The sequence below is a fragment of the Oncorhynchus mykiss genome, chromosome 8, assembly GCF_013265735.2.
Source record: "Oncorhynchus mykiss isolate Arlee chromosome 8, USDA_OmykA_1.1, whole genome shotgun sequence".
In the NCBI taxonomy this organism is placed as follows: domain Eukaryota; kingdom Metazoa; phylum Chordata; class Actinopteri; order Salmoniformes; family Salmonidae; genus Oncorhynchus; species Oncorhynchus mykiss.
Genome location: NC_048572.1, coordinates 52,783,052 through 52,904,947, shown reverse-complemented (window position 1 = coordinate 52,904,947; position 121,896 = coordinate 52,783,052). Strand labels below are relative to the sequence as shown.

The window sequence follows — 121,896 nt, the reverse complement described above, 5'->3', positions numbered from 1 at the left end:
ACAAAGGATGCATGTTAGAACCAGGTATAAAAGAGGCTATAGAGAATGGTAGAGGCCTCTAGTGGCCAAAAGGCTGTTTATGCACGGACAGCGCCATTTTAACATAGTCAACTGTGTGGGAGCTCCTATGGTTATGGGTTGTAGCCTGAAAGGCGCTGCCTTATGCTGTCACATACGCTATAAAATGGCACAGATGAGTCCTCTATGGTCTGAGTTCAGTAAGATATATATACTCTCTGGGACATGGATGGACAGTGGATTGCCATAGTATGTTGATGGCCAGTTTCTACAGGAGATTCTTAAAGCGAAGACAGCAGAGTTGTGTGAGTGATGTGCTGACACCAATGGAATACGACATGCAAAGGAAGTAGCACCACTCTAACGGCGGTTTAATTTGTGCATTCATGATATGGCGACAAACGACGACTGCAAAATGCTTCTATACACCAGGTTCAACAGTCTTGTGTAACTTCAATGTGGTGTACCATTAAAAAAAAGGTTTGTATGTCTGTAACATGCTCAAACAGCCCAAACAGCCCCCCCCCCCCCCCAAAAAAAAAACTGTACAATCTTTTTTCATAATTACGCTAAACATAGATAATTAAAAAATATCTTGATAAAATTAGTACGTTCAGCTTAATTGTGTGTACACATATATAAAATATACCCTGCCCTCCCTTGTAGTGATTAATTTACATATTGTCTGCACAAACTGGCTCCGAGCTTAGTTTACACTCCAGAGTAAAGTTTCCCCTAGGATTAGGTCCCCTTTACCCAATCCTAACTTTAACCAAGAGGCAACTTCACCCATCACGGTTTTCCATAGTCCCACTGTCAGGACTGGAGGGATGGGTTTTGGTAATCAGCTGTACTGTATCAGTCACTTCAGATCCACCATTTGACCATGTCCAATCATTGCAGGCTGCGAGATCTCCTTGCTCTTGTATCTCCTTCAGTTAAGAGAATGATTGCAGTATCGAGGTTGGGATCAATTCCATTTCAACTCGGTCAATTCGGGGAGTGAATGGAAAGTCAACAGAAATACTAAATTCACTCTCGGCTTCGATTGGAATGGAACTGACAAACTCTGTAAGAAATGCTAGCGGAATCGATTCTGCCCTCAAGAGTACAACATTGCTAGCTGAACGCATTGTTACCCCTCAAGAATTAGATCTAGGGGGCTGTACATATCAAGGGTCTCAGAGTAGGAGTGCTGATTCTGGATCAGGTCCCATATAAAGTGATTTGGAATCCTAAAGGCAAAACTGATCCTAAATCGGCACTTTACTCCGAGACGCTTGATACATATGGCCACTGTTTTTTTGGGGTGCTAGGAATCCACCAGAAGGAGCCATGTCAGGATAGGTCTCCGTAGTGTGTGTGTGCTCCTTACAAACGACCACGTTTAAAACGGTGGAGTTTCCTTTGATTTGTGGTATGCTGTGTAGTCTAGAACGGTTCCGCCGCAATAATGATAAGTGTATTTCAACAACCATACAGCACTACAGAAAGAAACCCTTAAAAACGGTACAGTTTTAACGCTCATGTAAAACTGGCATGGGCACAGTACACGAGGTACACGAGTTTCTGTAATACCACGAGGACTAACACTGGACGCACTGCTTTTGTGTCACGATCATCCGTTTAAAAAGAAAGGTTTCCTGGGCTCTATTCTTAGACGTAGCTCTAAGCTTGGGTAGAAAAACAGGAAGATTAAAGGCATCTTTAAATAAGAAATGTAAAAAAAAAAAAAAACAGCTGGGGGAGAGAGAGACCAGGATAAACCAAAAAGGAGACCTTCCTTGGGTTTCAAGTGACGAGGCAGTAGTAGTCAAGATGTTTGTTGTCTTTAACCTTAAGTGACGGTTCAGTGATAAAATGCTCAAAGCGCTCATAATTCCGATATACAACATGGCACACGTGTTAACCCTTACAGAGAGATATGTCATTTAGTTATGGCAGTGGGCTTGCGAAAGGACTTGTTAAAAATACAGAGGAATACTATTCTGTACATGATTTTTAAAAAAAACGTAACAATCATGTTATTCAATATCACGGCTATATTGCCGGCATTTCCTTTGACAGAGTTCACTTGACAACATTCTCAGTGGTCAGACAATAGACATGACATGCGCTGGAGGCCTCACTCCTCTTTTTCCCCTTGAAGTTTCTAAAGAGAAGAAAAATGTTGTTCTCTTCCTGTTAAAGAATAACCTCGGGGGTTCAGTTGTGGGAGCGGGGGGGGTCTTTAATTGGCAGTGCGCCGTTTGTTCCCGTCTTGCGATGCTGGTTTGGAAAAGAGGTGTTTTAAAAATGGTGAGCTACAGTCAGTCAGCGCTGTGTTGGTTGTTTCACAGTGTGTGTTTGTTCAACACATTTGGAGGAGGGAGAAGAGGGGAGAGGGGGGGCTAACACCAGTCTGCGATGTAGTCAAAGTCAGAGAACATGTCCTGCTCGTCCCCGCTGAGCGCCCTAGGTTCTCTGGGTGGGGTCAGGATGGGCGCTTCTGAGGTAAATTCGTCATCGAAGTTGCTGACGTCGTTGGAGTCCTGGATGGTCGGGACAAATGGAGGCTTAACCTTCTTGGCCAGTAGTCCGTTCCAATCCATATTCTGGGGGGGGGGAATGGGTGAGGAAATAGTGAATTTATGTCAACTCTCAGGATAGACTTGTACTGTATCATCTACCTCATGAGGAAAACTGTTAGCGACAATAACCAAGATTAGGCAAGTCTCATGAACAGGAAACTTCATATGTCATTTTGTGGTATCCACATTGCCTAAAATTGTGTCTGTGTTTAGAATGTTGAAAGACATTAAATATGAGAAAGTAGAACATTCTTTACTTACTCTGAAGAACAGATGTTTTTTGACTTCCTCTGCGTCTCGCTCTCCTGCCCCCAGACGTCTTTCTGGACTCCTCCTCAAAAGCTACAAACAAAAAGAGCATTAGAAAGTAGAATAAACTTTGACGCTGTAATTCAATGACGCAACGGTCTTTTGTTTCTTCTCATTTCACACTTTCCGATTTCTGATAGCAGTAGTTTGAGGTGTTGTGTTTCATTAGGATCAATTCGAAGGGATCCGGAACCCACCCTTCTCATGACGGAGATAGCCTCCGTTGAGAGGAACCTTGGGTAGCGGACTTCATCGTTGACGATGCTGTCAAACACCTCCTCTTCATCATCTCCAGGGAATGGAGACTGGGGCAGGAAAAAAAGTTTTTTTTCCCCACATACAGTCAATGACATATAATATATATATATATATTTTTACATGGAATGTACTGACCAGACCAGCTATGTATATAATGTTAGAAAGGTAATGACAATTGTGATGAAGGCAAAAACATTTTTTTTATAATCTTCTCAATTCAATGCCAAGATTCTAAAATGTTCTGTTCTCAGAGCTGACAAAGTATTGACCAGTCAACACTGAGTAGGTATCCATGTGACAGGTGTGAAGGTGAGACCCACTTACCTCTCCAACCAGCATCTCAAAGATGAGGACCCCCAGACCCCACCAGTCCACAGCACGCGTGTACGACGTCTCCGTCAGAACCTCGGGGGCCAGGAACTCTGGCGTGCCACAGAACGTACTGGTGCGGTCCCTGAACCCCATTCCTGCCAGAATACACATAACCATAACATGTTTAGTACAGAAACTTTACACCCAGACATGTAAATGATATATATATATATAGTTTTTTTGGGGTACTTTTTTTTACCCCCATTTCTACCCAATTTCATCATATAGTTACATTCTTGTCCCATCGCAGCAACTCCCGTACGGACACGGAAGAGGCGAAGGTCGAGAGCCATGTGTCCTCCAAAACACGACTCCGCCAAGCTGCACTGCTTCTTGACACACTAATCGCTTAACCCGGAAGGCAGCCGCACCTGTACGGTGTTTTGGAGGAAACACTGGCAACTGAAGTCAGCGTGCATGCGCCCGGCAGCCACAAGGAGTTGCTAGAGCGCAATGGGACAAGGACATCCCGGCCGGCAAAACCCTCCCCTAACCCGGACAGCGCTGGGCCAATTGTGTGCCGCCTCATGGGTCTCCCGGTTGAACCCGGATCTGTAGTGAGGCCTCTAGCGTTGCGATGCAGTGCCTTAGACTGCTGCACCAGTCGGGAGCCACCAGGCATGTACGTTTGACACCAATATTCGGTTCCGATCAGCAGAGGCCTTAGTTAGAGTTAAGGTTTTGACTGAGTCACCATTGACATTGACATTCAATGGTGATGGAAAAGTGACATTAAGTTGAGGTTGTGTTTGTCCCACTTACCCTCTTTGCAAAGGCCAAAGTCAGCAATTTTTACATAGCCCTCAGTGTCCAATAGCAGATTGTCAAGCTTCAGATCTCTGAAAGTGAAACAGAATCATGAGAATCACCATCGATATATGTTACATCAGAGCAAATATTCACCCAGTGAAAGGAAATATTCTTACCTGTACACAATCTCATGTTCATGTAAAAACTGTAATCCCAATACGACACAAGCTGCATAAAATCTACCAAAGACAAGAAAAAAATAAAACAGTTGGAGTCAGCAAAGAATCAGAGAAATCAGGAGAGAATCCACTTTGTAATATATAAACTTTTATAATATGATGAAGAATACAAGACACTGGATATGTGGGGGAGCACTTAAGACACTAGTTCAAAGCCAACAGCATTATTGGTGGGGGGCGACTGAAGATAATCTCGGTGCAGCAGCAAAACTTCAACGTTCACAAAGAAAGTGAGCCTCCAAACAAAAGTGCAAGTCAAGTCATTTTACAAATGCAAGTCATGATTTTATGGGTTGCTTTGCATAATATTTGTATATTGAGTAAGGCGCACTGTAGCAAAAACTTTTACAAAAGGAAAATGAAAATCAGTGTTCTTATTGGACAAAATCCAGGTAGCTCCTCCGTGTCGCTCTGCATCAAAAAGTTGTCTGCCTAATGAACAGGGCGGCAGGTAGCCAAGTGGTTATGAGCGTCGGGCCAGTAACCAAAAGGTAAAAAAAAAAAAAAAAAAAAAGAGGTAAACAATCTGACAATGTGCCCTTGAGCAAGGCACTGAACCCTAAGTCACTCTGAAAAAGAGCATCTGCTAAATGACTGAAATGTAAATGAACAGGACCCTGGTGTCACTCACATGGCCCTGGGCTCGGAGAAGACGTCAGCGTGGATGTGCATCATCAGGTCTCCCCCGGCAGCGTACTCCATGACGAAGCACACGTGCTCCTGCGTCTGGAAGCAGGCGAAGAGGTTGACCAGGAACGGATGGCGCACGCTGTTCACCGTTTCAAAGATACGTTTCTCACACATCAGACTAGGGGAGGAAGTCAGAGAAACAAAGACGTAAGCCCCTGATACCTGAGCAAGGCTCTTCTTAGATTACAAAAGGAATTCAATGCTACTCAAATCCCCTGTGTAAATCAATTCCTGAAATGAAAATGCATAATATACAATAAGTCATTTACCCAGACGCTTTTATCCTAACGTGACCCACAGTCATGCGTGCACACATTTGATACGTATAGGTGCCACATGGAATCGAACGCACTATCCTGGCGTTGAAAGAGCCATGCTCTACCAACTGAGCTTACAGAGGACCAGAAAATAAATCAGCCCAAACTCTTGGTCAGAAAGCTAAGCTAATACCTTATTGGCCAGGTGGAAACCGTCAAACTGTTATAGGAGCAATAAATAGAAATCACTCTGCCATTACATGATTGCTAAAATTCTAAAATGTTCGCCTAATTTCAGTTTAGGTGACAAAACAAGCAAAGAATCATTATATAATTTTAATAACCAAAAATATCGTACGGCTGTTTGAAGCTGATGTACAACTTACTACAGCAGTACATTTCTGTTACTAACCCCAACCGGGCCTAAAAATAAAATCTGTCCGTTTGCATCAGAGAAAATGTCTTCCAACTCAGTCTCTAGAAACATTTGATGGATTTTTCCAGGAACATATTTGAGAGGACACATTGAATTTCTGACATTCGTTGAAAGCTATTAGAAAATACACGAGGGTTCTGTATGTAACACAAGGAAACTGACTATCCATAAAAAATGTTTTTAAAAAGAACACAAAAATACTACTATATTACTACTAATCATACTGTCAGAGTATGTCAGAGTATTTCCGGCTGTTTGAAGGTGATGTCCAAAACCCGAAAGCCGTAGTCAACTCTGAACTGAATAACAGGGTTGAACAAAGCTAAACCTGTTACGCTCAGCAAACAGTTAAAAAGGCATCAGTATCAGGCCTAATTGGTTTAAGTGCTCAGGTTGAGCCCCTTACCTGTCCACCTCGTCACGAGCCACAATGTCTCCTTTCTTCAGGGCTTTGATGGCAAACATCTCTCCCGTGCTTTTATACTCGGCTAACAATACCTGTGTGGAGTGGGGAAAGAGAGGAGACATTTTAGGAAAGCTAGGTTTTTTTTCCTTTTTCAGAAAAAGCTTATTTCTCTAGAAGGGCTGTAAAAAAAAGGATCGAGAAATGGGTTGGGTGTGTACTATGTACCTTTCCGAAATGACCACGACCAAGGACTGCAACACATTTGAAGTCTTTGAGACTAAACTGAAATTGTTCTTCTTCCCTGGAAATGGGAGGTAGATATCATATTACATGGAAAAATACAAACTATTGCTTTCAATAAGCCCCCAAGGAAATCATACACATTCTCGTGTAAGCTGGGCGAAACACACTGCCCCAATACATTGACTGTAACCAATCAAAAATCGATTAAAAGCAAGTCATGCATGCATCTGAGTTTCTCCCCAAACAGCATTGGAGTCGCAGATATTCAGCCTATTTGAGAGGACCAGTTTTAAGAGAGGCACAGAATCGCTGATCTTGATCACATACGGACTAGTTATTTGGGACGCAAGGTGATTTGTAGATGAGTGATTCTGCGCAGTCCAACGTAGTCGTTGCAACGTAGTCGTTCTCCCAAACATGCACGTTGTTAAGTGAGCCCTACCTTATCTCTGTGTCATTCTGTATGGCTGTGAGCTCCAGGTCTGGAGGCTGGATCTCCGGCTCTACTACATTGTCTCGTCTGTCTAGGTCCAACGACTTCACCGCTATGCTGTTCCTCTTGTTCAGGAAGTCAAACGATGCCAGTGCATCCTGCAAAGGTAGAACTCACTTCTTAGGAGGATGGGGCAGTGGGGTTGTGTTCAGTATGGCAAACTGTAGCAAAACGCTTTGCAATGGAAAATGTTCAGGTTCAGTACATCCCCCGTTTAGCATTTGTATTGTTATTTTACTGAACACGATTCAAGTTTCCATTGACAGTTGTTTCAAGTTTTAATTCACTTGAACTGGGATGACCATTACCAAATATGACTATGTGTCACTACTTCCTCTAAATCGGGCATCTCCGTGGTAACCCCATGTCCGTACCTGTACTTCCTCCTTGTCGGGCAGTTTGTTGTCCTGTGCCAGTGGTTCTCTGGTGCCCGCGGGTAAAGGGTAGTGCTTGGGTCCCGAGGTGGGCTCTTTGTCAAAGTCCAGCTTGGTCACCAACGGGTCACTAATGTCACTGGAAGGGAAGGTGCCACATCTTAATTACAGAGGAATACAGTGACTTGCAAAATTATTCAGACCCCTTCACATAGTGGGATTCAAATGTATTTCTCATTTTTTTGTCAACAAATAACACAAAATACTTGAATGTAAAATTGGAAGAAATGTTAAATAGTCATTGCATAAGTATTTGGCTCCCTGAGCCAATACATGTTAGATCCACATTTAACATTGATTACAGCTGCGAGTCTTCTTGGGTAAGTCTATAAAGAGCATATTTGTGCATAATTCTTATCAAAATAGATTTTCAGGCAGATGTAAGTCAAAACTGTAACTTGTCCACTCGGGAACATTCACGGTCTTCTTGGAAAGCAACCAGTGTAGATTTGGCCTTGTGTTGTAGGTTATTGTCCTGCTGAAAGATGAATTCCTCCCCCAGTCTCTGGAATAAAGCAGACTGAACAAGGTTTTTGCCTGTGCTTAGCTACATCCCGTTTCTTTTCATCCTGAAAAAGTCCCCAGTATTTGCCAATGTCAAGCATACCCAAACCATGATGCAGGCACCACCGATGCTTGAAAATAGCAGTTACTCAGTGATGTGTTTGCCCATAAATAAGGCTTTGCATTTAAGCCAAAAAGTGTATTCCTTTGCTGTGTTTTTGTTGCAGTATTATTTTAGCGGCTTATTGCATACAATACATGTTTTGGAATATTTTTAATTCTGTATATTTGTATTCTTCTTTTTACTCTCTCATTTAGATCATTATTGTGGAGTCACTACAATGTTGTTGATCCTACATTTTCTTCCGTCACAGCCATTTAACTCTGTATCTGTTTTAAAATCACCAATGGCCTCATGGTAACATCCCTGAGCAGTTTCATTCCTGTCCTGCGGCTCAGTTCAGAAGGACGACTGTATCTTTGATGTTTCTGGGTGGTGTAATACATCATCCACTGCAAAATGATTAACTTGCTTAAAGAGATATTAAAATGTCAGATTTGTTATTGTTACCCATCACTGCCCTTCTTTATGAGGCTTCTCGAAAAGCTCCCTGGTCTTTGTGGTTTAATCTTTGCTTGAAAGATTAAAATACTTTTTACATTGTAGTCATTTACCAGACGCTCTTATCCAGAACGACTTACAGTGAGTGGTGAGTTAATACATTTTCATACTGGTCCCCCGTGGGAATCGAACCCACAACCCTGGCGTTGCAAACACCATGCTCTGCCGACTGAGCCACACGAGTCAACTGCCATTATTTCACACAGAGTGAGTCCATGTATCTCATTATGTGATTTGTTTAAGCCACATTTTACTCCTGAGCCAATTCTGGCTTGCCTAAACTAAGGAGATGAATACTTATGCAACGACTATATTTAAGATATGATTTAAATAAATAAATATATTCCACTTTGACAAAGTATTTTGTGTAGATTGTAGACAAAAAGAAAAGACAATTAAATGCATTTTAATCCCACTTTTGTAACAAAATGTGAAGAAATCCAAGGGGTCTGAATACTTTTGCAAGGCACTGTATATGTCTGCATTCCACACTGTTTGCATGTGGGATAAAGACTTTAAGAAGGCATGTGACAGTGTGTGTGTGGCCCAGGTTGCCAAGCGTAGTCTGTTGGACCTATGTGCGTGTTTGTGTCTATGTGTGTGATCGTTCACGCCTGTTCTATATATACCTGGTGGGTGTTGGAGAATCCGGAAGACTGCTGGGCCCGATCTCAGGCACCTGTGGGCTGTAGGAGTTAGTGCTGACTGTAGGTATGGCCCTTCTGACCAGGCGGCCCCAGGTGGCGATGTTGATGTTCATCTGAGGAGCACGCAGGAACGTCTTCCCTGAGGAGGGAACGCAGGACAGGTAAGTGACACACTAACCTCAAGACCCGTCACAAAGCCGGACGGGGAACACTAATCCTCACAACACCCCTACAGGGCATGCATGACCTTATGACCCCGGGTGACCATGGAGATAATCACCTCAACACTATTTGATTACCTATATTTAGTGTAAAAGACCTAATTAAACCATCCAAAGTGGACAACGAAAACTGAAGACAACTGTATGATTTCTCAGAGTAGAGTGAAATGGATGTATGTGTTCCATAAAAACATATAACGTTTCTCTCTGTTTGGGCCAAGGTTATTCTAGTAAACTAAAAGTAGTCATGGAAAAAATGATTTAGTAATCTAATATAAAATTATTAACAAACCTGTCTGAAAAACTAAAACTACACTGAAAACTATTACCTTCGACTCCAAAACGAACAAAAATAAAAACCATTATGAATTATGTTATGTTTTTTTCCCCCTCGGCTTTGGCAAAAAATTCTAAAGGGGTTTCACAAGCTAATGAATCTGGCAGGTAAATGCTTCCAGGAGATGGTGATGTTTCACTATCACTAGCTATCAAGGGGGAAAAAAATCTGCTGGGTAGCTAACTTGATTCTTCTTACATGTACTACTAAAGTTAAAAAGCATTGGATTGGTGTAAACCCCCATACCTCATTGGTGTAAAGCCCCATACCTCATTGGTGTAAACCCCCATACCTCATTGGTGTAAACATGGGCAAGAGAAAGCTTCCTTCCTCCACATTTTGCACCAGTCCCTGTGTTAATCCTTTTAAATCCAAGTCACATTGAGATTGAATTTATCATTTCAACCTCACCTGACCGTGGCTACGTTCAGATGCCAAACATTCTCAAACATTGCAGATTGAAATGCCATGAATAAAGCTGATGTGATTCCTTATTCTACATGTCAAAGAGACAGGTTTGTTCTACATAGGCTGTTTCTATCTGAACGTTCCAAAACGTTGCGTTCTGCTGAGCGCACCCCTTGTGTATACCCTACAAAAGTGGCGTAATTTACCAGGAAGTAGCCTTGTAGTTTTTGAACTTTTGTATGCTTTTTGAATAGTTTTCAAAAAGCGCAAAAAAACGCAGCCATTTTAATCTCAATATCAAATCATTTCTGGGTAAGGACAATAAGGCAATTTCTCAAGAATTGCCCACATTGTCGCACATTATTCCAATTGCAGAGTGTGTAAATATATATATGTTTTAAACACACGAGAAAATCATGTTTTTGACTGCACTTGGGCCGTTATTAAAAGGCATCTTGGCAGAAGAGAATTCATCCACAAACATGAAAATAATTTGATATACAGTGCATTCGGAAAGTATTCAGAGCTGTTGACTTTTTCCACATTTTGTTATGTTACAGCTTTATTCTAAAATTGATTACATAGTCCCCCCCCCCCCCACCAATCTACACACAATAACCCATAATGACAAAGCAAAAACTGTTTTTTAGATTTTTTGCAAATGTATAAAAAAAAATGAAATACTGCCCCTGGAGCAGGTTTTCATCAAGGATCTCTCTGTACTTTGTTCCGTTCATTTTTGCCTCGATCCTGACTAGTCTCAGCTGAAAAATATCCCCACAGCATGATGCTGCCACCACCACGCTTCACCGTAGGGATGGTGCCAGGTTTCCTCCAAACGTGACGCTTGGCATTCAGGCCAAAGGGTTCAATCTTGGTTTCATCAGATCAGAGAATCTTGTTTCTCATGTCCTGAGAGTCTTTAGGTGCCTTTTGGCAAACTCAAAGCGGGCTGCCATGTGCCTTTAAATGAGCAGTGGCTTCTGTCTGGCCACTCTACCATAAAGGCCTGATTGGTGGAGTGCTGCAGAGATGGTTGTCCTTCTGGAAGTTTCTCCCATCTCCACAGAGGAACTCTGAAGATCTGTCAGAGTGAGCATCGGGTTCTTGGTCACTTCCCTGACCAAGGCCCTTCTCCCCTGATTGCTCAGTTTGGCTGGGCGGCCAGCTCTAACAAGAGTCTCGGTGGTTCCAAACATCTTCCATTTAACATTGATGGAGGCCACTGTCTTCCTGTCTTCAATGCTGCAGAATGTTTTTTGGTACCCTTCCCCAGATCGTGCCTCGACAAAATCTTGTCTTGGCACTCTACGGACAATTCCTTTGACCTCATGGCTTGGTTTTTGTTCTGACATGCTTGGTTAAATGGGGGACCTTATACAGACAGGTGTGTGACTTTCCAAATCATGTCCAATCAATTGAGGAAACATCTCAAGGATGATCAATGGAAACGGGATGCACCTGAGCTCAATTTAAAGTCTCATAGTAAAGGTTCTGAATACTTGTTTGTTTTGTGTATTTTTTACCCCCTTTTCGTGATATCCAATTGGTAATTACACTCTCGTCCCATCGCTGCAACTCCCGTACGGACTCGGGAGAAGCGAAGGTTGAGAGCCATGCGTCCTCCGAAACACAACACTGCCAAGCCACGCTGCTTCTTGACACACCGTACAACTGGCGACCAAAGTCAGCGTGCATGCGCCCAGCCTGCCACAAGGAGTCGCTCGAGAGAGCGTGACGGGAAAAGGACATCCCGGCTGGCCAAACCCTCCCCTAAACAGGACGACGCTGGGCATATTGTGCGCTACCTCATGGGTCTCCCGGCCACGGCCGGCTGCGACACAGCCTGGGATTGAAGCAGGATCTGTAGTGACACCTCTAGCACTGCGACGATGCGCCACTCGGGAGGCGAAAGGGTCTGAATACTTATATTTGCTAACATTTCTAAAATCTGTTTTTGCTTTGTCATTATGGGCTATTGTGTGTAGATTGTTGAGGAAATTGTTGAATTTAATAAATGTTAGAAGAAAGCTGTAACGTAATAAAATGTGGAAAAAGTCAAGTGGTCTGAATACTTTCCGAAGGCACTGTACATCTTAAAATGACCGCGTTTTCACAAATGATGATATAATCATCAAGCCCATTCAAAAGATTAGTTGACAGGAACCGGAAGTATGAAGACGTCACTTGCACATTGTATTACTGCCCCCTAGTTGGAAGAAGTGACTTCCCAAAAAAACAAAACACTATACAATACAAATTCTCCCTCGCCTCCCAGGCATGCTCTCTGTCCCTAACACTAAATAACATAAAAACTAAATATAAACACATTTTTTATACAACTTTAACTAAATAGAAACAAGCAAATCAGGTCTGAAAACTGAAATTAACACAGAATTTTAAAGAAAATTAAAAAAACTAATAGAAATAAAAACTAATATAATAAAAACGAATGCTTCCTGTTGAATATCAAACAAAATGTAATCTACTTTGGGCCCTATGATATATATATTTCTTCTTCAGAAAACAATGATTTACCTTGCTGCTTTGAGAATATCTTTTTTTGTCTCTGCAGTTTGGGTCGCCTCTCAATGACAGGGTTGAAAAATGTGACCTGAACAAAAAGCAATAGTTAGGCCTACCAAGTAAACAGTCTTCATCATAGGAGGGTATCGATAACTGGGTCATGTTCATTAGGGCGAGCAATGGAACACATTTTAAACCGCTAGCACCGAAAACAAAGACGGAACATTTCTTAATTGTACAGGTCCAGAGGTAGTCCCTCCCTGTTTCAGTCTGCTCTGAACACAACCCTGGTGTAGTGTTAAAGCGGGCTACCTCTGCAAACAGGGTTCCCTGGGGCTCGAGGTAGAGACACATGCCGTGACGCTGGTTGTCCAGGAAGTCCTCAAGTCGCAGGAACTTGACGGCACAAAGCGAGCGCCAGTCTCTCCAGTACACCGAGATCTCCAGCTCACGAGACTGCAGGTCAAACAACGCGCACAAGGTTAAGCACACGCATATGCAAGCAGGGTTAAAACCCATGTGACATTTTCATGGTGCAAATAGATCTGTGCAGACAAATACCATCGACCTCATTAGAATGTGGCAGCGTGATTGAATTTAAACCTTTCTTCAACAATGTGCATTAGTAGAAGGCGATTAGTTAACTCGTCGGGTGAGCTGAGCAATGCATAAATAGTAGTCTCCGTAAAACACATTGTTGTTGAAAATACCCAAATTGAAATTGTGCTGCCAGATGAGGTTTTGCTATATTTCTTTCACCCAGATCTGCGCTCTTTTCCATCAAGAAAATGTACCCATAGTAGTTAGCAAGCACAATAAGTGAAAAGAAATGCACACAACTAGGGTATTTAAAAAAGGCAAAAGTATACCATCATTCACTAATCAAAAGAACAGAAAAAGTACGTCTGTCTGTGTGTCATACCCTGTCTAGCTCCAGTGTAAACTTCTGATCCCATGACTGGTTACTGACAGGTCTCCAGCTGGTCTGTCCCACCACTGTGTTGTCCAACTTCAGCACAGCACTGATCTCATCTGGAGAGGAACACAAAGATGAAATATCATTTCCAGTCAAAAATCGACACGTTACAGTATTGTTCATACATACATTGTTCAAATGACATTCCAATTAAATGAACATGGTGTTCTTTCTTTAGGATAAACTACATAAGAGTGCTGTGGCTCTGTCTATTTATAGTTTTGCTACAATCCATACTCTTTAAGCCGAGGGGATGATGGCAGGGGAAAATCAGTCACTGGACAGGTTTCAGGTTTCTCTAATGTGTTTTTTGTTGTTGTCAAGTATGCATATAGCTGCGTCAGTAATGGGCCCTGGTCAGAAATAGTGCACTATATATGGAATAGTTTGCCATTTCAGAAGCAACAACACTGACTAAAAACATACAACAATTTCAAAAACTACTGAGTTAGTTTATATAGGGAAATCAGTCCATTTAAATACATGTATTAGTCCCTAATCTATGGATTTCACATGACTGGGAATACAGATATGCATCTGTTGGTCAAATATACCATAAAAAATAAATAAAAAAGTAGGGGCGTGGATCAGAAAACCAGTCAGTATCTGGTGTGACTATTTGCCTCATGCAGTGTCGCGTCTCCTTCATATAGAGTTGATCAGGCTGTTGATTGTGCCCTGTGGAATGTTGTCCCACTCCTCTTCAACGGCTCTGGGAAGTTTCTGAATAATGGCGGGAACAGGAACACGCTCGATCGTACACGTCGATCCAGAACATCCCAAACATGCTCAATGGGTGACATGTCTGGTGAGTATGCAGGCCATGGAAGAACTGGGACATTTTCAGCTTCCAGGAATTGTGTATGGGGCTCTGCATTATCATGCTGAAACATGAGATAAATGGCGCGACAATGGGCCTCAGGATCTCGTCACGGTATCTCTTTGCGTTGAAATTGCCATCGATAAAGTGCAATTGTTTTTGTTGTCCACAGCTTATGCCTGCCTATACCATAACACCACCGCCACCATGGGGCACTCTGTTCACAACGTTGACATCAGCAAACCACTCACCCACTCAACGCCATACATGCCATCTACCCGGTAGAGTTAAAACCGGGATTCATCCATTCAGAGCACACTTCTCCAGGTGGCCATCAAAGGTGAGCATTTGCCCACTAAAGTTGGTTACGTTGACAAACTGCAGTCAAGTGAACGATAGTAGGAGAGACTGCTGGTGTTAGGAGACTCACAAGAGAGATCTTCACTCTTGGAGAGGTTCCGTGCACTGGCGCCTCGGTTGCGGTTCCCCCGGCTCATGAAGGAGGAGCGGGTCTCGCTGGGGCTCCAGCCAGGCAGTGGCACGGAACCGGCTTTTGAACGACCTGGAACGTTCTCAAGCAGGTCCTGGCAGCCCATGAGCCTGACGTCTAATGTGCCTGGGGAAGACAAGATATTTTGAGGAGATGGGCAAAGCACAGTAGTACAGAAATACTGTTCAAGATCTACCAACTTAGAACCATTTTTATGAGTACCACTTCAGCGAGGCAGCGGCACCCATGACGGCGTGCGTGCGACACCCACACTGCTCAAATCATAGGCAAACACACATTTTTTTTACCTGATAATGATGTTAGCAGACTGCCTCTGTAGAAATGGTAGACTATTAGACAGACAGGGTACCTGGTAATTGGCTGATTTTCAGTAGCTAACTAGAAATACGTTTAAAAATGGACAAACATTTTATAACAAGGTGGTGCTGATGTAGGCCTAAGGTTAGGTAGGGGAAAGGTCCGGAGGGGGATAGTCAACCCTTAAATTATATCAAACAATTTAGCCGACACAGAAGTCTCGTGTTTGAGCCTAAATTGAATTGAGGTGGCATCAATGGGGTTACATTTCAGGGTAACGATTATTCTAATGAATAGGTGTCTTTATGTGGATAGTCTAGTGAAAATGTAAATTGGCTGCTGAAATTGTGTTTGGGGAGAAAATTCTAAATAATTCAATTACCAGATGCAATGTAGTAGTCTAGTTTACAGTAGGCTATTTGGAATATGAAACAACTGAAATAGGCCTATATGAGGTCAATCTCTGACCTCATCCATCAAGTTAGGTCTGACTACTAGGCTGCCATTCATTCAACATGCCTCGTCATCATCACTGACTACTATCACATCGTTAGCAGCCTACTGTTGACATACAACCACATCAAGAGGACAGATTAAGAATAGATTTAAGAATGGATGAATTAACATAGGCTACTAATCTTTAAACAGTCTAACATAACTTTCTGTGAAGGATGGTAGTAGTGGAACAGCTCTCTCTGCCATGTCGGTTTCATCCACGCAGCAATACGCACTGAACTACCTCACCATCGCGCCGTTCCCTTGCTCGTCAAGGCGCTCGCGCCTACTACCGTTGCGACGATCAAAGGATGTGCGGGCAAGAAAGTGCTCTTGCTTAGTTGACTAAACAACGCAATAGCTAACTACCTTCATTGTAATGACGCCTTAGCTAAGGAGCGAACTATGAAATAATAGTGGTTATGTGCGCGACACTCGCATACAACTTTGGAAAATGTATTTGGCAAACAGTTTGTTCTCCACTTTCCCTACCCCTTTTTCCTCACACATCAGTGGTATCAACGGATGAGGTAGAGAGCTGCCAACCAGCTCAAGGGAGGAAAATAGTTCCAGAGACAGATGAGGAATGAACTAACTTGACCAGACCCAGCTGCCATTGCATTAATGTCTATGGGAGAGCCACCCCCTTAAGTAAACAGGCACATATTTTTTTCCCCCAACAATAAACAATGATCTCTCTTAATTTATCCACCATCTTTGATAGGACAACAACTACAGGGGTTGGTCCGGAGTGGAGAGTTAGAGATTTTGTCAAGTCAAGTCCTCTGATTGGATCAGCGCCAACTTCAAAACCACAATGTGCCAACTAGAAGCCTATTTTAGGGTTGTTTTTCGTACCAGCGTGCTTTGACCTTGAAATTGCGTGCATGGTACGCAAAATGCGTGCAGGTTGGCAGGTCTGCTGTCTTGATATATTGGTAACGGCATACTTTTTTAAAAGACTGAAATCCAGATGCCAGTATGTAAAACGCTAGAACTTGAACTCCGTGTGAACAACTAAAGTTTTTTGCACAAATCTTCCATTGACATTAATACATGATTAACAGTATCGTAACATTAAGCACGCATATCCCAAGTTAACATTCAAACCTAAATTCAGAGAGGTTTACAGCATGAAAATAGTGACCACTGCTGTGGGTTATCGGCCCGTTACCTGTGAGCGCGGCGGGTTTGGCCACGGTACTGTACTGGTTCTGGGTGGAGATGATGCTGGAGCGCGGGCTGAGGGTGGGCGAGGCCATGAGGGACAGCTCCTCCACTATGCTGCTGCTGCGAGGGTGGTTTTTGGGTAGCTCGCTCAGCCTCTCCTCCAGGGAGTACTTAAGCAGGTCCAGCTTCTGACTGGACTCGTTGAAGCGGGCCTGGGCCTGGGGAGAACAGCAAGGTCAAAGGTCAAAACAGGAAAATCTTCAGTAGGCACAAAACGGGTGAAAGCTCTGAAACGGTGCTCCCCATACTTGTTTTTACAGAGCATGATCCAGGAAAAACACGTTAACAAACAGAAAAGGTATTTTTAATCCTTGAGTTCATCCCAGCCATTTTGAAAGTGTTTGCTCCCATTTTGGGTATAAGTTTGTTGAGCAGTGAGTTGTTTAGCAATAGCTTCAGAATACCGTTTTTGGTCTAATTGTTCTTGGGGCCAGGGTAGGAGTGTTGACCTAGGATCAGTTGAGCCTTTAAGATCATAATTATATAGACGGGGGGGGGGGGGATCCTAGATCAGCACTCTTACTCATGTATGGCTTTGGTCTGTACCTCTGAGTGTGCCCTCTTCTCTGTGACCTTGCCAGAGCCCAGGAGCTTCATGACATTCTTGGCACCCTCGGCCACGGCTGACTCTATCCTGGCGTGGTGACACAGCTCCTCCACCCGTAGGTCCAACGGGCTGATGATGGGCTTGGCTGGAGAAAGAGGACGTTCAGTCTATCAGCACATTTTCGGCGTTCAATTTCAGCAGAATCGCTCATCTTGATCACATAATGAATAGTTATTTCGGAAGGAAGGTCATTTGTAGATCAGCAATTCTGCGTAGTTCGACTGCAATGTAGTCGTTCTCAAATAAACACTGTGTGTCCATATGCGTCAAAGGGGATTACACAGGACAGGAGAGGCCAAGGACTCAATGAGTCACAGGCAGGTGTGTGTGTGTGTGTCTCTCTCACCCATGACGTCGTTGTTGTCAAAGCTCAACTCGCTGGCCTGGCTGCCTTTGAGGATCTGCATCCTGATGAACTCGATCTTTGTTTTGCTGTCCTGGAGCATCTGTTGAGCGGTCGCTAACAATTTCCGGTCCTGTTAGAAAAATTTAAACACACACTATCACTAATAGGTATACACATCTAGCATACAGGCTAACTGTCCACATCTAGCATACAGGCTAACTGTCCACATCTAGCATACAGGCTAACTGTCCACATCTAGCATACAGGCTAACTGTCCACATCTAGCATACAGGCTAACTGTCCGCATCTAGTATACTGGCTAACTGTCCGCATCTAGCATATAGGGTAACTAACAGCTTTATGGGAAAACATGGATAAAATAACAACACACTTGACCTAAATTCCACATCTACAAAAGTAGCCTATTTCTCTTCAAATCACAACTTTAATTGGAGCAACATTTTTCACCGTGCGGATGGAAAAAGTTATTCACTACAGATTATAGTAGAATGTCATTGTGTTATCAGTGACCTTCGAAGCATGCACACACTGGTCCGTGGAGTAAACTAGTCAACTCCACCCAGAATTCCTCTGGCGGCGGCGCATGCTATGCCGGTGTAGCGGGCAGGAAAGGCTTCCGTCTGACAGGCATTTCCTGGCTGACATCAGGCACTGCTATTTCCCACAGGATGGTGCCAATCTCTACAAGCGCTCTGGCAGGGGACCACTGACCGGGGGTCGCCAACATACATTCCACACCTTATTATACAGAGGTTAGCTCACACAGGGTCAGCTATGGCTGATTTTAGCACTGGGGTCGCCAAAATTCTAAACTTTAGGGATGGGGAACTTTGATGGGGGTGAGGGCCACAACAAAAACATCTCAAATCATCATGAGGGGGGCCGCAGTGGCTCGCGGGTCTGCGTACCCTCATCCATACCCACACATGCAGTCAGAGCTGGCCCTAGCTTTTTGAGGGCTCTAATTGAAAGTAAAGTGTTTAAAGTTAATTTCCTGCAATTCTACACATTTTGCCATGGACATAGAGAAAATGTTGTTGTTTTAAAGCAAGTTTGCCTCAATTCTACACATTTTGCCATGGACATAGAGAAAATGTTGTTGTTTTAAAGCAAGTTTGCTGCAATTCTACACATTTTTCCACGTGGCGGAGAGAGGATTTTGCAATTGTATAACTCATTTCCTGTAATTCTGACATAGGTTAGATAGCTGGCTAGACTAACTTAGCGATCAAAAATGTTTTAGCTGACATGGGCCAACTGAGTGACTGTCAGTGACTGTCAGTGATGCATAACCAGAGAAACTGCTGATGCATTGTGTATTGTATTATTCTAAATCTCTCAACTGTAAGTTGAGGCTCGGACTGAGAACTTATTTTTTTATGCAATGTTTTGGGGGGAAATTGATCGCCGGGCCTACAAAAGGGGGTGGCCCGCGGGCCCAGTGGCATCATTAGACCTGGGCTTCCAGGTCTAATATGAGTTTCCATAACCACACACCACTTGCGCTTTGCAGTATAAAAATATATACTGACATTTTAATGATAAAAAAAAAAAATATATATATATATATATATATATATATATATATATATATACTGCGCTAGGCAGTAGGCACTGCAAGAAGCCCCTGGAGTGACGTAGTGCCTGTTGTGACTGGTCGAGATATCCCAACGCAGTGGACCACTCAAGTCCCTTGACCCCTTTTCCCACCCCTACAGCACCGGTTAGATGTCACTGTCATCACTCAGCAAAACGCTTGTCACTCAGCCAGAGTCTGGATATTCTGAACTACTCCCAAAACAGTGGCAAAAAAAAGAAGGTTTGGGCAGCAGTGAATGAGGTAGAGAGATCAGAACAACCAGAAAGTCAAAGTACAGCAGCAGAGTTAGCCACGGGTTTGTGCAGGGTTGGTGGCAACTAACTAGGTAGTCTACCTCAGCATAAGGGTTGGCTACATAAATAAATATATGTGAGAGAGAGAGAGAGAGAGAGAGTATACAAAGCGTTATGTTTGGGGCAAACACAACACGTCACCACTATATTTTTAAGAATGTTGGTGGCTGCATCATGTTATGTTTTTCTTTTTAGGTTAAAAAGAAACCATATAGAGCTAAGCACGGGCAGTCTGCATTTCAACAGACACTGGGATACGAATTCGCCTTTCAGCAAGAGAATAACCTAAAACACATTCCTGGGTGGCCTAGTTACAGTTTTGACTAAAATTGGCTTGAAAATCTATGGCAAGATTTGAAAAAGAATGTCTAGCAATGATCAACAATCAACTAGACAGAAATTGACAATTTGAGGATAATTGGGCAAATATTGTACAATCCAGGTGTGCAAAGAGTCTTACCCAGGAAGCTGTAGTCGCTGCCAAAGGTGATTCTAACATATATTGACTCAGGGGGGTTGAATACTTATCTAAATAAAGATAGTGTTATATTTTCCATTAATACAAAAAATATATAATTTCTTCCACTTTGACAGAGTATTTGGTGTACATTGTTGACAAAAAAAATGACAGTTAAATCCCACTTTGTAACATAACAAAATGTGGAAAAAGTCAAGGGGTGTGAATACATTCTAAAGGCACTGTATCTGGAATTACACTCTGAACTCTGATATTCTATTTGTAGGACGCATTCTGTGCTCAGTCATTCATTTCAAGAGAGGAAGTAGTGATTACACAGGGAAACAATCTGTTCGCGCCTCTCTTTTATAGCTCAATGGGGGATACACTCTTCGTCAGACCTCCACACCCAAAAGTTTTTTGTTTACAGATCTACACAATGGCCTATTTTGGGATCAAAATAGCTAACGTCGCTGAAAAGTGACGAGTTTGCATTCCTGCATATTTAAAATGGTGGCAACTGAGCTCAAATATTTTGAATGGCTTTTGTGGTCTCTTAAGCTTTGGAAAAACACTACCTGATTATTTACAAGAATTGTCAAGTGAACAAGAGACTGCAGGGAGGGACTACCTGCACTTGACCAATAAGACACTCATTTAAAAAAAGAAAGAAAGTTGAGAGCCCAAATTAACATGTCCCCTGAGTTCACTACTGAAAATGGCTTTGTGAAAGTCAAAAGGTTAGAGGGCGTACCTTAGAGGAGCCATTGGAGTACATCTGGATCATGTTCTCCGCCCCCTGCTTGACCTTTAGCTCAATGTCGTTCTGCTTCTTCAGGGCGGCCAGGCGGCTGCTGCTGGTGCACATCCTTATCTCGCTGGCCGGGGTGTCCGGGGTCAAAGGGCAATCTAAAAACAAGGTAGAAGATCAGAAGGGAAGATTTGAAGCTGGGCTATTAAAACTTTAAAAAGTGATTCTCTGATACTTTTGTATACTTTTAGCAAGGGATGCACGACATATCGGTGAACATATTGGAATCAGACGATATTAGCTAAAAATGCCAACATCGGTATTGGCCCGATGTCTCGTTTAATGCCGATGTGAAAAACCAATGTCAAAGTGCATACCTACAGTGGGGACAACAAGTATTTGATACACTGCCAATTTTGCAGGTTTTCCTACTTACAAAGCATGTAGAGGTCTGTCATTTTTTATCATAGGTACACTTCAACTGTGAGAGACGGAATCTAAAACGAAAATCCAGAAAATCACATTGTATGATTTTTAAGTAATTAATTTGCATTTGATTGCATGACATAAGTATTTGATACATCAGAAAAGCAGAACTTAATATTTGGTACAGAAACCTTTGTTTGCAATTACAGAGATCCTATGTTTCCTGTAGTTCTTGACCAGGTCTGCACACACTGCAGCAGGGATTTTGGCCCACTCCTCCATACAGACCTTCTTCAGATCCTTCAGGTTTCAGGGCTGTCGCAGGGCAATACAGACTTTCAGCTCCCTCCAAAGATTTTCTATTGGGTTCAGGTCTGAAGACTTGCTAGGCCACTCCAGGACCTTGAGATGCTTCTTACGGATCCACTCCTTAGTTGCCCTGCTGTGTGTTTCGGGTCAATTTCATGCTGGAAGACCCAGCCATGACCCATCTTCAATACTCTTATGGAGGGAAGGAGGCTGTTGGCCAAGATCTCGCGATACACGGCCCCATCCATCCTCCCCTCAATACGGTGCAGTCGTCCTGTCCCCTTTGCAGAAAAGCATCCCCAAAGAATGATGTTTCCACCTCCATGCTTCACGGTTGGGATGGTGTTCTTGGGGTTGTACTCATCCTTCTTCTTCCTCCAAACACGGCGAGTGGAGTTTAGACCAAAAAGCTCTATTTTTGTCTCATCAGACCACATGATCTTCTCCCATTCCTCCTCTGGATCATCCAGATGGTCATTGGCAAACTTCAGACGGGCCTGGACATGCGCTGGCTTGAGCAATTCTTACTGGTTGGTAGGTGATCAAATACTTATGTTGTGCAATAAAATGCAAATTGATTACTTAAAAATCATACAATGTGATTTTCTGGATTTTTAAGTTCCGTCTCTCACAGATGAAATGTACCTATGATAACAATTACAGACCTCTACATGCTTTGTTTTCTTGCACAATTGGTGGCTGACTAAATACAGTGGGGCAAAAAAGTATTTAGTCAGTCACCAATTGTGCAAGTTCTCCCACTTAAAAAGATTAGAGAGGCCTGTAATTTTCATCATAGGTACACTTCAACTATGACAGACAAAATGAGAGAAAAAAAAAAAAAATCCCATTGTAAGATTTTTTATGAATTTATTTGCAAATTATGGTGGAAAATACGTTTTTGGTCAACTACAAACAAGCAATATTTCTGGCTCTCACAGACCTGTAACTTCTTCTTTAAGAGGCTCCTCTGTCCTCCACTCATTACCTGTATTAATGGCACCTGTTTGAACTTGTTATCAGTATAAAAGACACCTGTCCACAACCTCAAACAGACACACTCCAAACTCCACTATGGCCAAGATGAAAGAGCTGCCAAAGGACACCAGAAACAAAATTGTAGACCTGCACCAGGCTGGGAAGACTGAATCTGCAATAGGTAAGCAGCTTGGTTTGAAGAAATCAACTGTGGGGGCAATTATTAGGAAATGGAAGACATACAAGACCCATTGATAATCTCCCTCGATCTGGGGCTCCACGCAAGATCTCACCCAGTGGGGTCAAAATGATCACAAGAACGGTGAGCAAAAATCCCAGAACCACACGGGGGGGACCTAGTGAATGACCTGCAGAGAGCTGGGACCAAAGTAACAAAGCCTACCATCAGTAACACACTACGCCGCCAGGGACTCAAATCCTGCAGTGCCAGACGTGTCCCCCTGCTTAAGCCAGTACATGTCCAGGCCCGTCTGAAGTTTGCTAGAGAGCATTTGGATGATCCAGAAGAAGATTGGGAGAACGTCATATGGTCAGATGAAACCAAAATATAACTTTTTGGTAAAAACTCAACTCGTCGTGTTTGGAGGACAAAGAATGCTGAGTTGCATCCAAAGAACACCATACCTGCTGTGAAGCATGGGGGTGGAAACATCATGCTTTTTGGCTGTTTTTCTGCAAAGGGACCAGGATGACTGATCCGTGTAAAGGAAAGAATGAATGGGGCCATATATCGTGAGATTGAATGAAAACCTCCTTCCATCAGCAAGGGCATTGAAGATGAAACGTGGCTGGGTCTTTCAGCATGACAATGATCCCAAACACACCGCTCGGGCAACGAAGGAGTGGCTTCGTAAGAAGCATTTCAAGGCCCTGGAGTGGCCTAGCCAGTCTCCAGATCTCAACCCCATAGAAAATCTTTGGAGGGAGTTGAAAGTCTGTGTTGCCCAGCAACAGCCCCAAAACATCACTGCTCTAGAGGAGATCTGCATGGAGGAATGGGCCAAAATACCAGAAACAGTGTGTGAAAACCTTGTGAAGACTTACAGAAAACGTTTGACCTCTGTCATTGCCAACAAAGGGTATTATTGACCAAATACTTATTTTCCACCATAATTTGCAAATAAATTCATTAAAAATCCTACAACGTGATTTTCAGGATTTTTTTTTTCATTTTGTCTGTCATGGTTGAAGTGTACATATGATGAAAATTACAGGCCTCTCTCATCTTTTTATGTGGGAGAACTTGCACAATTGGTGGCTGACTAAATACTTTTTTGCCCCACTGTACTTTTTTGCCCCACTGTATATAACGTAGGTACATGAAGTAATGATGCCACGTAAAATTTTGCGCTACACGTGCAACACAGCATTCCTAACCTAGCACACAATGTCTGCTGTGTGGATTGAGCAGTCAACAAGTCGAGCAGTCATTTGAAAGAGTAAAAAACTTTGAGATAATGGGATTCATTGCCCTTGACAATCAACTGTTCTCTGTCGTGAGTGATGTTGATTTTCGCGACTGGTCGAGCACCGGTACACACTAACGTTACCAAGTGCGCTATCGTTCAGATGTTGCCCTACCAGAGTTACACAGTAATAGCGTCACTGCTATTAGCGTCACCGAACGCCGTTTGGGTCTTTGCGTGTCAAAAAAGATACAAGTCAAATAACACTATTTGACATGTTAAATAAGCTTTTAATTTTACATGTCAAATAACACAGTTCTATTAGAATGTTGTGTGTTCTGAATTTGCACCTGCAAGCGATGTGCCACCACTACTATCAGTAGCACTGTCAAAGCTGTACAAAAAAGTCTGCAAACAAGCAAACACCAGCCATGAACGATGTGTTTACAATACCACGTTGGTAATAAAGCATTATTTGTTTGACTGCAACTTCTGGGGTAGCTAGCTAGCTAGCTAGCTTTAGCTTGGTCCCTAGCTAGCACCAATATAACCATCCTGAAAACAATAACCAGTAGAAACTGCAGTAATTTTCACTATTCTTAGCAATGATTTAGGAATCCTTGTGAGTAAGTATTAGCTAGGTAGCCACTTGTTGTTCGCCTATTGAAATTGCGCTTCAGTTCATGAAAATAAATAGCTAGTCAACTACTTAACCCTGTTGCCCAAAGCTAAAGTTATAAGTAGCCAGCTAACATCATCTGACTAGTGAGGCTCGACCGCACTGGGTTATGTGTTGTGAAGTTAGCCACAATAAGGATTAGGCACAATAGTGGAATTTGCGGTTTGCCTTCAAAATAAAAGTACCTCTTTGAAAGTGATGCAGAATGTTACAATTGTTGGAATCATACCATATTTAGACTAGATAATGTTAAACAAGGTTGGAATCTGAAGAAATTAAATGGGGCATCAGTCTACTCTGTGACACCCACAGAACACAACTGAAGAGTTTACGCAAATATTAGCGTTGTAGCTCTTATCGCGAGACTGTGACTCTGTAAAATCACCTCCCCAGTTAGCCGATTGTTGGTATTGACATTCATATTGCACTGTACAGCTTTACCTAAGGATTGGGAATCAATGAAATGGGATAACAGTCTACTCAATACCCAATATATTTTTCCCAACGTCCTCCTCAGAGTTATCAGACTCCAAGACATCCACGCAGTATTGTTTTCCCTCTGGAATAGTGTTCAATACACATAGGTTGACAATAAATGTGGCTCAATTCACAGTTGTTTCAGAGTCCCACAATAAGAGCTATGATGCAAATGTTCTCTGGGTGTCACGGAGTAGACCGATACCCCATGTCATTGATACGCAATCCATAGATAAGGCTGTACAGTGAAATAAGGATGCCCCCAATGCAATTCTAAAGTCTAATACATCCAGTGTGAATTCAACAGATTTGTCAAATTATTATCTTTTGTCGATTTTATATGACAACATTCCAACCTCATTTAGTATGATCTATTCAATTATGTCATAATTATACTATTTGTATTCATTTGCATCACTGTCAATTACATACTTTTATTTTGAAGGCTAACCAAAGTCCACTTATGTGGCTAATCCTTATTGTGGCTAGCTTCACATAGATGGTCCGACCACCATTAATCAAATAAGAACTGTCTAATAAATTAGGGTTATTTTAGATGATGACACCAAGCTATATAGTTAGCTAGCTAACGATAGCTACTGAAATGGACTATGTCGTTTTGCTATGTTTTTGGGGCAGAACATTGATTGCATCCATGAGCTATCTAGCTTTTTTTTAATGACCAGCACTGTAGGTGCGCGAGACAACTTACCAGCATCATAGCATACATATCGATGAATTGTTATGACATATGAAATACAAGTGATAGTGTAATCAATGTGTAATAACTATGTAAAAAATGTATTAACGCATTAATGTATTATGGAATGTGCAGTCATATTCAGGTCCTGATTGGTCAACAAGCTTATTTGACACGTCAAATAGTGTCAAAGACCCAAACGGAGTTTCATAGAAATCATGGTTAAGAATGAAACAACTGAACAAATGAACAACAAAACAGCACAGCAAATAACTGAAATAAATAGGTTTTGATTATGCTTTACTGGTAATGGGGACATACTTAAATGCCAACAAAATAACTTTTTGGTCAGTATGGTGTGTGTGTGTGTAACCTTTATTTAACTAGGCAAGTCTGTTAAGAACAAATTCTAATTTACAATCATGGCCTACCCCAGCCAAACCCGGATGACGCTGGGCCAATTGTGCACTGCCCTATGGGACTCCCAATCACGGGCGGATGTGATACAGCCTGGATTCGAACCCAAGATGGCAGTGACGCCTCTTGCACTGAGATGCAGTGCCTTAGACCGCTGCGTCTGTGTGTGTGTTAACTATTTAACTGTACTAGAATGCTTAAAAGGGTACTACATTTTTTAAAATATCAGTTATCGGTATCTGTTTTTTTGACAAGGAAAATATTGGATATTGGTAGCGGCCAAAAATGCCATATCGGTGATCACTACTTTTAGCCAGTAATTCTGAAAGTAGTGGTCACGAGACTTAAGTGGGCCCCGAAAATGGCGTGACTTGACTTTAACATTAATCTGAAGTCTGTTATTTTTCTAATTAACTAGTTGTTGACTTAGTTGTTACCCTATTAAATGAATCATGTAACAATTAACTCATTAGGATCTAGGGCACCACAGAGTTACCATCTCCCAAATTAAACTCTAAAAAAAGGTCTTTACCTATCACATCTATAAACTGTCAACTTATTAATCACAACCTCATATCATATCATCATTCTGAACAGTCGTAACCTTGCATCTGCAAAAACCTGAGCCTTACTTATGATTACTACACAAATACTACACAAATTAGTTGAATTATTTATTTACTAGCTAATTAAAATGGGTACACAGGATAAACATACACGCTGCACCGGTTATTGACTGGAGACGTAATATGCTGAAAACAGGTCCCTAGCGGAATGACAACAGCATGGATGCTTGTTAAAGAAGAGATGGAGAGGGTGAGAGAGGGACACGAGACACTTAACATTGCCACATTCAGAAACTACTTTCACCTACAATAACCATATACTTTGCACACGAACCACCGCCCGCTTTGAGCAAGATATCATGAATGTATTTATGTGAAATGCTTTTGTTCGCCAGTGATCTCTCGGTGACCGGAGCAGCCTTGGAAAGGGGGCTGGGCCTTTTTGAGGCACGCTTGTAAGGATCTGATTGTCTGAAATGGTTCTAACAACTCTTCTACTTTTGTCCTTCTTTGTAGTTGTCCGGTATACAGTGACTTGTCTTGTAATCCTGAACAGAGTTGATTTTCTTTCCATTCGCTCTTGAAGATGCTTCTTTGAAGATAGGCTAGACAGCCGTATCGATGGTTCCCTAATGGGTTGATGAGAGTAGCGTAATACGATGGTTTGAGCAGAGTAACAGGATGGTCCTACTTAAATCTGATTTAGAAGATAGCTAATCAGCCGTTCCAGTGAGGTGAGTTTGTCTCCACCTCGTGTTGAGAAGTTCAAACCATTCTAAACGCGCAGCTGCAGCTTCACGCTTTTCTGGTGCAATTTGTTTTTTTCTTAACCCATCATTTATACAGTTTGCTCTGCTGTGTGTGAATCTTGCTAGCTGTCACTCAAATGGTGAGGGGGGTGAAGCTCATTGAAAATTGCACTGCACAGTTTCCAGGAAAAACAGTCGCTTTCAAGCTAGGGATTTCAATTTGTGTAAAAACAGAAGGCCTGTCGGTATGAAAACTATTGGAGATGAATTCTTGTTTTTACACTTTCAGGTGATGGGCCTAATTGGTTTTACTTTTGCCCCAGCTAACAAACAGGACTCTAATAATCAACTAAAAATCAATTAGTTTAATCAGCTGCGTTTTCTAAGGATGGGGGGAAAAAGTGACACCACTTCGGCCCCCAACGACTGGAGTTGCCCACCCCTAATATGAGGAAGTGACAAAATGCCTTAAAGCATTGGGATTTGTTTTGAACTACAGAAGTTAGGGGAACCCGCCGTGGCAGTCTCCGGAGTAAAACAAGCATGAACTTGCTGAAAACTACATGTGACGGTACTGTAAATGCAAATACGACATGCCTGTTTATGGTATGACTGAGAGGCCCTTTTTGCTCAATGCCTCCGATGTCGCTCATGGTGTTTCGTCACAGTTGTGAGAGCAGTTAAAGTCGGGGTCTTATTCATCAGGCACAAAACAGAAGAAAATTGCTACGGAAAATGAAGCGTTTTGTGCTGGACGACTTCAGGTCGTCCCTCCGTGTTTTTTGTCAGTGTTTTGCTACGGTGAACCCAAATGAACACCACCCAGGAGCTCCATACTCTCCTCCTGCCCAATGAGCTGTTGGGTCTCCAGCTGAGTGTGCAACCCACTCACTCACAAAAACAAAAGTGTATAATTTCAGTCAAGCTGCGGTGCTGAGGCATGAGCTCACTGATTTTTCGTGCCTGGGCTCGAATGGCTGCTGAGCGGAACACCTCCTCTATACCCCAAAGAGAGCCGAGGGAACACTCGCTTCATCACACACGTGGGGTAAAACCTGCCTGACTGGCTTTTCCTGGCTCTTACTGTTGGCTCGTGACAGTTTGAGGGCTAAATTTAATATTTCTGGTAAAATTAAAAATGAGCAATAACAGGTCCAAACAAAAGCTTAGAAAGTGGAATTGACTTGACCCCATAGCATCACATCCCCCCCTGCAACGCTACATTGAAATGGCACCACAGCTGACAAGCTCTAAGCCTATACCAATCAACAGCACTAACCAGTTAGCATTCAATTATCACACAACACCTTAATGAGAAGTGCATCCTGTTAAACATTGGGGTCTCTGCAGAATCTTTAAAACACCTCAGGTGTCACAGATTCATTCAAACACAGCCTAATGATTCATTTAATCATCCATTAAGCTGGCAGCGAATCTCCGTGGTTGCTTTAAATAGGGGAGATGAAAGAAGAGTACGTCAGGTTGCTCTAGGCAACACCAGTCATAAAGTCTGATGCTAATGAGAATGATTACGGGTCCGCAAGGTTCCTCAGAAAATATGACTGAACTGTGTTCAACATCAGATAGACGGAATGTCAGCAGATGCAAATGTAGATGGTGGATACTCAGCCATGTTGTGTGTGTGTGTATAGAATGTATTGCAGTCACCATTGCAGTCCCAACTGACATTTGATCATCAGTGTGTGAATTGCAGTCACTAAAGCAGTCCAGACTGACATTTGATCATCTGTGTGTGCGCGCATCTCGTGTGCATCTGAGTGTGTATCCACGCGTGTGCCTGTGAACCAGGGCTTCCCTCCAGAGGAGAGGGGTTTGGTCGAGGGTCAGGACCAGTCAACGGCCTCCTCCTCTCCACAGCCCACGCTGGGCCGGCCGACAAGTGCTGAGTCACTGAATAGCAAGCAGGGTGATGTCACTCCTGGAGCGCTGACAGGGGAACACTCCCCAAGACAAATGCCTGATCCCAGGTCAGCCACAGATAGGGGAGCCCTCGACATACACTATATATACACAAAAGTATGTGGACACCCCTTCAAATTAGTGGATTCGGCTATTTCAGCCACACCTGTTGCTGACAGGTGTATAAAATTGAGCACACAGCCATGCAATCTCCATAGACAAAGACTGACAGTAGAATGGCCTTACTGAAGAGCTCAGTGACTTTCAACGTGGCACCGTCATTGGTGCCTTTCCAACAAATCAGTTTGTCAAATTTCTGCCCTGCTAGAGTTGCCACGGTCAACTGTAAGTGCTGGTATTGTGAAGTGGGAACGTTAAGGAGCAACAATGGCTCAACCACGAAGTGGTAGGCCACACAAGCTTACAGAATGGGACCGCCGAGTGCTGAAACGCGTATTGCGTAAAAATGATCTGTCCTCGGTTACAACACTCACTATCGAGTTCCAAACTGCCTCTGGAATCAAAGTCAGCACAAGAACTGTTCGTCGGGAGCTTCATGAAATGTGTTTCCATGGCCGAGCAGCCGCACACAAGCCTAATATCACCATGCGCAATGCCAAGCGTCGGCTGGAGTGGTGTAAAGCTCGCCTCCATTGGACTCTGGAGCAGTGGAAACACGTTCTCTTGAGTGATGAATCACGCTTCACTATCTGGCAGTCTGACGGACAAATCTGGGTTTGGCGGATGGCAGGGGAGCACTACCTGCCCCAATGCATAGTGCAAGTTTGGTGGAGGAGGTATAATGTTTTTCATGGTTCGGGGTAGGCCCCTTAGTTCTAGTGAAGGGAAACCTTAACGCTACAGCATAAAATAACATTCTAGACGATTCTGTGCCTCCAACTTTGTGGAAGGTCCTTTCCTGTTTCAACATGACAATGCCCCCGTGCACAAAGCAAGGTCCATACAGAAATGGTTTGTCGAGATCGGTGTGGAAGAACTTGACTGGTCTGCACAGAGCCCTGACCTCAACCCCATCGAACACCGTAGGGATGAATTGGAACGCCAACTGCGAGCCAGGCCTTTATCGCCCAACATCAGTGCGTGGCCTCAATAATGCCCTTGTGGCTGAATGGAAGCAGGTCCCTGCAGCAATGTACCAACATCTAGCAGAAAGCATTCCCAGAAGAGTGGAGGCTGTTATAGAAGGGGGGACCAACTCCATATTAATGACCATGATTTTGAATGGAGATGTAACAACGAGCAGGTGTCCACATACTTTTGGTCATGTAATGTATACAGTGACATCGTGCCATTTAACAACTGACCCAAGACCTGTGTAATGGTTTTATAATTCTGCTGGTTATGTTGGGAGTGAAGGCGGAGCTGATCTGACATCAGTTATCAAGAGCAGACATTAACCAGAACTTGGCTGCTGAGGAGATAGTTCCAAGACGCCTTGTGACATTCCATTGGCCATGAGTCAGCTAACAAAAGCCCTTTCTCATCAGATAAGGGTTCAATGAGTCAGGCTAAATTTGTTCCCACTTAAGACTAATATTACATAGAGAACCCCCCCCCCCATTTTGAATATCTAGTAGAATATGCAATAGCAGCAGAGAAACCCATTCCTTCTCTCCTTACCCATTATCAATTTGAGAAACTATTCCCTGCACATCCACTGTAGCAACACAATAATGCATTTCCCCAGTTCCAGTAACACGGTAAAAAACAAACATTGTCGCGCACAAATTCACAGCAGCAGGTTCCAACAGCCTCGAAAGTAACTAATGGAGGCAATAACACAATAAGGAATTTGGGATGTATCAGTGTCAGCTCCTAGAAGATGACTCACCACAATAGAGTGCATTCATTGTGTGTAGGTCCTATTTGTGCATTCTGTGCATTTGTCATGCATTGTGTGGACTTGTGTTGGTGCTGTCAAATGAGTAATTATGTTCTGTATCACGTATTGAGTGTCCTTGTACCAAGAAATACCACAGCTGAAGTAGGGCTGGGCGATACTGCCAAAATATCATATCACTATATTTTTTAGACATTAAAAAATATTTGACATTATGCTGGTATTATGTTTTGCTAAATTTGCTTTAGAAGTAGTGCATGAGCCTAGGGTGGCAACACATTCAGTACATTCTAAGTGTTTTCAAACGGGGCATTCTGATTGTTTTATACTTTTCAATCAAACTTCAACCCACATCCCCCCCCCCAGCATTTTCAATTTCTGCACTCATTTGAGATCATTTCCACACTGCCACGTAGGGCTGCACAATATGGGCAAAAAAAAGAAATTGAGGCCTTATTTTTAACCAAATATCGCAATTGCAATTTGACTTGCGATTTAGAGCAAAACAATTGGGTGAACTGTAGGGATCATGGAAATATAATGATTATTATAATTCTATAGTTAGAATATAATAACGGCCACTTTGAATACAGTGTTGTTTGACATGAAAACAAATGAAAAAGCCAGGGAGGTGTTATTAAGAACCAAAGTGTTGGTCATCGTTTCCTAGGGGACCTTTTAACCTTTGGCTACATTCAATGTTGTCTTAGCAACTTCATGTAGCTACCATATTCATGCTTCCTCTATTCCTCTTTGATTTGGAATATAATGTTGCACAGAAAACATGCCGATTTAGGCCTCCACCATCACTAGCATCAGGCTTTATTAACTAGCTGCGATTCTCTGACATATATTAGAGTGCTAGCCCACTAACAAGCGATTAGCATTAGCGGCTAAAAACAATTTACCTTTTTTATTCAATGTTTTTTATTTTATCGGGGGTAGATCAGATGTAATGTTGCAGATAGATTGTAGTTTCCATCAATGTAATTGTCTGCATCATTTCCATCATGCTGCATGTACTGCATTGACCATGCAGACTGAACAAGCGGTCTCCTGGTCGAGAAACACTAACTGAGCTCCTTGATTGATTGGCGCGGGGCTTGGTCTGTGTGGAAAGCCTCGTGGAGAGAGAGAGCGAGAGGATATAGACAACTCAAATAGCGGAGTAAACTATAAAAACGGGCGCTACACACGGCGGAGTAGCGTGTCACATTTAACAAATCAAACATTGAAATACCTCTATACACTGTAGCAAAATACAGTATACCGCCCAGCCCTAAACTAAAAGTACATTTGGGTACTGTTTTCCACTCAATTCACTTCTCACCATGAATCAGTGGACCATACAGTCCCTAGCAGTTTGTTAGGGTCATTAACCACAATGTGAACTGAAACAGGACTGTGGAGGGAAGAGGGGGGGGCATTTAAATCAGTGCATACACCTCATATCAAAAAAATACGTTTCGCATTCAAAATTCTCCGGTTTTTCAGAAATTTCTGTTGAAGGATTCCTGGAATCTGGAGAAAATAAGCAGGGAGGAAATCCTTTAACTAGGTATACTCTAATTGGGATTTCTGATCAACCTGGAAAAGCTTCCAGAGTTTTGCAACCTTAATTCCTCCCATGCCCAGTGAACAAGAGCCATACCTAGCAGTTCATCGGGGTCCTTGACCACGATGTGGGCATTGAGCTCCTGGAGCTCCTGGTGGAGCTCCTCCACCTTCTTGTTGGACTTCTTCAGCATGTTGTCCACGTAGGCCAGGCTCTTCTTGTCTGTGGTGACCTTGCGCAAGTTCTCCGCGCCCTCCTTGATTTTCAGCTCCTTGCGAATCTCGCGGCGGATCTGCTCCTTGATCTCGTCCAGCTTCTGCTGCACCATGGTGTCCGACAGGTCCAGATTGTGGCCCAGGCCCAGCCGCTCCGACACCAGCTGGCCTCTGGCATCACCCTGGGGGACAACATAGAAGAGAGGTGGGGGTTAGAATGGATGCACTGGAAGGAGAATGGTAGTATAGACGTAGTCAAGACCGGAGCCCTAGACTGAGACTGCATTTATGTAGTCTCTCGACTGTTCTCAAGAGATCAAGACTAAATTTCTAGTTAGTACCACCTGAAGCCGAACTTCATCTTGAAGTAGTGGTCAGGTTGTAAGCCCCTAACCACTGATAAGGGGTCAGATATTTTTTCATCCCACCTTGGCCTTTCGGTAGGGTAATCTGACCCTAGATCTGTGGTTAGGAGCAGTCTCACTCCCACCAAACCTCTGACAGTTTTTTGGTCAGCTGAGTCAATGGCTAGGATCTATTATATTTTAACAAGAACTAAAAGATGGAACACAGGTCATTGGGCAACCTTTGCCACTTAATCACACGTGGTGATATGAAAGGACTGGATAGGATGATTACATTGCAATATTGTCATAGCTCTGTGACCAGGCTAGGTGAAATGTTCACCATTGCTGGCCAGGACTTTTTCTTGACCACATGATCCGACTAGGGAAATTAGGCTATTGTGAGCCCAAATTAAAGGCTGTGGAAAAACATCTGGGCCCCATACCTACCCAATCCTTTCAGATCTACATAAGTGACTAGGGGTTAGTAGCATGGAGTTGTTTTGGAATCGGGCATTAGTATGGGCCTTGACCTGCATCAGTCTTAACTGGGGAAGGATTAGAGCTCTGTGAGTCTTCTTGAATGGAATTACAATGAAAGGTCAATCTACAAGTGCATTCGGAAAGTATTCAGACCCCTTCACCTTTTCCACATTTTGTTATATTACAGCCTTCTTCTAAATGTATTAAATTGATCCCCCCCCCCCCCCCATCAACCTACACAAAATACCCCATAACGACAAAGAAAAAACAGGGTTTTCAAAATTTGTTGAAAATGTATAACAAATAAAAAAACAGATATCACATTTACATGAGTATTCAGACCCTTTACTCAATACTATGACAGCGATTACAGCCTCGAGTATTCTTGGTTATGACGCCACAAGCTTGGTACACCTTTATTTGGAAAGTTTCTCCCATTCTTTTCTGTAGATCCTCTCAAACACTGTCAGGTTGGATGGTGAGAGTCACTGCACAGTTATTTCAGGTCTCTCCAGAGATGTTCGATCAGTTTCAAGTCTGGGCTCTGGCTGGGCCACTCAAAGACATTCAGAGGCTTGTCCCGAAGCCATTCCTTCGTTGTCTTGGCTTTATGCTTAGGGCAAATGTCCTGAGCAGGTTTTCATCAAGGATCTCTCAATACTTTACTCTGTTCATCTTTCCCTCAAGCCTGACTAGTCTCCCAGTTCCTGCTGCTAAAAAACCATCCCCACAGCATGGTGCTGCCACCACCATGCTTCACCATAGGGATGGTGCCAGGTTTCCTCCAGACTTGACGCTTGGCATTCAGGCCAAAGAGCTTCCTCTCCTTTAGGTGCGTTTTGGCAAACCCCAAGCGACTGTCATGTGCCTTTCACTGAGAAGTGGCTTCCGTATAGCCACTCTACCATAAAGGCCTGATTGGTGGGGTTCTGCAGAGATAGTTGTCCTTCTGGAAGGTTCTCCCATCTCCAGAGGAACTCTGGAGCTCTGTCAGAGTGACAGGACCTTATATAGACAGATTGATGAGGAAAATGTTTTATTTAATACATTTTAGAATAAGGCTGTAACGTAACAACATTTGGAAAAAGCCAGGGGGTCTGAATACTTCCGAATGCACTGTATATGGAGTCAGGAGGTCCCTCCAGCAACATAGACCCACCCAATTGGGAGCCAGGTCCACCCACTGGGGAGCCATGCCCAGCCAATCAGAATGAGTTTTTCCCCACAAAAGGACGTTATTTCAGACATAAATACTCCTTAGTACTTTTTATTGTCCCCAACAAAAGGTGCACCTGTGTAATGATCATGCTGTCAGGTGGATGGATTATCTTGGCAAAGGAGAAATGCTCAGTAACCGGGATGTACGCAAATTTGTGCTCAAAACTTTAGAGAAATACACTTTTTGTGCGTATGGTACATTTCTGGGATCTTTTATTTCAGCTCATGAAAAATAGGACCAACACTTTACACTTTATGTTTGTTCAGCATATTTTAGACCTACAGTGGGAGGAACAAGTATTTGATACACTGCCGATTTTGCAGGTTTTCCTACTTACAAAGCATGTAGAGAGGTCTGTAATTTTTATTCAGAAAATTCAGAAAATTCAAAAATCCAGAAAATCACATTGTATGATTTTTAAGTAATTAATTTGCATTTTATTGCATGACATAAGTATTTGATACATCAGAAAAGCAGAACTTAATATTTTGTAATTTTGCAATTACAGAGATCATACGTTTCCTGTAGTTCTTGACCAGGTTTGCACACACTGCAGCAGGGATTTTGGCCCACACATTTTATAATAGAAGCCAGTAGGTCCTTTATATCGGTAGGGCTGAAAGTCAGTAGTATCATATGAAACGGTACTACGTTATTCTAAAATGTTGGTATCATAAGTATCATGACGTTTTGGTAACATGATATTACCGTGGTACCGGTATACCGTGCAACACTAGCAAAATGTAATTAACATTATGGAATTAAGCTGTTGTTTCATATGAATGGAGCTGTTGTAGACACTGGAAGGGGAGCGCAGGAAAATAGCCTCAATTAGCATTGCTACTTTAGCTAGCTAGTCGCAACAAAATGGAATATAACGTTGCAGTTCGGAATGACATAATTTCATATATACAACAGCTAAAGACTTGCATCACTATACTGAGAGCTTTACCATTTCCAAAAGGATGTGTTAGGGTGTTTTTGGAGCCTTTGCTAAAAAAAATATGTTGGGGGGGGCCCCCATACTACAAAACAAGGATGAGGAAGATGTTTGCTGTACGTTTCTCTAAAATGTGAAATCACAAAAAAGGTGTCTGGAATCTTCTATAACATGCCATTTAAATTAAAAAGGAAAGATTTGGTTGTACAAAAATAAAAAACGTATTTAAAAAAACAAATATCTTTCAACTATCTGGATATCCCTAAAAATATTATTTGAATACTGAAATCATTTCAAATGCCCATCCCTATATTTGACTATTCCAACACAAATCTATGTTCCTTACCATCACATCATCAATTTCCATCAACCTTGTCTCCATTACATCTGCAACAGAAGACCGTCCATGCATGTTTTGAAGTTCTGCTTTGTTCTTCCTCTCATCACAATAACATAGGTAAAGTTCTCTCTTTTCTAAAACAGTTATCCTCTACAACAGCAACATGCCTGGGTGACTCAAAAGCAAAAGTCAGTTGGACGCATACTCTCTCTGTCCAACCCTTCCCACTCTCACAGACAGACAGACACACACACACAAACCGTCTGAGGGAACAAAATCCTGCTTAGCCTCGCGCTCTGTGAGGTCACAGGAGACGAGAATGGGACCTAATCTCACTCCGGGGAGAGAGTTGAATCTTAAAATAAACATTGGTAAAAAAAAAAAACGCCAGCGGTCCAATGGCCTCCCCCATGGAGCGACGTGTGAGGGAGTAGGAGGTGGCTTTGCAGTTGTGTACAGCTACATGTAAATGGCTTCTTGTAAGGTTAAGATTGGGAGCCTGGGAAAGAGTTCGTAACGTAATTTTTTGCCAAGGTCGTTTCCCCAACGCCGTCTACAGCTTTAAGTACTGTTAATTGTTCAGTATATGGCTAATGAAAGAATCTAATCCACTACTTTGGTGGTGCAAGCAAGCACCGTGTTTCAACCAAGAGCCAATGGAATAACATAGAGCTATTGTATTTGTGTCAAATTAGCCAACATTTATTTTGCCTAATTGATATGCTCTGATTGACCCAGTTAGAGTAAAAGAAAAATAGGCTTAGTGTGTGTTTGACAGAGTGCACGGTAGTTCCCTGTTTTGGCTGGCTAGTGGCTAAAACTTCTCTATCTTTAACGCCACCCTCTCCTCCCATAAAGGTGCTTTACAGAGGAAATATGCAATGCCTAGGCCTATAGTACATTCCAGTCCAGAGGGAGACAGGCTCCGCCTCCTTGTATGACTCATAGGTAAACAACTCAACTCCTGGAAGAGGTAAAAAGACAGCTCAACCCAATTGGTTTTTCTGTAACTCTGTTTGACTAGGCTACCCCTGAACACAATACAAAGACACAGACCAGCCTTATTCTTCCCTCTAAGCAACAAAATAGCTAAGAAAATCTAACTGACCGAGGAGAACACTGAAATTGGACAGGCTTGCATAGGAGTTTTTAAACATCGCAAATGATACAATATTGTGTCCTTATTCCTTAATATGATAGATTAGCCTATTTCTCATGCACCTAAAACAATGTCACCTTAAAACATGCAGCGAAACCAAAGCTAACATAAAAAGTATGAATTTCCACTATAAGCAGGCTAAATAGTCTTCAGCTCAAATGCCAACAAAAGCTCAATTAAATTTGAGGGACAATGGAAAAGTTGGTCAGGCAGACATTCATTTATGCCAAGTCTGACTTAAGAAACCAAGACTATTGGGATTATGGTACCTGTTTATATATATATATATATTTTTTTAAATCCTGACTAACCTTGAACACCATTCAACCTTTACACAAATTATTACCCGAAACCAGCTCCAACACATTTGGTTTGGTAGCTGCCTTTAAAACAGAAATGGCACATCAGGTCAACAACCTCACCTCCAGGCCAGACTAAAGCATTTAAAAGACTGCAGTGCTTGGAAATGACGGTCCATCACAAATACATCGATGACAGATGTAATTACAACCCTGGTCAGTTTAGAGAGATTCTCTGGTACTTTTGTATATTAATTTTTAGCCAGTAGTTCTGAAAGTAGCCAAAAGTGGTCCCTGATAAATACATATGTCATCACAGTACCAGTTAAAAGTTAGGATACACCTACTCATTAAAGGGTTTTTCTTAATTTGGACTATTTTCTAAATTGTAGAATAATAGTGAAGAAATCAAAACTATGAAATAACACAACCACAAAAAGTGTTAAACAAACCCAAATATATTTTTCATTCTTCAAAGAAGTCACCATTTTGGCTTGACAGCTTTGCACATGCTTGGCTTTCTCTCAACCAGCTTCACATGGAATTATTTTCCAACAGTCTTGAAGGAGTTCCCACATATGCTGAGCACTTGATGGCTGCTTTTCCTTCACTCTGCGGTCCAACTCATCCCAAACCATCTCAATTGGGTTGAGGTTGGTTGATTGTGGAGGCCAGGTCATCTGATGCAGCCCTCCATCCCTCTCCTTCTTGGTCAAATAGTCCTTACACAGCCTGGAGGTGTGTTAGGTCATTGCCCTGATGAAAAACAAATAGTCATCCCATCTGGTTCTCACTTAGTGGGACGGTGTATCACTGCAGAATGCTGTGGAAGCCATGCTGGTTAAGTGTGCCTTGAATTCTAAATAAATCACTGATAGTGTCACCAGCAAAGCACCCCCACACCATCCCACCTCCTCCTCCATGCTTCACGGTGGGAACCACACATGCGGAGGTCATCCGTTCACCTACTCTGCGTCTCACAAAGGCACGGCGGTTGGAACCAAAAATCCAAAAAAGTTGGACTCATCAGACAAAAGGACAGATTTCCCCCGGTCTAATGTCCATTGCCCAAGCAAGTCTCCTCTTCTTATTGGTGTCCTTTAGTAATGGTTGCTTTGCAGCAATTCGACCATGAAGGCCTGATTCACACAGTCTCCTCTGAAGAGTTGATGTTGAGATGTGTCTGTTACTTTAAGCATTTATTTGGGCTGAAATCTGAGGGTCAGTTAACTCTAACGAACTTATCATCTGCAGCAGAGGTAACTCTGGGTCTTCCTTTCCTGTGCCGGTCCTGAGAGTCGGTTTCACCATAGCGCTTGATGGTTTTTGCCACTGCATTGACTGACCTTCATGTCTTAAAGTAATGATGGACTGTTAATTGAAATCAAATCAAATTGTATTTGTCACATGCGTCGAATACGAAATGTGTAGACCTTACAGTGAAATGCTTACTTACAAGCCCATAGCCAACAATGCAGTTAAGGGAGAAAAAAACTTTCAAAGAAATAAAAGTAACAAATAATTCAAGAGCAGCAGTAAAATAACAATAGCGAGGACATACAGTTGAAGTTGGAAGTTTACATACAACTTAGCCAAATACATTTAAACTCAGTTTTCCACAATTCCTGACACTTAATCCTAGTAAAAATTCCCTGTCTTCGGTCAGATAGGATCACCACTTCATTTTAAGAATGTGAAATGTCAGAATAATAGTAGAGAATTATTTATTTCAGCTTTTATTCCTTTCATCACATTCCCAGTGGGTCAGAAGTTTACATACACTCAATTGGTATTCGATAGCATTGCCTTTAAAATCGTTTAACTTGGGTCAAATGTTTCAGTTAGCCTTCCACAAGCTTCACAGAATAAGTTGGGTGAATTTTCACCCATTCCTCCTGACAGAGCTTGTGTAACTGAGTCAGGTTTGTAGGACTCTTTGCTCGCACACATTTTCTATAGGATTGAGGTCAGGGCTTTGTGATGGCCACTCCAATACCTTGACTTTGTTGTCCTTAAGCCATTTTGTCACAACTTTGGATGTATGCTTGGGGTCATTGTCCATTTGGAAGACCCATTTGCAACCAAGCTTTAACTGATGTCTTGAGATGTTAATTCAATATATCCACATCATTTTCCTTCTCATGATGCCATCTATTTTGTGAAGTGCACCAGTCCCTACTGCAGCAAAGTACCCCACAACATGATGCCGCCACCCCCGTGCTTCATTGTTGGGATGGTGTTCTTCGGCTTACAAGCCTCCCCCTTTTTCCTCCAAACATAACAATGGTCATTATGGCCTAACAATTTTATTTTTGTTTCATCAGACCAGAGGACATTTCTCCTCAAAGTACGATCTTTGTCCCCCGTGTGCAGTTGCAAACTGTAGTCTGGCTTGTTTATGGTGGTTTTGGAGCAGTGGCTTCTTCCTTGCTGAGCGGCCTTGCAGGTTATGTCGATATAGGACTCGTTTTACTGTGGATATAGATACTTTCGTACCCATTTCCTCCAGAATCTTCACAAGGTCCTCTGTTGTTGTTCTGGGATTGATTTGTACATTTCGCACCAAAGTACGTTCATCTCTAGGAGACAGAACGCGTCTCCTTCCTGAGCGGTATGACGGCTGCCTAGTCCCATGGTGTTTATACTGTTTGTTTGTACAGATGAATGTGGTACCTTCAGGCATTTGGAAATTGCTCCAAAGGATGAACCAGACTTGTGGAGGTCTACAATTTATTTTCTGAGGTCTTGGATGATTTCTTTTGATCTTCCCATGATGTCAAGCAAAGAGGCACTGAGTTTGAAGGTATACCTCCAATTGACTCAAATTATGTCAATTAGCCTATCAGAAGCTTCTAAAGCCATGACATAATTTTCTGGAATTTTCTAAGCTGTTTAAAGGCACAGTCAACTTAGTGTATGTAAACTTCTGACCCACTGGAATTGTGATACAGTGAATTTTAAGTGAAATAATCTGTCTGTAAACAATTGTTGGAAAAATTACTTGTGTCATGCACAAAGTAGATGTCCTAACCGACTTGCCAAAACTAGAGTTTGTTAACAAGAAATGTGTGGAGTGGTTGAAAAATGAGTTTTAATGACTCCAACCTAAGTGTATGTCAATTTCAGACTTCAACTGTATACAGGGGTACCAGTACACAGTCAATGTGGGGGGGTTACTGGTTAGTCGAGGTAATATGTACATGTAGGTACAGTTATTAAAATGACTATGCATAGATAATAACAGAGTAGCAGCAGTGTAAAGGGGGGACAAATAGTCTGGAAATCAATTTGATTAGATGTTCAGGAGTCTTAAGGCTTGGGGGTAGAACCTGTTAAGAAGCCTGGATGGCAGGAAGCTTGGCCCCAGTTATGTACTCGGCCGTACGCACTACCCTCTGTCGTGCCTTGCGGTCCTTTGGCCTTGCAGTTGCCATACCAGGCAGTGATTCAACCAGTCACAGGATGCTCTCGATGGTGCGGCTGTAGAACCTTTTGAGGATCTGAGGACCAATACCAAATCTTTTCAGTCTCCTGAGAGAGAATAGGTGTTGACGTGCCCTCTTCACGACTGTCTTGGTGTGCTTGGACCATGTTAGTTTGTTGGTGATGTGGACACCAAGGATCTTGAAGCTCTCAACCTGCTCTACTACAGCCCCGTCGATGAGAATGGGGGCTTGCTCGATCCTCCTTTTTCTGTAGTCCACAATCATCTCCTTTGTCTTGATCATGGTGAGGGAAGAGGATGTAGTCCTGGCACCACATGGCCAGGTCTCTGACCTCCTCCCTATCGGCTGTCTCGTCGTTGTCGGTGATCAGGCCTAACACTGTTGTGTCATCTGCTAACTTAATGATGGTGTTGGAGTCGTGCCTGGCCGTGCAGTCATGAGTGAACAGGGAGTACAGGACGGGACTGAGCACGCACCCCTGAGGGGCCCCGTGTTGAGGATCAGCGTGGCAGATGTGCTGTTACCTACCCTTACCACCTGGGGGCGGCCCGTCAGAAAATCCAGGATCCAGTTGCAGAGGGAGGTGTTTAGTCCCAGGGTCCTTAGCTTAGTAATGAGCTTTGAGGGCACTATGAAGCTGGTTGAGAGACTGCCAAGAATGTGCAAACCTGTCATCAAGGAAAAAGCTGGCTACTTTGAAGAATCTAAAATATATTTTGATTTGTTTGACACTTTTTTGGTTACTACATGATTCCATAGTTTTGATGTCTTTACTATTATTCTACAATGTAGAAAATAGTTTAAAAAAAAAGAAAAACCCTTGAATGAGTAGGTGTGTCCAAACTTTTGACTGGTACTGTATGTGCAGATATGCACACCACGTCATTGCTCTCTCTCTGCTGTGTGCGCATCTTGCTAGCTGTCACTCAAATGGCGAGGGGCTGAGGCTCATTGCCTGAAACTCTAATTGCTTGGGGGCTGGCTCAAGTGGGGGAACATTTTGGGAAAATGGCACCGCACAGCTTCTAGAAAACATCTGCTTTCCAACTAGGGAATTCATGGCGAATTGAGGTAAGACAGCAATTCTGCTTATTGACTATATACAGTGCCTTGCGAAAGTATTCGGCCCCCTTGAACTTTGCGACCTTTTGCCACATTTCAGGCTTCAAACATAAAGATATAAAACTGTATTTTTTGTGAAGAATGAACAACAAGTGGGACACAATCATGAAGTGGAACGACATTTATTGGATATTTCAAACTTTTTTAACAAATCAAAAACGGAAAAATTGGGCGTGCAAAATTATTCAGCCCCCTTAAGTTAATACTTTGTAGCGCCACCTTTTGCTGCGATTACAGCTGTAAGTCGCTTGGGGTATGTCTCTATCAGTTTTGCACATCGAGAGACTGACATTTTTTTCCCATTCCTCCTTGCAAAACAGCTCGAGCTCAGTGAGGTTGGATGGAGAGCATTTGTGAACAGCAGTTTTCAGTTCTTTCCACAGATTCTCGATTGGATTCAGGTCTGGACTTTGACTTGGCCATACTAACACCTGGATATGTTTATTTTTGAACCATTCCATTGTAGATTTTGCTTTATGTTTTGGATCATTGTCTTGTTGGAAGACAAATCTCCGTCCCAGTCTCAGGTCTTTTGCAGACTCCATCAGGTTTTCTTCCAGAATGGTCCTGTATTTGGCTCCATCCATCTTCCCATCAATTTTAACCATCTTCCCTGTCCCTGCTGAAGAAAAGTAAGCCCAAACCATGATGCTGCCACCACCATGTTTGACAGTGGGGATGGTGTGTTCAGGGTGATGAGCTGTGTTGCTTTTACGCCAAACATAACGTTTTGCATTGTTGCCAAAAAGTTCAATTTTGGTTTCATCTGACCAGAGCACCTTCTTCCACATGTTTGGTGTGTCTCCCAGGTGGCTTGTGGCAAACTTTAAATGACACTTTTTATGGATATCTTTAAGAAATGGCTTTCTTCTTGCCACTCTTCCATAAAGGCCAGATTTGTGCAATATACGACTGATTGTTGTCCTATGGACAGAGTCTCCCACCTCAGCTGTAGATCTCTGCAGTTCATCCAGAGTGATCATGGGCCTCTTGGCTGCATCTCTGATCAGTCTTCTCCTTGTATGAGCTGAAAGTTTAGAGGGACGGCCAGGTCTTGGTAGATTTGCAGTGGTCTGATACTCCTTCCATTTCAATATTATCGCTTGCACAGTGCTCCTTGGGATGTTTAAAGCTTGGGAAATCTTTTTGTATCCAAATCCGGCTTTAAACTTCTTCACAACAGTATCTCGGACCTGCCTGGTGTGTTCCTTGTTCTTCATGATGCTCTCTGCGCTTTTAACGGACCTCTGAGACTATCACAGTGCAGGTGCATTTATACGGAGACTTGATTACACACAGGTGGATTGTATTTATCATCATTAGTCATTTAGGTCAACATTGGATCATTCAGAGATCCTCACTGAACTTCTGGAGAGAGTTTGCTGCACTGAAAGTGAAGGGGCTGAATAATTTTGCACGCCCAATTTTTCAGTTTTTGATTTGTTAAAAAAGTTTGAAATATCCAATAAATGTTGTTCCACTTCATGATTGTGTCCCACTTGTTGTTGATTCTTCACAAAAAAATACAGTTTTATATCTATATGTTTGAAGCCTGAAATGTGGCAAAAGGTCGCAAAGTTCAAGGGGGCCGAATACTTTCGCAAGGCACTGTACATATGAACTACACACTGACACATTAAGCCCAAAGCAGGAGGTTTAAAAAATAGGTACTTGTCATCAAGGTTCCGGTACATGTCTAACTGGATGTGTTGCTTTTACATCACAAGCCAAATTCTGCAGTGATACCTGGGAACAGTGCATGGTTTGCCTGTCTCTCTTGGCAGGATTACGACAAGACACAAACTACTGATGAGCAAGAGGTTGTGGGCCATAGTTTATTGGCAATAACACAACTTCGTCACTCCTACACATGCACTAGTTACAGTGCATTCGGAAAGTATTCAGACCCCTTGACTTTTTCCACATTTTGTTACGTTACAGCCTTATTCTAAAATTGATTCAATGGGGGGGGGGGGGGTTCACCCTCATCATACAATAACCCATAATGACAAAGCAAAAACTGTTTTTGAAATTTTTGCAAATGTATAAAAAATAAATGAAATATCACATTTACATAAGTATTCAGACCCTTTACTCAGTACTTTATTGAAGAACCTTTGGCAGTGATTACATCCAAGAAGATTCGAGGCTATGACGCTACAAGCTTGGCACACCTGTATTTGGGAATATTTCTCCCATAGATCCTCAAGCTCTGTCAGGTTGGATTGGGAGCATTGCAGCACAGCTATTTTCAGGTCTCTTCGATTGGGTTCAAGTCCGGGCTCTGGCCGGGCCACTCAAGGACTTGTCCCGAAGCCACTCCTGTTTTGTCTTGGCTGTGTGCTTAGGGTTGTTGTCCTGTTGGAAGGTGAATCTTCGCCCCAGTCTGAGGTCCTGAGCGCTCTGGAGCAGGTTTTCATCAAGGATCTCTCTGTACATTGTTCCGTTCATCTTCGCCTTCGACTAGTCTCCCAGTACCTGCCGCTGAAAAACATCCCCACAGCACGATGCTGCCACCATGCTTCACCGTAGGGATGGCGCCAGGTTTCCTCCAAACGTGATACTTGGCATTCAGGCCAGAGTTCAATCTTGGTTTCATCAGACCAGAGAATATTGTTTCTCATGGTCTGAGAGTCCTTTAGGTGCCTTTTGGTAGAGTGTTAATGAGCCATTTGTACATTTTTCTCTCAGCTTTTGTTATTTTCTCTGGATTGGCGAGAGACCATTTCATTTGAGTGCTTTTATTGTCAATGTCATATGTTTGCTATCATTGGGCCACTATTGAACCCAAAGTGCCCCCAAATCCATTGTTTTGCTGCTGTAACTCATTAACTTGTTGCATTTCTCCAAACCAAGGGTGATGTTGAACATGTTTTATTCATGACAGATTCAACGCTGCAATTTTTTGGGGGGTACCCCTCCCCAGATCTGTGCCTCGACACAATCCTGTCCCAGAGCTCTATGGACAATTCCTTTGACTTCATGGATTGGTTTCTGCTCTGACATGCACTGTCAACTATGGGACCCTATATAGACAGGTGTGCCTTCCAAATCATGCCCAATCAATTGAATTTACAGGTGGTTCACAGGTGGACTCCAATCAAGTTGTAGAAACATTTCAAGGATGATCAAAGGAAACAGGATGGACCTGAGCTCAATTTAGAGTATTATAGCAAAGCATCTGAATATTTATGTAAATAAAGGAATATTTATATAAAATAAATTGCTTTGTCATTATGGGGTATTTTGTGTAGATTGATTATTATATATTTTTCATTATATATATTTTTTTTTTGAATAAGGCTGTAACGACAAAATGTGGAAAAAGTCAAGGGGTCTGAATACCTTTCCGAATAGACTATTTTGTTTAGTGGCCGATAGCAGCATAATTAACTTGAGAAACCCAAGAGCCTTCCACTCACTGTCCAAACAATCTCAGCCGTCACCCATTTAAGAATACGAGTCTTGTGAAATCATGTCTGCAAAGATTAGTCTGCATTCATGGGTGCTGCTGGGCGGGTACAAATAAGGTTCCAAACAGTGTACCAGCTTCAATCTAATTATAGAAACCGCAAACAAAGACAACATTTTCACAGGTTAATGTCCTCAAATGTAAATGTTTAGGAGAGAGTTAAGTTATGTTTGGTACCATACAAAGCTACTAAATTGCATGGTCAGATAACATCATTATTGTTCAAGGCTACATTGTTGTTTGATGGACAAGTATACATTTTTTTCGATACAAATTGGCAGATGACAGGTGACGTCACCCCAGTGACAGCAGTGGTGACCACAACCTTTCTTCTGACTAATTTGTTACAGTTCAGAGGCGAAAAATAGATTGAAACATGAAACATAAATGATTTTCAGTCAGCCACCTGTGAGGTTTCTAACTGTTGCATTGTATGATTAGCTACAAATTCAAGCATGTTTAAGGGAATGATTAGCTAACATTGAGGATTTGCATGCCTATACTTGAAACATTATTTTCAACGACGTTAAATCTAGGCTCCAACCAAGTAAAACATGTTTCTTTTAATAGACACCTTTGAGCTTTACCACGCGCCCAATTGACTCAAGTGTCACTGTTTACAAAAGAGTTTAAAATGGAACATTACTTTTACCGTCTCGGTTTAAAATGGGATATGAAATGGAAAATGTTCTCCCAATTCGTTCTAAACAATTTTGTTTACCAAAATGTAAAAAAACAAACATTTTACTATCATAATATATTTAAAATTTATTTTAGGACATTTCAATAATCTACAGCAGATGAATTCAGTAGTTCAGATGTTGCGTGTTCAAGTGCACAATAATGCAAAACTGGATTTTTTTTCCCCTTCTAATTGTTTTCCAGGCCTCAATCCATAATTCCCAGTCCTTCGGGAAAGGGTGGATAAATCCCTCAGAAATGTATCAAACTCAAGATTTGAACCTACTGCGAATGTTCGATAGAATAAAGTTAGTCTACTAAATTGGAAACCGCGCATTACAACTTTACGCCTTTATTGTAACAGTTGTCAACTTTTCCTACCTGCACGGAATCGGCGGCCATCTTGGCTTTCGACTTTTGAATCAAACTCTACGGAGAGAGGGGAGGTGGAACTCCAAAAACAGCCTTGTTTTGAGTTTCCCTCTCGTGCGACAAAAATAACTTATTCGGTGACCAAACCATCCGTCATCTTGGAAATACTTGACTTTCCATGCCTTTCTTTGAATCCTTGTGTCTTTTTTCGCTTAGGCCAAGGCACGAAAAGTTGTTCTATAGTCCACATAAGTGAAGCAGCACCATAAATCTGTCCCACTGCTTTGGGAGAGAGCAGCGGTGGTTTGTGTGGAAATACATCAGCGTCCGCCCATAGGAGCTATGCACTCACTCAACCCATAGCCCACTCTCGCGGCCAGATTATAGTCACACTCTCTCACGTGATCATACATTTCACATACAGACGAACCCCGCAATTTTTTTACGGAATAGTTTGACAATTCTAGCACTAGGTTAAAACGATTAAGATTATGAGCAGGAGGTTATACTATGTATAGTAGCTGAAAATAGTGAAGGAAACTTCAATGACATCATCTTCCTAATTTATTATAGGATACCAAATATAAAAAGCGGCAGTAGTGTAGTGATAGCCTACAGGGGTTCACAAACTTTTTAACTCAGGGCCCCCCTATTTCTATTGGCACAAGCACTGTTCGTGATACAAGCTGTTCACACCCCTCTTGTTGGTGGAGATCATTTTGCAGGTTTAAAGTTTATTTCCTGCAATTCTACACATTTTGTCATGGGGCCCAAAGAAAATGTAGCAGTTTTAAATAAAATGTTCTTGCAATCCTATACATTTTGCCATGTCTAATGTGTATTCATGTGATATTTGAGTGACAAAAAAATGACAACAATATCTATGGGCTAAAAAAAAACTACATGAAAGCGTTAGCTGATCTGAATATTTCTGACAGGTAACCAACATGACAAGATTAACTGATGATGCTCTACCCAATTTCGAAATGGCACCTTATGCATTCTACTATTACAGCTTTTACGAGTAAGTATAAAGCCGGAATGAGTTCCTTTAAAAAATTGATATCAATTTTTTTGTGGGGGTGGAGACCCCCCCCCCCCCCCACCCACCCACCCCCCCCCCCCACCCCACCCCGATCCCATGCAGTTTGGGAATCACTGGCGTAATACATTGTAATAGTACAGTAGTAGTAGTGGCAGAGAATAACTATCATGATTGTAACCAAATCTGTCCAGTTGCTGCCGCCAATCTAAAATAGCTGTCAACTGACTGCACTTGATACCAATGGCACCACGCTGTCCATGTGCAGGCAGGCCTTCCACAGATATGGCCCCAACAAGATAAAGAATCAAGTCATGTCCATTATACAATAGATGTCTGTGTGTTAAGTTCTGGACATGTGCGCCCTGTTCAATAATATCCGTCACAACCTGTGAGACACTGGGATGTTGGTCTGGCCCCAGTGTATTATATAAGGCTGTGCTGAACTCTACCTATCACTTAGGTGAGACGTCATGCATAGACGTCAATGGAATGTGGGAGAGTGTTCCATAGTGTGTGCCCATTACCCAAAATAAACTTTTCTGAACACAGCCCTAAGCTTCTTCAATCCAACAATACTACAGTAGTTAATTGGTTTGGTGTGGTAATAGGTTGGTTTCAAGTGTTGGGTAGTAACTAAACTCAGCAAAAAAAGAAACGTCCCTTTTTCAGGACCCTGTCTTTCAAAGATAATTCCTAAAAATTCAAATAACTTCACAGATCTTCATTGTAAAGAGTTTAAACACTGTTTCCCATGCTTGTTCAATGAACCATAAACAATTAATTAACATGCAGCTGTGGAATGGTCGTTAAGACACTAACAGCTTACAGACGGTAGGCAATTAAGGTAACAGTTATGAAAACTTAGGACACTAAAGAGGCCTTTCTACGGACTCTGAAAAACACCACAAGAAAGATGCCCAGGGTCCCTGCTCATCTGCGTGAATGTGACTTAGGCATGCTGCAAGGAGGCATGAGGACTGCAGATGTGGCCAGGGCAATACATTGCAATGGCTGTACTGTGAGACGCCTAAGACAGTGTTACAGGGAGGCAGGATGGACAGCTGATCCTCCTCGCAGTGGCAGACCACGTGTAACAACACCTGCACAGGATCGGTACATCCGAACATCACACTTGTGGGACAGGTAGAGGATGGCAACAACAACTGCCTGAGTTACACCAGGAACGCACAGTCCCTCCATCAGTGCTCAGACTGTCCGCAATAGGCTGAGAGAGGCTGGACTGAGGGCTTGTAGACCTGTTGTAAGGCAAGTCCTCACCAGACCCACCGTCGTTGGACCAGACAGGACTGGCAAAATGTGCTCTTCACTAACGAGTCGTGGTTTTGTCTCACCAGGGGTGATGGTCGGATTCACGTTTATCTTCGAAGGAATGAGCATTACACCGAGGCCTGTACTCTAGAGTGGGATCGATTTGGAGGTGGAAGGTCCGTCATGGTCTGGGGCGGTGTGTCACAGCATCATCGGACTGAGTTTGTTATCAATGCAGGCAAACTCAACGCTGTGCTTTACAGGGAAGACATCCTCCTCCCTCATATGGTACCCTTCCTGCAGGCTCATCCTGACATGACCCTCCAGCATGACAATGCCACCAGCTATACTGCTCGTTCTGTGTGTAATTTTCTGCAAGGCAGGAATGTCAGTGTTCTGCCATGGTCAGCGAAGAGCCCGCATCTCAATCCCATTGAGCACGTTGGATCGGCGGGTGAGGGCATTTCCCCCCAGAAATGTCTGGGAACTTGCAGGTGCTTTGTAGGGAGAGTGGGGTAACATCTCCCAGCAAGAACTGGCAAATCTGGTGCAGTCCATGAGGAGGAGATGCACTGCAGTACTTAATGCAGCTGGTGGCCACACCAGATACCGACTGTTACTTTTGATTTTGATCCCCCCTTTGTTCAGGGACATATTATTCAATTTCTGTTAGTCACATGTCTGTGGAACTTGTTCAGTTCATGTCTCAGTTGTTGAATCTTATGTTAATACAAATAATTACACGTTAAGTTTGGTGAAAATAAACACAGTTGATAGTGAGGGGATGTTTATTTTCTTGCTGAGTTTACATATATTTTGAGTAATTTAACTACATCAAATCTTGGTAGTGTTTTCAGTAGTTAATTACTTGTTTTGCCATGTAGCGGTGTAGCTAACTACTGGAACTACACATTAGGCAACTTTTTTTGCAAAAGTAAAATAAAATATGGGTGAAGTAGGCAATAATGATTTATTTCCGGCTTCACACCTCCGTAATTCTCACTTGAAACATTGTTTTTGTGTTTAACAGGCTAAATTCACTGTTAACATTTGACCCCAGAGTGATCTGTCTTGCAATTTGTAGTCTGTGAGATTTCAGATTTCATTTTTCACAAAGTAGTTTGGATGTAGTGAACTACTCTTTCAAAGTAACTTTATTTACGTAAACTATATATATATTAAGGGTAGCAGTTAGTGTAGCTTAACTTCTTCCAGTGTAATGTAATTGGTAGCTCGGTAAACTATATTTTAAGAGTAGCTTCCCCAACACTTTTGGTTTCCTGCTTCTGTACCGTCACCAGTGCATAAGAAAGTTGTTACACTATATAGCCTTCATTACAGGTCCTGGATCAGTTTGGTCATTTTACAGATTAAGAGATCCAATCTCATGAAGTAGGTCTCAGATCAGTCTGGGAGGGCTTGGACAGAGGGCCAGGGAAACCCTTTTTATAGGGTCACAGTGACAAGTCCAGGACGTTGTTGTAGGCTAGCTATCTAATGACAGGATTAATAGGAGATTGGTTCAGTAACTGATGACGAGCATGAGATTCCCTAGGCCTGGCTGGGTAAAGCTTGGTGAGACACCGATTCAACAGTGTGCACCAGGCAGCCCTGGGACTGTGACTTACCCTTTTCTTCGAACAGAGAAGTTGATGTGTACTTGTTGCCATTCTTTTCCTCAGTTTGGAAACCCCTCATGTCATTTGGTCTCAATCTGCTTTTTCAGGAAGAGGTTTCACCTAGCCTGATCCATGTCTTTTAATTGGCTGCTCCATGACACACACACACACACACACACACACACACACATCACCACGGACTGGATAATGTCACCCATAGATGTCTCCACTCCAGGCGGGTGAAGACACAAATTAGCCAATGAGCTCCCTCTATAGTACAGAGAGAACAGCAGCCAACAATTTCAGTGTCGATCAATGTACTAACAAATAATTACATAAAAAGCATGCAGTAATGGGCAATTCATTTTTTTTTTAGACGACAACAAGAACATGGGAATGACAAAATGATAACAAAAACATGGTGAGGTTAACAATCCAACAGGTACTACACAGAGAGAGAGAACCTGTCTTTGCAGTGATTTGGGTTGGTTAGGGAGGAAGGGAAAATAGGCTGAGTGACCAAAACTAGAGGAGTAGCCTCTGTATAACATAGACCTTAAAGGGGCACTTCACCACTTGAACCTCACATTCATTATACAGTATATACAGTTGAAGTCGGAAGATTACATACACCTTAGCCAAATACATTTAAACTCAGTTTTACACAATTCCTGACTTGACTTTTCAAAATTCCCTGTCTTAGGTCAGTTAGGATCACCACTTTATTTTAAGACTGAAATGTCAGAATAATAGTAGAGAATTATTTATTTCAGCTTTTATTTCTTTCATCAAATTCCCAGTGGGTCAGAAGTTTACATACACTCAATTAGTATTTCGTAGCATTGCCGTTAAATTGTTTAACTTGGGTCAAACGTTTTGGTCATCCTTCCACAAGCTTGCCACAATAAGTTGGGTGAATTTTGGCCCATTCCTCCTGACAGAGCTGGTGTAACTGAGTCAGGTTGGTAGGACTCCTTGCTCGCACATGCTTTTTCAGTTCTGCCCACACATTTTCTATAGGATTGAGGTCAGGGCTTTTTTGATGCCCACTCCAATACCTCGACTTTGTTGCCCTTAAGCCATTTTGCCACAACTTTGGAAGAATGCTTGGGGTCATTGTCCATTTGGAAGACCCATTTGCAACCAAGCTTTAAACTTCCAGACTGATGTCTTAAGATGTTGCTTCAATATATCCACATCATTTTCCTACCTCATGATGCCATCTATTTTGTGAAGTGCACCAGTCCCTCCTGCAGCAAAGTACCCCACAACATGATGCCGCCACCCCCGTGCTTCATTGTTGGGATGGTGTTCTTCGGCTTACAAGCCTCCCCCTTTTTCCTCCAAACGTAACAATGGTCATTATGGGCAAACAGTTACATTTCTGTTTCATCAGACCAGAGGACATTTCTCCAAAAAAGTATGATCTTTGTCCCCATGTGCAGTTGCAAACCATAATCTGGCTTTTTTATGACGGTTTTGGAGCAGTGGCTTCTTCCTTGCTGAGGGGCCTTTCAGGTTATGTCGATATAGGACTCGTTTTACTGTGGATTTAGATACTTTTGTACCGGTTTACTCAAGCATCTTCACAAGGTCCTTTGCTGTTGTTCTGGGATTGATTTGCACTTTTCGCACCAAAGTATGTTCATCTCTAGGAGACAGAATGCGTCTCCTTCCTGAGCGATATGACGGCTGCGTTGTCCCATGGTGTTTATACTTGCGTACTGGTGTTTATACTTGCGTACTACTGTTTGTACAGATGAATTTGGTAGCTTCAGACGTTTGGAAATTTCTCCCAAGGATGAACCAGACTTGTGGAGGTCTACAATTTCTTTTCTAAGGCCTTGGCTGATTTCTTTTGATTTTCAAATGATGTCAAGCAAAGAGGCACTGAGTTTGAAGGTAGGCCTTGAAATAAATCCACAGGTACACCTCCAATTGCCTCAGATGATGTCAATTAGCCTATTAGAAGCTTCTAAAGCCATGACATAATTTTCAGAAATTTTCCAAGCTGTTTAAAAGCACAGTCAACTTAGCGTATGTAAACTTCTGATCCACTGGAATTGTGATACAGTGAATTATAAGTGAAATAATCTGTAAACAATTGTTGGAGAATTACTTGTGTCATGCACAAAGTAGATGTCCTAACCAACTTGCCAAAACTATAGTTTGTTAACAAGAAATTTGTGGAGTGGTTGAAAAACACATTTTAATGACTCCAACCTAAGTGTATGTAAACTTCCGACTTCAACTGTATGCCATTTAGCTGATGCTTTTATCCAGAGTTCTTATTCACCACACCAGTGTCTGTGAAATCAGCATGTTTCTACAAAAAGATGACAGAGAATGACTCCTGATGATGTCACATGGTGAAGTGCCCCTTTAATAACGTGAGAACACAAGCTATGTTTAGTTTTGTACTGCCTGCCTACCATCCCAACATCACAATTTACCTCAGGAGATTCAATCTCTCTTTTATAATCCACTGTGGGAAAAAAAAAAACTTTTATTTTTTGTACTTCTGCTGTCTCAAAGTCTGGGCTAAGGCTTGATTAATTAACGGCTGTTCTAGTGCTCCGGCACTGCAGTCACTGTGGCTGGGCTGAGTTACAGAGATGATCTGATCAGTGTCTTTATTAGTAGGCCATCAATAGAAGAACAGGAACTGGCATTAGCAGCACCAGCAGTTAGCAGTGTACGCATGGGTTAGGTAAAGTTAGTCTTACATGATAACCATAGAAACATAAATGACAATGGATTGCAATCTATGATCCTAAGGGGAATATAAAATAAAAAATGAAAATAATCTGTGATTAAAAATAAAAAAAATCTGTCATAAAATAAAAAATAGTCAATGTCACCCTTTGTTTGGAGAAATGCAACAAGTCAATGAGTTTACAGCAGCAAAACAATGGATTTGGGGGCACTTTGGGTTCAATAGTGGCCCAATGATAGAAAACATATGATATATTGACAATAAAAGCACTCAAATGAAATGGTCTCTTGCCAATCTAGAGAAAATAACAAAAGCTGAGAGAAAAATGTACAAATGGCTCGCTCATTAACCAAATCTGAAGTCCTCTTAAAATAAAATAACCGTTTGAGCTAGATGTATTGAAATTAGTAATATGTACAGCAGCTGAATTGTCTTCTTCCATAGTTTAATTACATCATGTGTAAACACTTCACATTCCACCTAGCAATAATCCAACTGGGTCAAAGAGTCTGAAAACAAGTAAATAAGTACAGTATAAAACACTGAATAGTAGTACCACAGTCGTGAACAGGGTGTATCAGTCACCCAAGTCTATGGAGGCCACAGAATTTTGATTTTGTAAAAACGTCTTCAATTCATATAGATAAACTCCAAGATAACATTGTAGTCGACTTTTAATTTTAGACGGTTACATCATTTGAACACGTACAAAGTGGGACGACAATGTTCCCATAGACGATGACAGTAAAGTAGAATGAAAATACAAATAAAATGCAAACAAACAGAACAAGCCAATAAAAACCTGCCCTCTGGACGGAAAATACAAATCATGTGACCAGAAGTAAACGGACATGGCCAGCTGCCAAGTAGACTCATCTCCTGCCATGTGTCTGTCAAGCAAATCACTCCTGTGAACTTTCACCTGGAAGGAGAAAGGTAGTCCTGGAACTTAGATGCTGGTGGGAACATGCCCTATTGGCACTCTCGCACCAGGAAGAGGCAGCTTCCTGGTTCTGTCGGCTACTATGGAGGCGGAGGAGTCAGTGAAGCGGGCGACATTCAGAAACTGCTAACAACGTCTAACACAGACAGTTCCACAGATCCACTGATGATCTTAGGTTTTCCTCCTCTCCTCTGTCCTCTCCCCAGTGTGTGTGACTACGGCATGAAGCCTCGAGGAATGGTCCATCTTTCATGTGCACTAGTTAGTTTTTGGGGTAGATCTTCTCGTAGAAGAAGTTCTGAGCCAGCAGGTAGAGTTCCCCGTCCTTCTCCCGGACGGCGTGAGCCCGGACAAACTGGAACTGCTCCAGGGCAAACTCGTAGAACTCGTTTTCCATCTTCCAGATGGCGGACTGCTGCAGCTTGGCGCTGGATTCCTTGGTGGGCGGCTTCTTTTCACTTGTCTTCCTCAGGTGGGATTTCTTCCCTGTTGGGTAAGGGGCATATCGTTTTTAGTTAAAGATGGTATGTAGAAATTGTCTAATATAATGAGCTGTTAGAGCTGTGAAAAAAGTGAGAATTGGTCTCTCACAGAGCAGCAACAAGTGAAAATGTGGTTTTGTTTATACACTTAAAATCACCTCTCCTGTGACAAAAAGGTACATCTACTGTACGTGCTTCAAAAGCAGGTACGTCAACATTTTTTTTTAAAAGCTGGAAATAGTCTTAAATCAATCTCACTTTTGCGATTATTAGTCCTGAATAAAGTCCTATTCTAAAACGTCCTCTCAGTAGGAAGTAGGCATTGGTAGCGTACCCGTTTTGTAGAGCTCGGTGGCGCCCCTGAAGAAGCGCGGCAGCGCCGCCTCAAGCATCATCACAAAGTCCTCCAGCTCCTCAGTAACCCCCACCAGCAGGTACTCATTGACCAGGTTATACTTGGCCTGCTCCAAGGCCCAGTGGCTGCCCACGTTCCTATGGGGGGGGAAAGATTGATTGACTGTCTATAAAATGTATTTAGACAGCCCTTTTTAGCACCGGCTGTACCTGAGATGTTCAGATTTACGTATAGGATGATTTCACGTTGGATACATTGGCAGCTCCGAGCTGAATTGCAGTACACAGCACGAGTATGGGAAAACAAATACAAAACATCAATAAACTGCGTTTACAATCAAGCAAATGGGCTAGTCTCGCATTCTCGACATGGGGCAGAAAGAGAGGGGGGTAAATGATACAGATCACAAGAGAGGAAAAGCGTGCAATAGTATGTATTTATTTATTTTACCTTTACTTAACTAGGCAAGTCAGTTAAGAACAAATTCTTATTTTCAATGACGGCCTAGGAACAGTGGGTTAACTGCCTGTTCAGGGGCAGAATGACACATTTGTACCATGTCAGCTCGGGGGTTTGAACTTGCAACCTTCCGGTTACTAGTCCAACACTCTAACCACTAGGCCACCCTGGCAGGTATAATGGAGGTTAAAGGGGTTCAACTGTCCATATCCCAGCCCATTAAAGAAATGTGTTATAGGTTAAGAATGCAGGGTATGGATGTCACGTAAGGAGGGGTACATACCAGCATTCGGAGTAGTGACCACAGAAAAAGGGGATCTGCAGCCACAGCTTTTCCGGGGCGCAGTCGGAGCCACCCGCCGACACGCACTCATCAAAGGTCTGAATCACATCAACGAAAAATGTAATGTACCATTACCTATGGAAGCGTGTTTTACAGTTCAAATACATTGTATATATTACTGCTAATAAATAAAATAATTCTAAGTGGAACCTTAAAGACGGAATCCGCATTAGGCGGAAACAGTCCTACTGTCCGCCCCAGCACCTTTGTTATCGTTTTTGTTTTGTGGACGAAGTGGAGGGGAGGTGCATCGAGCAGTAGGCAGGGGGGCAAAAAAACAATGGCAGTAGATATTCCGCTGTTCTCCCGCGCACGCAAAGATGTACTGTGGGACTGACCTTCTTATCCCCCTGTTTCCGGCGCCGCAGGCCGGGCCGGTAGTCGTCCCCAAAACGCAGGAAGTAGTAGTAGGACACCAGGCGCTCGATGGGGTCGCGGATCACATTGATGTAGACGGGCTTCTTCTTTACTCCAAACCTGCGTCAAAACAGAGAGCTCGTGTTAGAATACAATTGTATCGTGATGTCCGACCCGAATATTACACATATATTGTCTAAGATGACCTATGAACAGACAATGTCTTAATATCGCGGGCCTGTTCAATAAGAGATGGTGTTGTCATGTATAAGGACTTCCGTCGAGCATAGAGATGCTAGAAATTGCATGTCTAAAATGACCTATGAACACGTCACAAGTTGCAAAATCTAGGCCCTGTTCAATAGGACAGTGTTGCCTTCAATTTGCCATTACGACAGCCCTTTTCGTATGATTTAAAGCCGCATCCCTTCGATAGAACCCAACTCTTATCTGTGACGGTCTGAATGTTGCGCAATAGTGATGTGGTATTCTATAAGGCCACAAGGGGGAGACTGCATCAAAAGTCTATCTGGTAGGATGTGTGCTGTAGTGTGAGGGGTTCTCACTTTGTGAAGTCCAAGAAGGAGACGTGGCCGTGGTAGAACGCCGGCTTCATCTCCCCCCACTCTGTCACGTTCTTCACAAACCGCACCTGAGCAGGTGGACAACGGCAATTAATACATGACATGTGCCTATGTGCCTATCCCCCTCCTCAATCTCTCCCTCCCTCGCTTCCACTCTCCCCTCGCATTCACTCTTGCCGATTTTTTAAAGTGACACCAGCTGCCACTCGTCGCCCACTGTTTACATGCTGCCAGAATTATAATGTAGCAATGTTTTGATCTCTGGAAGAGTGAGAGAGGTATAGAGTCACTCTATAGCTCTCTCTCTCACTCTTCCACAGAGGTCAAAGCATTGCTACATTCAAATTCTGGCAGCATGTAAACAGTGGGCGACGAGTGGCAGCTGGTGTCACTTTAAATAGAAAAAAATCGGCGTATGGCCTCATTGCAACGGTTGGAATGGATCATGGAAGAAACCATGTGTGTGGAGCCTTTATATTCATTCCATTCCAGCCATTACAAAGAGCTACTCCTCTGAGCTCTCCCTCCATCAGCATCCACTATGTAATATTTTCCTCCAATCAGCTACATATAGAGGGACGTTAAACCCTTGACCCTTCTGACCTCACTCGCTCACCTGGTCCTGCATGGACATGACCGGGTTGTTCTTGGTGGTGTTGATGTGCAGCACGTGGTAACGGTTCTTGCCACACAGGTCGTAGGCGATGTTGGTGAAGGAGGTGCTGGCCGTCTTGGGCACGCGGTTGTAGATGACCACCACGTCCTCACTGCCGGCCGCCGAGGGGGCCTCCCGCTCCCGCAGGCCTTCCTGCGTGTGCCTCTCCTCGATCTCGTGCACTTCGTGCCTGGCGATGGCCCGCTCTGCCCAGAAGAAGAGGAGTTAAAGGGTTAGTCCCCCATATTATAGACTATTTTTTTACTTAAAAAAAATGTAGACTCTTCGATTTCATTTAACACCCAATTGTATATGCTCCTATAAAACGTCACGTTGGTGCCCATGGGTCATTTCACAAGGAAATGACCAGTAGCAAAATATATATATATATATATACACAGTGCCTTGCGAAAGTATTCGGCCCCCTTGAACTTTGCGACCTTTTGCCACATTTCAGGCTTCAAACATAAAGATATAAAACTGTATTTTTTTGTGAAGAATCAACAACAAGTGGGACACAATCATGAAGTGGAACGACATTTATTGGATATTTCAAACTTTTTTAACAAATCAAAAACTGAAAAATTGGGCGTGCAAAATTATTCAGCCCCCTTAAGTTAAAACTTTGTAGCGCCACCTTTTGCTGCGATTACAGCTGTAAGTCGCTTGGGGTATGTCTATCAGTTTTGCACATCGAGAGACTGACATTTTTTCCCATTCCTCCTTGCAAAACAGCTCGAGCTCAGTGAGGTTGGATGGAGAGCATTTGTGAACAGCAGTTTTCAGTTCTTTCCACAGATTCTCGATTGGATTCAGGTCTGGACTTTGACTTGGCCATTCTAACACCTGGATATGTTTATTTTTGAACCATTCCATTGTAGATTTTGCTTTATGTTTTGGATCATTGTCTTGTTGGAAGACAAATCTCCGTCCCAGTCTCAGGTCTTTTGCAGACTCCATCAGGTTTTCTTCCAGAATGGTCCTGTATTTGGCTCCATCCATCTTCCCATCAATTTTAACCATCTTCCCTGTCCCTGCTGAAGAAAAGCAGGCCCAAACCATGATGCTGCCACCACCATGTTTGACAGTGGGGATGGTGTGTTCAGCTGTGTTGCTTTTATGCCAAACATAACGCTTTGCATTGTTGCCAAAAAGTTCAATTTTGGTTTCATCTGACCAGAGCACCTTCTTCCACATGTTTGGAGTGTCTCCCAGGTGGCTTGTGGCAAACTTTAAACAACACTTTTTATGGATATCTTTAAGAAATGGCTTTCTTCTTGCCACTCTTCCATAAAGGCCAGATTTGTGCAATATACGACTGATTGTTGTCCTATGGACAGAGTCTCCCACCTCAGCTGTAGATCTCTGCAGTTCATCCAGAGTGATCATGGGCCTCTTGGCTGCATCTCTGATCAGTCTTCTCCTTGTATGAGCTGAAAGTTTAGAGGGACGGCCAGGTCTTGGTAGATTTGCAGTGGTCTGATACTCCTTCCATTTCAATATTATTGCTTGCACAGTGCTCCTTGGGATGTTTAAAGCTTGGGAAATCTTTTTGTATCCAAATCCGGCTTTAAACTTCTTCACAACAGTATCTCGGACCTGCCTGGCGTGTTCCTTGTTCTTCATGATGCTCTCTGCGCTTTTAACGGACCTCTGAGACTATCACAGTGCAGGTGCATTTATACGGAGACTTGATTACACACAGGTGGATTGTATTTATCATCATTAGTCATTTAGGTCAACATTGGATCATTCAGAGATCCTCACTGAACTTCTGGAGAGAGTTTGCTGCACTGAAAGTAAAGGGGCTGAATAATTTTGCACGCCCAATTTTTCAGTTTTTGATTTGTTAAAAAAGTTTGAAATATCCAATAAATGTTGTTCCACTTCATGATTGTGTCCCACTTGTTGTTGATTCTTCACAAAAAAATACAGTTTTATATGTTTATGTTTGAAGCCTGAAATGTGGCAAAAGGTTGCAAAGTTCAAGGGGGCCGAATACTTTCGCAAGGCACTGTGTGTGTGTGTATATATATATGTGTGTATATATATATATATATATATATATATATATATATATATATATATATATATATATATATATATATATATAAATACACTTTCTATTTAGGTAAACTATCCCTTTAAAAAGGGACTTCAGCACCTACTATAAAAACAATTGTGTGACTAAAACAAAAATAGGCTTCTGTGTCAAATCAGTCTCAGATTGACTGGTGGTGACAATGGCTCAGATCTGTACTGGAACACAAAAAAAACACTCCAGCACCTAATACTCGTGGGAACGCAGAGCCAAGTCGAGCCCAGGTCATGCCTATCCATGTAGACACGCTGGCACCTGGTAGAGGGGAAATTAAGATGTAATCTGTGATCACTCTGCTTCCCCCGCTGCCATTCCCACATACACCCCCCCTTCCCAGGCATCTGCTTATATCCCACTGATCAAAGCTAGCGCTAACCAACCGCGCTAACAACTGGTGCTAGCCACGATACTGGGCTGTGACAGGTGGCTGTCTATGGTCGTCTGTCATCATGACCATCGATAAACATGGTCATGAGTAACACCCAAAATAGCTAAGTGACACACACACCCCCCCACCTAAAGCACATAGCCATAAAAGAGCTGTTATCGGACCGTTACAATTTCATAAATCAGGGCCCGTATCCACAATAGGAGTGCTGATCTAAGATCAGTTTAGCCTTGTGTATCAAAATGTATGTGATTATATGGACAGTTGGGTAGCTGATCCTAGATCAGCACTCTCACTCGGAGATGCTATGTGTGCGGATTTGAACCCAGAGCTCTAGGCCTAGAACAGGGGTCAACAAAAAGCAGCCCGCGGGCCAAAACCATCCAGTGTGACATTTTTGGGACCTCCAAAGTTGTCAATTTATTTTATAATTTTTTGGGGAGGGGTAAAAGCACAGGAATTATCAGGAATTCAACCCCAACCGAAAAATAAAATGACAGTGCCTTCAGAAACTATTCATACCCCTTGACTTATTCCACATTGTGTGTTACAGCCTAAATTCAAAATGTATTTGATTTTCTCACCCACCTGTACACAATACCCCATAATGACAACGTGAAAACATGGTTTAGACATTTTTGCAATTTTATTGAAAATGCAGAAATATATAAGTATTCCCACCAGTCAATTCATGTTAGAGTCACCTTGGGTAGCAATTACAGCTGTCTTTCTGGGTAAGAGCTTTGCACACCTGGATTGTGCAATATTTGCACATTATAATTTGTCAATTATTTAAGTGCTGTGAAGTTGGTTGTTGATCCTTGCTAGACAGCCATTTTCAAGCCTTACCATATATTTTCAAGACGATTTAAGTCAAAATTTAACTAGGCGACTGAGGAACATTCAATGTTGTCTTGGTAAGCAACTCCAGTGCATATTTGGCCTTGTGTTTAAGGTTATTGTCCTGCTGAAAAGTCAATTCATCTCCCAGTGTCTGTTGGAAAGCAGACTGAACCAGGTTTCGCTCTAGGATTTTGCCTGTGCTTAGCTCCATTCTGTTAATTTTTGTATCCTGAAAAACTCCCAAGTCCTTGCCGATGACAAGCATACCCATAACATGACGCAGCCACCACCATGCTTGAAAATACAAAAGAGTAGTACTCAGTGATGTGTTGGATTTGCTCCAAACATAATGCTTTGTATTCAGGTCATGAAGCTCATTTCTTGGAGTTTTACTTTAGTGCATTATTGCAAACAGGATGCATGTTTGGGTATTTTTAAACAATACTGTACAGGCTGCCTTCTTTTTGCTCTGTCAACTCTGTTTGTTTTATGGAGTAACTACAATGTGGTTGATACATCCTCAGTTTTCTGTAACGGTTGTAAAGTCACCATTGACCTCGTGGTGAAATCCCAGAGTGGTTTCCTTCCTCTCTGGCAGTGAAGTTAGTCATCCTTCCTATCTTTGTAGTGACTGGGAGTATTGATACACCATTCAAAGTGTAATTATTAACTCCACCATGCTCAAAGGGATAGTCAATGTCACATTTTTTACCAATAGGTGCCCTTCTTTGTGAGGCATTGAAAAAAAACTCTGTTCTTTGTGGTTGAATCTGTTTGAAATGTACTGCTCAACTCAGGGATATGTATGTGTGGGGTACAGAGGTTGTTATTCAATTTTTTGTTGTTAAAAATCACTATTATTGCGTGAGTCCATGCAACTTATGACACATTTTTACTCCCAAACTTATATAGGCTTACCATAACAAAGGGGTTGAATATTTGACTGAAGATACTGTTCATTTGTAATTATACTGTACAAAAACAAAAAGCAACCATTTCAATGATTTTACTGACAGTTACAGTTCATATAAAAAGGAAATCAGTCAATTGAAATTAAGTCATTAGGCCCTAATCTATGGATTTTACATGACTGGGCTTAAGCCCACCCATTGGGGAGCCAGAATTAGTTTTTCCAAACAAAAGGGCTTTATTACAGACAAACACTCTTCAGTTTCATCAGCTGTCCGTCCGGGTGGCTGGTCTCCTGATCCCGCAGGTGAAGAAGCCGTATGTGGATGTCCTGGGCTGGCATGGTTACACGTGGTCTTTGGTTGTGAGGCTGGTTGGACGTACTGTCAAATTCTCTAAAAACGACATTGGAGACAATTTCTCTACAATAAACTAACATTAAATTCTCTGGCAACAACTCTGGTGGGCATTCTTGCAGTCAGCATGCCAACTGCACGCTCCCTCAAAACATCTGTGGCATTGTGTTTCGTGACAAAATCGCACATTTTAGTGGCTTTTTATTGTGCCCAGCACAAGTTGCACCTGTGTAATGCTCATGCTGTTTAATCAGCTTCTTGATATGCCACACCAGTCAGGGGGATGGATTATCTTGGCACGGGAGAAATGCTCAATAACAGGGATATAAAACAAATTTGTGCACAAAATGAGAGAAATAAGATTTGTGCGTGTGGTACATTTCTGGGATCTTCTATTTCAGCTCTTGAAACCAAACACTTCACATGTTGCGTTTATATTCTTGTTCAGTATAATTGGAGAAAAATTGTAAAAACATAATTACACTTTGACATTATGGGTATTGTGTGTAGGCCAGTGGCAACCTCATTTTAATCACGCTGTAACACAACAAAAATGTGGCAAAAGCCAAGGGGTGCGAACACTCTCTGACGGCACTGTATGTGATCGTGTCACAATGTAATCAAAAGCATGAAATGATTGTTATTTTCAAAACACAATTTATTTTTGGGCTTAGTTGTGATCAATTTGCAGTGTGCACATTTTTCAAATTATGTTCGGCTCACCCGCCGCTCTGAATAAAAATGGTCCACCGGCTGAATCTAAATCTAGTTACCTACCACAGGCCTGAGCCGATTCCCATGGCATGTCCTAATATTGGAGACTACTCACCCTCTAACAACTGAATCAAGATCAGCTCTCCCTAGCACTAAAGCATCATGAGCCGAACTTAAAAAACAGGCCTCAAACCAAAAGGGCATGGTGTTCAGTATCAACAACAAAGCATGAGTTACAGCCTTGTTGTAGTCCATGGTGTTGAACAAGCTTTGGGTAGAAACCCACTGTATCGGAGCAGAGGGCGCCAGACACTTTAGCTAATGGTCGACTCTGAGGTAATTTAATTACTGGACAAAGGCCCGCTCTTAAAAGAATAATCACTCTGGCCACACAGTGCGCTTCCATTCAGTTCCCATTTCCAGTTGGTTCCCCCTCGTCTCCATATAATTCCAGCTAATTAATGACCTATGGCGGCAACACAGTCTTAAAAACACTAAACCAATACCTATTATTCTGAACACATTCTAAAACACCGGCTGAGAACGCAATAGGCTATTTACTACAATTTCAAGCTTAATTTGAATTTTCAAATCAGTCATACTCGGCGGGAAATCCGCAAATATGATAGTTTGTCATATATTAAAAAACAGGGACGATTAGCGTTTCTCCAGGCAGCTCATACATCCATCATACTCCACGGCTATTCATCCTTGTTAGCCCCCCGAGCCAAAGTCTAAGCAAAGGGGTAATAGAGATTGGCTATCGCCAGCCTGAGAGGTAGATGCCTTGTATTGTTCTGCTTCAATAGCGCTGGATTGCAAAATCAATGGAGTATGACAAGGAGGCGATCTAGGTTGCAGCTGTTAAAAAAAATGTCCCCACCAACATTAGCTTTGCCCTGTGTTTCCTGGTGGATAATTAGGAGTGTGACACAAATTCTCGCTCACGCTGCACATGCATTATTTGTTTACCCGTAGTACATATACAGCCAGGAGTGAATAAAAGTGTGTGATTAGTTGAGGCGCAAGATGAGAGAAACACTCAGTTTCTATTAAAGACCTGCATAGACATTATTCATGAAATGTCAAGCATATTGTATGAGGGACCCGTGTGCTTTCTTTACACAGCAACTAGAAATTTACAGGAGCCTGATCAACTAAATGTTTCAAATGACTGTAGAGAACTCCCGTTTCAAACAAATGCACGACAAAACACAGACCAATAAAAACATCAGAATCTTGCAGCGTTTGTGAAGAAATGACAGTAAGTGAATGAGTTAAAGCAATTAAATTGTAAGTGCTCTTTTTTAGCCAGATTACCGTAGCTGGGGGGGATTTTCCTGGCTTGGAGACAACTGCAGCTTTGATGGCCCATGAAAGCTCTCATTCACGTCTAGCCTGGCAGTGGAGGTCTAGACATCTGAGAGAGTCAAGGCAGTAAACGAGAAACTACAAAAATCGGCTGGCTTGTACAGCCGAGCCCAAGCAAGTGCAGATATTTCTCTGGTGTCAGAGTTGAGGTGGCAACCGTGTAACCAAGCGCTCAGATGCCCCATTTCCACATGCCAATACAAATCTGGTATGTGGAAGTAGCCTATTTCTTGGTGGAAAGGTATCTTGTTAAGCAGCCTAGTTTCCTTATGGGAGTTCACACAAGCCTCTACTGTCAGTGAAGCGAGACAAAACAAACAATCTGTTGTCAGCAGACAAAACCATGCCCTTTTCAGTTAGAGAAGGGCAGAAGGCAACCCCTTTTCAGGCAGTTGAGGGAGGTTGTTGTTTGGGGGAAAAAAAAAGGTATTGTGATGGTATGATTCTAGCCTTATGACGGGGTAAAACGATTTGGTTTTTAAAAAGGTTACATTACATGTCGGGATATTATTTTTGACTATGTCGCAATATTTTTGCGCCAGTTGGCTGTGCCAGCAGCAAAATTCCAGTATTTTTCATCCTACAGCTTGTTCTCCATCTTCTTTTTAAAATGGTAAGACAATCTGTTGTCAGCACTTTTATTTCCATGAATGTTCAAAGCTTATTTTCTCATGGCTCTCATCCCTCTGCTGCAGACATGCAGTGAGCAATACATGTATAGAACATCGAATCGCAATATCGTCATGCCTTCATGTTTAAAACAAACAAACAAAAAAACAGATTTGCAATACATATTGTATCGCACCTACGTACAGTTGAAGTCAGAAGTTCACATACACCTTGGCCAAATACATTTAAACTAAGTTTCACAATTCCTGACATTTAAATCCTAGTAAAAATTCCCCGTCTTAGGTCAGTTAGGATCATCACCATTTTAAAAATGTGAAATGTCAGAAAAATAGGAGAGAATTATTTAAACTCTTATTTCTTTCATCACATTCCCAGTGGGTCAGAAGTTTACATGCTACCAAACACTAATTGTGTGTATTGCCTTTAAAATTGTTTCACTTGGGTGAAACATTTTGGGTAGCCTTCCACAAGCTTCCTACAATAGGTTGGGTGAATTTTCACTTATTTCTCCTGACAGAGCTTGTGTAACTGAGTCCGGTTCAGGCATTCTTGCTCACACATGCTTTTTCAGGTCTGCCCACAAATTTTCTAGAGGATTGAGGTCAGGACTTTGTGATATCCACCCCCCTACCTTGACGTTGTTGTCCTTAAGCCATTTTGCCACAACTTTGGAAGTAGCTTGGGGTCATGGTCCATTTGGAAGACCAATTTGCGACCAAGCTTTAACTGATGTCTTGAGATGTTGCTTCAATATATCCACATCATTTTCCTTCTCATGATGCCATATATTTTGTGAAGCGTACCAGTCCCTCATGCAGCAAAGCACCCCCACAATATGATACTGCCACTCCCACGCTTCACGGTTGGGATGGTGTTCTACGGCTTGCAAGCTTCCATCTTTTTTTCCCATTTTTCCCATGGTCATTATGGCCAAACAGTTCCATTTTTGTTTCATCAGACCAGAGGACATTTCTCCAAAAAGTACGATGTGCAGTTGCAAACCATAGGCGGTTTTGGAGCAGTGGCTTCTTCTTTGCTGAGCAGCCTTTCAGGGTATGACGATATAGGACTTGTTTTACTGTGGATATAGATACTTTTGTACCCGTTTCCTCCAGCATCTTTACAAGGACCTTCTCTGTTCTGGGATTCAGTCGAATGTATTTTGGTGAAAAAGTGCATCTCTAGGAGAAAGAACACGTCTCCTTCCTGAGCAGGATGACAGCAGCGTGGTCCCATTTATACTTACGTACTATTGTTTGTACAGATGAACGTGGTACCTTCAGGCGTTTGGAAATTGCTCCCAAGGATGAACCAGACTTGTGGAGGTCTACAATTATTTTGAGGTCTTGGCTGATTTCTTTTGATTTTCCCATGATGTCAAGCATTCACTAAGTTTGAAGGTAGGCCTTGAAATACATCCACAGGTACACCTCCAATTGACTCAAATTATGTCAATTAGCTTATCAGAAGCTTTAAAGCCATGACATCATTTTCTGGTATTTGCCAAGCTGTTTAAAGGCACAGTCAACTTCTGACCCACTGGATTTGTGATACAGTGAATTATAATTGAAATAATCTGTCTGTAAAGAATTGTTGGAAAAATGTACTTGTGTCATGCATAAAGTAGATGTCCTAACAGACTTGCCAAAACTATAGTTTGTTAACAAGAAATTTGTGGAGTGGTTGAAAAAAAAAGCCTTTTAATGACACCAACCTAAGTATGTAAACTTCCGACATCAACTGTATCATGACAATATCGTATTGTGAGGTCCCTGGCAATTCCCCGGCCAACTTACAGTATCATTACGGGTATTCACAATGGAGATCGTTCAACCTAGCTGGCCTTAAAATCTGTTAGAAAAGATGGAGATCTTAAGATGAGCATCACTAGCAGTCTGTTCTTTAGCCAACTCCTCTTTGTGTTAGGCCTAAGTCTTCCATCTAGTTCAGTGTTTCTCAACCTCCGGTCCGTGGGATGCTGCAGATCACATCCCTGAGATGGTTCTGCTAATTTAGTCAGCTCTAGTCTACATAGAGTAAGCAGCCCACCAAGGAAGAACAACAAAAAAAAGACCGCTTGCTGCCAGCACTTGACTCAAGAGCTTGCCAGTCCCTAGTACAAAGAAGAAAAAATAATAATTGAGAATGATAAACAAGTTCATTGTGTTTCTTAACCACTGGTTAGGCTGTGGCCCAACACTGGTCTCTAGGATACTAGTCCCTCAGATGGTTAGCGTAGCAGACAAGGATTTCATCCGTTCTTAAGTGCTAGTTTTAATTTAAGCGATCCTCAAAAAAAAGAAAAAAAAGGAAGTACCATAGCATGCAAGCATGTCTAGAGTCTACAGTACATAAAAGTATGGTACCAGGCTACTGTATCACTGCAAGCTTAACAGACACTTCTAAGGGTACAAATCATAGTTGACAGTATGAGCTTACCTTGTCAGTTTAGGGGGGGGGGGGGGGGGGGGGAGAAAATAAAAAAAAGCTTCCATCACATCAACCCACCCAAAAAAAACTGTCAGTTACACAAGAATATAGAGCAATTTACACAGACGGCAGGCCACAGACAGCAGGCCAATTCAACGCCTTAATGGTTGCTCTGTGGAGTGGACAATTGATTTGACTGGATCTCTTGGCAGGACTCGTCATTAACTAAGCAGGGGAATATCTTCTCAATAACAGCAGAGATTTGTCCATGGCCACCACCGCTTAAGAGATGGTAAGGCAAACTGATCATGTGGGAAACCACACTAGTGTCCGCTGTCCAAATAGGTTTTTTAAACCCCAGAAGAAGAAAAAAAACAGTTTATAACAAATGCAGCTGTACAGTGCCATGGAAAAATATTTGCACCCTTTCTGATTCTCTATTTATACATAAAAAATAAAATACAAAATAAAAAACGTTTTTGAACACTGAATGTTATCAGATCTTAAACCAAAACCTAATATTAGATAAATGGAACCAGAGTGAACATTAACATAATTATTTATCAACATTAATAAGAGGTCAGGCAACACCCAAAGTCTGTGCGAAAAGTAAATTGTCCCTTACACTCAACTGGTTGTGCCACCTTTAGCTCCAATGTCTGTAACCAAACACTTCCTGTAGTTGATGAGACAGCCTACAGGGGAGGTCAGTGCCGGGACAACAATCTCCCCCTCAAAGTCAGACCATGGAGCCAATTGTGGACTACAGGAAACGGGGGGCGAGTACACCCCCGTCCACGGGGCTGCAGTGAAGCGGGTTGTGAGCTATAAGTTCCTCTGTTTCCAAATCACTAAGGACTTTAAAAACAAAAACGTTAAAAACAAATAACAAAAAACGGTACACTCAGTCGTGAAGGCGCGACAGCACCTCGTCCCCCTCAGGAAGTTGAAAAGTTCTGGCAAAGGTCCACAATTCCTTAAAAAGTTGCACCATTGAGAGCATCTTGATTGGCTGCTTGGTATGGCAACAGTACTGCCCTCAAATCGCATGGCGCTACAGAGGGTGGTGAGCACAGCCCAGTACATCACTGGGGCCAAGCTCCCTGCAATCCAGGCCCTCTACATTGAACGGTTTGAAAGGAAGGCCCGGAAAAGCCATAGTCTGTTCTCTCTAATCCGCACGGCAAGCGGTATCAGGCTCCTGAACAGCTTCTATCCCCAAGCCATTTAACCACCTTCTTGCCGGGATAAGCCTTTTAGATCTCCCGTGCCCATGGCGGCAAGTTTAGGAGTGGCAGTAAGTCTGTCTATTTTAATAAATCCATTGAATATACATCACAATGAAATCCGTTATTACATTTGTTATAGGCAGGTCCTAAGAAATATTAAAGACGAATAAAAATTAATTTTTTCAAAAGAATCGAATGGCATATTGAGATGAATTTTTGGTTTGTGCAGCTTATAGGGTACATGGCTGTGCCATACACATGAACTCAATAGTTGTTTTGTTCATAAAAACAGACGACACATTTAGCCTATCCTGATCAGTCAACACACATACTGTATAATTTTCTAGTAGGCCATATGAAATAACAGAAAATACAAAATAAACATTTTCCAACACAACTTGCGTTTCAGGCAACGTGTGGAACCGCCGTCATATAAATGTGAGATTTTTAAAAATAATAATAAAAAATAAAAAAAACAGTTTGTCTTGCCCTCACGCCGCTTTGTTAGGGAGATAGCGCAGGGTCTTACATTGAGAGCATCTTCATGATACCGATTGCTATTTTCAATGTCTATTTTCAAAAGCATGCATGTCCCGTGTTCATACTACACAACCTACACAGGCTTTTGAGAGTTTGATACGTGTCAAACACATTCCAAGGAGGCTTGAATGTCTGCAAGTCTTTGCTCTTCCCTTGTACTTGAAGAATTAAGGTCACTAATTAGTAAGGAACTCCCCACACCTTGTTGTCTAGGGCTTAACTGAAAGGAAAAAACAAAACCTGCAGACACTAGGCCTCCATGGAATGAATTTGACACCCCTGCTATACACACCTGAGCAAAACGAAGACCCGCACTTGATTTAGGCTACATTAAAGCATGTTAAGACATATCTGATCAGTGATAGATGAGCAAATGTACAAACGCCACTTACTTGCCCAGATAGAGAATTAACCAGACATACAGCTGGAGATTCAGTGAATCAAAAAAAATCACACTGATTGTGTAAGACGAGTCACACAAGCGTGTCAGGAGTAGTGGATCATTTCTCTTCACTCACCAGGCGTTTAGTAGGCCCAGCCTAGGCCTACTATCAGAACATTTTTGCCAGCAAGTTATGATCAGTGCTAACAAATGAGCCAACGAGACAAAATGATCATGCGCAGCACTCACCTTGTCGAACACTTCCACAGCCTAATTGTAGCCTAACCCGTCTCCATTTGGATATATATCGATTTTTCCTAGACGAGTCCCCACGCTTGCCTCAAAGCAGCGCGAAAAAGGTGCTGAAATAGTTGACCACACGCTAAGCTATTAAGTCAAATGTATTATAACAAGTTTCAGCAAGCAACAATGATGCCTTCAATTGCATTAGCCTACTTTATCATAATATTTGTCAATCAGTGATATTTAGTCACACAGTCATTCTTTATGGATCCATCCAGTTGTGGTTAAGAACACAGTGCATGTAGTAGCCAAGTTGAAGATAGTAACTATCCTAGGATGTATTTTTAAACCTACGTTGCCTAGCAACCATTAAGAGCTTGAGAGTAGTGCGCATAGATGCAAAGCAGGGTTCTATCATATATCCTGACACTTAGTCAACCTTATGCACTGTATGTCGGCCTTCGGAAAGTATTCAGACCCCTTGACTTTTTCCACATTTTGTTATGGTAAAGCCTTATTCTGAAATGGATTTTATTTTTTTATTTTTTTAAGTGTGCAATCTCCACACGATACCCCATAATGACAAAGCAAAAAAAAATGGTTTTTGGAAACTTGATAATTTATAGAAATAAACTAAAATGTGACATTTACATAGGTACTCAGAATCTTTACTCAGTACTTTAGAGCACCTTTGGCATCGTTTACAGCCTGGAGTCTTTTTGGGTATGATGATATCAGTTTGGCACAGCTGTATTTGGAGAGTTCCTCTCATTCTTCTCTGAAGATCCTCTAAAGCTCTGTCAGGTTTAATGGGGAGCGTCATTGCATTGCTATTTTCAGGTCTCTCCAGAGATGTTCGATCGGGTTTAAGTCCGGGCTCTGGCTGGGCCACTCAGACATTCAGAGACTTGTCCTGAAGCCACTCCTGCGTTGTCTTGGCTGTGCGCCTAGAGTCATCCTACTGGAAGGTGAACCTTCTCCCCAGTCTGAGGTCCTGAGTGCTCTACAGCAGGGTTTCATCAAGGATCTCTGTACTTTGCTCCGTTCATCTTTCCTTCAATCCTGACTAGCCTCCCAGTCCCTGCAGCTGAAAGACATCCCCCCCCCCTCCAGCACAATGCTGCCACCATGCTTCGCCGTAGGGACGGTGCCAGGTTTCCTCCAGATGTGACGCTTGGCATTCAGGCCAAAAAGTTCAATCTTTGTTTCAGACCAGAGAAGCTTGTTTCTCATGGTCCGAGAGTCTTTAGGGGAATTTTGGCAAACTTCAAGCGGGCTGTCATGTGCCTTTTACAGAAGAATGGTTTCCGTCTGGCCACTCTTCCATAAAGGCCTGATTGGTGGAGTGCTGCAGAGATGGTTGTCCTTCTGAAAGGTTCTCCCATCTCCACAGAGGAGCTCTTGGTCACCTCCCTGACCAAGGCCCTTCACCTCCAATTGCTCAGTTTGGCTGGGCAGCCAGCTCTAGGAAGAGTCTCAGTGGTTCCATACTTCTTCCATTTAAGAATGGAGGAAACTGTTCTTCGCACCCTTCCTCAGAGCTGTGCAGACACAATCCTGTCTCGGAGATCTACAGACAATTCCATTGGCCCACTGTGCCATAAAGAAATTCTTTAACTCAACAACACTTGTGGATTTTCAAGCATCAACTGCTTGTTTCAAGTCCTGCCACAACATCTTAGTTTAGGTCTGGACTTTGACTAGGCCATTCCAATTTTTTTTAATGGTTGCTTTTCAGCCATTCTGACAAACTTGCTTGTGTGTTTTGGATCATTGTCTTGCTGCAATACTCGGCTGGACTTCAGCTCACAAACGGATGACCCGACATTCTTATTAGAATGATCTGCATACAGAGCAGAATTCAGGGATCCGTCAATGATGGCAAGTCATCCAGATCCTAAGGCAGGAAAGCATCCCCAAACCGTCACACCTAGGGATGGTCATGAGTGAGAGTACTCAAAACCAACATCAAAACTTAATTTTTAAAATATAAAAAGGAGCAATCAGTTGCTACATAACTTTAATTCCTAAGCCAAAAAACGTATGTCAAATCAAATTTTATTTGTCACATACACATGGTTAGCAGATGTTAATGCGAGTGTAGCGAAATGCTTGTGCTTCTAGTTCCGACAATGCAGTAATAACCAACAAGTAATCTAGCTAACAATTCCAAAACTACTACCTTATAGACACAAGTGTAAGGGGATAAAGAATATGTACATAAAGATATATGAATGAGTGATGGTACAGAGCGGCATAGGCAAGATACAGTAGATGGTATTGAGTGCAGTATATACATATGAGATGAGTATGTAAACAAAGTGGCATAGTTAAAGTGGCTAGTGATACATGTATTACATAAAGATGCAGTAGATGATATAGAGTACAGTATATACGTATACATATGAGATGAATAATGTAGGGTATGTAAATGTTATATTAGGTAGCATTGTTTAAAGTGGCTAGTGATATATTTTACATCATTTCCCATCAATTCCCATTATTAAAGTGGCTGGAGTTGAGTCAGTGTGTTGGCAGCAGCCACTCAATGTTAGTGGTGGCTGTTTAACAGTCTGATGGCCTTGAGATAGAAGCTGTTTTTCAGTCTCTCGGTCCCAGTTTTGATGCACCTGTACTGACCCCGCCTTCTGGATGATAGCGGGGTGAACAGGCAGTGGCTCGGGTGGTTGTTGTCCTTGATGATCTTTATGGCCTTCCTGTGACATCGGGCGGTGTAGGTGTCCTGGAGGGCAGGTAGTTTGCCCCCGGTGATGCGTTTGTGCAGACCTCACTACTCTCTGGAGAGCCTTACGGTTGTGGGCGGAGCGGTTGCCGTACCAGGCGGTGATACAGCCCGACAGGATGCTCTCGATGTGCATCTGTAGAAGTTTGTGAGTGCTTTTGGTGACAAGCCAAATTTCTTCAGCCTCCTGAGGTTGAAGAGGCGCTGCTGCGCCTTCTTCACGATGCTGTCTGTGATGTGTACGCCGAGGAACTTAAAACTTACTACCCTCTCCACTGTTCCATCGATGTGGATAGGGGGGTGTTCCCTCTGCTGTTTCCTGAAGTCCACAATCATCTCCTTACTTTTGTTGACGTTGCGTGTGAGGTTATTTTCCTGACACCACACTCCGAGGGCCCTCACCTCCTCCCTGTAGGCCGTCTCGTCGTTGTTGGTAATCAAGCCTACCACTGTTGTGTCGTCCGCAAACTTGAAGATTGAGTTGGAGGCGTGCGTGGCCACGCAGTCGTGGGTGAACAGGGAGTACAGGAGAGGGCTCAGAACGCACCCTTGTGGGGCCCCAGTGTTGAGGATCAGCGGGTGTTGCCTACCCTCACCACCTGGGGGGGGGGGGGGGGCCCGTCAGGAAGTCCAGTACCCAGTTGCACAGGGCGGGGTCGAGACCCAGGGTCTCGAGCTTGATGACGAGCTTGGAGGGCACTATGGTGTTAAATGCCGTGCTGTAGTCGATGAACAGCATTCTCACATAGGTATTCCTCTTGTCCAGATGGGTTAGGGCAGTGTGGTTGAGATTGCATCGTCTGTGGACCTATTTGGGCAGTAAGCAAATTGGAGTGGGTCTAGGGTGTCAGGTAGGGGGGAGGTGATATGGTCCTTGACTAGTCTCACAAAGCACTTCATGATGACGGAAGTGAGTGCTACTAGTCGTTTAGCTCACTTACCTTAGCTTTCTTGGGAACAGGAACAATGGTGGCCCTCTTGAAGCATGTGGGAACAACAGACTGGGATAGGGATTGATTGAATATGTCCGTAAACACACCGGCCAGCTGGTCTGCGCATGCTCTGAGGACGCGGCTGGGGATGCCGTCTGGGCCTGCAGCCTTGCGAGGGTTAACACGTTTAAATGTTTTACTCACGTCGGCTGCAGTGAAGGAGAGTCCGCATGTTTTGGTTGCGGGCCGTGTCAGTGGCACTGTATTGTCCTCAAAGCGGGCAAAAAAGTAATTTAGTCTGCCTGGGAGCAAGACATCCTGGTCCATGACGGGGCTGGTTTTCTTTTTGTAATCCGTGATTGACTGTAGACCCTGCCACATACCTTGTGTCTGAGCCGTTGAATTGAGATTCTACTTTGTCTCTATACTGACGCTTAGCTTGTTTGATTGCCTTGCGGAGGAAATAGCTACACTGTTTGTATTCGGTCATGTTTCCAGTCACCTTGCCCTGATTAAAAGCAGTGGTTCGCACTTTCAGTTTCACGCGAATGCTGCCATCAATCCACGGTTTCTGGTTTGGGAATGTTTTAATCGTTGCTATGGGAACGACATCTTCAACACACGTTCTAATGAACTCGCTCACCGAATCACCGTATTCGTCAATGTTGTTTGATGCAATATGAAACATATCCCAGTCCACGTGATGGAAGCAGTCTTGGAGTGTGGAATCAGATTGGTCGGACCAGCGTTGGACAGACCTCAGTGCGGGAGATTCTTGTTTTAGTTTGTCTGTAGGCAGGGATCAACAAAATGGAGTCGTGGTCAGCTTTTCCGAAAGGAGAGAGGGGCAGGGCCTTATATGCGTCGCGGAAGTTAGAAATCCAAGGTTTTTCCAGCCCTGGTTGCGCAATCGATATGCTGATACAATTTAGGGAGTCTTGTTTTCAGATTAGCCTTGTTAAAATCCCCAGCTACAATGAATGCAGCCTCAGGATATATCGATTCCAGTTTGCAAAGAGTCAAATAAAGTTTGTTCAGAGCCATCGATGTGTTTGCTTGGGGGGGAATAATCTATGGGTACATAACTTTTAAATGCCTCAAGCTTAGTTCAACTGTCGTACACAAACAGAACCCAAAATATAAGCTTGGTTTCACTCCATGTTTGTAAACAAATACTTTATAGCCTCAAAACATGGCTAAAACGTATTTTGATATTATGGATGGTCAGTCCTTGCATCCATGGCTCGGTCTATGAATTTGAGAGGGTCCTCTCCAGCCCCATCCCTCAGTTTTACTGAACTAGGGAGGCAGCGTTGCTATCGTTTCTACTGCCGTTTGCCGCTTATATATGATTTATTTTTTATAAAACTGTAAAACTATTTGGTGGACTGTGCTTTGTGGCTCTGAACGGGCAAGTGAAATTGTCTTGAAGACGATGTTCATTTGCTTTGACTCTATTCTCCCATGTGTACATTTGCCGGGCACAACCAAGCTGAGCACCAAACCGTTCTCCCCAAATTCCCTTTCCCCTCAGTGTCTCGTTCACTCAATTGCATTCCTACCACTCCCTCCACACAAGTCTATTTTTCCTCTTAAGCTACTTTGCAAACTGCTAGTGCAGACCGGTTCCACACTGAACATATGCAAGAAGATTATTTTTTTAACTAAGTGTATTTTCATCAGAAGCATATGCCTACCCACCAGATGTCGTGGCTGTAATTCATCAACATGCAGTGTTCAATGTGGAATTGTTCATCCATTAAAAAAAAATAATAATAAACTCCAAAACAGGAAGAATACACTAAATGTTTGTATATTGAAAATAAAAAGGTTTTGGTTTGTAACCCTGAAAAACATGGTCTTACAACTCGCCAAACTGAGCCACGTCTCAAAATTATCTCTGAGAATAACTGTTCCAGGCACGTGTTGTGCATCACATCGCACTGGCAACTTTTTTCATTTGTAAAAAAATATTCTGTTATGTTTTCTTTTTTATTACTATAAAATAGGTGTCTTGACTGTGAGAAGGGCTCGTCTGCTAAATTAACAAAACTATGCCATTGCACAGACATAGGCTTCTACAAGAAAGCGCAACGGCTGAGGTTACTGCCTTTTTGAAGATCGTGTTCCACCATATAATATAACGGTTTCAATAAATTAATCTTAAAAATGGCACTTGCTTTTTTTAATTCACTGAATATACTATACATGGGGCAATTTAGCAATTAGGATTTGTTATCTGTAATAGTTATGATAAATTAGACATTGTTGCGATCTCTTGCCTAGTTAAAAATAAACACATGAAGTGTAGCGGAGCTGAAAGACCCCAGACTTTCTTCATATGCACAGTTTATTTCTCGCAAAGTTGTGCACAATTATTTTTACATCCCTGTTAGTGAGCATTTCTCATTTGCCAAGATAATCCATCCACCTTCAGGTGTGGCATATAAAGGAGTTGATTAAACAGCATGGTCATTACACAGGTGCACCTTGTGCTGGGGACCACAGTGCCACTCTAAGATGTGCAGTTGTCACACAACAATGCCACAGATGTCTCAAGTTGAGGGAGCGTGCAATTGGCATGCTGACTGCAGGAATGTTCACCAGAGTGGTTGCCAGAGAATGTAATGTTTGTTTATTGCAGAGAAAGTGTCTCCAATGTCATTTTAGAGAATTTGACAGCACATCCAACCGGCCTCACAACCACAGACCACACCAGCCCAGGAGCTCCACATCCTACGGGATGGTCAAAGACTAGCCATCCAGACAGCTGAGGAAACTGTGGGTTTGCACAACTGAAGAATTTCTGCACAAACGGTCTCAGGGAAGCTCATGTGTGCTCGTCATCCTCACCAGGGTCTTGACAGGACTACAGCTCAGCGTCGTAACCGACTTCAGTGGGAAAATGCTCACCTTAGATCACCACTGGCACAGTGGAGAAGTGTGCTCTTCATGGATGAATCCCGGTTTCAACTGTACCGGGCAGATGGCAGACAGCAAACCCGCACAACGCCATACATGCTGATGTCGACATTGTCAACAGAGTGCCCCGTGGTGGAGTTGTGTCATTCAACCGCCATCATCACCTCATGTTTCAGCATGTTAATGTATGGCCCCATGTCACAAGGATCTGTACACAATTCCTGGAAGCTGTCCAGTTCTTCTATGGCCTGCATACTCAGACATGTCACCAATTGAGCATGTTTGGGATGCTCTGGATCATCATGTAAGACAGAATGCTCCAGTTCCCGCAACCATTGAAGAGTGGAACAACATTCCATAGGTCACTATCAATTGCCATATCAACGCTATGCGAAAGAGATGTTTTGTGCGGCATGAAGCAAATGGTGGTTATACCAGTTACTGACCGTTTCTCTGATCCATGCCCTAACTTTTTTGAAAGGTATCTGTGACCAGATGCATATGTGAAATCCATAGATTAGGGCCTAATGCATGGATTTAAAAATTGACTGATTTCCTTATATGAACTGTAACTCAGTAAAATCTTAGAAATTGTTGCAAGTTGCGCGAGAGAGAAATATACAAGTTCAGTCTGGATAAACGCACACAATTTTTCCCAGCACAGGCCTCGTGTTCTAAATTATAAAAATGTTTATCCCTTTTGGGTATGGGCAACAAAAAAAATGAATGCGAGTACTCAAACAGTCAAAATGTCAAATGCACATCCTTATTACCACCACAATGCTTGACTGTCATTCTTACTGTGGAATTCAGTGTTTGGTTTTTCACCGTGATTCATGTCGTCCAAAAAAAATTGATTCAAGTCTGCCGAAAAGTGCCTAGGGGCACCTGGATTATCGTAAAGACTCCTGGAAGAATGTTCTATAGACAGATGAGTCAAAGAGAAACTTTTTGGACGACGTGGTTCCCATTATGTCTGGCAAAAAAACAAAAACACTGCATTCCACAGTAAGAACCTCATACCAATCGTCAAGCATGGTGGTTTTGGTTAAACCAGACTGTTTCACTTCACAATAGTGTGCAGTGTTCAATGACAAGCATCCCATTTAGTCTGGTTTAACCAGGTTACATGAACAGCAGCAGCAGCTAATGAATTGACAGAGATCATTCAGGAACATCTAGAGTGTTCCAACTGGCCTTTCTATGACACACCACTTCTGTGGTAAGAGGCTGTCCCTAGGCAGTTTCGTGACAATGTACCAGACTGGCAGCACTCACAGTACACTGCAATTCTGAGGAGAAAGTCTGCCAGAGCAGTAGAGAAACTCAGTTCGCCCTAGAGCTGAGTGGGATTCAGTTGCTGTATAGAAGGTGGAAATTAAATGCAAGGCAGGAGGAAAGCAGTGGAACAGTTCTGCCAGACTGCCTTATCCTGCTATTCGCTGATAAAATTGGTTGTAAAACGCTGCAGACATGTGTCTCTCCCCTCCTTTTGTTAAGGCTTACGATGAGTGCTACCAGGGGTTTAACTATTTTTGTGTTGAGATGAAAATGTAATCCCCCCTTTTGATATAAACTCTGAAGCGGGAGATAGAAGTCTGAAATTGGGAGAGACCTATCCAAAGGCTGTTTGGCCACAGGGGATTATAATCTTGCACTGCGGTAGTATCCCAGACTCCAGAAAAAAAAGAAAAAAAAAAGGCCATTTATGGTTATTGACTAGCAAAGGAAGGTCTCCGCTGAAAAGTAATACGATTAAACCGTTATGACAGTGCCGGTCTACAGAAACTGTAGTTTCAGCTGGGTCTCTCATAGAGATGTTGAGCAGTGTTATAAAAAGGGACAGTCACCCGCCTCGAATAAACGACACCTGCTCCCCCCCCTCATGCTTAACCACACCGGCCCCGCGTCGCTCGTCAATCCCCTTGGAAACCGACAAGGGAACAACATGCGCGCGAGGAGAGCGGTCTCAACTACACTCCGGGTTGCGAAACAGTTCACAGCACCGTGATTAGCCTGTCAGTCATCGGGTCGCAACTGTGCACAAAATGTAGCGCAGAACTTCACGGGAAGACATTCTTCTTTAATGTTGAAGCCAATGTCCATAAATACACCAATCAGGGCCCTAACTGCTCGAGACTAGGGCAATTAGCACTCTGCCTACAACAAATCCATTCCTGACACCTGCATTTCCACAAATCGGATCCAATCCATTAGGCACTCAAGTGGCATGTTTAGACTGGTGAGGGTGAGACACTTAGAGATGTACAGTAGCCACTCTGTAGTGACTGCCAGCCAATTAACATGACTCAGGCCTTTTTATAACCCCGGGAGGCTAAAAACGGCTCCATGGTGTCAAAAGGAGTCGGAGTGCGCTGGATAATGGCGATAAAGAGAGCGAGCAAGCACAGAGTTGAACTTGGAGAGAGGAGTCAAGTTTGCCACTCCTCAATTAACCTACTAACGAGGCTAAATTAAATGATCCAACCAGGCCTCGACCAGAGCCATACATTTGCATACACAGCTCTGGCCTAGACTATACAAAAAGGCTATATTTTCGGACTCTTGATACCTGTGTGTAATTGACTGTTGACGCCAATGAACGAGTTGTGTTAGAGTAACAGTTTGTGTTATGCAACCTCACTTCAGTCACAATGTGATAAAAACAATTCAATCAAGCTCTGGCCAACCAACCACACTCACTGGCTATTACATTACTTGGTGACCAACTTAGCTCATTGCTCCTCAGGGAACATATGGGGACCATAGTGGAGACGGGTGTAGGAGTTAAACTTCGATACAGAGCCTAGTTAGTGACATGGGACATGAGGTGACAGGTTTATAAACAGCGTTTCTATTTATGAGGCTCTCAGCAAGCATAGCATGACTCCCCTCTAGAGTTACGGCCATTGGGGAAAGCATCCAGTCAGCCCCCCCCCCCCCACGTGCTAATGCACTTTACGTTTCTACAAAATATCGGTGCCAACCTTACCTGGCATAAGAGGACGCTAAGAATATGTTACCTGATAACACCGATGACGCTAGCCACAGGATACACAGATCGTTAAAGGCAGCGCTACCAAGCCACTAACAATATGCCTGGAAGACAATCTAAATAATAGGAAAAGTGATTCAACCTCTGAGTAAAGTAACAAGATTTGAATGACACAGGGAGCAAAAAGCAGATCAGAAAATAAGTTGTGAATGGGTCATATTTGAGTGTGCAATAAAAATGGGCCATATAAATATACAAAACTTGCTTTCTCAATGTAGACAGAAGAAATGCATCAGAACCTGGTTAGACAGCCAGGGGTGTCCATCATGCCTCAAACCATTTGACTATGCAACACATAGTGCAGTGCTCCAGTGTAGAGACGTTTGATCTGTGGACGGAACAGACGTATTGCCAAGTCAACAAATTATTGGAGTGCGCCGTAACGCTGGCCTACTAGGCAGAGTTCCTCTGTTCAGTGTCTGTGTTCTTTTGCGCATCTTAATCCCTTCTTTTTAAATTGGCCAGTCTGAGATATGGCTTTTTCTTTGCAACTCTGCCTAGAAGGACAGCATCCCAGACTCGCCTTGTCACTGTTGATGTGTGCAAAGCTGTCAAGACAAAAGGGTGGCCATTTGAAGAATCTCAAATTTAATTTGATTTGTTTCACACTTTTGGTAACTACATGATTCCATGTGTTATGTCATAGTTTTGATGTCTCCCTTATTATTCTACATGTAGAAAATAGTAAAAATAACGAAAACCCTTGAATGAGTAGGTGTTCTTTGTCACCTCCCTGACCAAGGCCCTTCTCCTCCGATTGCTCAGTTTGGTCTGGCGGCCAGCTCTAGGAAGAGTTGATGGTTCCAAACTTCTCCCATTTAAGAATGATGGAGACCTTCAACGTAGCAGAAATTCTTTGGTATCCTTCCCCAGATCTGTGCCTCGACACAATCCTGTCTTGGAGCTCTACTGACAATTGCGTTGACGTCATGCTTTGTTTTAGCTCTGACATGCACTGTCAACTGTGGGACCTTATATAGACAGACGCGTGCCTTGCCAAATTTTTATTTATTTTATTTATTTTACCTTTATTTAACCAGGTAGGCAAGTTGAGAACAAGTTCTCATTTACAATTGCGACCTGGCCAAGATAACGCAAAGCAGTTCGACAGATACAACAACACAGAGTTACACATGGAGTAAAACAAACATACAGTCAATAATAAAAGTATAAACAAGTCTATATACAATGTGAGCAAATGAGGTGAGAAGGGAGGTAAAGGCAAAAAAGGCCTTGGTGGCAAGGTAAATACAATATAGCAAGTAAAACACTGGAATGGTAGTTTTGCAATGGAAGAATGTGCAAAGTAGAAATAAAAAATAATGGGGTGCAAAGGAGCAAAATAAATAAATAAATTAAATACAGTTGGGAAAGAGGTAGTTGATAGGGCTAAATTATAGGTGGGCTATGTACAGGTGCAGTAATCTGTGAGCTGCTCTGACAGTTGGTGCTTAAAGCTAGTGAGGGAGATGTGTTTCCAGTTTCAGAGATTTTTGTAGTTCGTTCCAGTCATTGGCAGCAGAGAACTGGAAAGAGAGACGGCCAAAGAAAGAATTGGTTTTGGGGGTGACTAGAGAGATATACCTGCTGGAGCGTGTGCTACAGGTGGGAGATGCTATGGTGACCAGCGAGCTGAGATAAAATATAAAATCCTAACCTATCAATTGAATTTACCACAGGTGGACTCCAATCAAGTTGTAGAAACATCTCAAGGATGATCAATGGAAACAGGATGCACCTGAGCTTAATTTCAAGTCTCATAGCAAAGGGTCTGAATACTTATGTAAATATGTAATTTCTAAAAACCTGTTTTCACTTTGTCATTATGGGGTATTGTCTGTAGATTGATGATTTTTATTTAGTTAATCCATTATAGAATAAGGTTGTAACGTAACAAAATGTGGAAAAAGTCAAGGGGTCTGAATTCTTTCCGAAAGCACTGTATATTATGACTACATTGTGACGTTTGTTTGGTTTTGGACATAGGCCGTTTGGGTTTAGGCTGTTTGGGGGGGACACACAATTTTTCCCTCGAGGCAAGCCGAAGTCGGTAGCCGAAGCCCCCTCGTCAGCGATTGGTCAACAGTAGGGTTTGAGCAATGAAGTGCCTGTCGTTAATCAATGAGACGAGAGGCTCGGACTCGGGGGAACAGAAATGGAGTTCCTGGAGATGTCGGAAACAAGAGGGTGGTTAGGAATAGTGCAGTATTATGAGGAGACGTGTACTTGGAAAAAGGAGAGGGTGAGAAGGTCTAAGAGAGAGAGGAGGGTGAGCTTGAGTCAGGTAAGAATGGTGGAAAAAAGGGAGATGGTTTGTTAAAGAAAGGAAGAAAGTGTAAGCAGAGGGTGCTGAAGACAGGAGGAGAAATGGAAGTGAATGAGGGTGAAGTATCGGAGGTGGTAGGTGTGGTGAAGTTAATCGGAGACCGAGTCTTGCACCGAGGGTCAGGATAAAGATGAGTCTGACAGTAGGAGTGAAGTTTATGGAAAAAGTGGACTCTTGCCTGAGCCATTTGTGGTTTCACGGTGGGAGTCTTTTTTCAAATTGATTTAAAAATAAGTTGGGTACTGTGGAATCGGTGAAGGTAACCAGAATGGGTCGTGATAATTGTTAATGTTTCTGCTGGTCAGAGGGAGAAGGCGCTCGGAGTAAAACAAAATGGGGGCAAGACAAGTGAATTGTTTCACTATCAAGAAAAGGGTGCCAATGAAAGGGGTGATAACTGGGGTAGCAGTAAATATAAAACTTGACCAGTTGAACTGAAAGATTCCCAGTGTATGTGATGCGACGCAGAAAGAGTGGCGAGAGCGGGGAAACAGAAGAGCCGTTGTCTGTTCTTTTGACTTTTGAAATTGAGTCTTTGCCCGCCAAAGTGAAGCTAGGATATAGACAGTTTAAGTCGGAAGTTCCTAACTATGTGTTGTAGTCATTAAACTCGTTTTTCAACCACTCCGCAAATTTCTTGTTACCAACTATAGTTTTGGCAAGTCGGTAAGGACTTCTACTTCGTGCATTAGTCATTTTTCCAACAATTGTTTACAGACAGATTTCACTATCACAATTCCAGTGGGTCAGACGTTTGCATAAGCCAAGTTGACAGTGCCTTTAAAACAACTTGGGAAATTCCAGAAAATAATGTCATGGCTTTAGAAGCTTCCGATAAGCTAATTGACATCATTTGAGTCAATTGGAGGTGTACCTGTGGATGCATTTCAAGGCCTACCTTCAAACTCAGTGCCTCTTTGCTTGACATCATGGGAAAAAAAAGAAATCAGCCAAGATCTTAGAAAACAAATTGTAGACTTCCACAAGGCTGGTTCATCCTTGGGAGCAATTTCCAAATGCCTGAAGGTACTACGTTCATCTGTACAAACAATAGTACGCAAGTATAAACACCATGGGACCACTCAGCCATCATACCGCTCAGGAAGGAGACGCATTCTGTCTCCTAGAGATTAATGTACTTTGGTGAAAAAGTGCAAATCAATCCCAGAACAACAACAAAGGTCCATGTGAAGATGCTGGAGGAAACAGGTACAAAAGTATCGACATAACCCGAAAGGCCGCTCAACAAGGAAGCCATTGCTCCAAAACCTCCATAAAAAAGCCAGACTATGGTTTGCAACTGCACATGGGGACAAAGACCGTACTTTTTGGAGAAATGTCCTATTTTTATTTCATCAGACCAGAGAATGGTTTGGCCATAATGACCATTGTTACGTTTAGAGGAAAAAGGTGGAGGCTTGCAAGCCAAAGAACATCATCCCAACCGTGAAGCACGGTAGTGGCAGCATCATGTTGTAGGGGTGATTTGCTGGTGCACTCCACAAAATAGATGGCATCATGAGGAAAATTATGTGGATATATTGAAGCAACATCTCAAGACAAAGCTTGGTCGCAAATGGGTCTTCCAAATGGACAATGACCCCAAGCATACTTCCAAAGTTGTGGCAAAATGGCTTAAGGACAACAAAGTCAAGGTATTGGAGTGGCCAATCACAGAGCCCTGACCTCAATCCTATAGAACGTTTGTGGGCAGAACTAAAAAAGCATGTGCGAGCAAGGAGGCATACAAACCTGACTCAGTTACACCAGCTCTGTCAGGAGGAATGGGACAAAATTCACCCAACTTATTGTGGGAAGCTTGGGGAAGGCTACCTGAAACGTTTGACCCAAGTTAAACAATTTAAAGCCAATGCTACCAAATACTATTTGAGTGCATGTAATCTTCTGACCCACTGGGAATGTGATGAAAGAAATAAAAACTGAAATAAAAATTATTATTCTGACATGTCACATTGTTAAAATAAAAGTTGTGATCCTAACTGACCTACAACAAATGAATTTTTACTAGGATTAAGTATCAGGAGTTGTGAAAAACTGAGTTTAAATGTTTTGTTGAAGGTGTATGTAAACTTCCGGCTTCAACTGTATATACACACACACCATCATCATTGAGTTACGTATCGCAAGGCTTCACGATGTCAATGTAACCTAGCCCTTGATCGTGACTAACTTCCATGACATATACGAGTCATTGGACGAAGGCGCCTTCTGTAGTTTAAGAGCTGCGACGCATGGTATGAACAAACACGCATCACTTGTGGTACGGTTTTGGAAGCATAAGGACCTTATCTTTCATATCAGCTAGAAATCATTTTCAAATCAAAGGTTTAATAGATACACAACTTTAAAGGGTTAGGGTTGCCAAACGACCATATTTCCATGTTACAGCGCTTGTTTACGTGACAAACAGATGGAAGACCGAATGGACTACCTGTGCTAATTACCTGTATGTTAACTAGACAGACATCACAAATGCATTGTCACTGAAAAATACTGTCAGCTGCAACTGTTAACAGTGTACAGTAAGTGTGTATTTTAAATGTGTTTAATGATTTTGATGTGATATTAAAAGTAGAGGGCTATATGTTTCCAGAACCGTACAGCAATTGAGAAGCAGTTCGGCCAAATACTCCATTTGAAATGTGTTTTGGCTCACAGAGCCAATTCACACTTTAAACAGAATATGTAAGGAAGGTCCTTGGACTGAGTAACCTTAGGCTCCTTTAGTCCAATATTGGGCTAAATGTAACCATGACTGCCTCCGGACATCAGTGCAGTTTAGTGTAAACAGCGTAAGTGTATGGTCGGTATCTTCTGGCAAAAACACAATCCGACTGTAAATTGGATATGTAAATAGATACACTCACACCTGGGTTTGCCCTCAAAATGCCAGTTTGTCACCTCACAGGCAGAATTGTCACAAGATAACCCTAAATTGACAACCATGCTGACAAACGCTTAGCAATGATTCAAGCCCTATTGGAAGTCAGACTAATTTTCCTTGTTGTATTACCGGCTGCGTGCAGCATGATTAACGTGGATAGTTAGAACGCAGTCTTACCTAGCTTCACCCGAGACTCCTCCAGCTTCTGGATTTGGTTCTCCAAGAAGAACATGGCCACTGCGAATGCCAAAAGCGCCAGAAGCTGAAACTTTGGCGGCATCATGATCCTTAGAAGCCCCATCAAACAATCCAGTGAGAACAGGTCATTCCTTGTTTAGAAAATACAACATACAAGGAAGTGGAACGTTGTCAATCACAGCGCGAATTTGTGTCTGTGTATGGCCCTGTGCATTTGAATTGTTCTTGTCCAGTGTTTACATCCCTGGTTGTTCAGTAGGGAACACACTCAGATCCAAATTATTTGTTTCATATGATAATGTACTCTCATAAAAGAGAACTGCATGAAACCTCAATATCGTCTTGACGTTGTGATGCCCCCCCTCTCACAAGGGTGTCAACAGAAACGGCCTTGTGTTCCTCGGTGTCTGCGATTCTTCCTCTCTAGAGCTGTGTCCCGTTCAGTTCACTCTGCACGCCTATCTTCGTCAGATGATTTATATTAGTTACAAAATCCCTATTGGTGGAACCAACAGTCCACTAAACTGGATAGGCTTTTCATTGGTCAACAGTCAAGTCTGTTGTAACGGGATTGGACACATTTTAAACAGTTCTTGAATTTGGCTACAGGGGGCGGTGTCCACGTGCGAATGGAATGTAACTGTGTCTGATCAAAGAAGAAAAGTCAAAGGTGCCTTTCTGTTAGCCATATGAAAAGAGGAAGACAAATTACAAATTACAAATTTTAGACAGATAATGATAAACAATCAGATCTTATTATTGCGAATATAAAATCACAGTGTGTTGAATGTAAAGAGAACCCAAAAAGCGTGTATATTGCAATTTACAGGACATCAGGCAGTTGGCAGTACTACTTCCTACATTTAATGGGTCCTCAATTTCCTTCCCTAACAAAGCAATCTCCAAAATGTCTGGGGAGGTGTATCTCCTGTGGCTTCTTTCTCTCATACAAACGGTAGGTTTATCAATAAAAATATCCACACGTATACATAGCACAGCGTTTATCGGATGGCAGATTTTCTTTTGTTACACTCGATTTATACCCACTGCTTTGCCGCGACAGTGTAGTTATCTTGAAATGAATGACGTGGCTTATCAAAATCGCACCGGTTTACTAAAGTTGATTCGTTCACCAGCTAACGTTAGCTACAAATGACAAGACATCTCAAACGTTAACCCTTACATACTGCACTTTAACGCAAACCCGATTTAACGCGAGTTGTGATCGATGAAAGACTGAAGTGACAAAGGGAAGAGCCAACCACGGCGAGACCGTCAGCAGCTGAGATTATGCAAACATTCTACCTAGCTAACCTCATTGTTGTACTTCTGTGAAGATGAACGCGATAATTTAAACGGGTTACATGCACACGACCCAATGATGTGTATATAAATTAATGTTTATGTACGGAATTTCCACAACACTACTTTGTGTTAGTAATGGATGCTCAATGAAAGGAACTGTCCTGATTTGTCGTAGAAGCTTGCTAAAAGAACTTGAGCAAGCCTTCCTTCATGAACTGGTCTCTGTAAAATGGTATAGAATCAGCTTGATCCCCTCTGTCGAAGACACTTGGACCTTTTTTGAAATTTTCAGTGGTATTGTTAACAAACACGCCCCCATAAAGAAAATGAGAATTAAAAACAGGTTAAGCACCTGGTTCGACCGTGATCTTGCAGAGTTACTCCACCTCAAGAATTGCATTTGGTGAAAGGCTCAGCACACACATACTCAGGCTGACTGGCTCTCGTTTAGGCAAATGAGAAATAAGTGCACTCAGGCTGTCCGGAAGGCCAAAGTTAGTTACTTTAAGGAGCAGTTCTCTCTCTGGGTCTAACCCCAAGAAGTTCTGGATAAATATTAAAGACCTGGAGAATAAACCCTCCTCAGTTGCCCATGTCCCTTAAAGTTGATGTGGTTGTTACTGACACGACGCACATGGCTGAGCTCTTTAATCACCACTTCATTAAGTCAGGATTCCTATTTGACTCAGCCATGCCTTCTTGCCCGTCCAACATTTCCTCATCTCCCACCCCTTCTAATGTGACTAGCCACGGTGCTCCTCCCTCTATTTCCCCTGCCCCTCTACAAAGTTTCTCCCTGCAGGTGTTCACTGAGTCCAAGGTGCTGAAGGAGCTCCTGAAACTTGACCCCAAAACAACATCTGGGTCACATGGTTTAGACCCTTTCTTCTTTAAAACCTCTTATGGGCAGGTATTCAAAATACAGAAATAATCCAATTAAACATTCATAAAAATACAAGTGTTATACATCAATTTAAAGATGAACTTCTTGTTAATCCAGCCGCTGTGTCAGATTTCAAAAAGGCTTTACGGCGAAAGCATACCATGCGATTATCTGAGGACAGTGCTCCGCTTACAAAAGCATAGAAACATTTTAAAACCAAGTAAAGGTATTAATCCTCGGGTTGTCTATTGTCTAAGTAATCGATAATATTTCAACCAGACAATAGCGTCTTCAATAGAAAGGAAAAACAACGAACGGCACGCAATCGGGTCACGCGCTCAAAACGGCTCTGGTTCAATCTAGATTCCACTGAAAGAATGGTCTCATTCTTCCTCATTATTCAGAATACAAGCCTGAAACAATGTCTAAATACTGTTGATATCTATCCATAGGAACTGCAATTTGGGTCCAATCCAAATACATACTGAATTTAATAGTAAAGTACCCACATCAAAAATATCCCACTTCCTGGATGGATTTTCCTCAGGTTTTCACTTGCCATATCAGTTCTGTTATACTCACAGACATTATTTTAACCGTTTTGGAAACCTTAGAGTGTTTTCTATCCAATACTACCATGCATATGCATATCCTAGCTTCTGGGCCTGAGTAACAGGCAGTTTACATTGTGCACCTCATTCATCCAAAATTCAAAATACTGCCACCTACCCAAGAGAGGTTAATGTTGCTGTCTCTATCATCGCCAAGCCTATCTCAGACCTTTTTAACTTGTCTCCTCTCTGGGGAGGTTCCCATTGCTTGGAAGGCAGCCACAGTTTGTCATTTATTTAAAGGGGGAGATCAAGCTGATCCTAACTGTTATCGGCCTATTTCTATTTTGCCCTGTTTATCAAAAGCGTTGGAAAAACTTAAAAATAGTAAACTGACTGGCTTTCTTGATGTCTATAGTATTCTCTCTGTTATGCAAACTGGTTTCCACTCAGGTTATGGATGTGTTAGTGCAATCTTCTAGGTCCTCAATGATGTCACCATTGTCCTTTGATTCTAAGAAATGTTGTGCTGCTATTTTTATTGACTTGGCCAAAGCTTGTGATACAGTAGACCATTCCATTCTTGTGGGCCGGCTAAGGAGTATTGGTGTCTCTCTGAGGGGTCTTTGGTCTGGTTTTCTAACTACCTCTTTCAAAGAGTGCAGTGTATAAAGTCAGAACATCTGCTGTCTCAGCCACTGCCTATCACCAAGGGAGTACCCCAAGGCTCAATCCTAGGCCCCACACTCTTCTCAATTTACATCAACAACATAGCTCAGGCAGTAGGACGCTCTCTCATCCATTTATATGCAGATGATGCAGTCTTATACTCAGCTGGCCCCTCCCCAGACTTTGGGATAAACTCTCTACAACAAAGCTTTCTTAGTGTCCAACATGCCTTTTCTGCCCTTAACCTTGTTCTGAACACCTCCAAAACAAAGGTAATGTGGTCTGGTAAGAAGAATACCTCTCTCCCTGCAGGTGTGATTATTACCTCTGAGGGTTCTGAGCTCAAGGTAATCAACTCCTACAAGTACTTGGAGTATGGCTAGATAGTACACTGTCCTTCTCTCAGTACATATCAAGCTGCAGGCTTAAGTTAAATCTAGACTTTGTTTCCTCTGTCATAATTGCTCCTCTTTCAACTCAACTGACCAACTAACCCTGATTCAGATGACCATGCTAGATTACGGAGGTAAACTGGTCATCTCTGTATACCTGTTGCAAGACCCACTAGTTGTTGCTTATTTCTAAACACTCTTAGGCCTCACTCCCCCCTATCTGAGATATCTACTGCAGCCCTCATCCTCCACTTATAACACCTAGTCTGCCAGTCACATTCTGTTGAAGGTCCCCAAAGCACACACATCCCTGGGTTGCTCGTCTTTTCAGTTCGCTGCAGCTAGCGACTGGAACGAGCTGCAACAAACACTCAAACTGGACAGTTATCTCAATCTCTTCATTCAAAGACTCAATCATGGACACTCTTACTGACAGCTGTGGCTGCTTTGCGTGATGTATTGTTGTCTCTACCTTCTTGCCCTTTGTGCTGTTGTCTGTGCCCAACAATGTTTGTACCCTGTTTTGTGCTGCTACCATGTTGTGTTGCTGCCTCTCTCTTTATGTTGTTGTCTCGCTTGTCGTGATGTGTGTTTTGTCCATTATTTATTAGTTTTTTTTATTTTTATCCCAGCCCCCATCACCGCAGGAGGCCTTTTGGTAGGCCTATCCATTGTAAATAAGAATTTGTTCTTAACTGACTTACCTAGTTAAATAAATAAAAAATACATGTGAGATTCCTCCACATTACTGATTGGTATGCCAACCCATACTCGATCTTGTGACAATGTTGTGGCTAACTGGAGATGTACTTAGGAATAAGTGATGTGACAACCAATCCAATGTTTCCCATTGTCTCCTGCTCAGCTGTCGGCATATGGAGCCAACTTGTCCTCAGAGTCATGCAGAGAGCTGGGCTTTTCCAGCAACCTCCTGTGCAGCTCCTGTGACCTGCTGGGGGAGTTCAGCCTGAGCTCGATCCAGCCTGTCTGCAAACAGTGCTGCCAGCAGGAGGTCCATATGGAGTCCAGGAAGGTAAGACATTAGGCTGCATTTAGACTATCTATGGGTATGTCAATTGTTGTTGTTTCTGTCCATTCATCTGCACTTATTGGAAAATCATTTTCAGGTGAAAATAATGTGCTGGAAGCTCATCAATAGCCTGAGTTTCACCCGGTCAGTCCTTGATTTTTTTGGAGGGGGCATTTAGTTGTTACAAAGTGGGATTAAGATGGACTTAGTTGTTTTTTTTGTCAATGATCTACACAAAATACTCTGTCAAAGTTGAAGAACAATTCGAGCATTTAAAAAAAAAAAAGATAAATAACTATCTTGTATTCAACCCCCTGAGTCAATACATGTTAGAATCACCTTTGGCAGCTGTGACTAAGTCTGGTTAAGGCTCTAAGAGCTTTCCACACCTGGATTGTGCAGCATTTGCCCATTTACTCGTTTCTATTTTTTTTTCAAGCTCTGTCGAATTGGTTGTTGATCATTGCTAGACAACCATTTTCAAGTCTTGCTATAGATTTTCAAGCAGATTTAAGTCAAAACGTTAACTCGGACACTCAGGAACATTCACTGTCTTCTTGGTAAGCAACTCCAGTGTAGATTTGCCCTTGTGTTTTAGGTTATTGACCTGCTGAAAGGTCAAAATCAAATTGTGTTAGTCACATGCACCGAATACAACAGATGACCTTACAGTGAAATGCTTACTTACAAGCCCCTAATCAACAATGCAGTTTACAAAATAAGAATAAGAAATAAAAGTTACAAGTAGTTAAAGAGCAGCAGTAAAATAACAATAGCGAGACTACACAGGGGGTACCAGTACAGAGTCAATGTGCGGGGGCACCTGTTAGACTAGTTAATTGAGGTAATATGTACATGAAGGAAGAGTTATTAAAGTGAGTGTGCATAGATAACAGAGAGTAGCAGTGGTGGAAAATAATGTGGGGGTGCATTTGATTAGATGTTCAGGAGTCTTAAGGTTTGGGGGTAGAAGCTGTTAAGAAACCTTTTGGACCTAGACTTAGCGCTCCGGTACCTCTTGCCGTGCGGTAGCAGAGAGAACAGTCTATGACTAGGGTGGCTGGAGTCTTTGAGAATTTTTAGGGCCTTCCTCTGACACCACCTGTTATTGAGGTCTTGGATGGCAGGAAGCTTGGCCCCAGTGATGTACTGGGCCGTACGCACTACCCTCTGTTGTGCCTTTTGGTAGGAGGCCACGCAGTTGTCCTGCCCGCTTCACGACTGTCATGGTGTGCTTGGACCATTCTAGTTTGTTGTTGATGTGGACACCAAAGAACTTGAACGTCTCAACATGCTCCACTGCAGCCCCGTCGATGAGAATGGGGGTGTGCTCGGTTCTCTTTTTTGTCTCCTTTGGATCACGTTGAGGGAGAGGTTATTGTCCTGGCACCACATGGCCAGGTCTCTGACTTCCTCCCTATAGACTGTCTTGTTGTTGTCAGTGATCAGGCCTACCACTGTTGTTATCGGCAAATGTAATGATGGTTTTGGAGTTGTGCCTGGCCGTGCAGTCATGAGTGAACAGGGAGTACAGTAGGGGGCTGAGCACGCACCCCTGAGGGGCCCCTGTGTTGAGGATCAGCGTGGCGGATGTGTTGTTACCTACCCTTACCACCTGGGGGCGACCCGTCAGGAAGTCTAGGATCCAGTTGCAGAGGGAGGTGTTTAGTCCCAGGGTCCTTATCTTATTGATGAGCTTTGAGGGCACTATGGTGTTGAACGCTGAGCTGTAGTCAATGAATAGCATTGAAATCATCTCCCAGTGTCTGGTGGAAAGCCGACTGAACCAGGGTTTTGCCTGTGCTTAGCTTCATTCCATTTTATTTATTTATTTCTATCCTGAAAAACTCCCCAGTCCTTAACGATTGCATACCAATAACATGATGCAGCCACCATTATGCTTGAAAATATATAGAGTGGTACTCAGTAATGTATTAGATTTGCCCCAAACATAACACTTTGTATTCCGGATTTGTTTTTAAATGTTTGCAGTGTTACGTTAGCTTTTTGTTGTAATCAGGATGCATGTTTTGGAATATTTGTCTTCTGTACAGGCTTCCTTTTCACTCTGTCAATTAGGTTAGTATTGTGTAGTAACTACAATGTTGTTGCTCCATTCTCAGTTTTCTCATATCACAACCATTAAACTCTGTAACTGTTTTGAAGTCCCCATTTGCGTCATGGTGAAATCCCTGAGTGGTTTCCTTCCTCTCCGGCAATTGTGTTAGGAAGGTCTTTGTAGTGACTGGGTGTATAGGTACACCATATACAGTGTAAGAACTTCACCATGCTCAAAGGGATATTAAATGTCTACTTTTCTTTGCAAGACATTGGAAACCTCCCTGATGTCTGTGATTGAATCTGTCTTTGATATGTACTGCTCAATTGAGGGACCTTACAATTATCTGTATGTGTGGGGTATAGAGATGAGGTCATTCAATCATTGTAAACACTATTGAACATAGTGAGTCCATGCAACTTATTATGTGACTTGTAAGCAAATATTTACTCCTGAACTTATTTAGGCTTTCCATAACAAAAGGGGTTAAATACTTAATGACTCAAAACATTTAAGATTTTCTTTATTAATTGTAAAAATGTTGAAATACGTAATTCTACATTGACATTATGGGGTATTGTGTATATGTGTAGGCCAGTGACCAAAAAAACTACATTTTAATTCATTTTAAATTCAGGCAGTAACACAACATTTTGAAATAGTCAAGGTGTGAATACTTTCTGAATTCACTGTATATCAGCACATACCTGGCTCCACGATGGGGCAAAAGGGGGCGTAGCTCCCTCAGTTGAAACTTGTGCCCCCTCAGGTCCCTTTAGAAAAAAAGTTTCAATGATTGAGTGACAGGTTGGCGACGAGAATACAGAATTTGTGCCGTCAGCACAATGGACAGAGCGCCCCACGATGTGTGTAGGGGTGCTATGGAAAGCCACTGGGGCATAGAGTTTCCGTTAGCAGGTAATTGTTGGCTTTTGGCCAATAAAATAAATTGTCTGGGGCTGCTCTGCTGCTGAGGAGAGAGCGAAAGCGAGAGAGGAGCCTTTGCCTAGGCTAGTGTTGATTGCAAAGATGGAGCCCGTTTTCATTGAAGTGAAACAAAAGTTAGAGTATGCGTATAGTGAAAAGCCTACAAGGCAGGGCTCCAGACTACAACCCTTTAGTCCCGTTTTGCGACCTTTTGACAACCAATTAATTGGTTGCATTTGTGTTTGCTGTACATTCACCTCACTAAAAACGGCCTATTTTTTTTCCCTGAGGCTAAAACCATGATTTAGTGAAACAGTAAACTACTTTATCGTCATGATTCCTGTAATGAAAGTGTCTGCCTGCCCATGTACCTGTTTCGCCGGAGCCTGCTGCTGTGTCGAGAGAGTCACACTCTCTCATTTCCCAGAGAGACAAATGCTCCTTAAGTGTTATGATTGAGTAACATTTTATAATCCAATTGCTGGGGAAACGCAGCTATCCTCTTGTCACAGCTGGAAAGAGGATGCTCTCAGCTTTCTGTAGGTTTACTTTTAATTTCCCAGCTCTTAGTTGGATAGCAAATGTACTGTTAGATTCATTCATTGCTACTGTGTGTGGGTTTTATCTTTTAATTTGTGATCTACAGTCTATTCGGAAAGTATAGTACCACCAAGAGATTCAGTTATATGGATTTTTGTCCATATTGCTCAACCCTTTTTATTATTAGTTCGCTGTAGTCTGTGATTGCTGGGAAGATAATCTTTGGGTCTTTTCACCATTATCAGCTGACCAGCGGAGGCTTCTCAGAGGAATTTCCTAACAATTGTGAAAACATTTAAAGTCATCCTTTTTAGATAAAACTATACCAAATATATTCACTACACCAAATAATTGATTAAAACACACTTTTTTTGCAATGGTCTACTAGAGGTAGACCGATTTAATCGGAATGGCTGATTAATTCGGGCCGATTTTCAAGTTTCAATAATCGGAAATCGGTATTTTTGGACACAGGTATAGCCGATTTTAAATATATATATTTAATTTAATATTTTACACACCGTTTATTTAACTGGGCAAGTCAGTTAAGATCTAATTCTTATTTTCAATGATGGCCTAGGAACGGTGATTTTTACCTTGTCAGCTCGGGGATTCAATCTTGCAACCTTACGGTTAACCTCTCTAGGGTATGTGGGGCGCTAGTGTCCCATCTGGCCAACATCCAGTGAGATTGCAGAGCCAAATTCAATTACAGAAATGCTCATTATAAAAATTCAGAAAGCAAAACATATTTTACATAATCTTTAAACCTAACTTCTTGTTAAACCAACCACAGTGTCATATTTATAAAATGCTTTTCGGCGAAAGCATACCTAGCCCAGAACATACATAGCCCAGTTGACAAATTATTACAAACAGTAACCGGCCAAGCAGAAGCGTTACAAAACTCAGAAATACAGATAAAATTAATCAATTACCTTTGATGATCTTCATATGGTGGCAATCAGAAGATATTAATTTACTCAATAAATGTTCCTTTTGTTCGATGAAGTATCTTTATATCCAAAAACCTTAGCGCGTTTTCTTCAGTAATCCACAGGCTCAAACGCAGTCAAAACAATCAGACAAAAAAATCCAAATTGTATTTGTAAAGTTCATAGAAACATGTCAAATTATGTTTATATTCAATCCTCAGGTTGTTTTTTAGCCTAAATGATCTATAATATTTCAACCGGACAATAACGTCGTTAACATAAAAGGTAAACAGGAAATGCACATGCGCATGAAAAAGCTCTGCGACACGGTAGGGTCCACTCGTTCAGACTGGTCTTACTCCCTCATTTATAAGAATACAAGCCTGAAATGATTTCTAAAGACTGTTGATATCTAGATGAAGGCATAGGAACTGCAAATGGAGTCCTAAGTCAATGGATACTTTAATGGCATTGAATAGAAAAATAAAACACTTCCTGAATGGATTTTTCTCTGGTTTTTGCCTGCTAAATCAGTTCTGTAATACTCACAGACACTATTTTAACCGTTTTGGAAACTTTAGTGTTTTCTATCCAAATCTACCAGTAATATGCATATCATATCTTCTGGGCCCGAGTAGCAGGCCGTTTTAATTTGGGCATGCTTTTCATCCAAAATTCCGAATGCTGCCCCCTACCCTAGAGAGGTTAACTAGTCCAGCGCTCTGCCTCTCTTTGCACTCCACGAGGAGCCTGCCTATTACCCGAATGCAGTAAGAAGCCAAGGTAAGTTGCTAGCTAGCATTAAACTTATCTTATAAAAAGAATCATAATCACTAGTTAACTACACATGGTTGATGATATTACTAGTTTATTTAGCGTGTCCTGCGTTGCATATAATCGATGCGGTGCGCATTCGTAAAAAAGGTACCTAAACATCAATGCCTTTCTTAATCATACACAAGTGTATATATATATATATATATATATATATATATGTTTTTAAACCTGCATATTTAGTTAATATTTTCTGCTAACATGAATTTCTTTGTCACTTCTCTTGCAACAGAGTCGGGGTATATGCAGCAGTTTGGGCCGCCTGGCTCTTTGCGAACTGTGTGAAGACTATTTCTTCCTAACAAAGACAGCCAACTTCGCCAAACGGGGGATGATTTAACAAAAGCGCATTTGCGAAAAAAGCACAATCGTTGTACCTTACCATAAACATCCATGCCTTTCTTAAAATCAATACACAGAAGTATATATTTTTAAACCTGCATATTTAGCTAAAAGAAATCCAGGTTAACAGGCAATATTAACCAGGTAAAATTGTGTCACTTCTCTTGCGTTCATTGCACGCAGAGTCAGGGTATATGCAACCGTTTGGGCCGCCTGGCTCGTTGCAAACTAATTTGCCAGAATTTTACGTAATTATGACATAACATTGAAGGTTGTGCAATGTAACAGGACTATTTAGACTTATGAGATGATAGTTTCTGGAATCGACCATATTAATGACCTAAGGCTCGTATTTCTGTGTGTTATTATGTTATAATTAAGTCTATGATTTGATAGAGCAGTCTGACTGAGCGATGGTAGGCACCAGCAGGCTCTTAAGTATTCATTCAAACAGCACTTTTGTGTGTTTTGCCAGCAGCTCTGCTGTTTATGACTTCAAGCCTATCAACTCCCGAGATTAGTTAACGGGGTGCGTGCTAATAGCGTTTCAAATGTCACTCGCTCTGAGACTTGGAGTAGTTGTTCCCCTTGCTCTGCATGGGTAACGCTGCTTCGAGGGTGGCTGTTGTCGATGTGTTCCTCGTTCGAGCCCAGGTAGGAGCGAGGAGAGGGGCGGAAGCTAAACTGTTACACTGGCAATACTAAAGTGCCTATAAGAACATCCAATAGTTAAAGGTATATGAAATACAAATGGTATAGAGGGAAATAGTCCTATAATCACTATAATAACTACAACCTAAAACTTCTTACCTGGGAATATTGAAGACTCATGTTAAAAGGAACCACCAGCTTTCATGTTCCCATGTTCTGAGCAAGGAACTGAAACGTTAACTTTCTTACATAGAACATTTTGCACTTTTACTTTCTTCTCTAACACGTTGTTTTTGCATTATTTAAACCAAATTGAACATGTTTCATTATTTATTTGAGGCTAAATTGATTTTATTAAGTTAAAATAAGTGTTCATTCAGTATCGTTGTAATTGTCATTGTTACAAAAAAAATATTTTTGTCAGATTAATCGGCATCGGCTTTTTTATGGTCCTCCAATAATCGGTATCGTCATTGAAAACCCATTATCGGTTGACCTCTAGTCTACAGTAACCTCCGCGGCACTCTGTAGGGTATCACCGTGGTGTAGCCGGAGGACAGCTAGCTTCTGTTCTCCTTCGGGTATATTGACTCTAATACAAAACCTAGGAGGATCAATCATGGTTCTCACCCCCTTCCATAGACTTGCACAGTAATTATGACAACTTCCGGAGGACATCCTCCAACCTCAGAGCTCTTGCAGCATGAACTGACATGTTGTCCACCCAATCAAAGGATCAGAGAATTAATCTAGTGTTGAAAGCATAAGCTACAGCTAGTTAGCACTGCATAAAATGTAGTGAGTAGTTGACTCAGAAAGCAAGAGAGACTATAGTTGGAAAGTTTTGAACAAATTCATTTAGAGATTAGAAAAAAAAAAAAAAATATATATATATATATATATATATATATATATATATATATATACTTTTTGCTAGTGAATGCAGCTAGCTAGTTTTGCCTACTCAAACACCAGAATCAGACAGAGGGATGCTAGTCAAGGGAAGCTTTTGGTTTTATAAATATATTGCCACCGTTGCCCGCGGGTTTAAAATGCTGTAGCGGGTTTACTAACGTCTTCTAGTATGTTGACTATGACATGACAACAATGTAGGCTGTGTGTAGCAGTTAGCGGTTATGATATACAGGTTTGGCTTGGAAAGTTGGTGTTGTCTGGTCACAGAAAGCTGATGTGCTGTGCACTGATGTCCACAAGTGACAGCAAAAGGTGAGAAGAGGAGGATGCGTAGATAGTTGTGAGAAGGCATTATATACAACGAGCAAAGTGATCTTGGTGTTTTTATGTGGCTGCTATGAAAGTGAACTGTGTTTTGCGTGTGATCGGGTGAATTCATTCTGCCGATTTTGTTCAAAAACTTTGCTTGAACGGAAGCAAACGAAACCGGGATAAACATTTTTCGAATTGAAACTCTCATTTGCAACTGTTGGACGAATGATTACACCCTAGATCAGCTAGATGCAGGCGAGAGTGCAAGGTGTATTAAATGTGTCACTGTCACTTTGATTACTCAAAATTCTCTCAATCGATGTTGTGTCATGACTGTCCTGTGAGGATCACAATGGGTCAGATCAGCTTGGCAAAGGTTGACAATAACCGGACCTTCTCACCCACAGAAGAGGGGAGGAGGGAGCTGTTGGGAGTTTTGACACCTCACGCCCTGTTGTAAATTTAAGTAGAAGAAGACTTTCTTTCCCGCTTCAGTATTTAACCCAAGGAATGTTCTTTGTTAAGACTTTTCCCGCCGAAACTCTAACATGGTAAACCGTGAATAATGGAACAATCATTGGAAAACTATGGAGCTATGGAAAACAAATGTAATATTGGTTTTCATTTTGTTTTGTCCTTAACTGTATGAACAAAATACTTTATCTTGGAAAGTATATCCCCTTTATCTGTCAAGTTTCCATCCAATACGTTGTGCATATGATATGAAAATGATGAAAGTATTTTTGTTAAGATTGAATCTATTATACCTCCTAAAATCACATTCCTATCTCCTATAAACTGTACATAAGTAAGTAGCAACGCCCCGACAAAGAAACCGTCCCATACGCTTCAAACTATCCCATCATACTACGAGTCTCAAATCACCATATTCGCCGACTATCATCATCAATGGGAACACGGTTGTGTTGTGACAAGGTAGGGGTGGTATACAGAAGAGAGCCCTATTTGGTAAAAGACCAAGTCCATATTATGGCAAGATCAGCTCAAATAAGCAAAGAGAAATGACAGTCCATCATTACTTTAAGTCATGAAGATTTGAAAGACCAGAACATTGAAAGTTTCTTCAAGTGCAGTCGCAAAAACCATCAAGTGCTATGATGAAACTGGCTCTCATGAGGACCGCCACAGGAAAGGAAGACCCAGAGTTACCTCTGCTGCAGAGGGTAAGTTCATTAGAGTTACCAGCCTCCAGAAATTGCAGACCAATTAAATGTTCAAGTAAAAGACACATCTCAACATCAACTGTTCAGAGGAGACTGTGTGAATCAGGCCTTCATGGTCGAATTGCTTCAAAGAAACCCCTACTAAAAGACACCAATAAGAAGAGACTTGCTTTGGCCAAGAAACACGAGCAATGGGCATTAGACCGATGGAAATCGGTCCTTATGGTCTGATGAGTCCAAATTTGAAATTTTTTGTTCCAACATCCATGTCTTTGTGAGATGCAGAGTAGGTGAACGGATGATCTCCGCATGTGTGGTTCCCACCATGAAGCACGGAGGAGGTGTGATGGTGTGGGGGTGCTTTGCTATTGACATTGTCAGTGATTTATTCAGAATTCAAGGCACACTTAACCAGCATGGCTACCACAGCATTCTGCAGCGATACTCCCATCTGGTTTGAGCTTAGTATGGCTATCATTTGTTTTTCAACGGGACAATGACCCAACACACCTCTCGGCTGTGTAAGGGCTATTTGACCAAAGGATGGAGTGCTGAATCAGATGACCTGGCCTCCTCAATCACCCGACCTCAACCCAATTGAGATGGTTTGGCATGAGTTGGACCGCAGAGTGAAGGAAAAGCAGCGAACAAGTGTTCAGCATATGTGGGAACTCCTTCAAGACTGTTGGAAAAGCATTCCAGGTGAAGCAGGTTGAAAGAATGCGAAGAGTGTACAAAGCTGTCATCAAGGCAAAGGGTGAAGAATCTCAATTCTCAAATATATTTAGATTTGTTTAACACTTTTTTTTTGTTACTACATGGTTTTATATGTATAATTTCATAGTTTTGATGTCTTCACTGTTTTTCGACAATGTATAAAATAGTCAAAATAAAGAAACCCTTGAATGAGTAGATGTGTACTGTGGGTGTGTGTGGTTCATTTTCGTGTCAGCCAGGTAGGCTATACTCATGTTGTAAAGATAAGCAATGTGCTTAATATTAGGACAGTTGAGAAATAAATATAGTAGGCATAGCTTATAGAAAGCTGATGGGATCCTCTTTCTAATAGAGGCCATTTAACTCGGTTTTCTCACGCAATTGCATAGCCTATAGAATTGTTGTGCAACATGACCTCGTGGACTCTCTTTTACATGACATTTGCTTTGATGTCAGAGTGATTAGAGAGACAATAGTGATGAGTAGCAGGTTTGGTAGGCTACTAATGACCATCCGCATCAGAGCTTGCAGAAGCCTAATTACCGTGACTAAACGGACACGTTGAATTTGACTGCCATCATGACTCGTGACCGCCGGTGTGGCAGTAATACGGTCACTTTTGAACAGCCCTACTCCCTCATCTTAAACGGCAAAGACCGCCACTGCAGCTTACGTGCCCCAGTGTTTGAAACTTGGTCAAATGTTGCAGTTAAAGCAGTATCACCACACTACCAACGGTGCCACTCTATTCTTAACAAGCCTTCGACTACTCAAATAGACCAAAAGCTGATTCAGGTGGTGGAGTACAAAACAACTGTCATTTCTGCTTGATTAAACTATGCCCACGTGCTGTGGTATCCTAGCAACACTACTTAGGAGAGCAAGCCTACAGAGAGCAGTGTGAGGCAGCAGCACACCTCACGTCACTTCTTGATTATTACCCCAGTCCTGTGATGTATAATTATATGCCACTTGGCAAACACTTTTCCTAAAGTGACTTACAGTAAGTGCATATGTTTATACCCTGTATGGGAACCTTCAAGAGCGCCACCCTCTTGTCAACTGTGCCACAAAGGACAACATGTACTGTAAGGCTGTGGTTGCCATTTTCCATGTTGAGCTAAAAACATCACATTTCTGCCCCTCTTCTTAATCCGTAGGAGACCTGGGAGATGGCACTACTACATTCTGCTGCATTATTAATATTTGCGAACGGACTTTGTATTGTTTTAATGAGCCTCGGCGAGCATAGAGGACATTTTGTCAATCAAATCTCTCTGTTTGCCCAGAAAATATCCTTCAGTTGCACCTACGGCCCTGCTGCCTCTCTGCCGGCTAATATTACTGTCGCTCCAGTTCCATTAGTGGAGCAAGCCAGCAATGGCCTTTTGGGTTTTGGCCCATTCTAATGAGTTTTTACTCAAAGCGTTTTAGAAAATGCCCCAAAAAATGGGCATGACATTAGGGATGGGCATGGTTATTTCAATATGGTACTACTACTATGGTACTTCCACTTATACCATGGTATAGTCTGACTCATGAAAATGTACCATGGTTTTAGCCTTGAAGTATGGTGGTACTGCCATGCACAATAATAATAATGTTATTGCTTAATTTATAACATGGTAGTTGTGGATCATGGAAATTCCATGGGTTTTAACCTGCATTATACATTCTGCCATGGTAATGCACAATTCTGAAAAATGGTACCAATAATTATCATATGGTACCATCTTTTATTAATTGTGCGTTACCAAAGCACAATAGCAGTATAATGCATTAAATAAATACACCCCCCCCCCCCCCCCCCCCAGGTCAAAAGGGTTGGTATTGTATTGATTAATTTATATAATAGTATGGGCACATTTCTGATGAAGTCAGAGGCAGGCTACTGTTGTTGGTCCTAGTTTGTCTGTAACATCAAAGAAAAAGGGCAATAGTTGCTGTGAAAAAGGGGTAGTAATTTCTGTATTAATAGTACTGTTTTTGCTCATGTTTGGGTTTCCTGTGGGGGGAGGGAGAGACCAAATTTTTGGGCAGTTTGTAATTTACAGTATTTATAGTCAAGGGGTGTTGTGCTTGTTTTGGCCTGCAGAGGGAGCCGCTCCCTCTAGTCGTTGCATCATGCGCTCTCACGCTAACCTGCCTCGTAAGTGAGTCAGTTGAATGAGAGCCAACTTAAAATTGTGTTGAAGAGGGAAGCACCAGATAACCTATTTCCTCACGGACCCTTGTAAGCGCAGAACGGAACACAGCTACATTCAATCCTCGCGCCTTTACATCGCTCAAGACCGTGTACCTCTAGATAAAATAATTTAAAGGTTATGCCCAATATTACGGAACTGTTTTTTCTTTCTGCCGTGGATTCGTGCGCATGTCGTGGACCATTTTTGTAACTTTTTATTTTTTTATTGAACTAGACAAGTCAGTTAACCTCTCTAGGGTACGTGGGACGGTAGCGTCCAACCTCGTCAACAGCCAGTGAAACTGCAGAGCGCCAAATTCAAAACAGAAATCCCATAATTAAAATTCCTCAAACATACATCTATTTTACACCATTTTAAAGATACACTTGTTGTAAATCCAGCCACAGTGTCCGATTTCAAAAAGGCTTTACTACGAAAGCAAACCAAACGATTGTTAGGTGAGTGCCTATTCACAGAATAACAGACATTTTTTTCCAGCCAAAGAGAGGATTCACAAAAAGCAGAAATGTAGATAAAATTAATCACTAACCTTTGATCTTCATCAGATGACACTCATAGGACTTCATGTTACACAATACATGTATGTTTTGTTCGGTAAAGTTCATATTTATATCCAAAAATCTGAGTTTACATTGGCGCGTTGTGGTCAGAAATGCATCGTCTCAAACATCCGGTGAAAGTGCAGAGAGCCACATAAAATGACAGAAATGCTCATCATAAACATTGATAAACTATACAAGTGTTTTCATGGAAATATAGATAAACTTCTCCTTAATGCAACCGCTGTGTCAGATTTCAAAAACGCTTTACGGCGAAAGCACACTTTGTGATTATGTTAGCTAGCCACAGAAACGCATACAGCCACTTTCCAGCCAAGGATTGTCACAAAAGTCAGAAATGGCATTACAATTAATCACATACCTTTGATCTTCATCCGGTGGCACTCCCAGGTCTCCATGTTAGACGATAAATGTTTGTTTTGTTCGATAATGTCCCTCTTTATGAGCAAAAACCTCCTTTTTGTGCGCACGTTTTGTCCGTAATCTGAATGCAGACGGCGCGTGCACTAATTCCAGGACAACGTTTTTAAAGTACGATAAAAGTTACTAGAAACATGCCAAACGATGTTTAAAATCAATCCTCCAGTTGTTTTTGTCATAAATAATTTATAATATTTCAACCGGACAAAAGCTTTGTCAATAGGAAAGGAGAAACAGGAAAGGCGCGTTCACGATCAGGGCGCATGGCTGATGAATGGAAATTTTCACTGGTCACTGATTGAAAGTGCTGTATCGCCCTCATTTTTCAGAGTAAAAGCCTGAAACAATGCCTAGAGACTGGCCGCATGTAGAGGAAGGCACAGAGCTCATGAACTGGGTCCTATATAGTTTATTTCTATTGAATGCCTATACTGTATAGGCATTCAATAGAAAAGTACCCACATCAAAAATATCGCCTGCCATATCAGTTCTGTCATACTCACAGACATTAATTTAACAGTTTTGGAAACTTTAGTGTTTTCTATCCAAATCTACTAATTATATGCATATCCTATATTCTGGGACTGAGTAGCAGACAGTTTAATTTGGGCATGCTTTTCATCCAAAATTCCCGAATGCTGCCCCCTACCCTAGTGAAGTTAAGAACAAATTCTTATTTACAATTATGGCCTACCAAAAGGCCTCCTGCGGGGACGGGGGCTGGGATAAAAAATCAAATAAATATATAGGACAAAACGCACATCACGATAAGAGAGCCAACACAACACTACATAGAAACCTAAGATGACAAAGCATAGCATGGCAGGAACACATGACAACACAGTATGGTAGCAACACAACATGATGACAACATGGTAGCAACACAACATGATGACAACATGGTAGCAACACAACATGGTAGCAGCACAAGACATGGTACAAACATTATTGGGCACAGGCATCAGCACAAAGGGCAAGAAGATAGACAACAGCACATCACGCAAAGCAGCGACAATTGTCAGTAAGAGTGTCCATGATTGAGTCTTTGAATGAAACGATTGAGATAAAACTGTCCAGTTTGTATATTGTTTGCAGCTCATTCCAGTCGCTAGCTGCAGCAAACTGAAAAGACGAGCCACCCGGGGATGTGTGTGCTTTGGGGACCTTTAACAGAATGTGACTGGCAGAGCGTGTGGAGGATGAGAGCTGCAGTACGTATCTCAGATAAGGGGCAGTGAGGCCTAAGAGGGTTTTATAAATAAGCTTCAACCAGTGGGTCTTGCGACGGTTATACAGAGATGCCGAGTTTACAGAGGAGTATAAAGTGCAGTGATGTGTCTTATAAGGAGCATTGGTGGCAAATTTGATGGCTGAATGGTAAAGAACATCTAGCTGCTCGAGAGCACCCTTACCTGCCGATCTATAAGTTACGTCTCCATAATTTAGCATGGGTAGGATGGTCATCTGAATCAGGGTTAGTTTGGCAGCTGGGGTGAAAAAGGACGATTACGATAGAGGAAACCAAGTCTAGATTTAACTTTAGCCTGCAGCTTTGATATGTGCTGAGAGGACAGTGTACTATCTAGCCATACTGCCAAGTACTTGTAGGAGGTGACTACCTCAAGCTCTAAGCCCTCAGAGGTAGTAATCACACCTGTGGGGAGAGAGGTATTCTTCTTACCAGACCACATTACCTTTTTTTTTGGAGGTGTTCAGAACAAAGTTAAGGGCAGAGAAAGTTTATTGGACACTAAGAAAGTTCTGTTGTAGAGCATTTAACCCAAAATCTGGGGAGGGGCCAGCTGAGTAGAAGACTGTATCTTCATATAAATGGATGAGAGCCTCCTCCTGCCTGAGCTATGTTGTTGATGTAAATTGAGAGGTGTGGGGCCTAGGATCGAGCCTTGGGGTACTCCCTTGGTGACAGGCAGTGGCTGAGACAGCAGATGTTCTGTCTTTATACGCTGCCCTCTTTGAGAGAGGTAGTTAGCAAACCAGACCAAAGACCCCTCAGAGAGACACCAATACTCCGTAGCCTGGCCACAAGAATCGAATGGTCTACCGCAGGGGTGCCCAACCAGTCGATCACGAGATGATTATACATTTACTCAAATTCAGCCACACAAATCAATGCCTATAGTCTTTCTGTTTTAATGTTTGACAGTCCTCCATTCACAGCAATGTCTGAAAAGTCAGGTGATTTACATAAAATATGACCATTCTCTGCCCACTTATTGACGTATGCAGAGTTAGCGTGTGTCAAGTGCCCCCTCCCAACTCCAAGTTGAGGTCACGGTGATGCCAGGCAGGTAGCTAGCTAACTTTGTATCCAGATGTGTTCTTAAGTTGTGTGGTCAAAAGAAGCAATAATGAGTGAAGGGAAGGATACAAAAAAACTGAAAACTTATCGTTCCACAAGGAATGAGTGGAGGATAATTTTTTTTATGTCAAACTCAAAATGTGTGTGCCTCATCTGCCATAATAGCATCGCTATCCCAAAGAAAGGTAACAGAACAACATTTTAAAACCACACACAAAAGCCCAGGAAAGTGATTTTCCAGCAAAGACTGAATTACGATTAAGAAAGGTACAAGAACAAAACAATCAACTGGCAGCGCAGAAGTCCGTTTTCACAAGTCCTGTGACCAAAGGGAAGGAGGCAACCATAGCATCTTGTCGGGTTCTTTCTAAGCATAAAAAATTGTTCAAAGATGGGGAGATGATCAAGGAAGCAGTTATTGAGGCTACAGACTCGCTGTTTGGGGATTTTAAGAATAAGACTGAAATTACGGCCGCCATCAATGACATTCAATTGTCCAGAAATACGGTGACAAGAAGATGGGGGAATAGCGAAGAACCTCAAGGATCAACTGAAGAAGGATATTGACAACTGCGAGTGTTATTCCCCCCAGTTTGATTAGTCCATGGATATGGTAGATGTGGCACAGTTATGCATTTTTATCAGAATGTTATTTGACAACATGAGAACAAAGGGAGGAACTACTCGCTATTTTGCCACTGAAAGGACATACAAGGGGCGAAGATCTTTTTCAAGCTTTTCTGGAGTTTGTTAACAAATTCCAACTGCCCTTTTGTCAGCTTGTCTCCATCACTACCGATGGGGCACCCACTATGGTAGGTTGGTTCGTTGCATTGTGCAAACGAGATGATTCTTTCCCGGACTTTCTTAGTTTTCCCTGCGTAATCCATCAGCAAGCTTTGTGCGGGAAGATGTTAAACATGAACGAGGTGATGGATGTAGCGATGAAGATTGTTTTATTCGAGCAAAAGGCCTCCAGCGGAGGCTAATTCCGCGCTCACTTCCGAAGAGACTGAAGCGGAGCACACAGGCCTGCTGCTGCACATGGATGTGTGCGGTGGCTGAGCCGAGGTACATTTTTAGGGGGATTCAGTGAGTTGTTGCCTGAAATCGATGAGTTTCTCAAGTTCTCCAATGCAGAATATGCACAGCTAGAGGACACACGGTGGCTTCTGGGTTTAGCTTTTCTCGCTGACCTAACTTGCATGCTTTAATGAATTGAACGTAGAGCTGCAAGGAAAAGGCAAACGTCTAATCAACATGATCAGCTCTGTGAAACACTTTTAAATGCGAACTACAACTGCTCACAAGAAAGCTGCAACGTAAGGACCTGCACTTTCAACACATGCATGCAGAACTTGAGCGTCAGGGCAAGGATGCAGCTTGACAGTGCACGTTAACTGGAAGTCCCAGAGCATCTCATCTGAGTTTGACAGTTGTTTCACTGACTTTGCGTCACGTGAGTCTATTGCCACTTAAAATGTGCTTGCCGTTTGGCACAGACATAAGTGTGGAAGTCATTGCCTCAAATGGGATCACTTTTTCAGTTGGACACAGCTATAGCAGAAACTGAAATTCTCACCCTTCAAAATGACATTCAGCTGAAATCCAGGGTAACCACTGAGATGAAGGAAGAGTTCTGGGAGCTACTGCTAGAGGACAAGTATCCCAACATAAGATGTGCTCTCAACCTACCTCTGTGAGTCTCCATTTTCTCATATGAAGATAAAGTCCAAGTCCAGATCTACTATGACTGATGACCACCTTGTAGCCTGCAGGAGACCTGCAACAAGCTGCTACAGCCCTGACTATGAAAAACGACTTGCCTCCACCCAATGCCAAAAGTCACACTAAGGTAGGAAATGAAATTAGTTAGCACTTACCAGAGATAATACTGTAGACATCAAGAAAGCCAGTCAGTTAATTATCAAAAGTGTTGGAAAAACTTGTCAATAAACAGGACAAAATAGAAATAGGCCTATAACAGTTAGGATCAGCTTGATCTCCCCCTTTTAAATAAAGGACGAACCATGGCTGCCTTCCAAGCAATGGGAACCTCCCCAGAGAGGAAAGACCGGTTAAAAAGGTCAGAGATAAGCTTGTTGACGATCTGGGCAGAAACCATCTGACCCAAATGTTATTTTTTGAGGTCAAGTTTAAGGAGCTCCTTTAGCACCACCTTGGACTCAGTGACCGCCTGCAGGGAGAAACTTCGTATCGGGGCATGGGAAGAAAAGGGAGGAGCATCGGGGCTAGTCGCATAAGAAGGTGTGGGAGATGAGGAAATGTTGGGCGGGCAAGGAGGCATGGCTGAGTCACATAGGAATCCTGACTTAATGAAGTGGTGATTAAAGAGCTCAGCCATGCTCTTCTTGTCAGGAACAACCACATCAACTTTAAGGGCCGTGGGCAGCTAAGCCGCTATTTTTTTTGGAAAGATAACAAATTACATTTTTAGCTGGTCATGTTACCCAGCCTAGTCAGTGGTAGCTAGCTAGGTACACATTTTGGATGGTACAGGAACTGGAAAAGGAATAGGCTACTCAAAGAGCTACCTACCTGCTTCAAAGGTAGGCTGCGTGTGTGTGTGTGTGTGTGTGTGTGTGTGTGTGTGTGTGTGAGAGAGGGAGTAAGAGAGAGCAAGGGTGTGGGAGGGAGAGTGTGTAGGCCTATGTTTGTAAAGTTATTTGAACAGTACAGAAGGTTAGTGTGTTCATAACATTGTTGGGCAAGTTATGTTTATTTTTATTTGTTTATTTTCCCTATAGTCACATTTAGAATGCCTGAAGCTTTAAGTACTGATGACGTTTCAACGCGTGCACACACCTTTAAGAACATTGATAGGGACTAGGCCTACTTAAACATTGGGGGACATTTTAAAGCTGCAATATGTAACTTTTTGGGCGACCTGACCCAATTCACATAGAAATGTGTTACAGATCTGTCATTCTCATTGAAAGCAAGTCTAAGAAGCGGTAGATCTGTGCTTAGTGTCCTTAAGTTTAGTTTTTGCGTCTTTTACTTACGGTTTTGTACACAAGCTTCAAACAGCTGAAAATACAATTCTTGGTTACTGAAAATATATTTAACAGTAGTTTAGGTGGTACAATGATTCTCTACACTATACATTGCTATTTGAAATTATTCGAAATTTCGCTGCCAGGAAATGGCAGAGGGATTTCTGCATATTGCACCTTTTTAATAGCTGTATGTTAGGGATGTTTGTGTTTTATGGTGAAAATGCTATACAAAAAAAATCTGATGTAGATCATTTTGTTTTCACCCCTTACAATCAAAGCATAGTATGCCTGTAACTCAATGCCGTGCTTTTTAAATAGAATAATCTTTCTTTAGTGTCAAATTTGAGCAAACTTTTTTTATTTTTTATGATTTACTAATACTTTCCAAGTGGGAAACTCAGCCCTCGTCTTTCTACAACAAGTTTCCAATTCTGAAATGTTTGTCTGAGTTCCGACTTGTCTTGAAGGACTGATCTCTTGTATGTCGTCACTTATAAACTTGACGCTCTTAAAGTGTAAAATGTTCAATGTAATGCATCTCAATAGGTAGTATGTCGAACCCTAATGACAAACTTTTTTTTTAAATCATTTTTGCTTTTTGTAACAAACATGTCTTTACAGGGTTAAATATTAGTTTACAGGGCACATGTGATTTCAAATGTAGCTAAAAATGTATATAGGCCAAATCTCAATCAATTTAGAAATCCTATTTTCTGGTGCTCCTAAACATTTTTGTGCTCCTAACTTTTTAAAGTTGTGAGCACCAGTTCTACCAATGGAAAATGTTAATTTAGAGCCCTGTCTGTGTCCAAGCCTTTGTCGATATGCACCCATAATCAACAAAACTGTGACTTCCTCCCATGCAGTGTGTTGTGAGAATACATTTTGCTGTCCTGGCTTAAGGAAAAGGAAGCTTGCTGGTGTAATTTAATTTGTGTTCCCAGTAACAGCGTGCCTGTGAAATACTGCTGTGACACTCCAATTTCCGCTAAGTTATTGTGTTTTGGTGTGGAGCTTTGATTACCAGCGGGCCACAAAGCTGCCATCCGTCAGAACCCTTCCATACGCAGAGGCTCACAGTTTAATGACCCTGATGAAGAGCCTGTCTACCACGTTTATGAATCAGACTGCCCAGAATCACATTATCCCAACTCACCGCCAGGAGCTTCACTGTGGGTGGGCATCAGTGTATATAAAAATGAAAAGTCAGAAAGGTAGTTGGATTGTTTATTGGCCAAAGGATTGTGAAGATAAATCTCAACATTGGTTTAGGACAAAGGTGCTCCAATTCTCGAGGGCCGTAGTCCTGCTGTTTTTTTCTTTGTTCTTCATTTCTCCCTGGCAATTAGTGAATGAATTAATATCGTTGACTGACCAGTGATTTCTAGTTACCACGCCGTAATCAAGCATGTTTAAAAAGGCAAGGAGGAGAACTAGCTTGTGGCCCTTGACGTCTGGGGTCATTATGCTGGTTTTAGTGATGAGCTGATATATTAGTCAAGTTTCTTCTTTCTTTTTTTTATTGATGTGAGCTGAGCTCCCAGGTCTTAGTCCTCCTCCAGTAGAACAACATGGACATCCTGAGCCGCACCCTGACCAACCGCACGCTACAGGACTTAACACAGTGCTTTCCCCTCCACAGCTCTACCCTGGGGCCATCCTGGAAGTGTGTGGATGAAAATTGGGGAGGTTCCCTCAAGTCCAAGGTGAGTTGTGTCAACATGTTGTCGCGGGACCACCCATCTTGTAACGCTTATTGGTGTCCGTTGTCATCTTGGTGTCCGTTTGCTGTGAAGGGTCTGTTATTGTAGCCTGCCTTTGTGTGGGGTAGAGCCTCGGAGCTCTCTGCCTTACGGCACCGTTTGTGCCTCGGACAGCTGTACGCTCGCGTTCACACCTGTGGTCCCTTTTAACTTGATTACCCAAATAATGTTTTCCCAGCGGTTTCTGTTTACAAGCTTTGTGCAAAATAAAATAAAAAAAATAGAACTGTCCATCAATTGATTAATTCATTAGACCTTTTGATATTGTTGACCTTGTGTCCACAGCTTTTGTCAGGTCTGACAAGCCGAAGATGTTCAAGGGTCTTCAAATTAAGGTACAACAAGAATTGTAGATACTCTTGCCTGTTGCGTACAATTCATTAGTTGAGTTAAATACAATAAAGAAGTGGTTGTTTCTCCGGCGGCTTTTTATACAACTTTGGAATGAAAATAACCACATTGTCTTGAACATAATCTCCTGTCATAATGGAATGAACCCTATGCCACACCATGATGTTTCAATATTACACCATATTGGGAGTTTTTATTATCTTATAGGCATTACAATGGCTACTTTGTTTGGCTGTAGTCCTGATAGTCCTGTGTTTTTTGTGGGGTTTTTTTTTCAGTATGTGAGAGGCGCAGACCCTATACTAAAGCTGCTGGACGATAACGGGAACATTGCTGAAGAACTCAGCATCCTCAAGTGGAACACGGATAGTGTGGAAGAATTCCTGAGCGAGAAGTTGGAAGTATATAATACCGATTTGTAGTACTCATCACCATTTTCTTTTGTGCACTGTTTTTGGATTTTATTGTTTAAAGGTACTGCACTATTGTATTATTTTATTTTTTTTGTAGTACCTGAAAATCATGAACTTCGTCCGTAGATTTTGTGAACTGACATTATGTGCCAGGATGTTAAACGGCTGTTTTATAGATTTGTAAAGTACCTGAACTTACCTGCAAAATACCTGGCATTAACGTCAAAATTATTGGAATGAAGTAGCCAAAGAAAGACTAAAGATGTACACTGCTTGTTACCTTTTTTGTTCTCCAATCTGTCAGTTGTCTCTGTGGTTTAAAAAAAAATATTACTTGTGGGATCTTTGGGTGGGGTCCAAGTCGTTCGCTTCATGCAGATGTTTCGGGGAGGAACACATTAGTGAAGGCCTCACAGCAAACCACATTTTGGGATGTGAGACCCGATGTCCCTGTGTGTCACTCTGGGCATCTTGCAGTGGAGAGAGACTGGATTCCCCAGTGTGTGATTTAGAATTGGGGAGGGAAAAACACTGCAATGAATAAAATGTCTCCATGTTATTTTTTTTTACGGGTTGTGTCATCTGTTCGAGCACACGCTGCATTTAATTGTGCTGTGTTGCATATTTCTGGTAGTCTGACACTCACGAAAACCAAAAAGGAAAGAAAGGCATATGTCTGACATGGGAGGGTAGCTTTGATTTGCCAAAAGGTGTAACATTCCTGCCATCTAGTGGAAGAAAATAGTATCACATGTTGATAATTTCCAGGTACGGTATGAGTACAATCTACTACTCAGTTTAACTCAATGTTATGGTAGGCCATTTGAAATGCAGAAAATACGCTTTTGATACAGAGGGTTTTAAAGATTGATTTGGTTCATTACATTGTACAAATGAAAGCTTCATCAATAAACCAAGCTTGAAACGAATGGTTATTGCCAGTATAAAAATGGAGCCCACTTTCAACCACAACAGAACACATTTTTAAATAACATGTATGAAAACTCTTCTATTGAATCTAGCACTATATTTGAGCAACATTTAAAGACCTACCCCTATCCTTAATGCAGAATATAACAAGATTTATACATTTTTGGTTGTCTCTTTTCCCAGCCTCTGCATGGTGGTGATTATTGACTGGCCTGTTGTGGGGGTGTGGGGGGGGGCTTTGTAAGTCTTCACAAAATGAAAACCTAGAAAATTAGGAAAGATTTAGAGCTAACGTTGACTTGTCTGGTTGCAGTCCTCTGAAGGCCATACACTTCGGAATCCCACCCAATAACAGAAAGCTTCACCTGTCCAGGCAACAAAGAGGGCGGGGCCAAATGTGGCACAGAGAAGAAGCACAGTCAGGAATTAACTCGCCTGTCTATAGCGATACCCTGACTCACCTGTCTATACCAAAACCCTGACTAAATATGGAAATACAGATACACGACATCCACTCTTACCTCTGCATCATATTCCCTCCCATCCCCTTTCCAATCCCTCCTCCGTAGTTGGGGTTGTAGGCGGTCATCATGAAACTGGCCACTATCGGGTTGGCATAGATGGACGCTCCAGCAATGGCACAAATACCTGAGAGGAGAATTCATCCGATCAGTGGCAATAGGCGTGTTTAACAAAGGCACGCTGCTAAAATTGGAATTGTACATTTATTTTAACAATTGATGTAGTGAGGACTTGGGTGGTTACACATAAATCGCCAAAGAAATTCAGAGAGAGATAGTTATTTCTAATTGAATTGCTGTTCTCCAAGCAACATGCATTGATAAATAAACCTTTCTTGTCCCCCTACCTGCAATGATGAACGTGACCCCTGCAGTAAGGGTCATCTTGGCTTTGGAGGAATCCTACATGCTGCCCATTTTATAGCACTTGAGCGAGAACAGGGCTATCATCGCCCCAATAACACCCAGGACTATGCCCACTACCGTCAGTGTCCTCACTGCCTGAAATGTACCTGGAAGACCACACAAATCACACCAGATTAACATCAATAACAAGCTGCGATATCTTCTTCAGAACAGAAACATAATTTAGTCAGTGAATATGGTCAACTATGTATATTACTGAATATGAGCCACATAAATGTAGGAGTTGACCAGTCAAATTGCTAGGGATCAAGGTTCCAATATGAATAACACGCTGAAATGTATTCTGTTGGGATTTGAATCTGATTCTCTGTTATGTGTTTTGCCTGTGATAGTGGTGTTGACTGAACATGAGCCTGGCAAAGAACCATGACACACAATTGCATACTGATAGGAGCAGGCCAGGGCAAAGCGCGGGAGAGGACAAACTAAAAAGCAGAATGACTCAACTTTGAGGAACTGAATTGCTCTCCATACACTGAATCATGGCCACCCCAATTGGACCAGAGGCCCTCTTACAAGTCGATGTGTCTCGGTAAAGCCACCACACCAACCTAAATGTAGACATGTTGGCATGCATCACCCAGGCGGGCTCTACTACACATTGATGGTGAGTGAATTCCCCCAACCTTACAATGTAAATCAGTTGGAAAAGGCTTTAAATGCTGTCTACACACGCAGCCCAATTTGGATCTATTGCCCAATTACTGTCAAAAGAGCTGATCTTCTCATTGGTCAAAAGACCAATTTGTGGGGAAACATGAGAATTGGGCTGCCTGTGTAAACAGGCATAAATCCCAAGTAATTTACCTGAGAAGCCCAGGATTCTGTAGAGGGGCCGGCACTCGGTGAAGCCTGAGGTGCCCGTCTCACAATTCTGCCACAGTCCCTTGTAAGTGTAGACCGAAGTCACCACATGCCCCTGGCGGTCCTTGACGCTCCAGTTGTTCATCCCCGTGGCAACGATGATGGCGGCAACGCCTATCAGGCCAGGACAAATCCACCAGTCTGGAGTGCTGTGGCCATACTCTCCGCCTGCTATAGAGGTCTAGAAATCCTGGATGACAGGAAGCTTGGCCCCAGTGATGTACTGGGCCATACGCACTACCCTCTGTAGTGCCTTGCGGTCGGAGGCCGAGCAGCTGCCACACCAGGCCGTGATGCAACCAATCAGGATGCGCTCGATGGTGCAGCTGTAGAACCTTTTGAGGATCTGAGGACCCATGCCAAATCTTTTCAGTCTCCTGAGGGCGAATAGGTTTTGTCGTGCCCTCTTCACTACTATCTTGGTGTGCTTGAACCATGTTCATTTGTTGCTGATGTGGACAACAAGGAACTTCAAGCTCTCAACCCGCTCCTCCACTACAGCCCCGTCGATGAGAAAGGGGGCGTGCTTGGTCCTCCTTTTCCTGTAGTCCACTATCATCTCCTTTGTCTTGATCGTGTTAAGGGAGAGGTTGTTGTCCTGGCACCACACGGCCAGGTCTCTAACCTCTTCCCTATAGGCTGTCTCGTCGTTGTCGGTGATCAGGCCTACCACTGTTGTGTCATCGGCAAACTTAATGATGGTGTTGGAGTTCAGGCCAAAGAGTTCAGTCTTGGTTTCATCAGACCAGAGCATCTCGTTTCTCATGGTCTGAGTGTCCTTTAGGTGCCTTTTGGGAAACTCCAAGCAGGCTGTCATGTGCCTATTACGGAGGAGTGGCTTCCGTCTGGCCACTCTACCATAAAGGCCTGATTGGTGGAGTGCTGCAGAGATGGTTATCCTTCTGGAAGATTCTCCCATCTCCACAGAGGAAATCTGGAGCTCTGTCAGAGTGACCATCAGGTTCGTGGTCACCTCCCTGACCAAGGCCCTTCTCCCCTGATTCCTCAGTTTGGCCAGGCGGCCAGCTTTAGGAAGAATCTTGGTGGTTCCAAACTTCTTCCATTTAAGAATGATGGAAGCCACTGTGTTTATGGGGACTATCAATGATGCAGAAATCTTTTGGTACCCTTCCTCAGATCTGTGCCTCGACACAATACTGTCTCGGAGCTCTAGGGACAGTTCCTTCGACCTCATGACTTGGTTTTTGCTCCAACATGCACTGTCAACTGTGGGACCTTATATAGACAGGTGTGTGCCTTTCCAAATCATGTCCAATCAATTGAATTTACCACAGGTGGACACAAGAGTGTTAGTGAGGTCGGGCACTAATGTTGGGCAATTAGGCCTGGCTCGCAGTCGGCGTTCCAATTAATCTCAAAGGTGTTCGATAGGGTTGAGGTCAGGGCTCTGTGCAGGCCAGTCAAGTTCTTCCACGCCGATCTCAACAAACCATTTCTGTATGGACCTCGATTTGTGCACAGGGGCATTGTCATGGTTAAACAGGAGAGGGCCTTCCCAAAACAGAATCGTCTAGAATGACATTGTATGCTGTGGCGTTAAGATTTCGCTTCACTGGAACTAAGAGGCCTAGCCGGAACCATGAAAAACAGCCCCAGACCATTATTCCTCTTCCACCAAACTTTACAGTTGGCACTATGCATTGGGGCAGGTAGCAGTCTCCTGGCAACCGCCAAACCCAGATTCGTCCGTCAGACTGCCAGATGGTGAAGCGTACGGACTCGTCGGAATAGGACTATGCATGTGTGAAGCAACACAACCGATTGTGAATAGAAGCAATATTAACGTTAGTGTAAAGTATTCATAGGTTGCATCCCCGTGCAAGTAGCTAGCAATGCTAAAATTGGCTAGCTAAACTCCGGTGTCCTCCCCTCAATCTAAGATAGCTAGCTAACGCTAATCTGAATCTAATGTCAATCTGACAACACAAAATTATGACAAAAAGGTTTTCCTACTAATAATTTGCGTCCTTTAGAAATATAATTGTATTTCCAAGACACTGTAATGCAATTTTGATGAAATGTCCATCAGCACCATCTGGCAATGCATTATTGTGACGAATCGTGCAACCCATGAATAGCTTTTTTTTTTTACTAGCTAGTAGGATTGACATGACCTATTGCTGCAGGCTGCAATTTCGTCTTGGCGTGAACGTGCAGAGGAGTATGAATTGCACGAGACTAATGGACATTCATTTTGCACGATTCATATTTTGCATGGGACTGGTATGGATCTTTCATAATATTGTTTTGAATTGTAGAAATTAAAAGCAATTCTCAGCGCATCCCTGTTACTGGCAGGACATCTTTCAGTTGGCCAGGGGGCTCATTTGGACTCATGCTGATTTGTTAGCGATTCACTTAAACGCCTGCACCATTGGGCGACCAAAGAGCTGTTGATATAGGTGATATTGTATTGGTATTTGTAACCCCTATAAATGCACAACGGTGAATCACCGGCTAAGCGCAGCCTCGGCACCGCACTCTGGTTCACATTATCAAAGACCCAGGTTCAAACATTTATTGTCTGGCTAGTTATAGTTAGCTAAACAAATAACACAGTGGGTGATAATCATGAGACTAAACAGAAATATGGTGGAGCACAGTCCCATCCTATCTTTACACCACCAAATTGAAAAACTTTGTTCTGGAAACACCTTTTGTTCCTACGCTTTAGGCCCAGATAACGAAATTGAAAGTTCAAAGTTGGCTGCACCTTGGGGGGCTGTCGCCACTGCCTGCCTAGCTTATTTACAGTGCCTTGCGAAAGTATTCGGCCCCCTTGAACTTTGCGACCTTTTGCCACATTTCAGGCTTCAAACATAAAGATATAAAACTGTATTTTTTTGTGAAGAATCAACAACAAGTGGGACACAATCATGAAGTGGAACGACATTTATTGGATATTTCAAACTTTTTTAACAAATCAAAAACTGAAAAATTGGGCGTGCAAAATTATTCAGCCCCCTTAAGTTAATACTTTGTAGCGCCACCTTTTGCTGCGATTACAGCTGTAAGTCGCTTGGGGTATGTCTGTCAGTTTTGCACATCGAGAGACTGAAATTTTTTCCCATTCCTCCTTGCAAAACAGCTCGAGCTCAGTGAGGTTGGATGGAGAGCATTTGTGAACAGCAGTTTTCAGTTCTTTCCACAGATTCTCGATTGGATTCAGGTCTGGACTTTGACTTGGCCATTCTAACACCTGGATATGTTTATTTTTGAACCATTCCATTGTAGATTTTGCTTTATGTTTTGGATCATTGTCTTGTTGGAAGACAAATCTCCGTCCCAGTCTCAGGTCTTTTGCAGACTCCATCAGGTTTTCTTCCAGAATGGTCCTGTATTTGGCTCCATCCATCTTCCCATCAATTTGAACCATCTTCCCTGTCCCTGCTGAAGAAAAGCAGGCCCAAACCATGATGCTGCCACCACCATGTTTGACAGTGGGCATGGTGTGTTCAGGGTGATGAGCTGTGTTGCTTTTACGCCAAACATAACGTTTTGCATTGTTGCCAAAAAGTTCAATTTTGGTTTCATCTGACCAGAGCACCTTCTTCCACATGTTTGGTGTGTCACCCAGGTGGCTTGTGGCAAACTTTAAACAACACTTTTTATGGATATCTTTAAGAAATGGCTTTCTTCTTGCCACTCTTCCATAAAGGCCAGATTTGTGCAATATATGACTTTTTGATTGTTGTCCTATGGACAGAGTCTCCCACCTCAGCTGTAGATCTCTGCAGTTCATCCAGAGTGATCATGGGCCTCTTGGCTGCATCTCTGCTCAGTTTTCTCCTTGTATGAGCTGAAAGTTTAGAGGGACGGCCAGGTCTTGGTAGATTTGCAGTGGTCTGATACTCCTTTCATTTCAATATTATCGCTTGCACAGTGCTCCTTGGGATGTTTAAAGCTTGGGAAATCTTTTTGTATCCAAATCCGGCTTTAAACTTCTTCACAACAGTATCTCGGACCTGCCTGGTGTGACCCTTGCTCTTCATGATGCTCTCTGCGCTTTTAACGGACCTCTGAGACTATCACAGTGCAGGTGCATTTATACGGAGACTTGATTACACACAGGTGGATTGTATTTATCATCATTAGTCATTTAGGTCAACATTGGATCATTCAGAGATCCTCACTGAACTTCTGGAGAGAGTTTGCTGCACTGAAAGTAAAGGGGCTGAATAATTTTGCACGCCCAATTTTTCAGTTTTTGATTTGTTAAAAAAGTTTGAAATATCCAATAAATGTCGTTCCACTTCATGATTGTGTCCCACTTGTTGTTGATTCTTCACAAAAAAATACAGTTTTATATCTTTATGTTTGAAGCCTGAAATGTGGCAAAAGGTCGCAAAGTTCAAGGGGGCCGAAAACTTTCGCAAGGCGCTGTAGTACCGATGCGCAGAGATTAATTTGGTCCCAGCCATGAATCAGGGGAGTCCGTTTGCACTACTCCAAACATTCACCCTAAACTCTAAGAAAACATATCTAAAAAAGTATTCTTTTTTTTTTAAAGAATTGCTGCTCCAAATTGTGTTGAGGCAAAAATATCACATGACGCAATTGCTAGAGTGAGCTCCCCTCGACCTTGACTTCTTGGAGTTCGTATGATCCCAAGAGTATGAAGTGTTAAGTTCCATCGCAAGCCAAATTGAGATTCCCCTGGAAGTGCCCTTAGTGAGTTACATCGTTTGGTCACCAATTTCAATCAAGCTGCAGAAGAACACACTGTTGTTGAATTTGAGGAGACTACGTATCCCGACTCCTTTGCTTGTCCTTGCCCGTCCCATGTATTGCAAAGCTGTTGTATCCTTAAAAACAGTACACAGGCGCATGACAGAATGGGGACTCTCGTGAGAGCATTGTATAGCCCAGAGGTTCCCAAACTTGGGCTCGCGACCCCATTTGGGGTCACCTGATATGAAAATGTATATTGTCTTTGTATCACAAAATCCTTGTAAGGCGGTTAACCTTAAAAAAAAATCGAAATGAAAATGATTCAAATCTAAAAGATCAAATTCAATCAGATTAGATCAGGGGTAAAGGCCGCACTTGACCATTGCACTTGAATCATTCCCACGGTGAATGGCTAGGCCTGTTACGCTATGAAAGAAACCACACACACTATTGCAGAGACTTTGATGTTACCGTCCGCAATTGATATGGTGAAAACATTGTGTGGGGAAGCTGAGGCACGGAAACTCACATCAATACCTTTGTCAGATAACACTGTTAAACAAAGAATGTATGCTACTGCTAGCAATCAAGAGGAAACTAACTGAGTGATTTCCCCAGCTTACGCTCTCCAAATGGAAGTTAGCTGTGAGGGCCGAGATGCAATCTAGTCACAGAGCATTTCGTATTATTCGGAACGTATATCCGAGACATTTTGTATGGTACGTAGTAATTTGTGGATGCCCATCACCCATTTCATATGATATGTTACGAATTTGCGAAATGTACAAAATGTTATAAAATTGGAAAATGTACAATGTATTATGAATTTCCAAAACGTATGATATGTTCAGAATTCTAACTAGGTGGCTAAGGTTAGCTATGCTAAGGGTTAGGCTTAAGGTTAGGGTTAAGTTTAGGAATTAGGTTAAAGCTTAGGTTAAGTTTAGGGGAAGGGTTATCTAACATGCTACGTAGTTGCAAAGTAGCTAAAAAGTAGTAAGTAGTTGAAAAGGTGCTAATTAGCTAAAATGCAAAAGTTGTCCATGAAGAGATTTGAACTCGCAACCTTTAGGTTACTAGACATTCGCGTTATATGCCCACCCAACATACCACCCTACTTTTTGCATTAAGTAACCAACCACCTGTCTTATGTAACCATAGCAAAACGTGACATACTGTATCATAGTTATGAATGTGTCTCTGTCTGCCATATGGATGCATTATATGATACACCTGTCACACCCTGATCTGTTTCACCAGTCCTTGTGATTGTCTCAACCCCCTCCAGGTGTCGCTTATTTTTCCTAGTGTATTTATCCCTGTGTTTCCTGTCTCTCTGTGCCAGTTGGTCTTGTATGTTTTTAAGTCAACCAGTGTGTTTTCCTGTGCTCATTTTCTATTCTCTTTTTGCTAGTCCTCCCGGTTTTGACCCTTGCCTGTTTTCTGGGCTCCATTCCCGCCTGCCTGACTATTCTGCCCGCCCTGACCTCGAGCCTGTCTGCCCTTCGGTACCTCCTGGAGTCTGAACTGGTTTTGACCTTTTGCCTGTACACAACCATTATTTTGCCTGTACAAGACCATTCTTTTGCCTAACCATTTTTGGATTTATTAAACTTCAAAGACTCCAACCATCTGCCTCCTGTGTTTGCATCTGGGTCTTGCCTTGTGCCTTTATAGTACAAAGTGGCCATGACAGACCCAGCAGACTTGGACCAGCTCCGCCACGCTGTCTCCCTGCATTGGGAGACATGAGGAGCTGTTACAGGACTTTCTGGAAGGGCTCCGTTCCTTGACGGAACACCATAACCAAGAGTTCAAGGCTATAATGGAGCAAATCAGGGAGTTAGCTCAGAGGCAGCCTGCCACCTCTGAGAAACCAACCAGTAACCTTTTCCCTATTTGTGGTGAGTTTGTACAGACTACCCCGGGCTCCCCGAGAACCCCACTTACCTCCTCTGGAGCGATATTCTGGTGATCCTGGTACCTGCCAGGGTTTTCCTTTTCAGTGCTCTCTTATTTTTGAGCTTCAGCCATCTTCGTTTCCTTCAGACCGATCGAAGATAGGGTATATTATCACTCTAATGCCGGGAAGGGCGCTGTCCTGGGCTACGGCAGTTTGGGAGCAACAATCCGCTATTTGTTGTCATCTGGAGGATTTCATGGCAAAGGTGAGGAAGGTATTCAAGTCTCCTGTATCCGGGAGAGAGGCGGCCAGTAAACTTCTTGAATTACGTCAAAACTCCTGTAGTGTGGCAGACTACGTGGCTAATTTTCACACGTTGGCCGCCGAGAGTGCCTGGAATCCGGAGTTTCTTTTCGATACCTTTCTTCGTGGATTATCTGAGGTGGTAAAAGATCAGCTAGCTGCTCGGGAATTGCCGGAGGACCTCGACTCCCTCATCGCCCTAACCATTAGAATTGTTGTGAGAGGAGGTCTGTCCTCGGGCACACTCGTTCATCTGCTATGGCTCGCTCACCTTCAAAGGAATCCGGAAGTTCCCGAAGGCAGTTTTTCAGAGAAGATCCGAAGCCACCCGAGTTCCCTCGTGAATCATCAACAACGGGTGAGTTGGATACTCCTGAGCCTATGCAATTGGGAAGAGCTAGGTTATCGGTTGGGGAATGCTCACTTAGGCTGAGTTCTAACTGTTGTCTGTGCTGTGGAGGGGAAGGACATTATATAGCTACCTGCCCTGTAAGGAATCCCTGGTCTCTGGTGGGTACAAGTACTCTGGTGAGCCAGACTGGGAGTTCCTTTTTTTTGTGCTTTTGCTGTGGGTTGACCAATCTAAGTCTCTCCGAGTGCTCATTGACTCTGGGGCTGATGAAAGTTTTATGGATGCTACGAGCCCATTCCAGGACCCGGTTCACATGGATGCTAGGGCTCAATAGGTGGAGTCATCCATAGTACTGTGCCCGTTCATATACGGGTTTCAGGTAACCACAGTGAGACCATACAGTTCCTCCTCATTGCATCTCCCCATGTTCCTGTTGTTTTGGTATTTTCCTGGCTCCAAAAACACAACCCTGTTATTGACTGGACCACAAGCTCCATGCTGGGTTGGAGCCCATTTTGCCATTCCCACTGTCTTCAAGCAGCACAGCTTTCCCCGAGATGTCTTCCACAGGACGTTAGCAAGGCTTGGGATGTTTCTGCCATTCCCACTGAATACCATGACCTCCTTGGAGTTTTCAGTAAGGCACGTGCTACTTCCCCCTTAACGTCCTTATGACTGTGGCATTGATCTTCTCCCAGGCACCACACCACCTCGGGGTCAGCTATATTCTCTATCTGGTCTGGAGACCAAGGCTATGGAGGAGTACATAGAGGAGTCTCTGGCTACTGGGGCTGTCTGTCCGTCTGCATCTCCTGCTGGCGCAGGGTTTTTCTTTGTGGCGTCTGTGCATTGACTACCGGGGACTGAATGACATTACTGTTAAAAATTGTTACCCCCCCTACCACTCTTCTCCTCGACTTTTGAACCTCTCCAGGGGGCCACACATCCAGCGGACATTATGAGTACCAGGTCATGCCGTTTGGACTCACCAACACCCCAGCTGTCTTCCAGGCTTTGGTAAACTGTGTTCTCCGGGACATGCTAAACCGTTATGTGTTCGTCTACCTTGACGACATCCTGTTTTTTTTCTCGGTCTGCCCAAGAACATGTTCTTCATGTTAGGCAGGTCCTTCAGCGCCTCCTGGAGAACCAATTGTTTGTGAAAGCCAAGAAGTGTAAGTTCCACCGCTCTTCTATCGTCTTTCTGGGATATGTCATTGCTGAGGGTAATGTCCAGATGGACCCTGGAAAGGTGAAAGCA

The 121,896-nt window shown here is 42.5% G+C and overlaps 3 protein-coding genes across 5 annotated transcripts; 1 reads left to right on the top strand and 2 right to left on the bottom strand.

Moving 5' to 3' along the window:
* Positions 1 to 357: 357 nt before the first annotated feature.
* Positions 358 to 47,656, bottom strand: LOC110530089 (serine/threonine-protein kinase N2). 2 transcript variants are annotated; one of them, XM_021612891.2, is made up of 22 exons: positions 47,310 to 47,656; positions 33,305 to 33,605; positions 21,148 to 21,302; positions 18,023 to 18,152; positions 17,616 to 17,761; positions 17,014 to 17,227; positions 14,967 to 15,152; positions 13,663 to 13,772; positions 13,053 to 13,196; positions 12,753 to 12,828; positions 9,231 to 9,387; positions 7,416 to 7,554; positions 6,991 to 7,139; positions 6,531 to 6,606; positions 6,306 to 6,397; positions 5,148 to 5,324; positions 4,454 to 4,516; positions 4,290 to 4,366; positions 3,480 to 3,622; positions 3,095 to 3,202; positions 2,850 to 2,930; positions 358 to 2,612 (listed from the first exon to the last, which is right to left on the bottom strand). In XM_021612891.2, exons 1-22 carry the CDS (start codon positions 47,328 to 47,330, stop codon positions 2,409 to 2,411), a joined length of 2,949 nt encoding a protein of 982 aa, XP_021468566.1. In that variant the 5' UTR covers positions 47,331 to 47,656; the 3' UTR covers positions 358 to 2,408. The 2 variants fall into 2 exon arrangements, with proteins under 2 accessions (XP_021468566.1, XP_021468565.1); XM_021612890.2 differs by lacking the exon at positions 47,310 to 47,656 and adding an exon at positions 36,756 to 36,991.
* Positions 47,657 to 53,840: 6,184 nt separating this feature from the next.
* Positions 53,841 to 85,826, bottom strand: LOC110530088 (heparan sulfate 2-O-sulfotransferase 1). Of its 2 annotated transcripts, XM_036985647.1 has the most exons (8): positions 85,675 to 85,826; positions 85,324 to 85,475; positions 58,089 to 58,333; positions 57,455 to 57,540; positions 56,870 to 57,008; positions 56,472 to 56,569; positions 55,709 to 55,866; positions 53,841 to 55,378 (listed from the first exon to the last, which is right to left on the bottom strand). In XM_036985647.1, the coding sequence occupies exons 2-8, from the start codon at positions 85,445 to 85,447 to the stop codon at positions 55,155 to 55,157; spliced, it is 1,074 nt and encodes a 357-aa protein (XP_036841542.1). In that variant the 5' UTR covers positions 85,448 to 85,475; positions 85,675 to 85,826; the 3' UTR covers positions 53,841 to 55,154. The 2 variants fall into 2 exon arrangements, with proteins under 2 accessions (XP_036841542.1, XP_021468564.2); XM_021612889.2 differs by having other exon boundaries at positions 85,324 to 85,807.
* A 414-nt stretch (positions 85,827 to 86,240) lies between these two features.
* On the top strand, positions 86,241 to 111,203 carry selenof (selenoprotein F). Its single transcript, NM_001124454.4, is given in 5 exon segments — positions 86,241 to 86,299; positions 90,010 to 90,177; positions 109,760 to 109,823; positions 110,166 to 110,215; positions 110,510 to 111,203. Coding segments are annotated over 5 exon segments (474 nt in total). The 5' UTR covers positions 86,241 to 86,251; the 3' UTR covers positions 110,654 to 111,203.
* Positions 111,204 to 121,896: the final 10,693 nt, after the last annotated feature.

Coding starts and splice junctions, on each gene's coding strand:
- LOC110530089 (XM_021612890.2), bottom strand. CDS start 36,821: ATGCATGGACGGTCTTCTGTTGCAGATGTAATGGAGACAAGGTTGATG. Junction 13,197..13,662: donor TTACACTGGAGCTAGACAGG/GTATGACACACA, acceptor TTTGACCTGCAG/TCTCGTGAGCTGGAGATCTC. Junction 9,388..12,752: donor GATATTCTCAAAGCAGCAAG/GTAAATCATTGT, acceptor TTCCCTCCTCAG/GGAAGACGTTCCTGCGTGCT.
- LOC110530088 (XM_036985647.1), bottom strand. CDS start 85,447: ATGGGGCTTCTAAGGATCATGATGCCGCCAAAGTTTCAGCTTCTGGCG. Junction 58,334..85,323: donor GGAGTCTCGGGTGAAGCTAG/GTAAGACTGCGT, acceptor TCTTCTGGGCAG/AGCGGGCCATCGCCAGGCAC. Junction 56,570..56,869: donor GGAAACAGGGGGATAAGAAG/GTCAGTCCCACA, acceptor GATGTGATTCAG/ACCTTTGATGAGTGCGTGTC.